The 144179-nt window shown below is 36.1% G+C and overlaps 2 protein-coding genes and 1 long non-coding RNA gene across 5 annotated transcripts; 2 read left to right on the top strand and 1 right to left on the bottom strand.

The window, feature by feature from the left end:
* Positions 1–44327: 44327 nt before the first annotated feature.
* tbcd (tubulin folding cofactor D) lies at positions 44328–141638 on the bottom strand. Its single transcript, XM_073944965.1, has 39 exons — positions 141137–141638; positions 137168–137218; positions 130244–130341; positions 130042–130143; positions 127058–127204; positions 126890–126945; positions 121601–121733; positions 116919–116964; positions 116710–116842; positions 116488–116630; positions 116337–116397; positions 116105–116179; positions 115909–116003; positions 108317–108473; positions 92031–92088; positions 90617–90646; positions 90391–90476; positions 87116–87196; positions 86961–87034; positions 82505–82622; positions 82370–82430; positions 82270–82292; positions 82150–82181; positions 72379–72441; positions 72200–72276; positions 72029–72110; positions 68263–68381; positions 65679–65770; positions 65361–65501; positions 63499–63582; positions 60048–60206; positions 57159–57297; positions 51283–51404; positions 48871–48948; positions 48566–48655; positions 45002–45089; positions 44808–44920; positions 44632–44716; positions 44328–44498 (listed from the first exon to the last, which is right to left on the bottom strand). Exons 1-39 carry the CDS (start codon positions 141303–141305, stop codon positions 44484–44486), a joined length of 3576 nt encoding a protein of 1191 aa, XP_073801066.1. The 5' UTR covers positions 141306–141638; the 3' UTR covers positions 44328–44483.
* Positions 44915–47549, top strand: LOC141381275 (uncharacterized). Its single transcript, XR_012401205.1, has 3 exons — positions 44915–46326; positions 46386–46935; positions 47152–47549. It is a non-coding gene; the product is annotated as an uncharacterized lncRNA (long non-coding RNA).
* On the top strand, positions 111736–116006 carry znf750 (zinc finger protein 750). Of its 3 annotated transcripts, XM_073940646.1 has the most exons (4): positions 111736–111899; positions 112645–112813; positions 112957–114218; positions 114319–116006. In XM_073940646.1, the coding sequence occupies exons 3-4, from the start codon at positions 113005–113007 to the stop codon at positions 114926–114928; spliced, it is 1824 nt and encodes a 607-aa protein (XP_073796747.1). In that variant the 5' UTR covers positions 111736–111899; positions 112645–112813; positions 112957–113004; the 3' UTR covers positions 114929–116006.
* Positions 141639–144179: the final 2541 nt, after the last annotated feature.

Here is a 144179-nt window from a genome sequence, read left to right as displayed (position 1 = left end):
CTTGGTTCAGCCACACACACACCCAACAACAGGAGCGCCTCGGAGCCGGGCTGAGAACAGAACAATGGCGGCATTCAGAAAGCAACACCTCTGCAATGGCATCAACCCATGACAGTGACTCAGCTCAGGCCATTCCTTTATAGAGAGCACTATGTAGTAACCAGAAATCGCAAGAAAGGAGGAGGCCATCCTCTGAACAGGAGGGCTGATGGAAGTGATTATAGACGTCTGGGTGTAATTCAGCTCCCCTCAGTCTTGCTTCTTAAAATAGCGTGATGGAGGGGGCGACGGGTAGAGCGGATGTGGGAGTTCCTGTGCTGTGATGTGGGGGCTGGGACCACACGAGTATGGCGGCATGCCCACCCCCTGGAGAAGTGATATGCACATGCCATCCGGCTCAAATAAAGAGAGACCTGGAAATGGATGCAAGCCCTAACTGCAAAAACACATGGAAAATATGGAGTTGTTACAAGTCACGTCTTCCATAATAAGGCTTATATGTGTATTAGGAACTATAACGTCAGATGTGCAGACAGACTGTGGAAATAATTATAAAGCTGGGTTCACTTTAAAGCGTATTATGGCAAAGTTTGTAATGTAAGCTTAGTATTGGATGTGTGGTGTGAGGAGGATTTACTCCCTGATACCATGCAAATTATTAAAAGCATTGATACTATTTTTGGCAAACTGAGGGCTAATTATGCATACAGTGGCATTCTCATGTGCTACCAATAGTTTGGTACAAGGCTAAATATTTAAAAATACCATAATATGTTTGCAGATATTTAAAAAGCATGCTAAGTGAACATACTTATTTATCTGAACAATGCTAAAGTCAATTATATTCCAGCACCTCTTGACCGCGACCAAAATGCGACTTTTGGTGGACTTCGAAATGAGACACAGATTCAAAGGTCTACATGAGGTGGTTATTAATTAGCAAATCATTTAAATATCATGAATGCAAACATTAGGTGAGCAAGTTAAATTCTAACCCAGTGTCTTAACAACAGGCTACATGACAAAATTCGCAAGCAGTTTGACAGTTTGCATCAGATGAAACCCATCATAAATTTAAAAACAGCCATTCAGAAGCACAGAATATTGCACTTACTGCACTCCAATAACATGGTAATGTTTATATTGTAATTAATACACATTAAACCTCTTTTAACAGTATTAAATGTACATGCTGAATCACTGATATGTGTTGGTTTGCACTGAGTCTAAGTCTAAAGTTCAATTTCAAACATTTATTTTATTTTCAGGATTGGAGGTGAACAATCAGCTGCTGCTTTTAGTAGTATGATAATAAATGTCATGTAAATTGGCATTCAAACTCACATTATTAGTATTTAACACTGAATAAAACATGTGAGGTGTACCTGAGGTGATCATTGTCAGTTTATCCAATTGTTCAGCTTCAAGAAATAGAAGCTTCTAAATAGAGGTTTCTAAAATATAACTTAATAGAATAAAAATATATATAATATATATAATAATATAAAATATAACGAAATAGAAGTTTCTAAAATATAAATGTTGGTTAGAACAAAAACTTCTTTTAATATGGACAATATTCATTCTATCGTGTGCCGTTCCTTTTATTTAGAACACAATTTAAGTCAGCCTTTAGACTCGATAGTCTGGCTCGCTCCTGTTGATGTCATCAAAGTGGCAACCTGTGCTTGTATGTGTTTTGAACCAGGAATGCAATAGCTAGTTCAACCACTGGGTGTCAAACTTACTGCACCTTTAACGCATTTTAAATGTGTTAAAATGAATTATGTATATAAACATTATTGAATGATCGATCAATCAGTTGTGATTCATTCTGCTGTGGCAAACCCTGATAATAGAGGGAATAAGCTAAAGAAAAGTTAGTGAGTAATTAATCATTGTTTATGGAGGTTATTCACCCAAAATGGCTCTGCAATGTCAAAACTGTGGTCAAACATTGATAAACACATCTATGGAATAATTGTTTCATAAAGCACTAAGCCCTGGGGCATGAAGTAATGGTTTACAATGAATTTATAACAGCAAATGAGACTGTATTCCATTCTCCATGCAGTGAGCCTAAATGAATGGTTTATTGAATTGTGCACTGAAACAATTTATTCAAAAATAATCAGATCATGCAGATTATTATTATTATTATTATTATTATTATTATTATTATTTTATTATATTTTTTTTTGATAAAAAAAACAATGAAGAACAATATTATGATCATGTTCACTTGAGATTAATCACCTGATTTTACCTAAATAAATGTGTGTCAAATTATGATTTTGAGCATCAACATTTTAGACCTGGTTGTAGGATCCTCTGAGTAATGTTTGCTGCAAAATGTGCCAAATTCAGGAACTTCAACTTCAAAAGCACTCCTAGTTACCTTGTCATCCGTAGAAGTCCCAACGAAATGATGGATTGTGACCATTGTGTCTCTTACATACCTGAAAATAAATGTTTCCTCCTAAATTTGGGCCCCTGTTAAAGAACACAAGGAACGCTTTATAAAGAGTAGTCAGTCAGGCAGCCAACTCAAACCAGAGTCAGGTCAGGTAATAATCAGTGTCTTTGACACACATCCAGCATTATCCCTGAGGTTAACCAGGCACAACTAAATACCACAGACACTCAAAGTCATTCAGCAGAGAGCTAGAATTAATTTCTAATTCTGAAAACAGGGTGAGCTACACATACACATTCTCAGTTTTCAGTTGCTTCCAATTATACAAAACTAGACTAGAATGGATTATGTATAACAAAAGAGGTTAAATCTGCATAATCTTACATTAAAAAAACAGACACAATCTCTAGCTATCAATATTGATAATAGTAATCAGATGTATGTCAGAAAAAAAAGTGAGAGCATTCTTTTGTGTAATATTGAAGCCCCGTGCACATTGCAACAACTCATGTGAGCAGGATATGCAGAGCCATTGAATTAAATGATCCTAACCCTCCCTCTGCATCATATGACAGAAAATTATAACCAAACTTTGTAAAGCGTAAACACACAGACAAAGGGTGAAACACAAGGGAGATAATCTAATTTGGGTGTCCTGTGACGTGTGTTTGAATCCCTCTCTCAGTCCTGGGGCCCTGGAGGGTGTGCATTTCCAGTCGTTTTTGATCACAAGTTCAAGGCCTACTGTAAAACTAAACCCCCTGATTAGCGATGTGTCCTTTGTCTGCACCTATTCAGCAGTCACAGCTTCATCACATGCTTTAGCAGCACAGATGATAATGTTTTCTATATAACACAACTTCTGGCTATGTTTAGTTTTTCTCACTTGAGTAAATAGTGGGTGGAATGGTGCAATCTAGCGGTTAGAGAATTGCTACCTTTGGCTAAAACTGTTAAATAAATGAGAGTGCATCAGCATCAGCATTGTTGCCGTCTCATACAATGTTGATCACACAAAAGGGGATTGGCTGCAGCATTGCTGCTTAACAATGTACTTAATCTAATAGCACAGTGAAGAGACAAACTCATTGTGACATTACAAACAACACATGAAAAGGAGAACAGTGTGTACGGAGAGTTTCTTCAAGAGAAAAGCAGCAGGCTGACATGTTATACCCTTAACAAAACAATGCTAACCACATTCCGTAAATGCAAAGAGTTTATGAGGAGTAAAACCTTTCCTTAACTCGTTTTCCTCGAAGCAAAGCCTTTACCACCTGGAGCTTTCTTTCAATGATTTATGGCTGAAACTATTAAACTAATGGCATCTAAAGTTTGTGTTGTAATTAAATTTGATTTATAAACGTCATTCAAATGGAAGCCTACTGAAGTGACTCTAACTAAAAGTAACTGAAAGGTATGTAAACAAAGACCTCTGCCATTAAAAGTATAGTAAAAAGTAGGCCTTGCCAAAAGAAATTTTATGTAGAGCTGCTAAATGTATCAGACAAGCTATGCAAGAGTCAATGACTTGCAATCAACATTCAATCAAATAAGTCCCAGGATCGTGTAGGGCGTGAGATCCAGAGGTGTCCTGGGATGACCAACAGTTCCAGAGTGTGAGGAACCCTGCTACTGACCCCAGTCTGCCTCTCTGCATGTGTTTAGATTGGCTCAACAAGATCCCAGGGAATAGCCGTTAATCTACAGAAGAACCTCTTTTTAATTATTGGAGAATTCTGAGGGAATTAAATAATGAGATCCAAATGCAGGGAGCGGAGAAAGGAGATACTGCTCTGTGGCTAGTGCTGACCCTTGGTTGGCCCCACACGTGTACGCCTCCAGTAGATTGACTCCAGGTTGAGCGGGTTACTGTGGGCTGGGACAGAAATCTTGATAAACATTCAGACTAATGGGATCACACTGGCCCTAACTGTGTTAACCAATGACCATGATGCAGTGCAAGGATCTGGAGTGCAGCAACCTTTGAACGCACACTGATTGTCTCCATGCTAACATAGTCTTGTATGAAGCCAAAAGTCTGACCTTAGACGGCTGTTGCGGATTGAGATCTAATAGTAGTAATTCAATAGGGCTCCAGAGCAGACATACCACAGGACACTGTCAAATCCGCATACAACATAATACTACACCAGGCTCATTCATCTTCATTGGACTTGACACAGAATCACGATTATGATGCATGGCATTCCCTCTAAATTCCAAGTCCCAAGACACAAGGAAAGTCTAGAGAGATAGAGAGGACTTACCATGAAAGGCAGTCCCCTGCAACCTTAAAAGAAGACACATAAAAGAAATGTACACATCCCGCTATTATCTGCATCTGAGGACAACACACTCTCAGTGGACCACCCCAAAAGACAGGCTGACCCCTGTGTCGCTGGCTGCTCAGTGTTGGAGTTAGGCCAGACCAAACTAGTTGTCCTCCCTCTACGGGACACATTGCAGTAGACTGGCTCTACTTCTGCTCGGCCAGGCGCCGAATGGCCATCCATGACTCAACGAAACAGACTTTAGAGGGGGAGCAAGAGTGTGAACGATGACACCAAGCTCCCAATAAGGCTCACAAACACACTGGAAAACACGCAGGGCATACAAGGGTCAGGAGACCAATGGCCCCATCACCAGCTGGCTGCTCATTTGCTGATGAGCTCATTCTGGACAAGAGCCAAAACTTGAGCCGTCCTCATGAGTTCACTACTAAAACACACTAACACAAAGGGCGTAATGCCTTGACGAACCCCCTGGTCACATTACACCACAGACGAAGGAGTTGTTTGGCAAGAAGCAAGCTGCACTGCGGGAAAAAAAGGCATGAGAAGATGCATGCTTCATTCTCAATGTCAATCACAGGGTGAAGTCATGGCAGGCTGGCATAGGATGAGGGAGGTCAATCTGAGCATGTTTGGCTCTGTAGGCCAGGGCCCGGTTGCACGAAACACTTGTGTAATTTGACTTAGGGTTGTTGCTTAAGGGGAAAAATACCTGAGGCAAGGAAACTTCTTAACTGTCACCCTTACCTAATGCCGCATCCCAATTCACCTATTTATAGTTTATCCTAAAAGTATGTACTTTTTGTGAGGAAATTTTTTGCAGTGTGTAACAGAAGAGTGCGCAAACTTTGGGACATACTGCTTGCTTATTAATAGACTTATGTTGCTTAATTATGTGCCCTGTCAATCAACATCACATTGTTCACATTTCTTTCATGTTTAATTTCCAACCATATTGGAGATGGCAGCGTGGTGGTGCAGTGGGTAGTGCTGTTGCCTCGCAGCAAGAAGGTTGCTGGGTCGAGCCTCAGCTGGATCAGTTGGCATTTCTGTGTGGAAATTATTGCACAACTAAATTTAAAAAAAAATTTTTTAAAGGGATAGTTCATCTAAAAAAGAAAAAAAGTCATTAAATACTTAACCTCATACCGTTTCAAATGAGACTTTCATCCACTATCTGAACACAAATGAAAATATTTTGAATAAATAAAAAATCAGAGAGCTGCCTCATTCTTTTTAGACAGTAAAGTTCCCTGCTCATTTAAAGTGATTAATAGTACCATACTGTACATCAAACAGACCATCTTCAGTGATTCAAATGGAACATTATCAAGCTATAAGGATACATTTGAGTGTACATAAAACAAAAAAAGCAACTTGAATGCTCACCTTATACTGACACTGAGGAGAAATGTTGAATGAAGTTCGAATGAAGTATTCTTGTAGCTTGATAATATTCTGATGGAACCACTGAACATATATATATATATATATATATGGTCTGTTTTGAGAATTGTATTTATTTATTTATTTTTTTGGACTTCAAACCAAGCACACGCAAAACTTGGTAAGACAGGTGACTTATTATTAGATCATTTTCTTTTTGGCTTAGTCCCTTTATTAAACAGGGGTCGCCACAGCAGATTGAACCGCCAACTTATCCAGCATATGTTTATAAAGCGGATACCCTTCCAGCTGTAACCTATCACAGAAAAACACCCACACACTCTTATTTGCACACATACACTATGGACAATTTAGCTTGTTCAATTCATGTATAGTCATACCCAGGGTTAGAAAGAATCTGACAAAATTATTTCATATTTCTGTGCAGAGTTTTGCAACAAATCTGTGGATTTATGCCAAATTATTTTAAAAGTATCATAGCAAACTTGATATATGAAATAAAAAATAATACTTCACTTTTATTTAATGTTTACAATGCAAATCCAATTAGATCCACTTTTTTGGTAAACAAAGTATATCATATAATATCTCTCTATAATATCTCACAAAGTCTCTCATATGATATATCTACTAAAAGGCAAATAATATTACTTTACGAACTGTATTGTAAATAAATCATGTGAACATTTTTATATCAGTCAATTATATTACTGAAATTAATAAAAAAACTGGAGAAATATAAATCTGCACATACATAAAGAAATAGACTCAATGATGGGCTAAAAATCTGCGGAAATCTGCGTGCAGATTCCTTGTGGGACTAGTTATACCTGTCAACCCTCCCGTTTTTTCCCGGGACTCTGGTGTATTTTACAGTTCTATCCTGCTATAATCCCGTAATGGTATTTTCCCGTATTTCTCCCATATTTTCACTCTTTCACTGAAGGGTGGCAATAAACAAAAAAAGAGCCGTGCCTCCCTATACACAACCTATACAACCGCACCACCGGGGAGCCGCCCCTTGCTCTTAAATGTGAGCCTGTGCTGTCCTTTGTTTTATTTAGGGATAAAAACACTTTAAAATAAATATAAATACGGCGGGATTCCCATTTCTTTTCATTATAAGTGTTGCTGTTTCCACAAACGCATTCTGCACACGTGATGTGTGCAGGAAAAGGAACGAAAGTCTGGTTTTTAGCTGCGTGTTTGAACAAACATCTACACATAATTAAAATAATAACATCTAAGATGTCTACCTTGGCAAGGTTTTTTTTTTTTTAAACACAACAATCTTTGTCCTAAATGAGCATAAAACGTTAGGAAAGCAATCAAATGCTTCCATTAAAATGTTAGATGTGTGCATTTTCAAAGTGACACTTCTGTTATTTAATGTAATCAAACGAAAAATTTAAATAATTGAGAGTTAATCAGAATTTTTAAGTTATACAGTGAAGAAAAGATTGAGATTTGATAACTTGATTCAGTTTATTTATAGTAGCTATTAATTTGAATAAGCTAAACTGTTTCCTAATGTATTTGCTACTAATGCATACTATTTATTTTTATTTGGTAAATATTAATAATAAAACATATTATTGACCATTCAGCTGTTTATTTACAACAAAACAGCTCAAGATGAACATATTTAGTAGGTGAGGGGTTGTAATCCCTTATTATGGTGGGCATATTCCTTTATTTTCACATCCCAATGTTGACAGGTATGCCTATAGTGTATGTCTTTGGATTGTGGGGGAAACCGAAGCACCCGGAGGAAACCCACGCACACACGGTGAGAACATGTGAACGTGAACTAGCAACCAGCTTGAACCAGCAACCTTCTTGCTGTGAGGCAAATGTAACCGTGCCATCGTGCAGCCCTCATTGTTAGTGTTCAGATAAACTGTTAAGCAGGAGACTGTAGTGTACATTGAATGTCCTCAAAGGAGTACACTACAGCATTGGAAATAAATATGCTAAAAATGCTTAAGTAATCCAGCAGGATATTCTCATTTGACAGTGATTTGGAGCAGTTACCAGTATTAAGCATGTAATAATGTGTCATTTTACTCGAAACAGTATGTAAACAGTGTGCTTGAGTTTTATTAGTTCCAGAGTGTCATGACAGCACATTTCATTGAACATAGTTCATTGTACTAAACACTGGTATTCACATTTGCATATTTGCACAAAAAATGTTTTTGAACTTACTCTTCCTGGAACATATGACAGACACACACAGAGCATTGTCTTCTGGGAGGAATCTGGTAACTTCAGACAAAGAGCGACAAGGAAATGAGAGGCTAATTGGGGCCAGTCTACTTTATCAGAAAGCAAGTTTCTTGGATTCGAATAGGATAAAGACACAGGAAGAAAGAGCGTTAACATAAACAAGCGCAGAACTCGTTAGCTAATCAATCAGGACATGATAAGTCAGAACATGTGCTATAATGCTAACAAAAACATCCCTGCACATTCAAACACCAACTGCATAGGGGTTAAAACACCAGAATACTTTATCTAAATTCAAGTTGTGTAACTCAATGGCTCCCAAAGGTGGAAACTTGGTGATTTCCAAAAATTTGTATAATTTAATTAAACCATTAGAATTGACAAATTTTATCCATAACCTTTTTTTTTTATTTCTATTTGCTTTTCAAAAACATAACAATTTAGGCCAAATTCAATTCCAACTTAATTTTTCACAAACTGATTGACTAAGACATGTCAGATATACAGGGTGGGCCTTTTATTTGGATACACCTTAATAAACTTATTGGGTATTTCACAAGAAAAACAATGGTGTGCTTGGTTTTAAACGTAACTTTATTCTTTCGTGAGATATTTACAAGCTCCCTCACATACATTAATGTGCCACAAACAGGATGTTAATATCACCAACCATTCCCATTTTATTAAGGTGTCTCTATATAAATGGTTCACCCTGTACAATAAATCTAATATAAAGCCATAAAATCACACAAAACAAAACAAGCAAACAAAAAGGAAATATAAAATAACCAAAAAAAAGATCAACATACCGTGCAGACATCAAACAGAATCTCTGTAAGCGGTTAAATAAAACCATATTCTTGAACTAAATCATAATTGTTTAGCCTTCTCACCCTTCATTCTTTTTAAATCCTCTGCATAGGTAGCAAACTCCTTTTTACAGACAATTAAACGAGAAGCTGTTTTCCAAATTTAGCATTTATGCACGAAGAATTCAAGTAAAATATGTATACAAGTCACAGTGAAGTCATCATCTTTGTTGTTCAAATGTACACCAAATTTCACACTGCCCCAACAAATAAAAGGAAACATTGAAATATATTGTTTCATCCAGTTAACCATATCAGACCAGAAAGGATTAACCAAATTACAATGAAGAAATAGATGTTTAACAGTTTCAATATAACTATTGCACAATTGGCAATCATTACTTATTCATAACCTACTGAAGATAAAAATAGTAGTTTATAGTTACAGCCTTTCAATTTTTTTTCTACTAGATCGCGACCCTTGGGATGAGTATATTATATTTAGGACACAGCAATATCGTCAGGTGCAACAGATTGATTTTATTGCACCAGGTTAAACTTTCTGGCATTTTTTAAGCACTCACATACAGTTAAAAAATAACGAAGGATAGACTTGGGCCTATTGGTGTGTGTGCAGCGTTGCAAGGCTTCTATTTTTACTGTATAACCACTTGAGAGGATATTGTGAGTTGCGAGGCACTGACATTGTTATTTGGGGGGTTGCAGGCTTTAAAATTACCACAGATTTTTTATGAACCTGAACCTCAATTTTTTTTTTAAATTAATGTATTAGAAACATTTAAACATTAAACTTTTAGTGTAAATTAGTCCCTCCAAGATAGGATTTTGCAGAAAAAAACATCCTTTGGTCACTAAAATAAGTAATTTTGTTGCAATTTTTAGCAAAATTTGTCATTTTGTGGTATACACAACTTTACCTACTTACTCCCATTCAATTTATATCGAAGTTGATATTTAGCCCCACCATATTGGTGTTTCGCAAATAGTTTTTATAAGGTGGGTTGTTGTTAGCTCAAGGCCCCAACCTGGCCCCAACCTGGAGGACCAGGATATACACACATACAGTACGGCAATTTAGCTTACCCAATTCACCTACAGCACGTCTTTAGACTGTAGGGGAAACTGGAGCACCCGTAGGAGTTCAGAGCACCCAGTGAAAACCCAGGGGAACATGGGAGAACATGCAAACTCCACACAGAAATGCCAACTGACCCAGCAGGTGCTCAAACCAGCGATCTTCTTCCTGTGAGGGGATGGTGCTGCCCTCTGTGCCACCATGTTGCCCTATACACAACTTTATCCAGCAATGTTTAGACCTTGGAAACCATTGATCTCTGTAATTTAGTAACATTAATAATGGGTCATTATCATTATCAAGTGTCTGGGACATAAACATTTTTAAAAATAAAAGTTTGAGATTTTTGATTTACTACATAGTTGTTGTAATAATTAGACCTTAGGCTGTAAGCAATGACTTTTGGTCAAGCTCAATAATTTTAAATAATCCCGCCCCTTTTCCCAGCGCCATACTACAGAATTTCGGACACACAAACGCTTGTGTGACCGCAGCTTAACTCACAGTTGTTGGTGAGTCTTGTTATCTATTCTAGTGACATAATTACAACACATTTCCTTTGTCTTTCTTTATCGTGGTTTTGATCCTTGCCTTGTTTAGTTGTTTAATCCTGTTTGCTGCCTGCCTATTGACTACAATTCTGGATTGCCCTTATATATATATATATATATATATGCCCCTGTGTTGACCATTGCTGGCCTGACCTCACTAATAAACCTGCTTGTGGATCTGCACCTCTGCTGTCAGTGTCACATCCCCCGTCACACTTTCAAACAATATTAACTAGCCTTTATTGGTTAATTAAGAAATCACAAAATATTTCTTGCTGAGGTTATAAATAATTTACATAAACTTAACGGGCGCTAGTTTGTACTAGCGGAAGTTTATTAATAGAGGATTCAGAGCAGCCACCAAAGATGGATCTGGTATTGATAGCATACTTTGTAACTAAGCAATATTTTTTAGATGAAAGAAGGCAGTTTTTGTGACATGGGATATATGATTTTCATAAGTTAAATTGCTGTCTAATATGACATCCAGATGTTTATAGTAGAGCTAATGCTAACTTTGTATCCCGCTAATTTTAGGTCGAGTTGTGAGATCTGCTGTGTACAGGATTTAAACCCAATAAGTAATAGTTCTGTTTTGTCTGAGTTTAAGAGAAGAAAATTGTTGATCATCCAGTCTTTAACATCTTTAAAACACTCAGTTAGCTTAGACTGTTCTGACGTCTCATCAGGTTTAGTTAAAATATATAGAGTATCATCTGCATAGCAGTGAAAGCTGATCCCATGTCTTCAAATAATGTCTGTCAGGGGTAGCATGTATATTGTAAACATGAAAGGGCCTAAAACTGATCCTTGAAGCACCCCATACTTTACTGGCCTGACTTGTGAAAGCTATTTATTAATATTCACATACACATAATTTATTTTAATTTAGTTTTTATATTAATTAATATTTGACTATGACAGGGTGGACGTGTTAAGCTTGACAACATTCAGTTTCAAACACAATATGATGAAACATAAGAAACATAAGTGTGGATAGTTATTGTGGGACTGAATCAATCTTGTGGGACATCAAAGGCACTTTATTGTGATATTGACCCTAAAACACTGGGGGAAACTAGTTTATCACAAAGCCTGCAACAATATTGGTATCAAATGAAATCAATTGTTTTAAAATAAATGCTAAGTCATCTGTGTTGTTTGAGAAGCATGTATTGACAACTCAAAGCTTTGCACACCAGACAAGCACATTTTATTCGCAAATACTAAGTATTTGCATATAAACTATGTAGATGGCGCTCTGTGGCATGGCAGGAATTTTAACAATGTCCTGACTGCCAAAAGAAAATGCGGGAAATGTGCAGCAATTTAAAAATACCTACAAACTTCACATAATTTCATGACGTTTGCTTGATTTTGCGATAAATTCAGCGATCGCGGAATTGCTAAATCCTGGATGGTCGGGTTAATTAATAAATGCTGTCGAATTTTGACACATACAAACTCAAAAATAAATAAACAAAGGGAACACTTAAGTACTAAACTAATGTGTTCCTTTTATTTTTTTGAGCAGATATTAACAAATCTGACTGTTGAGTGTTTTCTGACTACAATCTGAACTACTTTTATTATACCTTTCAGAGTTTTTGCTTTGAAAAGCACATACTTGAGAAATTCTAAGAAAGGTAAACAAGTTTGTACTTGAAGGTGCGTTAATGTTGAAACAGTTGTCACTCTTGGCTGAACTTCCTTTAAGCTGATCTGTTTGCACTTTATTTAGGACACACAAACAGAAGCAAAAAAAGGCTGACAACCAAAAAAAAAGAGAAACAATAAATCTAGAACATGCCAATTAAGCTAATCTATGACCTCATTAGCTAGTCTAGAATTGACATCGACCGCATTCATGTCAGCGACCGAATCTGACCTCTCCAGTCAATTAGCAGCATAATCTATAGTATACGCTGTACAAAAACAGCCTGCCTATTAACCTGCGGTCTATAAAAGCACACGACTTAGCAATTAGACCACATTCTCGGCACAATCCAGCAGCCTCCGTCCCCAAATTACTATAATTCCTAACAACAACGTGGCAATTTCTAAGGCACGGAGCGCATGCCTCTCAAACTGTTCATTAAGGCCTTTGGAAAGATACGAGGAGTGCGGCTTCCTGGAGAATGACCGCATCAGCTGTCATAATCGTAATTATAGCATCTCTGCTATTTCTACTGTAATCATATAATTACACCATATCTGGTATTTCAATCCTGTAATTACACTATTTGGTCATCCTCACAGAAATGTACCCTTTCTTGGGCCTCTGTGTTTCTGAAAATGATCAGTGGATGTCCACAGATGTAGCGTTCATCTAGGAGTCCACTACTGATGATTAACAATAACATATATAAATCAACAGGAATATACAGTGTTGTGTGTGAGTTTGTGAAGTCCTTGCAAAATTTGAATACTTTTAACAAAATACTAGAGATCATACACAATGCTTGCTATTTTTTGTCCTCTGTTAAAAGATGGATCTCAAAATCATATAGTCACTGCTGGAAAGGGTTCAGTTGTGCAAAACATGCTGGGAAACTGAAGAATCTGCATGCAGGACACATGGGGTTTATCTTAAACAGCTTATTAACTGTTCAGAATAATCATGAGACTCATGAACAATCATCAAAAAGCAAATAAAAAATAAATAATAACACTAAGAAGAAAAAAAAAAACAGGTAAAAATCTAAATGGGATAAAGCTGCAGATACATCAATTTAGCTATAAGAGTTCACACTTCTATTGCTTGATATTAATTGCAGGTTTGACATGCTGTCCCATGAGAGAACCCTTAATATTTTTTTACATTACTGTGAGGGTTGGGGTTATGGTAGACATAAATAAAATAGAATTTAATTCAATAAATAATATAGGTGATTCTCATTATGATCACTGTTTTTACTTTACTGTGAGGGTTGGGGTTAGAGTGGAGGTTGGGGCAGACATTAGTAAAATTCAATTAATGGGTAATTTAAGTAAAATTTCTCATTACATTTCTCATAAAATATCCCTTCAAGCCAGTGATGTGAAATAACTAATTACAAATACTCAAATTACTGCAATTAAGTAGTTTTTTATAGGAATTGTACATTACTAAGTAGGTTTAAAAAAGTGTACTTTAACTTTCCCTAAAGAGCATTTTTAGTGCTGTATTGGTTCTTTTACTCCACTACTGTCCTTAAACCTGCAGTCACTATATTTTTTCTTGTCTATGGGGATTAGAAAGTTCAGTCCTGTGATTCCTGTCCAATCAAATCACACATAAAAGAGATAAATCACATCATAATGAACTACCTCAAGACATGGATGATTTACAATTGCAGCAAACTGTTTGCAAGCATTAAAAGTTAGAAAATGTCTAAAATCTTTACATGCATTGACCCAGAGACTTTAGATGTGGGTCACTGATGAGAAGATGACAGATGTTTACTGTATGAAGACCAAAATGGCCTTAAAAACCCAGCAGGCACAAGATGTCAGATTGACATTGTACCCTAATGTCATGGGCACGTTGCATTTGAAAAATGAAAAATGAAAATCGGTTCGATGTGAGAACTCAACATCAGGCCAACATCAATGCCCAACGTTCAACCAACAACCAACCAAATATCAACGTCTAATGATGTTACAGCTTGACGTTGTGTGAACATTACCAGAGATGGGAAGTAACGGAGTACAAATATTAAGTTACTGTACTTTAGTAGATTAAGTAGACTTTATTCCACTACGTATTTTTTGACAATTTTTTACTTTTACTTCTTATATTTTTACACAAATGTAATTTCTACTTCTTATATATTTTGAACCACAGTCGTGCTTTCATGTGTTTGGTTACGCGATCTATATTATTTCTTGTCATTGCGCAATAATTTGAGTGCCTTTTTGATGCAGTCTATTTTTCCTCATTGCCTGCATGCTGCACTGCGCAGCCTTTTCAAGGCTATTGCTCGATCGGATCACAGGTAAACAAGAGAGATCCATTCCAGTTCAAAAACAGGCCATTTAAATGATTAAGCCTTTTGTCCACGTCTGATCATACTGCACTAATAACGCAAAATATAGTGCTTTTTTGTAAAGATTTATATATTTGGTAATAAAACAATCAAAAACTTCTTAAAAAAAGTTTATTCATTGTGGTTTATTTCCTTTAATTCTGATAAGTTCATATTTCCTAATACAGAATTTATGCTGTTTTTCAGTTTTTATTGATTTGTCTTTTAACTATATGATTTAACTTATAGGTCTATACTGTTGCCTTCAAATAATAATTTTTAAGAAATAATTTACAACAAAAGTAACTATACTGGGCAATTAATGATTAAATAAATATAATGCAAAAGATCCTGAATTTATCACGTGAAACAATGATCATGTTTTGTAGGTTTTAGTCACACCTAAAAAAAACCCACAAAATAAGCCAGGTATGTATAAGAGCTGCTCTTTGAAAAAATAAACAGCTTTAGCTTAATGCAAAAAAAAAACAAAAAACACTGCAGTTAAATTTGATAATAATTTATTTTAGCAAAATAAAAAATATTCTATATGTTTTGGACAGAATTCAATGTAAAATTTAAGACATTATTTCAGGGTTTCCGCAGGGTCTTAAAAAGTCTAAAATTTTTAAATTGAAATTTAAGGCCATTAAAAGTCTTAAATTTGCTGTTCTATGTCTTAAAAGTTTTTGCACAGGTCTTATTTTTCCGATGTCAATGTAACACTACATCTAAGGCTCATTTAAACTCTTTTTTGTTGTTTTTGCAAGGTTTTCATGGTGTTGTAGTTCATTATTTCACTAGTCCAATTGTAATTTGTGGTATTACAACTACAAATGAGGTTAACTTGCAATAGTCAATCAGCTTTCTGTTATTGCCTCATGGCTTGCCCGAATGTGACATCATCGCTGTGTTTGCGCCTTGGGGAGGTTTGCTGTGGGTGTGCGCAACATGATTTCGGCTGGTGGAGATTGGCGTTATTTTAATGACAAAAGTCGTTAGTGCAGTATTACAAGATGGGAGCGCATTCATGTAATACGAGAGAGTGAATCTCTTTGCTCGTGCACCGATTTCCCCTGTTTGTCGACAAGACAGAGTGCGAGATCTCAAATATAATACGCTGCTCGCGTGCAAATTTTTTTGTGTTTTGCAGAAGATACAAGATGTACAGCACCTGAATCTACGGATACTGGAAGCCTGTGCTGGCATTTCTCTTGCTGTGTTGCTATCAGTATGGGAAGAATGGGAGAAGAGGCTTGCACTGACAACCCAACACAATGGGCAGCACATTGAACACATTTTATAAGTAGCCAGAAACTTGTAAATAACTCATAAAAAGATTAAGTTAAAACCAAGCACATTGTTGTTTTTCTTGTGAAATTCCCAATGAATTTGATGTGTCAAAGGACCCTCTTCCTATTGAAAAAAAACTAAAGTTGGATCCAAGATGGCCGACATCAAAATGCCCACAATGGTCACTACTCATGTTGAAAAGTTTGCCCTTTCACATATACTACTGTGCTACAAACAGGACGCAAATATCACCAACCATTACCATTTTATAAAGGTGTATCCATATAAATGGCCCACCCTGTACATATGTATGTATTTGTGTGTGTGTATATATATTTATTTATTCATTATTTTAGTCCTTTATTTCAGTTCTATATTTTAGGTTTTGACTGTTTGACTATTTGATTGTGTAAAGGAAAGGGAGGCAGTCTTATTGATATCACTTTATTTTGATGGTCCATTTGATTATTAATAGACTGTCTGCTTAATATTTGTTGATACTGCTCCTTTAACAGATATTTAAATGACTATTAGAAACTTTGCAAGTACATGTCAACTTACACTAACTCTAACTTGTCCATCTGCTTATAATCTAATGACAATTAGATGTAATGTAACTTCAATTCAACAAACGGATAAAGTGTGACTCTTACTTACTGTTAAATCATGGTTGAAGAAGGACTCATTGTGGCTTTATCCATACATCATGAGATATGATGCAACTTCAAGTGCTTAACATATTGTTTTGTCCTTCTAATAGTTTTTTTATTGTCATTTTTACATTACGATTATAATATCACATCCAATAGACCTTGCTGTGCTTTTTTAAAAGCCATTCCTGAGAGCCGCATCTCACGTTTTTTAGAAGCAAAGATGTGTTCGGTGTGAATGAAACCTAAGTTACCTAACTATGATGACTTTCGCTGCTAAGAAACACGAAAATGTGTCCATTTTATGGTGTAATAAAATGTGTAGAGTCAATAAAACAAATATTGTGCAAATGTCCCACCTGGACTTAACTTTTGGTTTCTACTGTATATCTTTTTTCTTCAAAACATTTCCTGTAGTTTCTCGTTACACCACACACAGAGAATGAGCTCTGAAAACATGATTCTTTTTGAAAGCCCCATTTCAAAACAAACAAGGGCTCATTTGTTTTTTTAAACTGCGCTGTTATGAAATCCCGATTCTCTCTCAGTTGCCTCAGCTAGTTTTTCATGTTTTCTTAAATTTATCTCTTCAATAAAGTGGCTCGTAACTCAGTTTGAGATAAAATTCCCTTCTCTTAATGGCCTTTGATCATTATTAGCTCAAGCAGCTGCCATGTTTTATCAAAACAAAGAGCTCAGGCGATAGTTTGAGTCAGTAAACATTACTAAAATGTCGGCACAATTTGGATGTACCTTATTGCACTCAATTTTGTCTCAGAAAAAGATTATCTTAACTATTACTTCAGACCCTCCATAACTTCTCTTCTTAAAGTCCTGATCATTATCACAGGAGATGATCGTAATGTACTCAGGGTGTCATTTCTCTCTCAGCAGGTGTAAGCAGCTCCAGGACTCCACCTGGGCATAATTTAACATCCCACATATTTATAATGGGCCCCTCATATGCATTTACCTAGAGCTGAATTTATGACTCTCTGTCCAACCCTTCTGCTTAATGAGGTACAGAAGTGATGGTTCCTATTAGAAACTGCTGAAATAAACATAGTGAATTAAAAATTAATGACCATGTGGAAGTCATTATTTGGATACATACAAGAATACCATTACACATAGGATACACAGCAAAATTGGAACATACTGTATTCAGTGGACGTATTTTATTTTGCACAGTATTTTTATTTATAAATGACTGAAAAGAGAATGAAGCCTGAACACTTTAGAATACCTAAATAATAGGTTACTTACTAAAGACTTGTTAAGTATCAGTTAATAGTTTATATATGTTATTGAGACGTTATTAAAGTTGCAACTATTCTTCATTTGTTAACTTAGTAAATGAGGTAAATAGTTGCAACTATAGAATAACGTCCAAATAACATGTATAAGCTAATAACTAACACTTAACTATTATATTAACTCATACTTTACAGATCAGTTGCTCATAGTGTCAAGTACTGGCATGAGCTGCTGAAGCATCAGAGCAGAGCTCATTAATATTCATGACCCATCCAAAAAATGGCCAAAACCAACCAAATCATATTAGGGTGCTTTCACGCTCGCACTAGAGTTCCTTTTCCCTCTTGGTGTGGTTCGTTTGGGCAGGTGTGAATTTAGCAATCGTACTCGAGTGCGCACCAAAAGCGGACCAAGAGCTTGATAAGGTGGTCTCAGGATGCTTTCAAACAAACCTTGGAGCGGTTCGTTTGTGGTGAGAATATGATCCAAACCAAAACAGACCCAACCGTAAAAAGTGCCGCGCCTACCCTGCTAAAAATTCCAGCTTAAACCAGCCTAGGCTGGTTGGCTGGTTTTAGCTGGTTGACCAGGCTGGTTTTAGAGGGGTTTTGGCCATTTTCAGGCTGGTAAAATTGAAAATTACCAGCTAAATCCAGCTAAAACCAGCTTCACCAGCCTGGTTTAAGCTGGAAATAGCTGTTTTTGGCTGGACTCCTAGCCTGGCTAGGCTGGTCAAGCTGGTTTTAGCTGGTCTTCTCCCAGCCTGACCAGCTAAGACCAGGCTGGAAATGGCTGGAAACCAGCCTGGAAATGGCCAAAACCCCTCTAAAACCAGGCTGGTCGACCAGCTAAAACCAGCCAACCAGCCTAGGCTGGTTTAAGCTGGATTTTTCTGTAGGGTTTTGGACTAATCTAGCTGCAGTAGGTCGATGCGCTGTGCATTGTGAACTGTGGAGGAAAAATATTTGTTAACAGCACTTTACCAACAGAGAGAGAGAGGGAAATGTATTACCTGATGGATCGTTGGTAATATTTCCAGAAGATGACTATGTCGCAGTTTAGCTAAATTAATTCACGCCTCCTGAAGTGACCTGCAATGCGCCATTGCCATTTGGAATGCCTTAAAACATTGTTTTCCAGCAGCGGCCACTCTTTATTTTCTAAATTTATAGTTTGTTTGTCTAAAGTGATGTAAACAAACAATATAGTATACTATGAGCAGGGATACAATCAGTCAGCGCAGTCTTAGCTCCATAGTCAAAAGGGACATTTTGTGTCTGCCTGTTTGTTTACTTTCCATTGGCATTTTCCCACATGTGAATTCTGACCAATCGAAAAGCAGTTTAGGAAATACGTTCAATAACATCTGGCCAATGAGTGATGTGGATTTTGTCAGATGACTGCATTTTGGTTCTTTTCAACTGGTTCGGACCAAAGCAATAAGTGTGGTGTGAAACGGACCCAAAGACGGCAGACATTGCAACAATGTATTATTTGTTGCCCCTGGTTCAGACCAAATGAACCGAACTACAGATGTGAAAGCACCCTAAGCTAATCTTAGCTTAGCTTCTGAACCTCTTTCAGGTAGACACGGGTACGGTTCGTGGGTGCGCATCTGAGTCTGTCTGAAAGAGGTGGTCTGGGATATGGCTAACACGAACTCTGGTCCGGTTCACTTCTGGTATGAATGAACCACCAACAGTACAACAAACTATCTTGTTTAAAACAATTATTTGTGTATGTGTGTGCATCACATACTGTAGCTGGGTGACAGGCGGGACTGAGCCAGGACAAATAGTGATAATGTCTGTTTGTCTCCTCCAAAAACAGCTTCATGTTTATAATATTTTTGTGGCAGATAGACGCGAGTCGCTTTCTATATTTTCAAAACTAAAAAATTGATTAAAGGCTGAACAACCACGATGTGCGGACGTCTTTCCATTTTGGCGCTTTGCTTTCGTGGCCAGCACCTAGCAACATCCGTACACAAAACAGCAGCTTGATGACACAAGCGTACCGGGGTTCAGAAGGAAAAAAGAGAAATGTGTGAATACAAACTAGCCGAGAAGGTGGCAAGAGTGGACAATCGAACTTGGATACGGTCCAGGCAATTGAACCAAGTGTGAAAGCACCCTTAGAGGTAAGCCCAGTGTTGCCAGACATACGATAATTATCGTATTTGTACGATAATTTAGACCTCTGTACGATGTACGATCAATAATGAGAAAAATCCAATAATGTACGATAATTTCAGAATTTTATGGCATTTAAAAGTAATTTCATTGAAATCTTTGGGCTTCTTTACTTATTGATCTAGCTGCATCTTTTCTGTACTGTCTGTGAGGAGTAGGTGGAGTTAGGCACGTTTTCTATCTCATCTTACGTTGCCTCTTACGTGGAGCATTGCTCTCTCTCACGATTTAACACTGCTGCTGCGCGTACCTGTGGTTAGGTCAGAAGTTTTCAGTTTGGGGTTAATCTTTTAAGCAATAATGTTAAAACAATTCGTGCTGTAAAGGAAGGTGAGAAGGACGGGAGTTTTCCCTTGATATTCTCGTTTTTCCCCATTTAAATGAGTCTTGTGAACGTGTTTTTTTTCCAAAGTTAGTCTCATCAAAACAAAGCATGCACACCTCAGAATGTGCACTGCTTTCAAGCCAACCAGCACTATTTTGCAGTCCATTACGGCATCCAATTTGTACGGAAAAATAAATCCCTCAACATCTGGCAACATGCAACATTCAATGACAGCAACTCAGAGGTGGAGTTTGAACCTTCCCACTAAGGTTCCTAGTTTTTTTTTTACGTATTGTGGTAATTTGCACGTTGTGTCAAAACGCTATGTGTCTAGATAATAACTGTATACTCTCAGTTTGACTCGTGTACGATAATTTTCCTCCAAATGCGATAATTTTGAGGTTCTGGTACGATACTTTGACATTTCCAATCTGGCAACACTGGGTAAGCCTAGTGTTGGAAATACAACTGTATTTTGTGACTGTAGCAATTTAACTAAAGCCTTGGAAATGTCTTCATTCCAACATTAGGTCGTCAAGATACACATTAACTACTGTAGTGGAACATACTGCTATTAGAGTCTGCCCATAGTAATTGCATGGCATGGAAGACATAAGTGAACAGTCATAAGTCATAAGTGAAGTCATTTTTACGGACTTATTTGGTGTACAAGAGTTTTTGGAGCTCTGCACGATTACAATTAAATGAAACCCACATGGAATGACAAAACTTTTTGGTTTCTTTTCTAGATCTTCAACATCTTGGGACTGTTGACTGTGAACAAAGGTCCTAGTCATTTGTATCAATATGAGGGTGAGTAATTTATGACAGAATTCTAATCCTTTGTAAACCTAAACTTAACTAAACTGTAAACTTGTCTTTCTTTCTAATATGATTGGTTGATTGGAATGTTGTTGAATTGGTTGAAAGATGTTGATCCAGGAACATGTTGCACTTGGTAAATCAAGTTCTGAATAACAAATGTTTTCATTCAGTGTTATTCAAAGCAAAAATGCTGATTTCATAACACTTCTAAAGTTTAAACAATCCCATTGTGCTGTCTAAAAATGAATATAAACATGCCTTAGAACAAGTCACTCTTTTGTTTTTTGGTTTATTTATAAAGACGTCATCAGCATTTTGTAAGGGCAAACACAAATCATCTTACACATACACATATCTATAAATAGCAAATCAGGAGAAACTGAAAATATCTTCTACCTCTTCTTTACCTTTACTTTTTTCTCTAAGTAGAAATCAAGCAGATTGAATTTTTCACCAGTCACACATAGGGTTGGGTATCGTTTGGGGTTATTTCAATACTTTAAATAAATAAATAAATAAATAAATAAATAAATAAATAAATAAATAAATAAATAAATAAATCGCTAATTTTAAAATGCTACCGGTGACAAAACGATGCCTGAACTGATACTTTTAACTCTGGAAAAATCTTTTATTTGACAAAATCTTTTTAAAAATAATTTTAATGGAATAATATAATTAAAGCTTAAAGGGTTACAAAACACCAAAACACATTTTTGAGCTGTTGCCAGTCTGCCAGTCTTTTGAGTCCCACACTGCTTAAAACACTATTAGGACACATATATTTCACTAAAAAGTGAAAATTGGTTGTATTTGCGCTATTTCGAGCAAATTCGTACTTCCGGTTTGAACCAAATTTTTCGTCACGGCCATGAGATCTTAGCCTGTATTTCAGATTGTAGACTGGACGTCTGTACCTGGGAGTACCGTATTACGTCTCCGAGTGTGTTGCATTGATTCATGAGTATGGCTTGGCTTAAACCAATCAGCGCGTTTTATTATGTATGCGCTGCAACTTCATTAATGTGCATGCTAGCTTCGAAGACTGTACCTGAAACAGTGTTCAGACGGCAGAGAGACGTCATGTTGTGTTGCCAAAAGGGGGAAAAGAATTAGAATTGTTTTGAGATACAGGTCATCAGTGCTGCTTTTATAATATGCTGCAGTGAAAGTTTTGTTTTCATTTTCACTCTATGAGAGCGCTGCTGGATTCACGTGTAGATAACACGTGTTCACGTGTTAACCTGGATTCACCTGGATAACCTGAATTCACGTGTGACCCGCGGCAGAAATGCTTCTATGGAACATTTTTTACTCGAGAGCTTTTCTCATCTGGAAATGGAGAAATCCAGATTTGTTGCTCGTCTCCTTTAAAAAAAGGCACAGCTCCATTATGTGTTGATTTTCCTGTCTCTCAATTTGGTGTGTGCGATCAGTGCCCTTTCTTTGTTTATTCAGATGGCAAAGTTATAGTTCGTGTCATCAGCAGTACTCTTTCAGTGTTTAAAGACAGACCTTAATCAAAATGATTTCTAAGTTACTTAGTTTATGTTAATATCACTACAATATTATGGACTGGAAGATCCGTGAACACTGCAAGCAAACTATTGCCGACTGCCGTGTTTAATTTTCGCTGCATATTATGACAGGATTGTCTACACACACACGGCTTTCTGATCTACCGATGCATTTAAGTTACAGAGAAATGCCGAGTTTTTTTCGGAGGTTGATACGACGTGATGTATCAAACATTCTACCGTCTTTTAACAACAATCTCTGTTTTTCTCCCCTGCAACTGTTTGTTTTTCCTCGGTGAAAGTCAGTGTGTGCCCAAATGGAACTCCCAATTTAATTCAAATCCTTCCCCTTTTCCCTCCCCCGACACTCTCACCCAAACAGAGCGTGACACACCCACTTTCCTGACTTTTTCCAAACTAGAGGTGTGAAAACACCCTGCTGAAACGGGGGGTTTCATGGACTCTTAATGAAAAACATCAATTCATATTTTATATATTTGAATTACATTAATATATTTCCTTTGATCATGTGTTGGTTAGCATAAATTTAAGATTTGACTTACATTACTTACTTGAATGACTTACATGTGTTCTTTGGTACTTGCTGACTGTTTGTTAATTCAATACTTCATTCCCTAACGTAAAACTACGTACATTAGATTTTTGATTAATAGTGGTCTCTGCATAGCCGAGGACTTCCTTTATTAAAAGTGTTAAAATCGCTATTACCTGTGTCAATTTGGGCATCAACCTCTGACAAATGCGGGGAACTAGGCTAATGCGTAAAGCACCGTCACTGAGGTGTCTGTGGCCCTTTTAAAGTTATCAAAAATCACTGTTTACATGGTAGTCTAGACTCTAAATCAGAGTATTGTCTAAATCATATTAAAATTAGAGCAATGGTGTTCATGTTTGTACTCATTGAAAGTGCCAGATGATGTCAAAGACAGTGCATTCCTCTGCCTTTGGCCCCTTAAATGTGTCATTAAGTTTGACGTGTTTCCCCCTTACACACAACTTTTGTAATGCATCTGCTTCATGTTGCTGTGTTAGAATCCTTGTAAAATACGCTTTTGAACACTTAGTTTAAGCAAATTTCATGAACGCGATCATGCGTGTTGATCTGAAGAGAGTCGCTCTCACTCACCGAATGCGCTGTACTGCGTGTGTTGCGTGCGTCTCTAAGCAACAAGAACAAACGGCTGACATCACCTGTCCGTATATCTCAAAGTTGTTTACAATAAAATGTTTAGAGATGGTGTGACAACATGTACCTATGTTTGCCTGTAATGCACCCGTTGATGCTTCTTACTAGAGGTGTGAAAATATACTGGTCTCACAGTTCGGTTCGGTTACGATTATCATGCCATCGTTTCAGTTCAATTTGATATCTCGGTGCTTCACGGTGCATTGACGATGCTTTTCATACACAGTGTTATATTTTTGGGGGTGGCTATAACAAGCTGTCTGTATAAACACACAGACAGACAGCACCACACTGTCTCTCATTCACACACATACACAAACATAGACAGCACCAAACAAAAACAAACACACACACACCCGCGTGAGTGTTAAAAATATACCAGAGTTACCGACCGCGCTTAATTCGGAAATTTATTCCCGCGCTGCATGAAATCTGGTCGGGTCACATGACAATGCACAGATACAGCCGCGGGAATGCAGACCTTTATTTAGAAGTATGTTGTGATATTCCCGAGGGGAAAAGAGAGGGAAGGACAATTCACGGTAGGAGCCAGGAGGAGCCAGGAGTCAGGAGTCTGCGTTTTTAAGTAGTTGGCGCCTGGAGTGTTGTAAATACCCGCGCTTATCTCCCTCACGACAGAGCGCATATGAGGTAAATGATGTCAGTACAAAATAACTGGTTATGATTATTACTGAACCAATACTGAATTGTCCGCGTCTGCATCGCAGTGCACCGAAGAAACAATTAATTTTGACATCGCTACTTCTGGGCGAAGCAGTTGCGCAGTAGGTAGTGTTGTTGCCTCACAGCAAGAAGGTCGCTGTTTCAAGCCTCGGCTCAGTTGGCTTTTCTGTGTGGAGTTTGCATGTTCTCCCTGCGTTCGCGTGGGTTTCCTCCGGGTGCTCCAGTTTCCCCAACAGTCCAAAGACATGCGGTACAGGTGAATTGGGTAGGCTAAATTGTCTGTAGTGTATGAGTGTGTTTGTGAATGTGTGTGTGGATGTTTCCCTAAGATGGGTTGCGGCTGGAAGGGCATCCACTGCGTAAAAACCTACTGGATAAGTTGGCGGTTCATTCCGCTGTGGCAACCTCGGATTAATAAAGGGACTAAGCCAACAAGAAAATGAATGAATGAATCCCTACTTCTTATGTCTTTTTCACAAAACCAGTTGCACTGAAATTAAGCACCGAAATTCATATGCTGATTTGATCTGGTACATACCGGTTAAAAAGGTATCAGTGCTGTAATGGCACCGGGTTTCGGTACCCAACCCTAGTCACACAATACATTTATTGCCAAAATGGCTATTAATAATATGGGTCACACTTTTTTATGGTCTGTTTGTTGAATTTAATTTACATTGCATCTACATGCCAACTAATTCTTATTAGATTATAAGCAGATTGTGAGGTTAGGGTTAGAGTTGGGGTTATTGTAAGTGGACATGTACTTGCTAAGTTTCTTATAGTCAGTTAAATGTCTGTTGAAGGAGCAGTATCAGCAGATATTAAGCAGTCTACTAATACTCAATTGCACCATCAAAATAAAGTGTTACTATAATATGTAAGCAAGTACATAAAAACATTTCACAAAACATCAGCACTCTTAATATTTTTGGTGAAAAACATTATTTTTTGTCTGAATAAAAGTATTTTATAAAAGTGATTTCAACAGGAATTCCAGCAAAATGACTTTCTTGTGACACTGCTGGCATGATATAAGATGACTGATCATGATGGCAGGGCAGATTTAGCGATGTAATCAAATACGATGAATAAGTGAGATAATGAAGTTTAATTAGACATGGTTTTCTCGTCTAGGACAAGACATCTTTAAAAAGAAACTCACTAGGGCCTCTTCTTGGAATTATGTTTCTGTCACAAACACTGCTCCCTACAAGAGGACACATTGTTCACTCCAAAAACCAGCTGAATGACAATAGATAATAATCAGACTCACGAGGTCTGAAGAAGCAGAGAGGAGGAGAAACATGTTTTGGCTACACATATTTTGTTGTGCTAGCATTGCCGTCACAACTTAATCAGCCAAGTGGTATAGAGATGACTGTGAATAACAGAAAGCTCTATTTCATTCACACACATATGCATAGCTCTCAGAAGTGCACTTACAATGATGCAGTGCAACATGGGATAAACTTATTCATATGAAAAGACAAACTAGCTAAAAAAAAAACTTTCCCGAAAGAGTTGAAGCCCACGTGAAATAGAAGTTGCTGAGATTTTCATCTCAGTATGTTGATTCACTTCCAAATAAAAGGAAATACTGCACATTTGTTGGGCTTTCTTGATTTTTTTTTTGTACACAACGTGAGACAGACTAAGTAAGTACTTTTACATAAGACAGAAGAATATTGTGCAAGATATTGTGCAAACGAAGTATTTAAGTATGAACAAAGTTCAAAAAAGTAGTGCAAAATAATTTGTTGTAGGTAAACATCGTTTTCCTTATTGAATCCTTGTAAGATGGCGTTTAAAACTCAATCCCAATTCTATTCTTTTACTTCTTTCCCTTGCCCTTGAAACAGAGTGTGAAGGGCAAATATTCTAAATTTACCCTTAAGAATTTTGACACCACCACAACACCTGCACACGTCATCATATGTCATCGCGATCTCTTACTTTATATGACATCGATGATTGCGACTGCTGTAGTTATTTCAGTTGCATTATTTTTTGGTATTAATCTTCAGGAAATCACTGAAGGCATATATTATGTTCTGATGTGGTAATATTATTACACCATAATAATATTCATCTACTGTATTTAAACACACAAAAACAACATACATCATTATAGCAGACACTGTAAAAAGTTAATCCCCATCAGCTAAAAATTTCTGACAGGGTATTCCTGTGTCATTGAGTGACAGATGTGAAACTGTTGTGGGAATACTATACTGGAGTTCTTATTATGAATTATAGATAGTAAAATTTTGTGTTTTTTTAAACCATGACCATAAAACATGAACAGCGTTATAAATAACATATGCTTGTTTGTTGTAAAAATTCATAATAAAAGACTAATTCGTGCATCTTCTGACTCTCGTGTGCAGTCATTCTGCTATTGTAGAAATTTTCGTACATCTTTGTTTCTAGTGTGGTCCTGAAAAATCTTTGTTTCAAGGGCTATACAGCCCTTCCCCATAGCCCTTTGCCTTTAAGCTAAAGAGAATTGGGACACCCCTACCCCTTCACGTGAACGTGCAAAACGAGGGTTAGAGATAATGGGCAGGGCTAAGGGGTAGAATTGGGATTGGGCTTAAGTGAAGTGTCTGGAGCATATAGCAACACAATCTCACAGCAATTTGTAACCTTTTGATTTAGTAACGAATTCGTATGAATTCCTACGATCTAATTTGTACAATTTAGAAAGATTTGCTCATCACCCAATGACGGTTGTTTTTAGGGGTGGGGTTAGGTACCACACCTCCTTTTTCAAATCGTACAATTTCGCACGACTGAGAAAGAATTCTTTCTTCGTAAGAATTAGCCAATAAACTGGCAAAACGTAAGATACTTACGTTTTCTCGTGAGATCAGGCTGCATATAGAGAGAAGTGTGTTTCTACGGGTGGTTTTTATAGCCCACTCACCTCTGTAAAACACGTAGAAATGCATGTTTTGTATAGAGATATGGAGTGATTGTAAAAAAAAAAAGATACACAAACTTCTTGGCACATATTAAGCAATATGTGCATATTGACATGATAGCATTACAGAGTTGCAACATTTATCAGCTGTTCATGAATGACGTAGATCACTCGTGCTGTATTGGATTGAAACCTGATGACCGTGAAGGCCTTTCGACTTTAGTAAACTTGCTGTCATGTTCAAGCATCCTATTTAAATTATATTTGAGCTTTGTGAAACCATGTAGACTGTAAAGATGCTTGGTATTAAAGGAATAGTTCACCAAATAATGAACATGCACTCACTATTTACTCACACTTAAGTTTTGACTCCTTTAATGACTCCTGATAAAGTATGGAATAAGTTAAAGGAAAGGGAAATTTGAAAATCTACTCTCAGGTCTGTTACCAAGCAAACACAATGGCATGAGCTGCTTATGAGTTAACACAATAGATAAACAAGGGCATCTGAAAAACAAAACAACAAAGTAAGACATAAGTCACTGTCCGGTAACACTCTGTAGTGCTTTGTCGGTCTCTGTAATGCTGGTTGCAGTTCCTGTGCTTACTGTAATATCATGTTGTGTGGCAGTCTGTAATTACTGATAAGTGTTACATCGTAAACAGGTAACACATCTTCCCGGTCCTTGAAGAGCATTTTTAACATTGAACATCTAATTTCTTCATTTTCTATATTCAATAAATATAATAAATGTCAACGTATTCGTTGACCTTCAAGATGAATTGAAGTACCCTGGTGAGCCTGTGTTATTCAGTGGTTATTATCTCGAAATAACATACCATAGAATAACAACACTTACCAGAAGGCTGTTCAAAAGCAAGTATTCTAGACAGCCGTGTAATAAGAAATTACCATGATTACAAAACAGATAGGGTAGGATTTTAAGGCAGAGACAAACTAAGATGATGGTCAGCCTTTGGACAGTGTCAGGCCATTGGTGAGTGTCTGTTAGGCTAGTTCATTTGGTGTGTTTCACACTTAGGCCCAATCCCAATTCTACCCCTTAGCCCTACCCCCTTGCATCGTTTTGAACTTTCACGTGAAGGGGGGTGGGGAGGTGGGGGGTGTTCCAATTCTTTTTAACTTAAAGGCGTAGGGCAAAGGGGAAGGGCATCTGTCCTTTTAAGGGGAACACATTTGACAGTCATCAGCATAACAGTGAATAGAGATGCCACGTCTCCTGACAATTAATAATACTAATGCTGCATTCACACCAGACATGGAAGAAGCATCAAACCTGAGTGATTTAAATGTTAAGTCAATGCAAAGACATGAATAGACATCCTGCGGCACAATACGACATTTGCGTCGAGTCAACCAATCAGGAGCTTTCTCTTGTAGGGGTGTGCTTATGACGCGCCTGTTGCTGGTGTCCCAGGGAAAAAATCCTCCAGTCGACACCGGACAACAGTTCATCAAACTGGGCTCGGCTCAGTCGAAAGCATCGCTAAAAGCCTCCACCATCTAGGTTAAGTTTCTGGAGGAGATTATGAACTCATAGAGCTGGGTGCAACTCTGAAAGGATCTAGCGGACTCAGACACAGCTCGAAATGAATCAACCCTGTTTTTCAACCTTCATAAAGCACATAAACTCAGTTATTGTCTCAAAAAAGCCCATGTCCTTGTTAGCCATTTAGCAACAAAGCGACAGTCACCAGGCAGACAGACGCCCTGCCCATGATGCGAATCCGCGTCTGTTCTGAATGGAATTTGACATGCGAATGAAGCAGATTTAAAGCACGAATGAAGAAAGTAAACTCAAATGTTCATGCATATATTTATGCGCGAATAGCTGGATTTATCTGTGCGTTCCGCATCTTGTGTGAACATAAAACAATAAAAACTCCTGCATAGTAGTCCCACAACATACTCTTACATCTGTCAATCGATGACCCTTGAATACCCTGTGAGAATAGCCTAGTGGTAAGGAATGACCTTTTTTTTACAGTGTCTGCTATAAAGTCAATGTTGTTTTCGTGTGTTTAGATGAATATGGCCATAATGTAAATTCACAGTACAGTTACGAGCTTATTGCCACATTATATCATTATGATAACAATATATGCCTTCAGTGTTTTCCTGAATATAATTACTAAAAAATAATCCAAGTGGAATAACTGCAGCAGTCGCAATCGTCAATTTCATATGAAGCAAGAGATTGCGATGACATGTTGACGTGTGCAGGTGCTGTAGTGATGTTCCATTTTTTAGGGGTAAATTTCGAAGTCCTTCTTCTTCACACACTATTTCAAGCGGCCAAGGGTAAGAGGTATGGGTACAAAAATCTAATTGGGATTGGGCCTTAGCTTCTAGTTAGCCAATTTCAGCATTTGGAATTGTTATCGGCTGTTGGTAAAAGATGGCAAAAGCTCTCAGATTTGCTATTCCACTATAATTCAGAGCATGAGAACAAAAGTGACAAAACTAAGCAAACGACACGGGTAAAGACGAAACCCAAAGAATCCGGCTGTCATTTTGGTGCAATTGATATGTTTCTATTTATATATAATATTGTCAGATTATCAGACATTTTTGCATGAACAAATCTCTGTGAACCTCTGCGATGAGCAAAAATACTGTGAAAAAGCTGCTTCGGTTATAGTTTGTATGTGTGCAGCACTAGTTCCAGTTTACCTTTGTGGAATGAGACTACAGATACTGCAACCTGCAAGTATGGAAAAATACATCTGCACATGCAGACACAGAACATACTGTACATTCTCATTTCGGTTGACTGTTGTCCATTTTTTAACGAGTCAGGTTTGATTCAATCTTCTGTGTTGTTAACTTAAGCTGTTTCCCCTTTCAATTAGCGCTGGCATGCATGCATTAGTCACCTGTTTCCATTTGAGTTTATTTGTCTCTCCATATATACCTGCCCCTTCTTGTTACTCTGTCGAATTATTGTGTTGATTAAAGCCTATGGACCAACTCTCGCTCTCTAGTGCAGGGGTGTCAAACTCAATTCCTGGAGGGCCGAAGCCCTGCACAGTTTAGTTCCAACCCTGCTCCAACACACTTACCTGTAGGTTTCAAACAAGCCTGAAGGACTCAATTAGTTTGATAAGGTGTGTTTAATTAGGGTTGGACCTAAACTGTGCAGGGCTGTGGCCCTTTTGAACTGAGTTTGACACCTGTGCTCTAGTGAGTCTTCTCCTACAGGTGGTCGAGGCTCGGCAGCTGACTTATTTTATCCTTTTTGCAAATAAAACTTCTGATTTTGAACTAAACTCTCTCTGTTTTCTGTCCGAGACTGACACATTTGGTGTGTTCACATCATTCTTCTTAATCCAGATGTGACCATACGCAGCAGATATGAGGTGACAACAGGCTTTAAAATTAGGATCTCTTCTATCAGTTAAACCACTACTACTCATCTGACATTGACTATGACATTAACAACAAATTTGCACCCACAGAATCACTGTTTGCTGGATATTCATTCAGATTATTCACTGTAAACCCTACATTTGTTTGTGTGAAAATCCCAGCACTTAAAGTAACTTATATCAAGTTTCTTCCTCATTTTGATGTTTGGTTTGAACTGTAGCAGATCTTCTTCATCACGTCTAAATACCTAAATGCACTAAGTTGCTGTTATGTGATTGGCTGTTCAGATATTTGTCTTAATGAGCAATTGTATATTTTAAAGAGACTGTATATCTGGGTGAAACAGGTAACGAACAGGATAGAGCACACTGTAAATAAAATAAATAAATAAATAAATAAAATAAAATAAAAAATCATAAAAAAAGGTCAAATTACTGGCAGCTAGTTGCCAAACTACATTTTCAATCATCCAAAATTATGGTAAAATGTAAAATTATGGTAAAATGTCTTTGTTGAGATAAAGTGCAAAACATAATAAATCTACAGATATTTTCATTAAAATATTTACAGAAGAACACTGTTATTTTAAAGACTTTTCTTGGATTATTACCATCAAATCCGTTAACAATAAGTTACACAATAAGTTTTACAAAGAAACACTTTTTTTTTACAGACTTTTCCTAGATTATTATGATCGAACACCATCAATAAAGTGACGGCATTAAAAGTTCAGGAGAATATTTTTAAAAAGAATTTTCCCTAAATCATTACGATTAAACACCTTTAATAAAATGCCAAGACATGCTCATGGTCGTAGTTTAGCAGTTTTATTTTGGATAAAAAAAGTCTGAAAAAAAAAACAGAAAACGAGATACAACTGATTAAAATTCCCACAACTTCAAAATTACAGTTGTTCCATTTTATTGAATATTAATTATGTAAAACATGTAGAGGTTTAGGTTATATGGAATGATTGAGTTACAAATCTTAATTAAAATGGAACTGTAACATGAAGGAGGCACTGACAAAGGAGTGCAGGTCCAAATGCAGGTTTATTACACAGAGATGGTCAGGCAAGCAACAGTCAACACAGGGGCAAACAGATGTATGCAGGGAATCCAGAGTCATGGACAAATAACAGGCAAATGGTCAGTCCCGGCAGCAAACCACGTAAACAATTAACAAACAAAGCAAGACCAAAAAAAAAAGAGAGAGAGAAACATGTCATCATTTTCACAGACTTAGCGATTGGTGCGTGCGTCTGTGCTGCTTTTAAAGTCCAAGTAATCAGTTCATAACAATCCTCCAACTGTATGTGTGTTTGTGTGTGTGTGTGTGTGTGTCAACGGAATCCGAAACAGGTGCATGTGAGTGGATTTTATTTAGTTCATTTATTGAACGGATTTGATCGTAATAACCTAGGAAAAGTCTGTAGAATAACAGTGTTTTTCTGTAAACATTTTAATAAAAATATCTGTAGATTTATTATTTTTTGCACTTTATTTCAACAAAGAAATTTTACAATAATTTTATGGTTTTTGTTTGGCAGCCGTAGCTGCCAGTCATTTGATTTTTTTTTAACAGAGCAATTAATTACAATTTATTACTTTAATTTTAAGTCATTTTAAATGTACTTCAAAAATACAGGAAAAAAATGTGTGTAAATAATACACAATTTTATTGTATAAAACAGGAAAATTGCTGTAATTTGTCATTAATTATATAGTATATAAAATAACAGTCAAGCTTTTAATTTACTGATTTTTAAATATATTTAAAATGACTGTATAACAAAAATACTGTATAAATAATACTGTAAATTCTCTGTATAAAAAACAAAAATGTCAGCAATTTATCTTTCATGATAAAGTACCTAAAATGAAAGTCAAACTGTTAATTTGGAGAGATTGTTTGTCATTTACTAAGTTTTGAATATAATGTGAAATGACAAAAAAAAAAAAAAAAATACTGTAAAAAATTTAGAGTTTTTTTTTTAATTAGTTTTTTTTTTTACAGTGCAGGTCTTGATTTTTACACAAGTAAATCATGACTGAATTGAATCATTTTGAGTTCAGAGTGACTTTAATACTCAACAGTCAACATCTAAGCAGCTAAACCTTCCTTCCTGTAAAGACAGCGGGCTCATAGCTTGCACTTTATTAAAACACTATTAAAAGAGAGACTTTAACCTCAGAAAGTGCAGATCACTATGGGCGGCACCTAATCCCATAACAAACAGCTCAGGGGAGAGTGGAAAATGCCTGTTTGCAATATCGCTGCACCGCTGAGTGGATGAGAACTGGACTCCCCCCCTCCCTATCGGGCTCTTTTAAAGGCCCCCATTGTACGGGAGCCATTGCCATGACTACTGTCGGCCAACTGTAAGCCTTTCAGAATTATTAGCATTCTTGCTGACTCTCAGCAATGTAGCTGAGCCCCTCTCTATAGCAGAAAAGCAGCCAGATAAAAACGCACTAACTCAACTTTCCATCTCTCTCTCCTCAAAATTAATTAAAATCGAATTACAAAAGGTTGGAGTGGAGAAAGTGAAACCTCATATTAACTAAACACCCAGGTTATATTGAGACTGTGGTGCTGCTTTCGCACAAGGGCGATGGAAGAAACTTTCAACAGCGGCAGCGTTTCATAAGAATCGAAAGTGTGACTTGATGAAGAAAGAGGTGGTAGAACGTTTTCCTAACCGGTTTGGCTGGGACAAACATCATTTACTGGTTAGTTTCTACAGTAATTCTGTGGCATTTCAGCCATTGTCAAACCTCATTGGTTCAAAACCTTTTTAAATGTATTAAAACCCACCATATTGGTTCAAATATAGAGCAGTCAAGCTAAATGAGTTAGCATTTTAGCGGACTTATAAAAAAAAAAAAAACTTGTACTCCGTGTCTAAAATACTTCGACTACATCATCATTTAAGTTTAAACTTCTAACATGACCATATGTGCTATATAGGGGAGAATGGTGTAATGTGGGATATCAGGAAATGTGAGCCATCCCCTGTATCTTGGCAACAAATTATACTACTTGTTTCGTGCCAGCACATATAGGATAATTTTGTTTTTTATTATGTGTCTCATTGTGTTTTTCTTTCCACCACCCCAGTTCATTTTCTTGTTTTGGCTACCGCTGTTCCTGATCGGCTGGTTCACCTCCACTTGATGCAACCAATCCCGACACTGCCTTATGCTGGTTGGTTCCTCACTAACAACCTGGTCCCTGTCCCAGGCAATCAGATTACTCCAGCTCATTATATATATATATATATATATATATATATATATATATATTGCATAGGCATATATCATACGTATGATGAACAAAACATGCTAAAATATTGGTTACTGTAAAAAAAAAAAAAAAAAAAAAAAAAAAAATCTTACAAAAAGCATCGTCAGCACTATTTTAACCTCCTAGGGCTTGGTGGCCACATATGTGGACAGCACATTTTAGCTCATAAGTGGCTATTTAAAATACTTTGAATGTTTTATGTTATTACAGACATAGGAGTCTGTTTTGACCATGCGCAAAGTGCAAACGCATTAAGGGCATGTCAGAATCCACTTTTGCTAATATAGGGATGGAAAAATCCACTTTGCACTGTGGCGCATGGTCTAATAGGGTTGAGTTTATTTTCTTAATGAGTTATAGGTGTGATTTAAGAATAAACCAATCCGAGACTCATCTTCCATGCCCATTAAGATACAGTTGCATCGCGCCATGGTGCATTTGCCATTTACATCGCAACTTTGTAAGTGGAAAAAGTGAACGCTTCACTAGAGAGAAAACAGTTAAACAGAGCATCTGCAGCGAGAGAATTTAGAAATAAGGCCATCTTATTATCTACTTTCACTTTCGCACTTGTGGACAGGAAAACGAGTTGTACGTACAGACATCAATTAGCCTATGAATAATTAATTTTGTTTGTTAAGTGCAAAGATTTGTTTCAAAACTTTCTAAATTCAGTTCTAATTTCCAGCAAACAAATAAATGAACAATAATAAAGAAGTGTGCTCAAAAAACAGAGTTAAATCCAAATGCACATGCTATGCCTCATATGGTCTGAAACCTGACAGGTGGGCAAATATAAGCTTGCTTTTTATAAAACAAATGCAAATATGGATATAATAAATAATATTGCTAATAATGATAACATTGTACAAAAGCAAATAGTCACAAATAAACTGAAAAAGCCCCAGAGATGAAGAATGCATTGAAGTATGGTTTTTATATTTATGTAGGCAAGAAAATAATGTTTTGTAATATTTTAATCCTTTATATTTATATCCTATATATATATATATATATATATATATATATATATATATATATATATATATATATATATATATATATATATATATACTCAGGGGTCAACATTAACTTTTTTGACCACCAGCCAATGTGGCTACTAGTTTTCCAACATAGCCACTCGCCATTTTCACTAGCCACAATTTTATTGTTGGGAACATATATTTTTTACACATAAATATGACTTTGACATGCTAAAATTACTTGATTTAGAGTTTGCGTTATCTCTACATGCCTCCTCATTCATTTCACTTTTTGTGTGTCATATATGAGCTTGCTCAATAATCATGAGCAAATGGGTCAGGGTTTCATATATTACAATTTGTTTTCATAATTTTCAGAGCCAATTCCAAAATTAAGGATTTACCCAATTTTTCTCTGACCACACCATAAATAAACAGTTGATAATTACTTAGCCACACAATTTAAATGTGTGAAAACATGCAAAATATAGCTGAATACTATACTTTTTATTTAACAAAACATATGCACAGTCATATGTCCTGGCTAAAGGTCCCAGATCACCAGTCCACTACACATAAATGGGGAGCTATTCTCCTAATAAAGAAATGTTATTGTAAAAAAACAAAACAAAAAAAAAATGTTAATTAAACCATATTAATGCAAAAGAAAGCAGGTAAAAAACATACTGTGTGATAATGAAAGGATGATCACACACGCATGGTTAATGATAGACCCATAAATTATCTTTTCAAAGATTGGTTAAACCGAAAGCAACTGGCGCTGCTTACAATAAGTCAACTCTGGAACTCTGGAAAGCAGCAAGACTGTAGCCTGTAGGTGCATGTTCCTCCCTTTTTGTTCAGTCTATTTAAAAAGACAATCAATCGCAACAGTTGTTTTTGCTTCACAAAAGGAAACGGGAGCGCGCACGCGTTACTAACAGTCGCGCGCATCTCCTCAGCTGTTAGCGCGAGTGATTATCCTCTCATTCGGTATTCACCTGCTTTGCTCGCGCGAAGTTGCGAACGTAATTATTTTTGTCATTCATGTTGCTTCTCGATCGCCTGTGCATGCATATTGGACCATCCTTATTGTGGAACCCTGCTTTTAGGCATTATTATCTGGGAAAATTATTTTCAACCAGCCAAAGTGGCTAGTGGGAGTGTCTGTCTTACCCGCCATCACCGAAATCTACCCGCATTTGGCGGGTGTTAATGTAAAGCCCTGTATATACTTAATATTTTAATTCTTTTTCATATGTAAAAATATTTGCGTATTGCTCTACATCTTGTGTGTATTAAGCAGTGTGTAAGCGAGGCGCACAACTAACGCGCTCTGCGCTGGACTTTAGATCAGCTTTGTTCTGGTCTATTAAAAAATCTATTATAGTTTCTCAAAATAGCAACGCACCAGCAATGCGCCTCAACATGCCTTCCTTTTTAGACTAGAATGCCTATGGGTGCATATATGAGCGCAAATGTATTTGCTATTTAAATAGCTTTGCGCAAAACGACTCTTGCGCCAAGCTGAAGCTAGCAAACAACAGTTGCGTCGTGCCTTGCGCCACATTGCGCCAGGTGTATGATAGGCCCATACAGTGTCATCCTGCAACTGTTTTGCAGCATATCAAATGTCCCAAAACTATTTTAACTGTCCAAAATGGGGAAAAAAAAAATGTTTTTACTCTCTGATAGTCAAAACATGTAAAAAAAAAAAAAAAAAAGTACCGTATTTTCTGCACTATAAGGTGCACCTAAAAGCCTTAAATTTTAAAAGTTTAAAAATCTGTAAAAATGTGTGATTTCGGAAAGCGCTCCGCTTGATTGGCTGTCAGAGCATTTCCCGCTGACACGAAGACGTAAAACGCACACTCCGTATGCAGCATCAATAAATCAATCAAAACCACATATGTTTGTCTAATGATCCCCAAAAATGGCACCAGTGAAGAGACATGTTTACGAGGCACAATTCAAACTACAAGCTACTAGTTACGTGGTTGTAAATGGGAATAGAGCAGCTGCGGAACAATTCTAACGTTACATAAATGAATCTATGGTTCGGAAGTGGAGAAAACAAGAAAAGGAACTGCGGCAAGTTAAGAAGACGAAACAGAGTTTCCGTGGGAACAAAGCAAGGTGGCCACAGTTAGAAAACCAACTTGAATGAATTCGGAGCTTGCTGTAATTCCGGGAGGAGTAACAAAAGAACTCCAACCGCTAGATATTGGTGTAGACGGCGTTTAAAGTGAAGTTGCGAGCTGCGTGGATGACAGACGGCGAACACACTTTTACTAAGACTGGTAGGCATGTCGGGCGAGTTACGCCACCATATGTGAATGAATTGTGGATGCCTGGGCTAAGGTGTCTGCTTTAACTGTTGTCCGAGCTTTCACAAAAGCCGGAACAGCCACCCGGCAATGAGACTGACTCCGACAATGAGAGAGAACCCGGCGTGTTTGATGACGAAACTGCCCAGCTGTTCAATTCAGACACAGAAGATGAGAACTTTGATGGATTTTTGGGAGAAGAATGATTAAAAAAAATAACAATGTGAGTGTATTGTTAAATAGTACAATAAAAGTTCAACTAAACTATTTTAACTGTTTTGCTTCCATTACCTTTTTTTGCAGACAGTGTATTTTAGCGTGCGCCTTATAATACGGTGCGCCTTATGTATGGGTTAAGTACAGAAATAGACCCTGTAATTGAGACTGCGTCTTATAATCCAGTGCGCTTTATAGTGCGGAAAATACGGTATATGTTAAATATGCATTAAAACAAAGTCAGAAAAAAAGGTGTTTTATGTACATTTGGACCCCAAATCCAAATATATGGACATAATTTTTCTCTAAAAGTATATCATATTAAAATATGATACTTAGGTTTCCTTCTAATTAGGTTCCAACAAGCCCAAATAGCAAAGATAAATAAATTATTCATGATAAAAACAGCTTGGGCCCTAAGAGGTTAATTTTCCCTGTCGATAAATACATTACTTGTTGCTGAAAGGTTCTTGTGCACCTCGTTTGGATGATAACTACACCATCTCTTTGTCATGTAGAATGTAAAAGATGTGATCTAGACAGAGAAACTCATGTAATTGTGTCTCCACCCAGACAAATTAAGCTTAATTGTCCTTATTTTAGGTGGTCAGGCTGGTTCAGAAATAAAGGCCATTTGCTTTCGGACACTATTGAGACTCCCTATGCATAGTGGACAATTTAGAGAAATTATGCTATTTAGATGTCATATGTTTTTATATTACATTATGAAAACCTAATCTAGTGTTTTTAATTGGTAAATGCTGGGGTTTTTCCAGGACCTGTCATTAAGCCTGGCACAGACTTTTTCTCAACTGTATAGCATTGATAGTCTTGTAACTCTTTGGAATCTGCTACTCTGTAAAGAAGCCAGCAAACCTAACCGACACTTTAACATGACAAGTGATATTATCATGATGACTTAAGCAGGTTATTACAATACATTGATCAATAAATGGAGAGTTTAATAAATCTGTTTTGAATCTGTTCTGTATCTAGTACACACTACGTCATTCAACGTTTCACAGGAAATAGAATGGAAAATTAGATGAATAATTTATATGAATAACTAAATCCATAGTTAATCAAAAGGATAGATCTTTTTCCCAAACAACAATAGATGGTTTTTTTGCTAATAGCTAACATTACCCTTCATGACAACTGTGAGGGGGGTAAATTGTTTTATAACTCATCCGTTTCCTTTTTATGAAGTTATTTTAAGCCTGCATAATTAAGGGTATGGCCACTTGAGTAACAGCTAAGTCTCGTTGGTTGCCATCATGTCATTCCGGCTGATTAGCCGCTGAACTCTGCATATACATCCTTTTGTTTTATGTGGCTTCACGCAGTCAGTTGCATTTTGGAATTATGATATGGCGCTCCACCTCTTTGCCCTTGTTTGGTATCCCCCAGTTGATGTGGTAACGTGCGAAATAAAATGCAGACGCTTGGCCAAACATACTTGTAGCTTCATTTGCGCTCTTCAGAAACCTATGAGTGACAACACGGATACTACGTCTGAATCTTTTAGAGTCTATGATTTTCACAAATAGCTAAACCTGTATATAATCTTTACTGCTGCTGTCAAATAAATTATAAGCAAAAATTTTTGGAAGTCTGAAAAAGCTGATCTACATTTCTTATTTTGGCATCTTTAAACAATTACAGAAACATTTTGATGTTCTGATAGTGATTCCTATGAAGAAGACTCACGTCCTGCCCTCCATCTGAATTTCGCACATCATGTGAAAACAACCTATAGCAAAATGACAACACAACCTCATTACATCAAAACCCAAAACTGCCCAATCTGGCAAGACTGTCCTGGTGATGAACAACAACAATGAACATAAACAGCCAGCCAGAACCCATCTGTCTTTAAAGAAAGTGAGAATTTGGCTTTTTGATAATCAGTAAAATATTAGGGCAACTTTTGCAGTTGATAGCCAGGTGGGTCCCGAGTTCTGACTCACAGACCTTTCCAGATCCCATAACCCTTTTTTCCAACTTAGCTTCCTGTCATCATACTGTCCAGTCAAAAGTAAAGATAACAATAAAATTAATAATAATTATAATAATAATAATTTTAAAAAGCAGCTGCGTGTGTCACTGTAATGAAGTTTACGGCCACCTGGCCGGCGGGAAGGGGGAGCCGGAGAACCGACAAAGTTTCAAATAATTTTTAATAAGAAAATAAAACAAACCTAAATAAAAGAGAAGAATGAATTCAGCAGACGCTTGATTCGAACTGAGTTCATGCTCGAACGCGTCAAAAAATTATGACATGCGTTTGCGCCACTCAGACTGTTAAGAGTATTACATAATTTTGCACCTATACATCTCTTTTTTAAATCCACACAGTGCGATGTTCAGACCCAACTGTGTTAACCGCATCAGCTAAACTCTCCCCACTCTATTTTTTCTTTTGTTGTTAATTCTGGAGGACAAACTTGCAAATAACAGTTTTTCTCCGGTCTACCTCCGAAAGGAGCACCTCCAATTCACATTCTGTTAAAAGTTTCTCTTTTTGCTTGCTTTTTCATTTGGTTTTGCCAAAGTAGAGTCATAAGCATATTCATACGGGGGAGGAGGCAGGGAGGGGTTTTGCGCTCGTGCATGTTGCGCTCAGTTTCACGTTCATTCGGATGTACAAATAATATGCGTGGGACGCAGTGTTTCATACATCTGATTTTTTTTTCTGCATATGCACATTTACAGCTTTTTGCTTGCAATGTTTTAGTATGATTTCCACGCAAGTCTTCGTACATGAGGCCACTGGTCTCATGCTCCACTCCCACTTTGGTGGACAGAAGCAGGCTTTGGCATCATGGCGGATCGCGGCGACTCCCCCGGCATCTTTGGGATGGTTCCCTTCAGCACTTTCCCTTCCGGTGGTAAGCCCTGTGTTCCCTGCTCCTCCCCATGCTGCTAGCCGTCAGCAAGCAGATCCTTCCCTTGCCATCCTCAGGCTGACCCGGCACTCTGTGCAGACGAACAGGTTTCTGCTCCACTCAGGTTACTTCCCGAACAATCGCCCTCCCTCTATTTCGGCACCACTGTAATGAGGTTTACGGCCAACTGATGAAATTTTTAATAATTTTTAATAAGCAAATAAAACAAACAGACAAACTGAAAGCAAGAGTAAAACAATTTGTCCAGGCCTGGTGCTCTTTCGTCTTCCTCTGCCATTGTTCTTCCCTCTGTAGTCCAAAACTCCTTCCGTGGGATTCAAGGCCGGTGTGGGCCACAAGTGTTTCTCATCTGCGACAGGCCTTGTTTCGTTCGCCACAGTCACTTTTTGTGGTCCCCTGACTCAATTTTGCTGTGGTCTGTGCTATTTGTAGGGTATTTCTTGGCCACTGTAATAATTTTGACACTATACGAGATTCATTTTAACATCCTGTAGAGCAGGGGTCACCAATCTCGCTCCTAAAGGTCCGGTACCCTGCAGGGTTTAGCTCCAACTTGCCTCAACACATATGTCTGGGTGTTTCAAGTATACATAATAGGACCTTGTTTAGCTTGTTCAGGTGTGTTTAATTTGGGTTGGAGCTAAAATCTGCAGGACACCGAACCTCCAGGAACAAGTTTGGTGATCCCTGCTGTAGACCATTGTCATTGGCAAATCTCCAACTCATTTACATTATGTCAAAAATCAGGCTGATATTGGGTAGTCTGTTGGCGTGGAAGCTAATAAAGTAATCATTCTTGGATCTTGGAGCTGATGAAAAAGTAATGAAAAAGCATTGCCGAAAGTTCAGGGGTAACACAAGGACAAGCTTGAGCCCAAATCATGATTACCCAACGGGCAGTAATCTATATCAAACCACTTCATCTACTGTGCCTCTCGTAAAAGAATGAGAGCTCATCCACCCAAGAGCTCCAGCTCAACAATCAGACCTTTGTTTTAGCCAGGAGTGCTGTTGTGTATTTTGAGACCATTTGGGTTCTTCTCTAAGCTCCAGTAAAGCCTGTGCCCAAAGTGAGAGGCGAGATGGGTTGGGCTGAGTGTGAGAAGAGCGCCAGGCTTCTTCGTCCTGCCCACAGTCAGACATCAGCCGCTCGCTGGATACACGCTGACTGGTCTGACCTTGCCAAGCTGCATCTGTCCACTGCCAGGCCTTCCTCCACTGTAAATGTTAACACTTTCCCTGGAGTATAATGAGGCGGATTAGATTGGGTTTCATTGCGAAGTTGCCTGTCTGGAAAGCTGTTGTGCTGGCTGCGATGGAGGGAAACAAAGTGGGGGAACTAATTGTTGAAGGGTGTGAGAGAAGGAAGTAATCTGCCTAGAGGTCCCTAAGCACCCATGTTCCCTCAAATCCCAATTATTAATTAGAGTGAATGCGAGACCAAATGCATTACGCTTTTCTGTACACAGCATAACAAATGAGAGATAATGGTACTGGTTGTGCTTTTTTGTTTGTTTGTTTTTTTATTCCAAGGATCTCATTTATAAATGTGGCACATGTACAAAATGGGAGTGGAAAGTGCATATGCCATTTCCCATGCAATGGTTCTGATCTATAAACCTCAAAAAAAAAAAAAAAAAAAAAAAAAAAAAAAAAAAAAAAGAGAAAAACAACTAAGCATCCAAAGACTTGTAGGCCTTTAACTTCTCTCTTGTAAAATCACTTGGAGCTTGAATGAGATTGTATATTTGGGGTTGGATGCTTGGTCATTTCATCTTATCCAATATCTATTGGAAGGGTGCTATCGCAAATGGATCTGTCAGACGAACGCCGCTCACTTTAACATTAATTTTGGTGAATTACTGTGCTAATCACTGGGTGACAAGCTGTTATAATAAGCTGAAAGCATTATGTAATTAATACAAATATGTAATCCATATAACTTAATTCTAAGACAACAACAAACTCTGTGCTGCATCAGATGTCATTCCCTCGGATGTCAATGTTTGCACTCCCATTTTTTTCCTGCAACCTTGCTGTGTGCAAATCCTGATGTTCACAAGCCGGTAATTCATCTATTAAAATGCATCTTTTAAAGCAAAACCACACAATTTCACAGGAACAGTGGGATGAAGTTTGTTCTTCCTGCTGAAATAGTTTATGTGTGCCAGAAGTCAATGCAACGCAGACGCACTTGAATTTGATTAAGTTCAGTAATTTGATCTCAAGTTTTTTAAGTGTTTCAGATTAAAGAGAAAAAAAAAATTTGACATTTTAGATATTCTTTTTTCACAAAAATTACAGAATTAGCAACATCTCATGATTTAATTAGAATTGAATGTTAAATATTATACCAATAATGTAACTTTTTAAAAAAAATATCAATATAAAAGAAGTCTAAAAATATTTGCACTTTATTCATTGTTTATTCAAGGCACTGCGTTCTGACACAGCTCAGTGAAATGAAATTACATTCGACAAAAAGCCAGACTTGTGAAGGTTTCACAAGCTTTATTAAAAAGCACAGCTTCTAAAGAATTATGACACATCACTGACAGAATGCTGAAAATTATGACAGAATACTTATTTCTGGATGAGTATTTCCTCAAATTTGGATTGAATAAGGCAGCTCTAGGTTTAGATCTGGTACTTCAAATGTATTCTTTACCTCACACTATATAACCTGTAAGCAAGAAATATTCTAATAAGGATATTAGTAATTGATGATATTTGCTCTGCAACTGGATTAACCTTTTATTTTAGATCCATCCATGGAGCTAGATCCATGAAAAAAATCATTAAAGCAGGCTTTACCAAACTTATTGTTAGAGGGCAGGTGTTCTGTCGATTTTTCCTACCTTGTCAGATTTTTCTATCTCCCATTCAAAAAGTAGGTAGCACATTTTAATGACATAACATGCTACCCATCAGATTTTGCTACTAGTTTAAATTTTAATGTGGAGAAGTCTGATGAGTGTGGCGAGGCAGTGGCGCAGTAGGTAGTGCTGTCGCCTCACAGCAAGAAGGTCGCTGAGTCGCTGGTTTGAACCTCGGCTCCGGTTTCCCCCACAGTCCCAAGACATGTGGTACAGGTGAATTGGGTAGGCTAAATTGTCCAAAGTGTATAAGTGTGTGTGTGAATGAGTGTGGCTAGAAGGGCATCCACTGCGTAAAAACTTGCTGGATAAGTTGGCGGTTCATTCCGCTGTGGCGACCCCGGATTAATAAAGGGACTAAGGCAACAAGAAAATGAATAAATGAATGAGTCTGATGAGCCCTAACCTACCTAACCCAGAACCATTTAAACGCTGTGTTGGTAGCTATAATCTGGTATAATCTGATGGGTAGCATAATCTGATTCGGTATCCTGGATAGTTTAGCTCCAATTTTAAACAAACACCCAAACAAACTAATCAAGGTCTTACTAGGTATACTTGAAACTTCCAGGCAGGTGTGTTGATGGAACTCCAGGACAGAGATTGGTGACCTCTGATTTAAAGAACTAGGCACTGAACTCAAAGACATTTACTTAAGAATTTGATGATGACAGATCATAGACGGTTATAAGGACAATATTATCTGGCAGGAGAACGTAAAAACTATTTCTGATGTCCACTGCAAATGCAGAGCCACATGCATCTCTCAGGGTGATGGTGTACCATTGAACTATTGAGGGGAAGTCTGAAACAAATAAATATAAAATGTATATAAGAATAATAAATAGGTGAGTAATGATTGATTCTGGATATCAGATCTTAATAATGACACCACCCAAACTCCAAAACAATCACTGTAAAATCTCTAAATATGTTACCTTGGCTACAAGAGTGGGCTTCGGCACCCCCAACCAATCACAGAGCTGATTCCTGTGACTCCGCACTGTAGCGATGTCACTTTCCCTAAAACAGGAAACATGAAACGACCATAAAACAAGTATCCACACCAAATTCCTTCTCACAATCCTTTAATAATCCCCATGTAGGCACTCACCAATTTGTGTCACTAAGCGAGGCCATGACATCAGCGAGCACTTGTTCATCTTCGATGACATCATCGTAGGTCAAGAGCATCTCGTATACCTGGCTGGCAGTCGTCTTTCGGATCTTCAGACCCAAGACAGACAATGGAGTCAAAAATACATCAAAATTGTCTAGACTAAATCTGGTCTGCTACTGGTGTCTTACCAAAGGGAAGGGGTGACAGAGCAACATCAACAGCTGAACTAAGACTTTCTTCCTCACATCACCAGGAAACTGTACCAGTCCACAGAACCTGCGGTCAGAGACAGAGAGACAGAGTTCATTTAGTCATCATATCTTCTTCTCTCAGTTAAAGTAAGTAAGTATCGCTGCTGCCTGAAGAGACTTACGCCACAAGTAGGCAGGGTTTAGGGTTGGTGTAGGTATAGACATTCATAATACATAACAGGTTACTATGAGGTTAGGTTTAGGGTTGGGGTCAGTCTAGACGTTTAAACGCAAGAGGTTAATATGAGGTTGGGGTAGGTGTAGATGTTAATAAAACACAACAGGTTACTAAAAGGTTGGGTTTAGGGTTGGGGTTGATTTTAATAACGCACAACAGGTTACTAAAAGGTTGGGTTTAGGGTTGGTGTAGGTGTAGACTAATAAAACACAAGAGGTTACTAAAAGGTTGGGTTTAGGGTTGGGGTAGGTCTAGACAATCATAAAATACAATAGGTTACTATGAGGCTGTGTTTAAGGTTGGGGTAGGTCTAGGCATTGGGGTAGGTGTAGACATAAATAAAACACAACCGGTTACTACAAGGTTGGGTTTAGGATTGGGGTAGGTCTAGACGTTAAAATACAAGTAGGTTCTATGAAGTTGGGGTAGGTGTAAACATTAATAAAACACAACAAGTTAATATAAGGTTGGGTTTAGAGTTGGTGTAGGTGTAGACATTACTAAAACATACCATGTTACTATGAGATTAAGTTTAGGGTTAGGGTAGGTCTAGATGTTAAAACACAAGAGGCTACTATGAGGTAAGGTAGGTGTAAACATAAATAAAACCCAACAGGTTAAGATTGGGTTTAGGGTTGTAATAGGTATAGACATTACTAAAACACAACATGTTACTATGAGATTGGTTTTATTGTTGGGGTAGGTCTAGACATTAATAAAACACAACAGGTTACTAAAAGTTAGGGTTTAAGGTTAAGGTAGGTCTACACGTTAAAACACAAGAGGTTACTATGAGGTTGGGGTAGGTGTAGACGTTAATAAAACACAACGGGTTACAATAAGGTTGGGTTTAGGGTTGGTGTAGGTGTAGACTAATAAAACACAAGAGGTAACTAAAAGGTTGGGTTTAGGGTTGGAGTAGGTCTAGACATTAAAACACAAGTGCTTACTATGAGGTTGGGGTAGGTGTATACTTTAATAAAGCACAACAGATTACTGTAAGGTTGGGTTAAGGATTGGGGTAGGTCTATACAATTATAAAATACAACAGGTTACTATGAGGCTGTGTTTAAGGTTTGGGTAAGTCTAGACATTATTTAAACACAACAGGTTACGTTGAGATTGGATTTAGGGTTGGGGTAGGTCTAGGCGTTAAAACACAAGAGGTTACTATGAGGTTGTGGTAGGTGTAGACTTTAATAAAGCACAACAGCTTACTATAAGGTTGTGTTTAGGGTTGGGGTAGGTCTAGACTTTAAAACGCAAGAGAATACTGTAAGGTTGGGGTAGGTGTAGACATTAAAAAAACGCAACAGGTTACTATGAGATTGGGTTTAACATTGGGGTAGGTCTATACATTAAAACACAAGAAGTTACTATGAGGTTTGTTTAGGTGTAAAAGTTAATAAAACAAAACCGGTTACTATAAGGTTGGGTTTAGGGTTGGAGTAGGTTTAGATTTAAATAAAGCACAACAGGTTACTATATGGTTGGGTTCAGGGTTGGTGTAGATATTACTAAAACACAATATGTTACTATAAGATTGGGTTTAGTGTTGGGGTGAGTGTCTAGACATTAATAAAACAGAAGAGGTAACTAAAATGTTGGGTTTAGGGTTGGGTCTACACATTAAAACACAAGAGGCTACTATGAGGTTGAGGTAGTTGTAGACATAAATAAAGGGTTAGTATATGCAGGGCCGGAGCAAGCTGAACTGCCACTCTAGGCAAAGGACGGTCACGCGCCCTCTATATTCGCCCTTGACGCGAATATAACTGAGGCGCGGGTGGCAGGGTATTTTAGGGGACGCCGCCCTCTCTATTCTGTCGCCCAAGACGCAAATATAACTGTGGGCGCGGCTGGCGAGGGTATTTTCGGGGACGCCGCTCTCTCTATTCTGCCACCCTAGACGCGGATGAGGGCGCGGGTGGCGAGGTTAGTTTCGGGGATGCCGCTCTCTCTATTCTGCCGCCTAGGTCGCCTCTATGGAGGCGCCGGCCCTGTGTATATGTTAATAAATAAAAATAGGTTACTGTGAGGTTGGATTCAGGGTTGGGGTAGGTGTAGAGATTCATAAAACACCATGGGTTGGACTGACATGTTTATGACATTGAAAAAATTTAAACGCTGGGAGGTTTGAACAGCCCACTAGGAACTCTTGTCCCACCCACTTGAAGCCGACCAGTCCATTTGGAACTGGCTTTGACCTCAATTAAAAGGAAAAAGAAGGCACTTCTAAGGCCCAAAGAGGTCATTTTATAGGCCCACACAGAAGCTGCAACTACAGAAATTTGCAGATTTTTATAATATATATATATATATATATATATATATATATATATATATATATATATATATATATATACACACACACACACACACACACATCTATATACACATATATATTATACCTTATTTATCTTATATTATACTATAAGTCTTATAACTTATTCTTCTGGTTTCAAAGACAAAGATTAAGCCTAGTTGTAGATTAAAATGCAAGTCTGAGCTGTTTCAACTGAACTGATTTTTAAAGTATCAGTGTCTTTGTTTTCTCTCAGAATGCACACCATAATGTTTTTTTTTTATTTTTTTTTTAGCATGTCTATAAAAAATTACTTAAATGTCCTAATTGAACTATGGCCTAATCCTGGCTGTAGTCTAAGCCCTGTCTGTGAAACCGGCCTTAATATTCTGTCTGGCCCTGGTACATAGGGAAGGTAGTAACAATAGTAAGCAACTTGTTGGAAACATTGTTAGAGGGCAGGTGTTCTGTCGAAAATGAAATAATATTAAGAGCATTTACAAAGAAAGATTGACAAAAACAAGCCTTACATCTTTGTGAATGCTTAAAGGCATCCTTTATCGTACACCTTTCAATTGTTACCATATGATCAATGATAATGTGAATAGGTTAAAAGTAATCACTAATCCCAAAACCACATTCATTTATTGCAGTGGTTCTTAAATCTGGTCCTCGGGTCCCCCAGCTCTGCACATTTGGTATGTCTCACTTATTTGACACACAAGAATCAGGTAATGGATCTCTGTTAACGAGCTGATGATCTGAATCAGGTGTGTCAAATAAGAAAGACATATAAAACACATGTTTTAACCTTTATATTTTAGGACATTATAGTAAAGACAGTAAAACACGGAGATAAGAGAAAAAGGGAAAGGACTGACAGAGGACCTCAAGCTGGGAATCAAACTCATGTTGCCGTGAGCACTTCAGGGCTACATTTCGAAGCACTAACCACTAGGCTATTGGCGCCGACAAAGACATACTTCTTTGACCCATGGCCCAGTGTTGGAGCACTTACACTGCAATACATGACAACAGCTTCTGGACATCTTTGGACTTCTTGATTTCCTCCTTACAGAGCGACAGCAGCTCTACACAAAATGGATGACTGCAAACAGAGAAAAGGACATCCGATTAAAACAAACCAACACACATTCTCCCTCTGACTTCTCGGTTTCAACACATGGCTTGGCCGGGCTCATCCCTGTGTGAGTCCTTTCTGTGTTTTTCTGTCATGATATCATCTCTCCTGCCGAGCTCTAGATGGTTCGTGTATCTGAGCCAAAGGAGGCAGTAATGTACACTTGGCTTTCCCACGCTCACCTCTCTTGTCTAGTGAAGAGGTCAAAGCAGCCGTTAGCAAGGATTTGGTCCACCATCTTCAGTAAAGGTACAGAAACCCTGTGGGGCAGTGAAAACATATAACATAAATGCAACATATAACCAAATGAATTGGCATGCAGCCCTTAAAATCTACATCAAGTTGAAGTTGCTGAGACTTTTATTTCAGTATGTTTATTAGAGGTGTGAACCTATATTGGTCTCACGGTTTAGTTCGGTAACGATTATCATGCCATCGATTCGGTTCAATTCGATATCTCGGTGCACAACGGTGCATTGACGATGCTTTCCATTTACAGTGTTATATTTTAGGGGGGAGGCTATAACATGCTGTCTGTATAAACACACAGACACACAGCACCACACTGTCTCTCATTCAAACACATTCACAAACATAGACAGCATCAAACAAACAAACACACACACGAAACACACACACACACACACAAACACACACACTTAAGCCCTTGCAACAGGGAGAGCTCTGCCGGCTAAAGTAAACGCAGATTGCGAGGGCTTAAACGGAGCAGTGCTCGTAATGTTGAGCGAAAAAAATGAAAGACAGCTGTGAAACATAACCAGCTTTGTCTTTCTGTAGGAAACACACTTTAGATCTTTTTAGGGTGAGAGTTTTTTGAGTTAATGCCGTCTATAACTGAATGTGTGTCAGGAAAATCGAAAACAAAACCAACTGAAGCGCGCTCATTTCTGGCGCCCCCTGGATATACAGCACCCTTAGCATTTGCCTATGGTGCCTATGCCACGGGCCGGCCCTGAGTTGGCTGAGTGTTGTAAATACCGGTGCTCACCTCCCTCGCGACAGAGTGCATAGGAGATAAATGACGTCAGTACATAATAACCGGTTATGATTATTACTCAATCCATACCGAATTGTCCGCGTCTGCATCGCGGTGCACAGAAGAAACAATTAATTTTGACACCCCTAATGTTTATGTTCTTACAACTAAAATGGAATTTATAGCTAAATAATGGTAAGAGAGGCGGGGATAAGAATATTGTGGCTGAGGCTGTTATGCTGTGTTCACACCAGATGCGGAATGTCCGGATAAATTGCGCTATTTACGCGTAAATAGACATGTGAACATTGAGTTTACTCGTTTTAATCGCGCGTCAAAATCCACTTTTTTCGCGCGTCAAATCTGCTTCATTTGCGTATTAAACTCACTTCAGAACAAATGCGGATTTGCGCCCGATGACTTTAACTTCGTTGCTAAAAGGCTAACATGTATTTTTATTTATTAAACTGTGTTTATTGTGATCTATGAAGGTTGAAAAACAGCATCGATTTGATGAAGCAGTGTCTGAGTGCACTAGATCCTTTTAGAGGTGCACCCAGTTAAGCGCATCAAACGCCAAAATGCTCATTTTGTGTGCGTCATTCATGCCGCGCAATTCACATCGCGCGTATTGCGCCGCAGGATATCTATTCACGTCTTTGCATGGACTTAACATGAAAATCACCCACGCTTGACGCTTCTTCTGTGTCTGACGTGAACGCAGCATTACACTGACATCAACAGAGGAGCGAACAGATAACCGTACATATTTTGGTAATTTGTATGTAATGTAATTTGCATAGAATAATTGTCTAACTAAAGAATAAAGGCCCACACAGGGATGCTTTTTGTTTGCGTTTATCGTCAGCATTTTTCAAGATGTTTTTCCGGATTCAAACCCAAGCGATTTTTACTGGGATCGAGCAGAAGAGTATGCATAACCACTCCTTGACATTAGATGGTGCTACACAACTTTAAGCTTTTGACATCTGCTTGTAACACAGAAGAAGACAAAGTTTGCACGCTTGTTGTTATGGATGGTTCAAGAAGCAGCTCTAGCTCTAGCGATAAATAAATGACTATTGTTGACCAGTGCAATAAGCTGCTCCACGTTCATATCGCCTCTGGCCATCTTCTTCAATGTGCGGTCGCATTGACAGTTTTGCGCTAGAGCGCCTCCAAGTGCTGTTTACTCTAACTTAAGCAGCTCTGTGCACTTGAAAAAAAGTGACCATGAGGCGTTTTTTTTTTTAAATGACACTTTTACGCCTGACGCTTTGCGCGTTGGTGTGGACGATCATATTGACAGCCTTTAATTAGTCACGAGGCATTAAACGTCGATGGAAACTGCAAGCAAAAAACGTCATGGTGTGCACAGGCCTTCAGAATGTACACTAGCAAAGTAAACATTTAAAATTTTAATTTCATATGGATGTTAAATTCCAAAAAATTGGTATTTAATATATAAAGCTATTTTTTTATTTTGTTGAGATTCTTAAGCATCTCAAACATCTCATACTGTGACATAAGATTTTGGTCTGACTACATTTGTATGGTGTTGCATGTGGTTTCGTAGCTATGTTGTGTTTTGTTGCACCTGTCGTTGCGCAGATTATCTCTGAAGATGCGTAACAATGTGTCTCCAAACTGTTGAAGCATTGTGAAGTCCTGCTGGATGCCCTTTAGGTAATCGAATAAAGATTGAGAGGAAAAACGCACCTGCAGGCACACAAGGAAAAATGCTTTAAAAATGACAAACTAAGAATAATAGTTTGAATTGTAGTTGTTATGTTATTGTAAACACTATTTATTATCTACATCCATAAGTTATTTATTATATTTAAAACAAAATGTAATATTTAAATACAAAAAATACAGTATATTATATACATTTTACAAAAATGTGACATAAATTACATCTTATTGCCGATCACGTCTTATTTTGTACTCCAATTAAATATTTATTCAAGTACTTACTTATTAATTACAAAATAAAAAAGTTATCAGTGATCCACACTTATTTCCATGGCACAAAATGTAAAATGGCCTGTTTTCCATCCATCCATCCATCCATCCATCCAAAAAAAAAAAAAGATTCTGATTACACATTTTAGACCAGTCTTGTGTTTCAATTATAGCATAATGATTATGTTTTTTTTTACAATACATTGTACACTATTATTAATTATAATATTAGTATAGTATAGTCAAAAATATCCTATCAGTAACACAACAGTGCTCAAGGTTGACTTTTAGGTTTTAAATACACATTAGTAGCAGCAGAACAACCCTTTACAGGTCATGAAATACCCAACGGTTGTCTGTGAAAAGGGCAATAATCATATTAGGCATAACCTGACAATATACTGGGCTGCTCGATTATGGAAAAAAATCCTAATCACGATTATTTTTGCTCTTAATTGTAATCACGATTATTCAAAATGATTATCAGTTGAAGTCAAAATTATTCGCCTACCTGTGATTTTTTTTTTTTTTTTGGATAAAATAAAAGCAGGTTTAAATATTTTTAAACCTATTTTAAGGTCAATATCATTATACCCCTTAAGCAATATATAGTTTGATTGTCTGCAGAAGAAAATACTGTTATACAATGACTTGCCTAATTACACTAATTAAGCCTTTGAACTTCACACTTTAATCTGAATGCTTGCATTTTGAAAAGTATCTAGTCAAATATTCTGTGCTGTCATCATAGCAAAGATAAAATAAATCAGTTATTAGAAATGAGTTATGAACACTTTTGTGTTTAGAAATGGGTTGGGAAAAAAACCTTCTTTCCATTAAACAGAAATTGGGGGATAAAGAGTTGCTAATAATTTAGAAGGGTTAATAATTCTTCAACTCCATATATACAGTTATTTTCCTCCCTGTAAATAATATGGGTCAGTTTAGGACCATGATCTGTTCACACTGCAAATCTGATACTGGCCACACTTATAACAGTGATTTATAAAAAAAAAATCTGATTTGAGCACTAAGCCTTGCAGTGTGAACATAGCCCTACTTTCTAAGGTAACTTCCCCCAACGCTGGCTGTTGGGAATGTTTTCATCCACTCTGGGGTGTTTATGAGTTTTAATTTGGCCACAATTTTTTTACCAAACTTTTTTTACAACAGTTTTACCAAAGGGAAGTATTTTTGGTGATATCATATTTTGACACATACAGATAAAGTCAGAATTATTAGTCCCCCTTTGACTTTTCTTTCTTTTTTAAATATTTTCCAAATGACGTTTAACAGAGCAAGGAAATTTTCACTGTATATCTGATCATTATCTTTCTTCAGCATAAAGTCTTAATTGTTTTAATTCAGCAAGAATAAAAGCAGTTTTAATTAAAAAAAAAAAAAAAATTAAGGACAAAATTATTAGCCCCTTTAAGCTATTTTTTTCCAATAGTCTACAGAACAAAACATCGTTATACAAAAACCTGCCTAGTTAACCTAATTAACATAGTTAAGCCTATAAATGTCACTTTAAGCTGTATAGAAGTCTCTTGAAAAATATCCAGTCAAATATTATGTACTGTCATCATGAGTGTCTTTGATAAAATATATCAACCATTAGAGATGAGTTATTAAAACTATTATGTTTAGACATGTGCTGAAAAAATCTGCTCTATGTTAAGACTTTAACCATATTTTGAGAAAATGCTTTGAAAAAACAAACACAAATTTACCTGCCTTTCGTTTAGTTCATAACTGTTTTTGTCCTATTTACTTTCATTATAATGACTTTTTTTTTCAAAGCCATGACACCATAAAATCATGCATTCTTGATTGTTGCTGGTTTTCACTGTTGGAATAAGGACAAAATGCTATTTTTTATTTTTATCATCAGTTGCAGAGTAGCTGTTTGCACATTTATCTTAATATGTCAGAGAAACTCAAAATAAGCAGCTCAGTTTTCTGTGTATTTCTGCACAAACTATAATCTGCCTTTTTACTCCATAAAACTGCATACACAAGCCAAAAACTTTTTTTTTTTTTTTTTTTTTTTTGTATACAGGCCTAATGCTGCCAACTGATGATCAACATTAAAAATACACATTTGACCTCTTCCCAATCAGGAATACCACCAAAATGAAGAATGCATGATTATGCTGGCATGGCTTTGCAATCAAAAATGTCATAAGGATGGAAGTCAAAGGGGGAAAAACATAAGAAAAGGGTAGTACATTTGAACAGTACACAAGGTTTAATCCAGATTTGGACATAACAATCATAAACAGTATGTATGGCGTAATGCATGAGACAGCAAGTTCCTCTATTTTCACTATGAAAAAAGGAAGTAATCAGCAGAGAAAGCAGCACTTTCTCTCCCATCTAAAACATCTATCCATAACACAAACTTCTCTCATAGTGGTGTATTAATGTGTGTAAGGGGTCAGATGAAGCCTGATTATGTACGGTTTCAACTGCGCTGTGCGGCCCAGAGGGAGCTGAGCTTCACAGAGAAGCTCCATCATTCAGCATCGAATCTGTGAGAACCGCTCATTTATCCAGCAGTTTTGGCACCGAGAAATCATACGGTTTTAGGCTGAAGGTGAGAGCGTAACCTCTGCTGTGGCTCCAGTCAAAGGAGAGAGAGGAGGAAAGCTCCACCGACTCATTTATAGGTCCAACTGGCAGATGAGTTGACATTTACTATGCTCAAAGCTCCCGTTAAAACCCCCGACATTATTATTTTTCTTCATCAACAAACAGTTGAGGCTATAAATAACTAAATGGCTTTAAATTAAAGTCAAGGGTGAAGTCCCAGCAGCCATTGGAGCAAAGGCATGGAGCCTAAAATGCTAAGTAGGTGATACATTTGAAAACTTTTTTATATATAGTTATCCAAAGAGTTTTTAAGTACTTATTATTTCTATTTTCTTTTTTCATCTCTGAAACCATGAAAATATTTTAGTTGTGGCTTTAACTTTAACCTATATATATATATATATATATATATATATATATATATATATATATATATATATATATATATATATATATATATATGTATATGTATATATAAATGTATATATATATATATATATATATATATATATATATATATATATATATATATATATATAATAATGTATATATATACATATACATTTATATATATATATATATATATATATATATTTATATATATATATATATATATATATATATATATATATATATATATATATATATATATATATATATATATATATATATATATATATATATATATATATATACATATATATGTGTACATATATATACTGGTTAAAGTTAAAGCCACAACTAAAATATTTTCATGGTTTGAGAGATGAAAAAAGAAAATAGAAATAATATGTACTTAAAAACTCTTTGGATATATATATGAAGGCAGTTCATTCAGCTGTGGCAACCTCAGATTAATAAAGGGACTAAGCCGAAAAGAAACTGAATGAGTAAATGAAATATGTAAATGTGTTTATCCATTATTAAATTGATTTATTTATTTTAAACCCTAGATAGGTGTTTACATGTTCCCCCCTTGTTGGCGTGGGGTCCCTCCAGGTGCTCCAGTTTCCCCTACAGTCCAAAGACATGCAGAATGGGTGAAAAGGGTAAGCTACATAGTCTGTAGTGTATGTGTGTATGTCCCGGTGTTCCAGATTGGGGGTTGAACATTGGGCTAACAGCTCACTACATAAAAACGATGTAACAAAACACCAATATGGTGCAGCTGAATATCAACTTCGATATACAAAAATGACCCTGGGAGTAAGTAAGTGAACCATAGATAGACAATACCAGTGCTGCCATCTCTGTCACGTGAAGAAGAATTTGATTCAAATTGTAATAAAATGTACGAATTTCACTGCTCTTTCTATATTTTGATCAGAAACCTGCAGTCTTGGTGAGCATATAGTAAGAGACTTTCAGAAATATGAAAAAAGAAAAAAAAAAAAAAAAACTCACCATCCACAAAGTTTTAAACAGTAGTGTATAATCAGAAAATGAACCTCAAACAAACAAAAAAAGGAATAATAATAATAAAAAAAGTACAGGAAGAAATCAGCATTCCAGATAAAAGACAAAAGGGAATGGAAAGATCAAGCTGATGAGCAGAAGATCCCTCCAGGGGCCCTCAGTCACCACCAAAAGCATGAGCACAAGCGTGAAGGGACAAGGTGCCAACAGTGCTCGCTCACTTCCAGCTAAATTTGTTTTGAGTGAATGCCGGGCCCGCTGGAGGAGCTGTGGTTTTCGCGTCTGAGCCGTTTACACCCTGTGCACTTTGAGGCCAGGATGGGCAGAGGCTCACATTTGTGGCAGCTTTTCAGTTTATTCAAACACATGTCAGCCATTTTCTAAAAAACACCAGAGCGTTTCAACACCAGCTTATTTTTCAAAACCCAAAACGACAGACCACTTTTGTGTTGCAATTCTTGAAAATCTGAAATGAAGCAATGCAAAGTAAAGCTACACGGTCTAGTAGTGTCAATTTCCCTTAAAGCATTCAAACTCCTGACCGCGCTCACCATAGGCAGACTCTCTGGAGGATAGAGCGGCGACGGCTCCCTCTGTTGGTCACTGCTGGGTCTTTTATCACCATGCAATTTATTGTAATTGATCAATTGCTGCTACCTCATTGCTTTGCCACATACTGTATAATTATTCTGATTGATGGTTATGCTGTAAAACTGTTTAAATTGCATTTCTGTATAAGTATATAGATCATTCATACCCATGGGGTATGCCATGTCAGCAACAATAGCTATTATCATAATTCAAACTGTATAATTTCAATAAAATATTTACAAAAAATTGTCAGCATGCAAAAATATACTATATATATATAGTTGATGTTATTAGCCCCCCTGAATTATTAGCAACCCCCCTTTATTTTTTTACCCAATTTCTGTTTAAAGGAAAGAAGATTTTTTAAAATAAATTTCTAAACATAATAGTTTTAATAACTCATTTCTAATAACTATTTTTTTTTTCATGATGACAGTAAATTATATTTAACTACATATTTTTTAAAACATTTCTTTACAGATTAAAGTGACATTTAAATGTTTAGCTAGGTTAATTAGGTTAACTGGACTGGTTAGGGTATATAAGGCTATATATATATATATATATATATATATATATATATATATATATATATATATATATATATATATATATATATATATATATATATATATATCTTATCTTATATATCTATATATATATATATATATATCTTTTTTTTTTTTTTTTGGAAGAAAATGCTAATGGTCTAATCTAATTCAATTAATTATGCTAAGCTAAGCTAAAAGTGACCCTGCCAGAACAACAAATGCGCTAAATGGATTAAAAAATGGTTAAAGTCAACTGTTTACTGTCAATTGTAAATGACAGAAAAAAAAATGTGTTCCTTTAAGCAAAAAAGAGGCCACTGTGTTTTAATGGTTGTGTTTATGTGGTGTGACCTACTGTAGATTCGGTGAGGCCTCCCACAGACACACAAAGACCCAGAAGCGTGTGATACTGGTACTGAGGAAGGCGCAGCAGCTGTGTGATGTGAGGGAAGGCCTGTGATGCTGCGTTCCAGTTCAGGGAGTTTCCAGTCTCTCTAAAGTATGTTAAAAAAAGAAAACACCACAGGTCAAAGATAATTAATCAAGCGACTGGATTACATCTCAAATTGTAAGCAATGAAAGTATCTGTTTCCTGAAACTTCAATGCAAAAGTGCACCTCCCAAATTTAATTACATTATGTAAGTAGTGTCAATGGCTGACACATTCAGTCTTCTGCACGCATCGCAAACAGAGATGTGGTAAATGCTTTTCTCTGTCTATTTGAGGTAAGCCTGGCCTGTGAAATCAATGTTTATTTTTTATAAAGTTTTTAATACATTTACAAGCGAGAGGTTTTTGCTAAACTTGAGGCGAAAGCTAATTGGCTGCACCCATGTGTGGACTGTCTAATGGCATTTTTTTTTACTTTTATTTTTTTATTTTTAACGTGGCATAGGAAGAAAAAAAAAAAAAACAAGTGGCAAATAGAGAGAGTGAATCAATTGCCAAATGCTTTTTTAAAATGCTATTTCAAATGTGCATTTATAATGCATTTGAAGTAATTTAATTACATAATTTTTATGGCTTGATCAATGAGCATTTTAAAACATGAATTAAATAAACAGTTATAAAACTGCCTATTTATTTACACATTTAAAATAATTTTAACTTGATTGTTTTATTAAATGACATTTAAAAACACAATTAAAATAATTACATTTAATTGTCTATTTATTTGTCAATTTAAATGTATTTGTATACCTTTTTATGCTTCAATTATTGAATTAACAGTTTGATTCTTTGTTTTATGGCACTTCTGGTTCTTTATACTTTAATAAATGCATCAGAGCAAAACCATTTTTGTTGCTTTTTACTGCAAAAGGTAAAAAAACGAAAGTATAACTATTGTTCTGAACCATAGTTATAGACATGTAGGATTTAAAGTTGTTATTTCTTTTTTAATAACACAATAATATTAACCACAGTTCTGTTATGAGAACTTCTGGAGAAATTAAGGCTCAATCCCAATACTATTTTTGTACCCCTTCCCCTCAGCCCTTAAAAACGAGTGTACAAGGGAAGGGCTTCACAGTGCAAGGCACTGTATAGGGGAAATTCACCCCTAATGCCCCATTCACTCGGGGCATCAGCTTCAACGCTTCCCATTCAATTTGAATGGGTAACGTCAGTTGTTGCCGAACTGCATTGTGGAGCCGTCGGCGCCGCTTCAGTGGTGGTGCTCGCTGCAGAAGTTGGGACTTGCTCAACTTTTTAAGCGCTGATGGAAGCATCAGCCAATCAGATCGCTGTATGCAATTGCATCAGCTCAGACAGTAGCCGATTGCTGACTAATTTTATTGGCTGAGGATGTTAAGACGATCGCTTCAACCCCAACTTCAGACATGCCCTTTGTCAAACGTTGATGCTGAAGCCCCGTGTGAATGGGCCATAAGAATTGGGACAGCACTACAGCACCTGCACACATCACCATTTGTCATCGCGATTTGAATGAGATAAGACGATCGCGACTGCTAAAGTTATCCCAGATGTGTTATTTTTTTGGTATTTATTTTGAGGAAATCACTGAAGGCGTACAGTATATTGTTATCATAATGATATAATGTGGAAATAAGATTGTAATACTGTGCATTTACACAGTGGCCATATTCATCTATGTAAACACACCAAAAACAACATTAACATTATAGCAGACGCTATAAAATCCCATTTCCAGCCACTAGACTTTTCTGACAGGGTATTCAAGTGTCATCGAGTGTCAAAATGTTGTGGGACTGCTATACAGGAGTTATGATTATGTATTATAAATCACAAAATTTCGTTTTTTTTTTTTAACATGACAGTAAAACACGAACGTGGTTATGAATATATTAAAACATGTTTGTTTGTTGTAAAAAATTGCAATGACGAAAAATACCAATTTGTTGATTTCCTAATTTCCGGGTGTAACTATTCTGCCGTTGTGGCTGGTGTATTCTGGGAAATTTTTTTACGCCTTGGTTTCGACCCCTTGGTGTGGTCCTGAAAAATCTTTATTCAAAGGGCTATTTCACCCCTTCCCCTTAGCCCTACGCCTTCAACTAAAAATAATTTGGAAACCCCTTCACGGGAACAGGCAAAATAGTAAGAGAAAGGGCTAAAGGGTAGAATTAAGATTGGGCCTAAGTATAGTTATGAATATGATTATGCAATGTTGATATGTTTGATTTTGGCAGAAGAGATCTGCTATGCTGCTGCTGCTTTTACTATTGCTGCTGCCAACAACGTAACACTTAAGAACACCAGTAGTAAATCTATACACAGGTGGAGCTGGGGTGGAGGGGGGTCTCTGAAAACTGGCTTCAGTATGTTAAAGCACATGACAATAAGGTATATAAATGTTGAGGAGCAAGCTCATTAGCTGCTGAAGTGACATCAACTTATCACATATGCCATTTTGTTGATTATATCATGGGAAGCCGATTGGACAGGATCTATCAGTCCTATATTTCAGTTTCATGACAGAACTTTGTATACATATTTTTTATTTAATGTAGTCTATTTTATAATTAAACCTTCAAGACTATACTAATAAGTAAAACATAAAAAAGTATATATATATATATATATATATATATATATATATATATATATATATAAAAAAGAAAGTAGAGTCATATAGGCCTATATTGTATCACAATATTTAATTTAAAAACCAGTAAAATGATTACTCATAGCAACTAAAATGAACTATATTTTTCAGATTTCTCAATACACAAAACTTTTGATTTGAATTGTTTCACTTACGGAGGGAAGATGCTCAGTAGCTCCTCATGGTGGGGAATGTGAGGTACTGCAGGATCTGTGCTATGGAGCAGGCGCAGAAAAACAGTGCCAGCATGGGCCCTGTAGCGGTCGATCTTCTCCGCAGCCTGCTGGGCCAGGCAACACATCATGCGCAGGACACTACAGACAACGGGGAACATATCAGTCCTGTCAGAGCTAATTGCAAAGGTAGAGATGTACAGTAAATATTTGATACCTCTAGAATTTGTATTTGGAGTTTTGACTCAAAATGGGGCACTGATTATACCATGTAGCTTATCAAATGTGCAAGTAAAAAAAAAATTAAATAATTGTGTGTCACTTTAAATGCAAATGAGTTGCAGCTTTACATAGAAAGTTGGAGCCTTTATATGCTTTTCTGACACACCAGAAAATATCCAACAAGCAAGTTTCATTAAGCCAAAACTTCAGAAATTACAAGAAGCTGACATGTCACTGCTCTATCCTGTTGTGCTGGCCTTAGCAAATAAACATTACACTAAGTACAATTCTGTCATTTTTTTTTAGAAAGCAAAAAAAAATGCATTTATGAATTATACTGACGGTGCTACTTTTTTTGATAAATCTACCAACACAGTTCGGATCTCTGCGAATATAGTACATAGTAACATTTGCAAAGATTGATCACGAAGAGATTTTAAAGAGTCGAAGGTGGTCAAACACCACCTCATCATGCCACATCTTTTTTATGAGTTTACATACAGAAGCAGTTCCATTCAGCGGCTGTCCGTGGAAAATAGAAAACAATGTAAAGATGACATAACCTCGTGGAGGAGGCTGTTCATCAGATGTTTAAGAAACGGTTATTCTCTCACAGCTGCCTTTGTTGTTGCGTTTAAGACTACATGCGAGCAGTGTGACACATTTACAACCACACTTACTGCAGTGGAAAAATGTCACATAGCTAGGGATGTCCCGATCTGATATTGATATCGGAAGTAGGTCTGATATCACTCCAAAAAACTCTTTTAGGCTGCATTTACACAACAGATCTTGATGGTCAATTCCGATTTTGTGACTGTATCTGATTTTTTTGATGACATCATCTTTTAAAAGTGACTCGTATGCGATGGTCTGCATTTACACAGCACACGGCAAAGGCGCAATGAGCAGGAAAAAACAGAGCGGGCACTAACTAACAGCTGATAATTAAAGAGCGCTCTTTTCTCTATTCCTGTATGCAATCTGTGCGCAGCTTTTGACAAGCTGTTTTAGTATAGTTTATGACAGAAACGTTCTCATTTGTCCATCTTCTTTTGATATATAGGCTTTTTTTCAAACCTTTAGGCCTCTTAATGTAATGTCCATGGCTTGATTTATGCATGTGATGTAGCTATGCACTAGTTTTATATTAGCTTATATTGGTTACGTGGCGAACATTGCCGACATTGGTTACATCACAGTTACTTGATCGCCCAAAATTAAACCCACATGCAGCAAAATGAGTATAAAACAGACGTCTTCGGAAAGTTTCCTAGCTAAGAGGAAAAGGCCCAGTGAAGGAACAACGAACTGCCAAGGTATGGATTCGTAACCCATTTGTAGGGTCAGATGGAATCTGCGGACATTTTTTGCTATTTCTGCGCAGAATTGTTAAAAATCTGCGGATTTATGCAGAATTATTTTGTGAGTATCATAACTAAAATCTTAATATATGAAATAAAAAATATTACCTTTTTTACTTTTATTTAATGTTTACAACGCAAATCCAATTAAATCCACTTGATTTGGTAAACAAACCAAGTCTCTCTGATATCTACTAAAAGACAGAAAATATTACTTTAAAAACTGCATTGTAAATTAATCATATGAATATATTCACATTAGTCAATATTATTACTGTAATTAATTGAAAAACTGAAAAAATGACACACATTTACACAAGTAAATAAACTGAATCAATGATGGGCTAAAAATCTGCGGAATTCTGCGCGCACAGATTCTGTGTGGGCCTACTTATTTGTCAACAAATCAGGTGAATCCACTATAGATGTGGAAGAAGATCAACTAATGGAGATCACAAATGACGGCCCACAAGCAGTGCTCAAGCCAATGAACCCCACTAGCGCACCGCAAGTCCCGTGACAAGAACTGACTGATCAGCGGCAGCTTGTATGGAATATTCACATTTTGGAAAGACTAATTTTCTCAGACAAACACAGAACACACAAACACTGCAGTGCTTTGTAATTTTCTCCATACATAAAATTTGTATAAGAGCGACAGCAATGCTTTGTCAGCTTGTCATCCTCTAAGAAAACAATTGATGGTTGCCTAGCAACCTACAAAACTTGAAAATTGTCAATTGTCAAGCGTTGACCCCACCGAGGTGATAAAAAAGGTTGAGGACCACTGATCTAGCTGACCAAAAATGGACAAATTTGTAATCCGTCCTCCACAAAAAAGACAGTCTCACTCATTCTCCTCGCAGCATTCCTCACCCTAATTAATAGAGTATAACAATTAACATGTAAGTATTAAATTGTAAGAGACTACATTATTTTTTTCCCCTAACACTGATTTTTGTTATTGAATTTTAAATAGGGTTAATTTAAAGTTTTGCTTTTATATTTTACATTAGGCTATTATTTGTGCATAAACATATCTAGATATAACAAAAATTTTTTGTCATCATTACTGCAAACTTATAGGAGTGATAATATCATTAAATGTGGAGGGGAGCTATACAATATTTTCCAGCGGGAAAAGGGGGTCTCAGGAAAAAAAAGGTTGGGAACTACTGTCCTAAAGCTTCATGAGCAAAGTGAGGAGTTACTTCATTTTACATCCAAAAGTGAAGACAAATTTTACACACTCAACAAAGCATGCATAAACACAAGTGCAAGCAACTGATGGCATGTTATCAGCTCCAAACAGGTACTGTTTACTAACAGACTGACAGTGGCAAATATTGGCCTGCCATATGTAATGCAGCATTTTAGGCAATTTTCGCCTAAAGTATGTTTTTGGCAACGTGGTTGTTGTGTTATGTAGCCTTAGATTACTCAGATTATCATAATCAGTCCCTCCAGGATTTTGCAGTTCAGTGTTTTTTTTTTTTTTGGTGTGTGTGTGTGTGTGTGTGTGTGTGTGTTTTCACAGCAAAACACAAGAACTGCAAATAATGCCAGAAGTTTTGAGAAAAAAAGTAATAGCAAAATCAGTCATTTTAGGCAAAAAAACAAAAATATCTAAACAAATAAAAATACATTTTTAAAAAAAGGTCCCACAAAATCCTAGAAGAATCCTGATTGTATGTAAATGTAGGGGAGGTTGTGGAACCTGGAAATTATTATCGTTAATAATTCATTGGGATTATAATGTCTGCATTTTTCTCATTACAGGCCGGTTGTTTACACACATTTTGGATAATACAGTAGGTCCCCTCTAAGGGTAACTGATATTAACTCACATGTCAGAGGACAGCAGCTCTGGAGCCGATGCCACCACCAGCAATGTCACGTCCATGAGGCTGCTCATTGCTGCCGCTCGCACCCTGAAACACAGAGTCACACTGCCAAACTGCTCCAAGATAACCACACAATAAATGCTTCAAATATTTGTTGATGCTGTTAGTCATGAAGGCATTAAAGATTGTTGGACATGTTGCTTGTTGACATTTTCAGCATCATGCTGAAGGTTTGCTGTGCCTGAAGGCACCTGTGAGGAATGTCAGGAATGCATCACTCCTGGGGGCAGTAAGGCTGTGGATATACTTTAGGCAATATAATCTACCGTTTTTGGTAAAATCGTATTTTGTTTTCTTATATATTAAACTAATTAGCACGTAATTTTTTTTTTACAAAGTAGTATATTATTATCATTATTTTGAATAATAAAATTAATAATAATAATAATAATAATATCAACAACAATAATATAAATAATAATATAATTATTGTTAATATACTACTTCTACTACTACTACTAATAACAATAATATTAATCACAGTTGTTGTTGTTGTTATTAATAATAATAATAAAAATAATATTATTAATAATAATAATAATAATAATAATAATAATAATCGTCATTACTGTTGTTATTGTTAATATAATACCACCAACAACAACAATAATAATAATAATAATAATAATGTTAATAGTATCATTATTATTATTATAATAATAATTATTATTATTTGAATAATAATATTTATTTTTTATCATTGTAAGTATTATTAACAATATCAACAATAACAGCAACAACAACAATAATAATAAATGTTGTTAATACAACAATAATAATAATAATAATAATAATAATAATAATAATAATAATAATAATGATATTAATAATAATAATAATAATAATAATAATAATAATAATAATAATTATTATTATTATTATTATTATTATTAATATTATTATTGTATTAACAACGTTTATTATTATTATTCTTATTATTATTATTATTATTGTATTAACAACATTTATAATAATAATAATAATAATAATAATAATTGTTAATATACTGCTTCTACTACTATTACTAATAACAAATATTAGATTAGTAGATTAATAAAATATTAATCAGTTATTGTTGTTGTTGTCGTTAATAATAATTGCTGTTACTGTTGTTATTGTTAATATAATAATAGTAATAATAATAATAATAATAATAATAATAATAATAATTATTATTATTATTAATATTATTATTATAACAACATTTATTATTATTATTATTGTTGTTGTATTAACATAATTTATAATAATAATAATAATAATAATAATAATAATAATAATAATAATAATAATAATTAATATACTACTTCTACTACTATTACTGATAACAATAATATTAAACAGTTATTGTTGTTGTTGTTAATAATAATAATCGCCGTTACTGTTGTTATTGTTAATAATAATAATAATAATAATAATAATAATAATAATAATAATAATATTAATAATAATAATAATAATAATAATAATAATATTATTATTATTATTATATTATTATTATTGTTGTTTTAAATTTACCGGTAATTAAGGACAATACTGAGTTTATCTAGTTTTATAGTTATGAATTTATGTAAAATGTAACCTTTAAATTTTAAATAAAAATGTTGCAGCAGTTTTTTACTTTTCTTTTTATTACATAACAAAAAATACCATGTTTTTAGACTTGTGTGAATTCATTTTTAGACAATAAAACTAAAATGAAAACAATAAAGACATTTTTAAGAGCATGTATTGAATCGACTTTGTGCAGACTGTGAACTGTGGTTTGTACACATGCACACCTCCAAAAAGGCACTTAAACTCACCAGGCCCCCACGTCTCCTCTGCTGTCAGTGCTGTAGTCGTTCATACAGCCCAGCAGGGCTTCATACACAGGCCTTATATTGTCCTCACACAGGACTTGGTCTGGCCTGCCTTGCGCACACACTCCTACAGCCACACACACCCTGAGAAGACAAGAAGACAAAGGACATATGGACACGCAGCGCAAGATGGGACAAAGCAGTGAATGAGACACGAATTTCAGGTCCAGCAGGAAGCAGCAGGAGGCGTTGACCAGGCTGGCTCATGCTAGGCTCAGCCGGACTGGTTCTTCTTCTTCTTCAGACAGTGGTGTTACTCACTGAGACATGGCTGTGGCAGCATCCCTCCTGGCTTCTGTTAGACTCTCCCCTTTCTGAGCAACCCTACAGGTGGCCTGGAGCCCAGACAGGATCTGGAGGACATGTATGAAAATGATTAGGAAAACAAATAGGACACCTTTTTATTTTTTTCAGTTTTTTACTTTTTTAGATAACAAATTATTAACTCATGTATTTAGTTATTTTTTCCATTAACTGTTTATTTATTTATTTATTTAATTATTTACTTGATTATTTAAATAATTTAATTGTTTACTTATTTTTTACTTGTTTATTTACTTATCTATTTACTTGTTTGTTTATTGATTTACTTAACTGTTTACTTTATTATGTACATGATTAATTATTTACTTGTTTATTTACTTATTATCTTATTTCTTTACTTTTTTATTTGTTTATTTACTTAACTTTTTTATTATTTACTTAAATATGAAATGTATTATTTGTTTACTTATTTATATAAGTGTTTATTTACTTACCTAATTATTTAATTAGTTGTTTATTTACTAATTTGTTTATTAAATTATTTACTTGTGTATTTATTTATTTAACTGTTTATTAATTTATTTATTTACTTACAAAATTATTGAATTAATTGTTTATATACTTATTTATTTATTTATTTATTTATTTATTGACTTAATTGTTTATTTACACATTTATTTACTTTTTACTCATTGATTTACTTATTAATTTATATAATTATTTACTTTACTGTTTATTTACTTATTTGCGTTTATTTTTGCAGTTATTTTTGCATTTATTATTTATTTATTTACTTACATGCTTATGCTCATAGCTGCTTATAAATTTTGGAATGATTTGCCTCTATCTATTAGATAAAGGCATCATCTTTTTCTGTTTTTATATCCAAGTTAAAAAGGTTCTTAACACCTAAATGCCTTAAAAGCTTTTAACACCTAAATGCCGCTTATTAAGCATCTTACAGATTTCTAAAGTGTAGAAGATTCTTTTCTTTTACTCAATTTATTTTTTAAATTAATTTGTTTTTTTTATTATTTTAGTCTTCATTTTAATTTTGTTGTTATATAATTCTGACTTTAACTGTGTGTGTGTGTGTGTGTGTGTGTGTGTTTGTGTGTGCATGTATATATACACTTTATATATTTATATAATAAAAACACTATTTATATATGCATATACTTTTTTGATTTAACAACTTAGTTTAGATTTCAGTGTGCACATACTATAGCTATACATACAACATATTGTATATAGTAATATACCTGTACATACATTTGTCAATTTTTATATTTTAATCTCTTTACTTCTTATTTTTAAATGTTTTTGTCCTGTCACTGTCATTCTGTCACACGGTGAAAACATTTATCACGACAACAGATTCCTTGTAATTCCTTCTAATAAACATACCCGTCAATAAAGCTCTTTTTGAATTTGATTAATCTTAAATTTACGTTTTTAGACTACAGAACTTAAACATTATGCAAAAGCAAAAATATGTATTTCTTCATTTAAATTGTTAGGTATTATTTAGTGCAAAAATTAAACAAAATTTAGCATATCCAAAATAAAAAGTTTTTTTTTTAAACTTAATATTTAATATTTCCCAAATTATGTTTAACAGAGCAAAGAAATTTTCACAATTTTGTTTTTCTCTCCGTTAAACAAAAATTAATGTATTTAAAAAAAAAAAAAAAAAAAAAAAAAAATATATATATATATATATATATATATATATATATATATATATATATATATATTGAGATCTCAATTATATACAGTTGAAGTCAGAATTATTAGCTCACCTTTACATTTTTTTTATTTTTTTTTTAGATTTTCCAAATGATGTTTAACAGAGCAAAAATATAAATAAATAAATGTAAAAAAAAATCACAGTTGTCTAATAATATTTTTTCTTCTAGAGAAAGTCTTATTTGTTTTTTTTTCGACTAGAATAAAAGCTTTTTTTTTTTTTAAATTTAACACCATTTTAAGGACAAAATTATTAGCCCCTTTAGGCAATTGTTTTCCGATAGTTCACAGAACAAACCATCTTTATACAATAACTTGCCTAATTACCCTAACCTGCCTAGTTAATCTAATTAACCTAGTTAAGCCTTTAAATGTCACTTCATTTACTGTCATCATGGTAAAGATAAAATAAAACAGTTATTAGAGATGAGTTATTAAAACTATTATGCTTAAATATGTGTTTAAAACATCAGCTCTGTTAAACAGAAATAGAGTAAATAAAAAATTAAACGGTTTCTAATAATTCTGATTTCAACTGCATGTACATGATACCAATTATATATAAATTCCAATATTTTTGTAACAAAAGTTTTTTTTCTATGTATGTGTGTGTTTGTGTCAATATACATAATAAATATATAATAGATAAACATATATTGTGTTAAAACAAACTTTTATTTTGGATGTGATCAATTGCAAAGAATGCCCAGCACTATTACCTATTTAGTGAGATAAATTATAAACACAATTACATTATAGAAAGTTTCACATGCTCAAAGTCTAGTGTGACTGTGGTTTAAGTCTCGTCCTATAAGAGTTCTAAGGGTCTGACCTGCTGTAGTTTGTTGTGGATCATGAACGGAGGTAGTGAGCCCAAGGCGAGAGCACAGCCACAGCGAGTCAAAACCTCTGGACTCTGCAGGGCCGATAGGTACTGACTGACCAGCTCTTCTGTGTGTCCACAAATAGATAAATGGCAGAAAGCATGTCACGTACACTCAATTACTGCTTGTTAAACATTCAATAATTTCAAAACCATTAGTACTGATTTACGATGAGCAATGCAATTTGTAACTTTATTGATATAGTGGCTAATTATATTCATATTCATTTGTACAATCTCATTTGTACCATTTAGTACGATTTGGTCATCCTCTAATGAGGGGTAGGTTTAGGGGTAGAGTTTGAAGACGCCTCCCTTTTTATTGTTAAAATAAAAAAAGTCTGCACCGCTACGCGTGATGGATGACATTCTGTTATTTAGGGACTAGGGGGAACTCTATGATCCGTATGCTTCTTGACCTTACTGCAGCTTTTGACACTATAGACCATGAGATCCTTATTTCCGTCTTGAGGATTTGGTGCGCATTCAGGGCTCTGCTCTTAAATAGTTTAGATCTTATTTGTTAAACAGAAGCTTTTGTGTTAATGTTGGTCAGACCTTTTTATCCTCTAGACCCCTGACATGTGGAGTTCCGCAAGAGTCTACCCTTCGACCTAATTTATTTTCTTAATATATTTCACCTTTAGGATCCATTTTCGTAAATATGGGGTGGCTTTTCATTTTTATGCTGAAGACACTTAGATTTATGTCCCTTTTAAAAAGTAAAGATAAAAATGGGCTTGACTCCCTTATGAGATGTCTAATCGAGGTAAAGACCTGGCTGTTGTCAATTTTTTCAATTTCAATGAAGAAAAAAGAAAAAACCTTGGGTTTCATTTCGATAGTGATCTGAAATTTAACAAACAATTAGATTCAGTTGTTAAATCCATTTTTTTTCCATTTACGACTTGGCAAAAGTGAAGTCATTTCTCTCTTTTAATGACCTTGAGAAGGTGATCCATGCTTTTATTTTGAGAAGACTTGACAATTGTAATTATCTATATGTGAGTATTAGTCAAAATGCCCTGAATAGATTGCAATTAGTACAAAATGCAGCTGCGAGACTTCTGATAGGGACTCGCAAGTACGAGCACATATCCTCAGGTCTTTTCTCTCTGGGCTGGCTGCCTGTTAGGTCACGGATTGATTTTAAAATATTATTTTTGTTTTTAAATCCTTTAATGATCTGGCACCACCTTACTTATCAGACCTGTATAATCCGGGAAGGTCACTAAGGTTTTCTGATAATTATTTCTTTCTGTACCAAGGTTCTGGTATAAGCGAAGTGGAGATCAGGCTTTTGCTGTTATGGCCCCAAAACTCTGGAACGGGCTTCCACCCCACATCAGACATGCTCCTACTCTATCTGTTTTAAAAAGCGTCTCAAACTCCATCTTTGTTCTTTAGCATTTGAGCCTTTTTAATGTTGAGGGGTTTGCCTTATGTTCAAATTATGTATGTGATGTAGGTTTTATTTTATTTAGTAATAATTGTGTTCAGCACTTTGGGCAACATTGTAACTAACTAACTAACTAACTAACTAACTAACTAACTGTTTAGATATGCTTTAGAATTATTACAAAAAATAATTTGGGAAGAAAAATGAAAAAGGACTTCATGTGATCTTAAAACTACTCTTTTCTGCTAAATTGTAGCCTAGGGCTGGCGCAGTGAGGAAATGTATCTTGCGGTAAATCTGGATGGTTCAATAGCATGATATGCAGTATTCCTGCCAAACACCCCCGCATATAAAGGTTTCAAATTGCATGTACAGCTCTGGTGTCAAGTTGTGCAATTCAAATTTTTATTGACAGATAAACAGATATGATTTGCTATAAACCATTTTTATTTAGCCTACTGTTAAATCCTGAAAGCAGAAACTGAACAAAATAACACAATATTTGATTACTTATTAACTTCCAGGGCCGTTTATATCGAAGTTGATATATAGCCGCACCATGTTGCCGTTTCATTCATTAATTTATTTTCTTTTCGGCCTAGTCCTTTTATTAATTTAGGGTCGCTACAGCGGACTAAACCACCAATTTATCCAGCATATGTTTTATGCAGAAGATGCCCTTCTCAACACTGGGAAACACCCACACACTTTTGCACACAGTCAATTACATTACGGCCAATTTAGCTTATTCAATTCACCTATACCGCATGTCTTTGGACTATGGGGGAAACCGGAGCACCCGGAGGAAATCCATGGTGAGAGCATGCAAACTCCACACAGAAATACCAACTAAAACAGCCAGGGCTCGATCCACACGTTGGTGTTTCATAACATCTCATTTTTACGAGGTGGGTAGTTAGACTAACGCTCAACCCCCAACCTGGAGGACCAGACTCCACACAGAAATGCCATCTGACCCAGCCATGGCTTGAACCAGCAACCTGCTTGCTGTGAGGCGAAAGCACTACCCACTGTGCTGCCATAATTATTAAATATATATTTTTACTAATAAATAAATAAATAAATTTAAACAACATAAAACCATATATAAAATATATATATATTTATTCTCCAGGCATACAGTATATGCTGGCATAGAAACAAATTGCACTGGTCTAGCAGTTTAGCTGCAAAAAATGCTTTTCTTACTTTGATTGGTTGTCTTGTTTTTAGATCAAATATCTAAAAATGATTAGTTAAAAATGATAGCATTTTTATGGACAAGCCAAAAACATTGTCTTGTTTTGGTATTGTTTTTCCCCAAAACATACAAAAAGATTTACCAATGGGGCAAAAGCAAAATAATGTTACCTCAAGATTGTTTTGCTTACCTCACTGGCAAACTATTTTGCTTGTTTTAAGGAAATACTCATTTATTTTGGCACATTGATGCCTTTAGATTTAAGAAAATATAAAAATGGTAAGAAAATATTGTTTTGCCATGCTAAAATAATCCTGTATGTTTTTAAAACCACTGAACCCATTTTTATTTCAACATATTTGTACAATCTAATTTGATTTATGTTACTAATAAATAAATAGCAATAAGGCTAATAATTAAATAGCACTAAGTCAAATATATACAATTATATATAAATAAGTCTAATTATATATAAATACGTTTAATTAAATAATTAAATAGAGTGCATCTTGCCCAGTGTGAGAGTCACTTTATATCGTATATATCTATCAGGCAGTAAAAATTTTTATAATGGAAGCGGAAGCGCTAAGGCTGGCTAGCTGAAATGAAAAGTCTATGTACATATACCCTATTCTTATCATTTTGATTCAAGTCATTTTAATTGAAATAACTTCAGCTAGACAGCCTGTACTTAAAAATCCTAGGCACAAATTGCGCTTTTGTCAGGTCTGACAGATTTCACCAAGGCTATAGCTAACTGTCCTTTTTGCTCACTGACTTGCCAAAGTTTTTGGTTTTGGCACAAGAGTATCTGCCATTGCTTCAGTTTCAGATAAAACAATTAAAAGAAAAAAACAAACAAACAAACAAAAAACAACTCTTTTATTTATTATGAATTTATTTAACCTTCAGTGTGCAATAATTTAGTGTTTAAAAAGGGTTTTGCAGTTGATTTCATTCCTGTACGGTTGGTTTGTTAAAATTGTGGTTATTATGAAAGCCCTATTATAGACTATAAGTTTGGACCTGGCTGGACATGCATTTTACCTATTATTTTTTTAATGATTAAGAATAAAAAGAAAAAAAAAAGTCAAAATTAAAGTTGTTTCCTGTACCTTGCATTTTCACATCCGCTACTCCAGGTTCAACCTGATAATACTGCCAACACAACGCTGCCAATGCCGAGACTGCGGCATCCTTCAGAAAGCACATACATTATTTTCATCACATCCACACTCTATTCAGCTGTAAGCCATTCTCTGTGTGTGTTTGATTTGGGATTGTACCTGTATGCCCCGTCTGACTCCACTGGAGAACAGGTGAAGGTTCTTCAAGCTGTCATCGATCAGCCACTGCCAACCAGCTGCGAGAAATCAGAAAAGTCATTACATAAATGCGTCAAATCTATCAACAACACCACAAATCCATCAAAGCATCACTCCTTGTGCAGATGTAGAGCACTCACCGATAACTGGCTCATCTTTGAAGGGCATCTTGGAGAGAGAGAGCTTTTCAATGAGGCTACACACTGAAAAAAAGACAATACCAGATCAGGGTGAAAAACTCTGAGACATGTATTAAAGACGGTCACATGAAATCAAAAATTACAATCTTTAGTTTGCTAAAAGCCAAGGCAATGCAAGGCAAACTTCATTTATAGAGCACAATTTAATACAACCCAAGTTGATCCAAAGTGCTTTACAATGAGATACAATATTTAAGAAAATACAATAAAACTTGTATTAAATATGTAAGAAAAGAAAATATACATGTATAAATGTAATGCTAAAATACAAATAAGAAATTACATATATGAGTCACTCAAAGGCAAGGGAGTAAAAATAAGTCTTTAAGTTAGATTTAGAAGTATCCAAGGATGGGGAAATTCTGATGTTCAACTGGGGACTGTTCCAGAGCCTTGGGGCTACAACACAGAAACCTCGATTACCTTTTGATTTGCAGCGAGACCGAGGGATCGACAAAAGAAACTGATCATCGGATTAATCGACTTAATGGTCTACAGGCTGTATATGGCCTAATAAGCCCGCTGACATAGGCTGGGGTAGAATTGTGCAAAGCTTTATACATAAAAATAAGGATTTTAAAATCTGAATTTTATAGGAAGCCAGTGCAATGAGGTGAGGACAGGGGAGATATGATCTCTTTTCTTAGTTCCTGTTATTAATCTGACAGCTGCATTCTGGACCAACCGTAACGGAGAAAGTGTTGATTGAGGTAGACCAATGTACAAGGAGTTGCAGTAGTCTAACTGAGCGGAGATAAAAGCATAGGTTACAGTTTCTAGATCTTTAGAAAGAAATGGTTTAACTTTTGCCACCGATCGAAGTTGGAAAAAGCTGCTCTTTACAACAGCATTTACATGCTTGTCAAACTGCAAAAGTGGATCAAAGATTACCCCGAGATTCTTGGCTTGACTGTGCAGATTACTTAGAAATCCAAGCTGAGTTTTAATTGAATCGCTGGAAGCAGCAGGACCTGATAGGAGCACTTCTGTTTTATTTTGATTTAGTTGCTGAGAGTTATTGGTCATCCAAGTCTTAATGTCAGTTAGGCATAAGAAAAGGTGTTCTAATGATAAATCTTTTCCTAGTTTAATAGGAAAATTTAGTTAGAGGTCATCAGCATAGCAGTGGTAGTTTATGTTATGTTTGCGGAGTGTTGCGCTTAAAGGAAGAATGTAGAGAGAAAATAATAGAGGGCCAAGAATGGATCCTTATAGAACCTAGTACACCCGAAACACAAAGAGAGATTGGGAAATAGTGTAGCCTGCAAGCTAGCATTTCGGAAGTGCTATTGCAGAGCAACAGAAACAGGGCGCAGAAGTGTGAATGCTTAGCTACGCACATTGCATGCGCCATGGGTCATGCCGATCACTCGACGCAGAAGCATAAACCAGGCTTAAGGGATAGAATTGGGATTGGGCCTTAAATTTTGACTCAAGTGTCAACAAATTCTTAGTAAGAAGTAGAACTTCAAGAGTAGGAGTAAAGTTTGAGACTGATTCTTAAGTTCTGAATTAAAAGTAGATTAAAGTAAATGATCTTAATGTATTTATATGTATTTTTATATTTTGGGTAAGGCATAAAACAAAAAAATGTTCATCCAATTAAATAGAGTCAGACCGTTATCTCTAATAATTCCGAAAACTAGCCCAATCTGTCTGTCAGCAAATGCAGATTTGAACAACTGCGCAGCCGTTTGTACGCAGCTCCGCCGACCGCCGCGCATTCACAAGAGAGAGCATGCGCACGACCGGTAAAAACCTGCAGAATAAAAACTTTTGAAAAACCTGAATCAATATTGGAGTTACCCTTGCATGCTGGAGAAAGGATGACACAATGTCTGAAGGATTTCTCTTAGACAGGAAATTTTTTTTTTTTTTTTTTAACTATTTTAGCTTCAAGTAAAGCTGATGTAACATTAGATGTTGTTACAAATGGATTATATCTTCACAGAAGTGTTGTTCAGCCACTAAAATCTTCCAATAAAAGATTGATAAAATTATTTTCAGTTCCATAAGAGACCTTTTACAACATTGATAATGTAGACTTTAATTATTTTAACAACAAAACACAAGTAAATACCGCTATTCCGCCTAGTCTCTCCCTATATTGTTTGCCATGCAACTCTAAATACTTGCTCTGAACTAGCATGTCAGTTTGGACTGCACGCCGCCGGACAAGCACTAGTCACTTTAAACTCACGAGAGAGGGTTCTTTTGATGTGCTCGTGTTTAAGGAATCGTGGCTCTAGATGGTAGGGGAGGGACTGTGATTCAGAGATTTATGCTAAAATGTTAGCATTGTGGAAGATCACCTACTGCACCTTTAAGTGTTGTAAATTAAGAACTACAATGATTGAAACACAAAATGGCTGCCCTTGACCTCTTAATCAGCCTATCAGGAGCCTGCAAGGATGAAGTCACAGCAGCACGGCACCATTCACTGATGAATTGATGCAATAAAATTATTCAGTAATTTCATTTCATTTTCTTGTCGGCTTAGTCCCTTTATTAATCCGGGGTTGCCACAGCGGAATGAACCACCAAATTATCCATCAAGTTTTTACGCAGCGGATGCACTTCCAGCCGCAACCCATCTCTGGGAAACATCCACTTTCACACACACACTCTTACACTACGGACAACTTAGCCTACCCAATTCACCTGTACCGCATGTCTTTGGACTGTGGGGGAAACCGGAGCACCCGGAGGAAACCCACGCGAACGCAGGGAGAACATGCAAACTCCACACAGAAATGCCAACTGAGCCGAGGTTCGAACCGGCAACCTTCTTGCTGTGAGGCGACAGCACTACCTACTGCGCCACTGCCTCGCCCTATTCAATAATTTAAAATATCATAAAGAAGTAGTTTTGCATCATGTGAAAAAATACAAATAGGTACATGCATTTTACACAATCTTGCACAAATTGATTGATTGCATAGACAAATGTGATGCTACTGAAGTCATTAGGCTGATAAATCACATAATTGTAAATTGCACTCTTAGCTGTATATAAAAGAAAGATTAAAGCTTAAAACACTTAAAAAATGGATTCAAAAGGAAAGCCAAACTGGTCCAAGGAGGAAAGTGTTCTTCTAGATGACATCCATGGGGAACATAATTTCGTTCAAAATAACTCCGTGAGGCCACTCTCTGAAAGAACCAAAGCACCATGTGTTGACCCTGGCCATTTTGGCACAAGATCCAGGATCTTGGCATCAAACACAACTTGAACATTGATGCTGTGAAATCCTTTTCTATTGATATATGCCTCCTTATTTACAGTCAGAGCAATGATGCGATCATGAGTGCCATCAATGACTCCAAAGGAAGGGAAGGCTCCAGGGAAGCTCGCAATCCTCATAAAAGCCGCTTGCTTTTGTTGTATAGTTTGGAGGTCTTGGAAAGTCAATGAACTGCCTTTTTATGTTTGGTGTTGTTAGTGCTGCAACAGTGCTGTTTATGACTCTGCTGGCTGTGGATTGTGTTGGGCCTAAGTCAGGGAGTCCAAACTTAATGCTTGAGGGCCCGTGTCCTGGGGAGTTTACCTCCAACCCCAATCAAACACACATGAACCAGCTAAACAAGTTCTTACTAGATATCCTAAACACAGGGGTAGGCAAACTCTGCCCTGGAGGGCTGGTGTCCTGCACAGTTTAGCTCCAACTCTAACAAAACACACCTGCTTATAGATTTCTGGTGATCTTGAAGACACTGACTAGCTTATTCAGGTGTGTTTGATTAGTGTTGGAGCTAAACTGTGCAGGACACCGGCCCTCCAGGACCGAGTTTGCCCACCCCTGTACTAGAAGTCCTGGCAGGTGTGTTGAAGCAAGTTGGAGCTAAACTCAGCAGGGCCACGGCCCTCCAGGACCGAGTTTAGACGCCCCTGGCCTAAGTCATCACTGGTGCACTACTGCATCTTTCCAGTCGCCAAAAAAATTAGAGTTATTATTACCTTGATTCCTGTAGTCAAGGCATTGTTTTTCTAGAGTGTGAGAAGTTATTGTATTTCTGACTAGATTAGCTACAAAATGAATACCTTCATGATCAAACATTTGAGAAACTCCTCCTAAACTCATCTCAACTCCTCTTAAACTCATCTTATAATTGCAACACATTTTTTTTTACTTGAAAGGTGTGTGGTCTCCTCTCTCCTGCCAACTTGCAACTCCTAACTAGGTTAAGATACATCCCAAACACTCCTAAATAATTTAGGAGCTGAGGCCAAGTCTTAACACTTAAGAACCTTTAGAATTCACACTCAATCTTATGTCTACAAATAAAAGTAAAATGAAGTCATTATTAGAATTTTGATACTCTTAAGAGTAAACACTGAGCAGCTTTATACAAACGGTCCCAGATCTCATTCAATTAATTACGCTAAGCAAAATTAAGCCCACCAGAACAAGAAATTGGCTGAATGGATTCAAAGTGTTTTACTCAAGTAGACCTGTAATACGAGTCATTTCCAAAAAAATAAAAAATAGGAATGGATTATCAGATTATCAGACATATTTGCATGAGCAAAATCTTCAGTGGTGAGTGAGAAGTACTGTGAAAATGGTAAATAAACACTGCTTTGTTTATGGTTTGTATGTGTGCAGCACTAAGGAAAGGTACTTCCTCTTATGCAGAGATAGAAAGGACATTTTCATTTCAGTTAAATGTTGTCAGTTTGGTGTGTTCCTGTTCACACACAGCTTTTTCGGTCTAAAAGGCACATGACTCAGCATGGTGCGTCCTGGGGCTTCATGCATCAACGCTGTGTATGCACAAAAACTTTGCGTACGCCAGATTTCAAGCTCACGTTTGGATTTACTAACGATGAAATAAACATGAGAATGTGAGTTGGTCCATGCCAACTTCATATCTGGCGTACGTGCATTTCTTGTGTGTGTGTTTGCTTTATTTCCACTGGCGACTCCTAGAGGCAATTGTGTTAAATTGCACACTGCAAAGTATCTTTGATCTTTAATAAGGTTTCCATACCATGCAGTCGACCAGCCAAACATTAAAGCGCAATTTGTAACGATCGCCGGTTTTCCCAATGTAATCGGAGTGATCGACTGCACGCCCATTGCTATAAAGGCGCCATGAGAAGACGAATTTGCATACGTGAATTGGAAACATTTCCATTTAATAAATGTGCAAATAATATGTGATGCTCAAATTAAATATTGTAGCAAGGTGGCCTGGGTCAACCCATGATCAATTCATCCTCACGAAGAGCATGGTTGGGATGCCAGTGGTGAAATGCCAGTGGCGCTGCCTTGATATACCGCCTTGCTATACTGCCCTAACAAAGTGTTCCTCTAATACATTCTCCCAGACACGGATACTACTCCAGACAGTAAAGCGTCACCCACAATTGAGGCAACTCCTCAAAGGGTGTTAGTTCAGCATCCCTTGTTCCCCCGCCTGTTTGGTCCACACTTTGACGGTGTGGCGCTGTTCTTCTCTATACCTGCACCTTTACATCGGACCGTTTTTTTTTTTTTTTTTTTCAGAGTGCGATGTTCAGACCCCACTGCGTTAACCGCGTCAGCTAATCTCCCCCACTCTATTTTTCTCTTTTGTTATTAATTCCAGAGAACAAACTTGCAAATAACACATTTTCTCCAGTCTACCTTTGATAGGAGCACCTCCAATTCACATACTGTGATTAGGTTTCTCTTCTTGCTTGCTTTTGCCATTGCTTTTTCGTTTGGGTTTGCCAAAATAGAGTCATTACCATATTTATAAATGGGGGGAGGCAGAGAGGGGTTTTGCGATTGTGCACATGCGCTCAGTTTTATGTTTAATCGGATGTACAAATAGAATATGCGTGAGAGTGCGCGTGCATAGTGTTTCATACATCTACATTTTTCACTGCGTACGCACATTTACAGCTTTGTCTGTCCACAATGTTGTAGCATAAATTCAACGCAAGTCTTTGTAGATGATGCTACTGGGCTTTAAGCTTCTTTTTTTTCCGGACTATCAACACTATCATAAACTTTTTCATTTTACTTTAAACAACATAATGTTGAATGGTATAATTTAGCAAAATAATGACAATAGTTAATGAGAGAAGAGCAACACTAATTTGCACTGATGCTATTTTTTAAACAAAAAACTGCATGGATGCAAGATTATCAGTCAAGTTTGGTACATGAAAAATCATGGTTGGGGTTACATTCAGTATGGGGGGCATACAGCATGAGAGATCTGCAGGGTAGATGGCTATATTAACAGCCTGAGGTATCAAGACATTTGTGCTGCCCATTACATTACAAACCACAGGAGAGGGCAAATTCTTCAGAAGGATAGTGCTCCCCTCTCATACTTCAGCCTTCACATCAATGTTCCTGAAAGCAAAGAAGGTCAAGGTGCTCCAGGATTGGCTAGCCCAGTCACCAGACATTAACATTATAAAGCATGTCTGGAGTAAGATGGAGGAGGCATTGAAGATGAATCCAAAGAATCTTGATGAACTCTGGAAGTCCTGCAAGAACGATTTCTTTGCCATTCCAGATGACTATTATTACGTTATTTGAGTCATTGCAAAGATGTATGGATGCAGTCCTCCAAGCTCATGGGAGTCACACACAGTTTTTTAATTCTTTTACCACTGCACCATGACTTCTTTAATTAAAAATCAAGGCATGATCATGTTTTATTTTTTTGGTAAAAAAAAGCGTAATCTAGAGGCCTTTGCCTTTCATATAAGCCACTTCTGATACCAAATGACCCTCTAGAAGTCAAGTTATTATTTGTTGTTACTAAAACTTAGATAGGTGACACGACTTTTGTCAGGCAGTGTATATGTTATAGTCAAAATATTCTTACACAGGTCACAAAATAGGTTTTCCTTTTCCTTTTAATAAATATGAGTATGTAAGACTTTGAGTGTCCGATTCTACATCTCGTATGTACAACCTGAACCTGATCAAGACAGTATGTCTAGCTATAGAAGGACTCTAAAATCTGCCAGAGCTGAGCAACTAAGCAAACTGATAATAAATAATCATAACAATCCTAGATTTTTAACAGCATCGATAAATTAACAAATAATCTGTCATCTTTGGAACAAAATGTTCCGCCGCAAATTAGTAGTGATGACTTCATGACTTTTTTCAGTGATAAAATAGAAAGCTTTTAGACAAAAAATAGAAGATGTTAAACCGCCTTATACTTCGGATCCAGTAAACATTTCACTGAATCATAATAACCTACACTGCTTCAAAATCATAAAACAGGAAGAGCAAAATAAAATTAGAAACAGCTCTAAACCAGCGACGTGTATGTTGGACTCAATTCCAACCAAATTACTGAAAGAATTGCTACCTGCTATAGGAGAACCTCTTCTTAATGTTATCAACCCTTCATTATCTTTAGGCCAAGTTCCAAATTCTTACAAGCTAGCTGTTATTAAGCCTATTATTAAGAAACCGCAACTGGACCCCAGCAACAAAGCTAATTATAGACCTCAAATCTTCCATCAAATCTTCCATTTATGTGTAAAATACTAGAAAAAAGTTGTTTCTACCCAATTATGCTCCTTTCTGCCGACAAACAATGTTTTTGTAGTGTTTTAGTCAGGTTTCAGGGCTCATCACAGTACAGAAACCGCATCAGTGAAAATAACCAATGATTTACTCTTAGCTGCTGACCAAGGGTGCAACTCGCTACTAGTTTTATTCAATCTTAGTGCGGCATTTGACACCATTGACCACAATATCCTCATAAATCGCTTAAAGTCTACAGGTGTCCAGGGACAGGCTCTACAATGGTTTAAGTCATACTTATCTAACCATTACCAGTTTGTGAATATTAATGGACAGCCTTCACAAGTCAGCCCAGTACAGTATGGGGTGCCTCAAGGATCAGTTTTAGGCCCTTTGCTGTTTACAATTGACATGCTAACCCTAGGAGACATTATTAGAAGACATGGGATCAGCTTTCACTGCTATGCAGATGATACTCAATTATATATTTCAACTAAACCTGATGAGATGTCTGAAATGTCTAAGCTAACTAAGTGTATTAAAGATGTTAAAGACTGGTTGACCAACAATTCTCTTCTCTTAAACTCAGACAAAACAGAACTTTTATTGGGCCTAAATCCTGTACACAAGATCTCAACTCAATTAACAGTTAGAGGGATACAAAGTTAGCATTAGCTCTACTATAAAAGATCTGGGTGTCATATTAGACAGCAATTTAATTTTTAAAAAATCATATATCCCATTTCACAAAAACTGCCTTCTTTCATCTGAGAAATATCACTAAGTTATGAAGTATGCTATCAATCTCAGATGCAGAGAGGCTAGTTCATGCTTTTATGACTTCTAGGCTGGACTACTGTAATGCTGTTTGCTTGCAGCCCAGCATCCTCCATTAACAAACTTTAATTAGTACAAAATGCAGCTGCCAGAGTTCTTATCAGGTCTAGAAAATATGATCATATCACCCCAATTTTATCCTCCGTACACCGGCTGTCTGTTAAGTTTCTATTTGAATTTAAAATATTGCTTCTTACATTTAAAGCTTTAAATAATCTAGCTCCTGTTTATCTAACCAAGCTCCTGTCTCGGTACAATCCAAATCACTTTTTAAGATCTCAAAACTCAGGGCTTCTGGTGGTACCTAGAATAGCAAAGTCCAGTAAGAGAGGTAGAGCCTTCTCATTTATAGCTCCTTAACTTTGGTATAGTCTTCCTGTTAACATCCGAGGCTCAGATACACTCTCCCAATTCAAAACTAGATTAAAGACCTATCTGTTTAGTAAAGCATACACTCAGTGCATCACTAGTGGGTTTCCAGACAGGTTTCTGTATCTTGTTTATATACACTATGAACAGCAGCTACGCTAACTATTCTCCTTATTCTCCTTTTCTACATGGGGATCCTCTTCCCGAGGCCCTCAGACTATGCAGAGTCACTGATTCGATCCAAGACCAGCGACGAGATGATCCTAAGGTTTCTATATCTTGGACCAGACCGTATCCTGAGCAACTGCTGTGGTGGTCATGGAGGAGTGGTCTGGTTTCTCTCAACGTTTTTCTTCACTTTTGTCAATTTGTCAAGTTTTTTTCTCTAGCTTGCATGGTTTGGGATCGGTAGAGCTACGCATCGATAAATTTGCTCTGCAGTGTTTGGACTCTCAGTAATGATTATAAACCACACTGAACTGAGCTGAACTGAACTTAAACACTAAAAAAACTGAACTACACTGTTCCAATTTACAATGAGCTTTTATGTGAAGCTGCTTTGACACAATCTACATTGTACAAGCGTTATACAAATAAAGGTGAATTGAATTGAATGTCTATTTCCAAATTATTAATTATTTCTTTCCACTTGAAGATGAGTAAATAGTCACAGGTGAACTATACCTTTTAATTATGAATTATCAGTGAATATTTCTGGGGACATAACATCTCCATGAACTTCTATTGCCACGATGCAAATGTATACATCAAATCACTCCATCTTAAGACTTTTTTTTTTTTTTTAAATAACTATTCAAAACCTGTGGTGCATTAAACATGCAAATCTAAAAACTGAATGCAAACAAGTCATGAAAAATTTAGTGGTTGTGAGCTTAAGATTTTTAGGATAAGAAAAAAAAAAAGATCTGACAGCAAGTAAATTAACAGTAATTTTGCATTTATGGATAAACGGATTCTTTAAACATACTTCCAAAACGTATTTAATTTGTCTTACCAGCTGGTCTCATAAGCTCTCCACCAAATCCCCTAGGGTCAAAAAAGACTTCAGTTGTGAACTATAGACAAATAAATACTCTTAAAAGCTTTGATGTCAAGCACTGAAGCAAGTGCATACCTGTACTGCTTTCTGTCAGAGAGCTGAAGGGAAATGTGGAGGATTAGTAATGATAACCTGTTTTAATGAATAATTTCACGAAACAGCACAAGAAACTGACCTTCTGATGAATATCTTTAAGGCCTTCGATGGTGTCAGAGGACATGAGGTCAGTCACTGACCTACAAAGAAATGAAGCAATTACATAAAACACACTCGGGAATAGGAAAGGTTTTTAACAGAGAGCGGGTGTAACCTGTTGTTTTGGGCTGCGAGCTTATAAAGAGCATGAGTGATCTCAGCACAGGCCAAAATTGCACCATGACGGCTGTGCAAATCCATCCCTGTGGCCATGGGCAGCAGCTGGGGTAAAACTGAAACCAAAAACATAAATAAATAATAGTCAAAATGTGATTTTTTTAAAGCTTTTTTTTTTTTTTTAAACGCTTGTTTTCGATCTGCAATTTACAGAATCAAATCAATGCGCATGTGAGTATCTTTCTGACCACCCTTCAATTCCACCAATTTACTTCAATTCTTGTGGACAAACCACTCATAAATGGACCTTAATGCAAAGCATTGAGAAATGACATTCAACATTGGAGGGAAAAAGCAAAGAAATAAAATAAATAATTAAATAATAATAAACAAATACAGTATATGAATAACTGTAATAATGAATATGTCGAAGTATGGCTGCACGATAACAGAAAAAACGCTAATCATGATTATTTTGCTCAAAATGTTAATCATGGTTAATGGTTGTGTGTGTGTGTGTGTGTGTGTGTGTATGTATTTATAAATATTTATACATATATATATATATATATATATATATATATATATATATATATATATATATATATATATATAAAATGTACAATTATAGAAATTTTGATTCCTCTTGTCCAATTTCTTCATTTTTTTCACTCGCTACACTGCCAGGAACTTCCCCGCTGGAGAGCACCTTCAATAATAATATAAACATTTGTTTAGAGATGGACCGCAAGATGTGCTTAAAAGAGTGATTACATGTGGTAAAGAAAGATGGCAAAGCTAAGTGTAATTATTACTAATAAGTTATAAAGCAGCGTCTAGAGCGACCAATATGACAAAGCATCTGCGCTTGGTTCATACTTCACGAATATTGAATTAAAAGAATGGCGTGTTCATCATAAAAAAGTTTATTGAGCATTCTTCTGGTGCAACCAACAAGAGTTGTGCATTTTAGTTTAACTTTAAGCGTGATAAGCAGTTCGGTGTTGGTTTTTATTTACTGTAAATATATCGAGCTGAAACTAAACAGCAATCTCTCCGCCTCCTCATTTATAAACAGCAGGACGCACTGGTGAAGCACTGGTGAAGAGATGGCTTTACACTCCGTCATTTATAATCTTTGCAGTTGTATCGGAGTCAAAATAATATTTTAATGTAGAATGTTCTTTTAACAGCCCTGATATGTTTAATCCTTTTCTTTTGCAAAATTCCTGTCACTTCTCTTCTGCAAATTAGATTTTTTTTTAAAGCTGCTTGATTCTTTAAATTCAAACGCAGCACATGTCAATTAGTGTTTTTTCATAAGATACACCTTTGTGAATGTTTTATTTTATGAGTAAAGTCTTTAATGTGCTTTTTAATAATTTAATTTTTTTTTCAAAGCAGTACTTAGATACAAATTTATCCTCAAAAACGTGGCATGAGAGTGATGCATGTGTCGGATGATTGCCTTTTTTTCTGTGAGCGCCCGATCAATTCCTGATCCTTTTGCATAAAGGTTTTAATCAAAAGAATGTAATTTAATTACTTTCGATGTGCTAAAATATGTGTTGAACGAATGTTATTTAAAAAAAGCCTATATACCTATTAAAACAGTAAAACAGAATAAAGTGCATGGTCTAATCGGAAATAAAGAGAATTAGTTATACATTTCATTATTCAATGCAAAAAATAGACTGGTCTTTTATAAATTGAGTTTAATTGTTCTGAAACTTTTAATTGCATTTTTTATTTCCTGTATAGAATACAAGTTACATCAGATTGATGAAAATGAACCTGAATACCTGCGTGAACAGGGCCACAATGACTTTTTTTACATCAAAACAATTGGATAAAGTGTCTTCTGTCTACATGACTGGCAAACGCGTCAGAAAAAAAAAATGCTGATTCACAGAGAATATTTGGTTAACTTATAAAACAAATTTTGTCTGGTTTGGTGATGTTAGTAATGTATAGAAAAACGCAAAGCAGAACTCTGCTGAGTTTATTAACCCACTAATGACAGCCACTTTGTGATGGTGGTTAATGAGGTTTGTTGTGTTATCTTAGAGGTTTAGACTGAACAGGAGCAAAGGCCACCTGATCAACATTGCATTCCTCAGAAAAAAAAAAAAAAAAACACTTAGAATCTAGACGCAGTCACCTCATGCTTGTGATGCGATACAATCCATAAACTTCGCCCAATAAAATAGCGGCTCGGTCTTTACACTGTAAAATTGCGACGATATTTAATCATTGACCGTGGGCCACAAATATCATTATCGTGCAGCCCTACATCGAATAGTGAATAACTATAATTAAATGTATACAGAAGGGTAAAGAATTGTTATCCTGTCACAATTTCAGCCAATGTAACATCCAAATTATTCATATACAGTTTACATACTGTATAAAAAGACACGCAACCATTTATTTTTTTTAAATTGCAGATGCTCAATCTAAGTAAACTTGTTCTCTTTTAGGTAAGTTAGGATTACCAAAACTGTTTCTATTTGCTTAATAGAAGAATGAGAGAGATAATTTTTGAGAATTTTTTATTACTTTTCTTGAAAGTCAAATACTTTTATACAAAACAATTAATATGATAAGTTGATGGTGTTCAGGTTTTGCAAGATTCTGATTGGCTAACTGACAACATTTAAATTAGTTGGCAAAACTGTAGAATAGTATTTATGGCAAACCTCAAACACACTCATGGTTCAACGCTAAGGATTTTTTTCTATGGGCCGATCGAGCCACTGGTTCAGATTTTGACTTGCCCTGCCAACATTTTCACTGACTCCACCAAAAAAGAAGCTATTAGCTATTTCTTAGCCACATATTTTAAATAATGTGTCAAAAAACAAAGTTACATACACTTAACCTGGTTTGTCAGTTCGTTGGATCGATTTGTTTTCTCTATCGATCGGCTCCAGAGTTTGTTTCAATCGAGCCGAGACTACCTCATTCAGGCAATCTCAGGCCAATTGATTTGGCACTGATCAGAGCTCGATTGCAGGATTCACATATGCCAAACGAACCACGCTAACTGGGAAAATGAGACAGGTTCCGAAACAAACATCTAGGTGTGAAAGCACCCCAAGACGCAATTGACATACAGTCACAGCCAAATTAAACTTTTAGTGACAAGGCAGCACTGGCCCGATCTGACCCTAATCAATCTGTCCCGAGTGTCTTGCATGATGGCCCTGGAGAGAAACATAAACACCTCACTGCCAACTAGTATTTCGGAAGTGTTATTGCAGAGCAACAGAAACATTGCGCAGAAGTATAAATGCACAGCTACGTGCATTGCATGCAATGTGGATCAAGCAGATCACTTGACGCAGAAGTATAAACCAGGCTTTAGAGTCATTATACACAGTAAAACGAGTCCTGTACCAACATGGGCTGGAAGGCTACTCAGCAAGGAAGAAGCCACTATGCCAAAAGCATCATAAAAAAGCCATGGGAAAAAAATTCTTTCATATTTGGAGACATGTCTTGTAGTCTGATGGAACTAAAGGAACAACCCTATAGATTTGTTTTGGGCAGAACTGAAAAAGCTTGGAGCAAGACAGCCTACAAATCTGACTCCGTTACACCCATTCTGTGAGGAATAATGGAACAAATTCTTATTCTGAGAAGCTTGTGGAATGATACCCACAAAGTCTGACCCAAGTTATACAGTTTAAATGCAATGCTACAAAATACTAACAAAATGTATGTACACTTTTGACTATCTAAAAATAATTAAACAATTCTTAAAAAAAAAAAAAACAATTGTCATTTGTCTGGAATTTAGCAAATGTACAAATGTAAATCATTTTAGTAATCCTAATAGACCAAAAAAAAAGGTAAACATTTAGTATTATTTAACATCAGACATTTAAAAAAAATGGTTATGTGTGTTTGTAAGCATCTGGTTTCAACTTTAAACAATAAATTGACCCCAAATCTTTTCAAACATTGAATGATGATTTTTTTTTTTTCCACAGGAACATCGGATGAAAGCTCTCTAAACTGTACAATATGAGATGATTATTGTTCTGATTTCCATTGTACGGCTATACATTTCTTTACTGCTACTGGACTAAACTTGACTTGAGTAATCCTAAAAAAGACTAATCGCCAAGTTGAAAAACTAATTCATCCCCCAATAACATAACCCTTAGATCAAGTGGAAGTTTGTCAATAGATTTAAAATGTCATTATTATTTTAGACAGGGGTGCCCAATCCTGTTCCTTAAGATCCATCTTCTTGCTGAGTTCAGCTTCAACTCTGAACAAATACAACTAATTCAAATAAGCAGGATCTGAAGGAGCTCTTAGTGTTTAAAGACAGTTGTGTTTGATCAGGGATGCAGTAGATCTCCAGAAACAGGAACCCCTCAACATGTCTATGGTTAAATGCCTAAAATCAGGCAGGCCTATACAGTCATATAAAGGCTTCTCACCAGTGTTGGCCATGTATTCAGGGGCCTGGATTGTTAGATTGTGCAACGCTTTCGTGGCAAGCTCTCTGATCGCCCTAATAAATGGAAATACAGCACCAGTTAGAAAAGTAAAACTGCATGACTTTTGTAAAACAGTACACATACTGAGTACTTACCCATCCCAGTGATTGATTTTCATAGCCACCAAGTGGTCAATTAAGGGTTTGGTGTATTCCTCAAAACCAGCAATGTAAACACTGAAGGAGGAAAAAAAGCCACATTAGTATTAAATGACACTTCTGTAATATCTGACAGTCAGAACTTTACTTTTTGTTCTTTACATTTCTTTTCATTTCAGCTTCTCTGGGTATATTCATGATAATCAGGTTTAGTTATAGGAGTGTAGTGTGAGTGCAAAGTTTGCCTGAGCCCGAAACTGAAGATGAGCAGTGACTTTTTTATTTATTAATCATTCTTAATTTTCAATAAACGCAAACTGTCGTAGTTTATTAAAAACGCAAACCTGCACGACAGCTGCATCTTCAGCAAACCTCCTAATACCTGCAGCACAAGGACTTTATGAGCGTCTAAAATGGCTGATCTGTTCGGCAAAATATTTGACTGTGTGTCACTGCATCCCAAACAACTAAAATGATATAACTAAAGTAATCTCCACTGTGCTGAGCGAGAGCACTTCTCTTTTGTTAAACTGAACAGCACATCATCGATGACATAAGAATGCTCCGGCTTAAAAGCAATGTGAGTGCAGGCCGTCAGGGAAGACGGGACAGAGAAGATGCGTGCTTTAGCACGATTCAAGACAACTGTACATAGTGCGAGTACACCCGAATTCTGTTTAAGAAGAAATTAAAAAAAGAAATTGACGTTTTCCTTTTCATAAAAACAAAATCTCTTATGCTCAGCAAGGTTGCATTTATTTGGTCCAAAATAAAGGTTGTTTCTCAATATGCTTTCTTGTCTGCACTTGCGTTCTTGTGTTCTCGATAAACGTCATCAACCATCGCCAAAGTACTGTTCCAATTCAAAGTTCACATCCTGCCAAGTACAGATAAAATTCCTGAATGTGTACTTGCTCTGCCCCTTTGGCCAAGGATGCATCGAGAGGTAACTTGTGCAAACTTGCGAAGCTCAGTCATCCCAGAATGCATTGCAGCACAACCAGCAAAAGCTAGTGGTGAAGGAAATACTTCTTTACTGTGTCACAAAATAAAGTTGTAACAGTTTTTCAGGTGAGAATGTAGTTGTTTCAAACTCGAATTGGCAGTTTATTCACAAAGATAGCGCGTCTTTGACGATGTGCCTCAGCTTATACAGACTCTGACTCCCAGCCTGCCAGCGAGGGCTTCATCATCACCTCCCCCGCCGAGAGCAGCTTTACTTCGGCCAGTGCATCTCGGATGTACTGCTGGAGCTCATCTCTCCATTGTAATTAAAACATGATTTTTAATACATCTTGTGTATAACTAACAAACGGTTTTTGGTCCTTTAAATCTATTATTTGTTCTCAGGTGCATTATTTTGTCAGTAATATTTTGTCACCTTTTATAATTGTCTTTAATTATGTTATTGTGTTGTATGCTGTTTGTCGTTCGTTTACCAAATTGCTTAATGTTATCTTCATTTCTTATTGTGTACGTCTTGTACTTTATACTATCTGATAATTAAAGATACAAGTATGTGTATATTAACCCATTTCACTTCACATTTATATGAATTTATGTTTACTTTTTTCTTAAATCAAAAATGTAGATTTATAATACTAATATAATATTAATTACGGGCCGTGTTTGATATAATAAATAATTTTATTGTTAATGTACAATGAAACCGATGAATCCATGGTGGGGTAAGTGACGTAATAAAGTACACTGCCGTTCCACTTGAAGAAGTATCCGACTTGTGTCCTTGCGTCCTTGGTGGTTTAGTCTTTCAAGTCTGAACTTGGCAAGTCTGAACTTCCAAGGACGCAAGTCCGACTTTGCATACTTAATATTAAGAAACAGCCAATGTAAACCTGTTATTTAAAATATTTATTATTTTAATATAATTTATAGCCTAATTTTCACATTTCATTTTTACCTGTGTTTTTAAAGTCACATGATCTGTCAAAAATAACTATATAATGATCTTATGAACATAGTGGCACGGTGGAACAGTGGTTAGCGATGTCAGAGGGTAGCAAAAAGGTCGCTGGGTTCGAGCCTCAGCTGGGTCAGTTGGCATTTCGTCAACTTGGAATTATAAGGTTCTGCATTCTGAATGATTTTGTGATATTGAGCTTAAACGTTTTTACATTCCATAAAGCAAACAGTATGTGTGTAACATTTGTTTTTTAAATAAAAAGTCGTTAAATGTAAACAACTTATAAGAAGCATCCCATCATGTAAATTCGTTGTCATTTAATAAGAATATGGAAATAACTTAATTTTGACAAAAATGTCAGATAGAACTTTATGATTCTGAGGTGACGATTTTTTTGAGGAGTTTGCATGTTCTTCCTGTGTTCACGTGGGCTTCCACCGGGTGCTTCGGTTTTCCCCACAGTCCAAAAACATATACTATAGGTGAATTAAGTAAGCCAAATTGTGCATAGTGTATGTGCATAGTGTATGTGGTTGAATGGGAGTGTATGGGTGTTTCCCAGTGATGGGTTGCAGCTGGAAGGCCATCCGCTTCGTAAAACATATGATGGATAGGCCCACTGTGGCGACCCCAGATTAATAAAGGGGGTTAGCCTAAAAGAAAATGAATGAATGAATGAATGAACGAATGAATGAACAAATTAATGATTTGATGAACATTTCTTACAAAAATAAATGTTAAAACTGTGAATTTAAAAATTTGTAGAAATTTTTCATTTAAAAAAAAATCTATTACATTCGTCCCTTTGGCATCCAAGCCCCAAGTATTTAGTGATGTGATGTTTTTATCTACATTTATTTAGTTATGTGTATTTACTCTCATTTACATTTATATAGTGAAATATTTATCTATATTTCTATAGGTGACCCTTTATTTTTATCCAGGTTTGACGAAAAGGAATCGAGCTAAAATATCACTTTGACAGTTTTTTACAGAAGGCTGGGCGGTAAGCCTCGAGTGTGGCTCTTCGCTCCCTAAGGCTAGCATTTTTCACATTGCTCTTTTTCGACACTGAGACACCGCAGTCAAAACGGTGACATTTTTCCGCAGGGTGCGACACAAGAAACCATGAAGAAAGCCACAACAGCATAACCTGTGCCTCTCTCATTAATGCATTTAAAACTTGGCGTGATTGATGGTGTTTTGACCTCCCTGAGAGTTCAAAAAAATCAGGGTGTATTACTGATCATGTCATAATGTTTGCAGCATGTTCTGTCTAGAACAAAGGCCTTCAATTATGAATACCAAACAGCTCTTAGTCACACATTTTCAGCTTGTTTCTCCTTACCTGATAGTCAGGTAGCAGTTATTCAGGTTACCGACCGTGAAGTAGTCCGCCGCTGTGATAATGTCTATGCCATGAGGGAAAGTGCCCTGTGGAGACATGATATTGGTGCATATCAGATCAGGCATACTCAGACTCAAAGAATGGCCTGCTAGGCTATATAGATCAGCACAGGTGTTTATACTGTATGTGAATGGTGTTTATCTAAGTGTGTTTGTTTTCGCTGTACCTGTCTGCCCACATTCTCTTGGAAAGCAGCCTAAATGCATGGGAAAAAGAAACAAACATTACATTTCTTGACATTTCTTATTGTATGGAGCTACAGTTTGGGGAATTAAAGCTAAAGTGTGTCGTTTTGTCTGGTTGAAATACTTTAGCAAAAGCTCTAGCAAATTTTGAGGAGCTAAAATAGACAAATAAGAAAGAATTAAAGAAATTAATTATTACAAAAAAAAATATTATTTTCTACATAAATATAAAAACCGCCTTCATCTCGGTTTTTTTTTTCTGTTTATTCATGACAATTTGTTTTTGTATAATATTGTTATTAATGGTAGTATTATTTACTATACGCATATTTATATTTATTTGAATAAAAACAAGCTTAGATTTGCCCACCTGTCAGGTTTTAGACCATATGGGGCATAGGATGTGTGTTTGGATATAACTCAGTTTTTTGACCACACTTTGTTATTATTGTTTATTTATTCGTTTGCTAGAAAAAATAACTGAATTTAGAAATTCAGAATTCATGTGCTTTGGACTTTGCGCCTAGATCGTTAAAATAGAGCCCTTATGCTATGTCCACAAAAGACGCGGAATGCGCGGATAAATGGTGCTGTTCGCGCGTGTAGATTTAAGTTTACTTGCTTCATTCGCGCATCAAACCCCGCTTAATTCGCGCGTGAAATCCGCTTCATTCGTGTGTCAAATTCACTTCAGAACAGATGTGGATTTGCGTGATGGGCAGGGCTTCTGTCTGCCTGGTGACTGTAGCTAAATAGCTAACATGGATTTTATGAAGAAAATAACAGTGTTTATGTACTTTATGAAGGCTGAAAAACAGCGCCGATACGTTTAGGACCATGTCTGAGTCCACCACATGCTTTCAGAGGTGCATCCAGCTCTGTGAGCTCATAAACTCCTCCAGAAACTGAACCTGGATCACCGAGGCTTTTAATGGTGCTTCTGACTGAGCCAAGCCCAGTTTGATGACTTGTTGTTGGTGTCGCCTGGAGGATTTCCATCAACAGATTCTACGTCACAATCACACCCCCACAAGAGCAAGCTTCTGATTGGTTAACGCAGCGCGAATGTCCGCTGAAGTTCAGATTTTTGAACTTGACAGATTCGCGCGAAACACGCGTCAAACACGCGAAACGCTCAATTCGCCCTGCGCCATTCGCGCATATTGCGCTATTCGCAACGCGCCATTCGCGCGTATCGCGCCGTAGGATGTCTATTTACACGTTTGCATTGACTTAACATGTAAATCACTCGCGCTTGACACACGTTCCGCATCTGGTGTGAACACGGCATTAGAGTTCAAGGTTAGCTTACTTTTAGTTCACAGAAAGACATTGTAATCAGTTTGCCAACTTTCACACATATCTGCATTAAAGAGTATTTAAGAACAAACTCACAGAAGCAGCCTTTCTGCAGGTGACGTTCCTGTCAAAAACTGTTGCGATGACCAGTGAACTGTAAAGAAACAAGCAAAACAGTGTGATTAGCGAATGATGGGCATTTAAACCAGATGAAGGCTCAATCCCAATTCTACCTCTAACCCCTACCCCTCGTTTTGCGCGTTCACGTCAAGGGGTAGGGGTGTCCCAAATCTCTATAGCTTGAAGGCATAGGGCTAAGGAGAAAATGGTAGATAGCCCTTCGAACAAAGATTTTTCAGGACCGCACTTGAAACCAAGGAGTAAGAAAATTTCCCAGAATACACCAGCCACAACAGCCGTATTGCTGAACACGGAAGTAAGGAGATCCACAAATTAGTATCTTTTGTCATTATTATGAATTTTTACAACAAACAAGCACATGTTTTAATACATTCATAACTGTATTTGTGTTTTACCGTCATACTTGTATATATATAAAAAAAACAACACTACAATAAAAACCGATCTTTCACGATCTTTGATCCCTATTATTACTCGTGTATAGCAGTCCCACAACATTCTGACAATCGATGGCACTCGAAAACTCTGTCAGAAAAGTCTAGTGGGTGGCAATGACCTTTTTACAGTGTCTGCTATAATGTTAGTGTTCTTTTTGGTGTGTTTACATAGGTAAATATGGCCACTGTGTAAATACAGAGTACAGTTATTTTATAACCACAGTACACAATACAGATTTTATTGCCACATTATATTGTTATGAAAACATATTATATGCCTCAGTATTTTCCTCAAGATTAACACCAAAAAATAAAGCAACTGGAATAAATACAGCAGTCGCAATTGTCTGATCTCATATGAAGCATGAGATTGTGATGACATATGATGACGTGCACAAATGCTGTAGTGCTGTTTCATTTCTTAGGAGTATTTTTGAAGCCCTTCCCCTTCAAACTTGGTTTTAAGGGTCAAGAGCAAGGGGTAGAGGTAGAAAAATAGAATTGGGATTGAGCTTGAGATTGAAGTTAAAAGAGAACTGTTGTACTTAAATGTTAAGTATTATCATAAAGTAGCCTATTCATCAAACCAGCAAATGTTCTTGGAGCTCATAAGGTTATACCATATGTCATAATACTCATATAAAACTCTGATCAATTTTTAAATATATGTTGCATGTATATATGACTTATTTACGTTAACTTGTATTTTAAATATATGAATTGGATTTAAATATTTAAATTATAAATTAGATCTGCTTACTGCTCGTTAGAGTAGGCTTTGTGTGGCAGCGAAGCAAGTGATTAAACTATACTTGTCAACATTTGGATATAAAAATACAACATATGCCCCAAACAACTGTTACAAGTATGAGGAGAAAAATAACCTCACATGATTAAATACATAACAAACATTAGAAAAATGAAAATACAATAAAAAGTTTAGCCTATTAAAATCAATTTCCCGATCACATCTTCGGTATCGTACGCGTCAAAGGGTTAAAAGGGTGTTCATCAGCGCTACCAAGCCGACCAATCACAGAGCTTGTGCTACGCGTCGTTGCGACGTGTAGTTACATTTTTTGAGAGGTGCACATAAGCAACGTCGATGGCCATGGTGTAGGGCCATGCGTCAACGCCGTAGCATACGCGTGCGTTTGACGCAGAAGTATAAATCAGCCTTAATCCAGAGGCCTTTGCCTTTCAAATCAATAGCCTATCTGTTGAGTTTATGGCACGACTCCAGGCAGCACAGAGGCGATTAGCATCAGCGCTGGTTTGTCAACTCGTCTGTGTCAAACTGTGACCAAAAATATCCTTCTTTCAGTTAATATAGGCTTTAAAACGGAATATTTCAATTTAATTTTATTTAGGCTAGGTTGTTATTTTATTTAAAAAACCTTCACAATATCAACTCGGCAACTCGTGTTCTGGTGCTAAAGCATATAGCTGACTTGTTTGAAGCACTTCACCCCAAAGGTTATTTGTTATTCTTTATTCTTTTAAATAATGTAGCCTAGTTGTATTTTTAATGATTAATGAAGGACTTATAAAGCTTTGTTGTATTGTTTACCTTTTTTACAAATAGCAGAGTATTTACAGAGTATACAAGTACAGAGTATTTGTGTCACCTAGCAGCATAGTTGCAAACTGTGGTCATACCTAAAAACAAGTTCTTTTTCCTTTATAGCGGCGACGGTAGATCGTGCGGCGGTAATGGCCTCATTAAACTCTCACCTACTGTAAGCCACTTCTGATACCAAATCATCAACTAGAAGTCAGGTTATTATTTGTTACTCTGATGACTTGGATAGGCGACGAGACTTTTGTCAGGTAGTGTCCTTATTTTCTCCTAATTTTGAGATTGTTAATATTTTTACCTATAATGAATTATGACAACTTTTGTTTAATTGTATGCATACATCCTCCTAATCGTGTTAGTATTTTGATTATTATTATTATTATTTCTGATGATTTTTTAAGACAGCTATTTTTACAATTTTCTGTACATCCTAATTTGTTTGTTTTATTATTACTTATTGTTAATATTATTATGATTATTGGTTATAATGAATTATGACAGCTGTTGTTATAATTGTATGTATACATCCTTCTAATTTAGCTAGTTTGACAGCCTAGGGTTACACACATTCAGCGCTTTCACTCAAACATGCACACCTCTAAAGGTCTCCAGTAATGAGGCATATTATTAAAAACAAGCGTGTGTCTCATCTTAAAACTCATCTATCATTTTATTTCACCCATAAGCCTGTTGCACTCTTTTCCCTTTATTCCAACACTCCTCCTCCTCCTTCTCGATCGAGCTGTGTGAACGTGCCCGCGAGGTATTCCCACCGTCACTCACAGCCTGGGAGAATGAAGTACACAAACATACACACGCACAAGCCTACGGGCTGAACTCGGCCGTGCTGGTTTCGATGAACAACTGATAGTGGCCTGAAGCAGCATAAAATGGACAAAGACTGAACATGCAAGCAGAGCAAGATGTGTCACTGTTATTGCTTTATAATAACACCTTACGGAAACCATTGAAAACTGCCTGTCATTGACTTTAATTGACAATTTCTTCCATAGACTACAATCAGAAGACGTTAGGTAATCTGCTCGTGTTTTAAAAAACTTTTAGGGATAAATCAATGATTTAATAATAATTGTCTGGTATGACAAATGACTTACACTGAATTCCAAATATTTCAAAGTCAGACATGCATTATTTCTATATTTTAAAATTATTTATAAGTGTACTTTATTTGTACAGATAGTATAAATTTAAAAGTGCAATAAAAGATGGTTAGTGTTGTATTAAAAGTGGTATAAAATATACATTTTTTAAATATTTAGGTAGTAAATTAAAAGTATATTTTACAGTAATGCTGTGTCACAAAAAGTATAAAATTTGTCATCAAAAATAAAGCACTATGTACACTATGAAAGTGCCCTAAGTGGACTTAATGTAAATTTGGGAATGTATTTCTGTTATACTTTCAATAATTTATTAGTGTACTTTATTTGTACAGATACACTGTAAAAAAGAAACCTAATTTTACAGAAAATATCTCTAAACTTTTTACAGTAATTTTTGTCAGTTTAAATTATATTCAAAACTTAGTAAAATGACAAACAATCTCTCTAAATTAACAGTTTGACTTTCATTTTAGGTACTTTATCATTAAAGACAAATTACTGACATTTGTGTTTTTATACAAAGAAAGTACAGTATTATTTATACAGTATATTTCTGTTATTTTAAATTATATTCAAATGTCCATGAAAATTACAAACAATATATGTAAATTAACAGCTTGACTGTTATTTTATGTACCATATAATTAATGACAGATTACAGCAATTATCCTGTTTTGCACAATAAAATTGGCGTATTATTTACTTTTTTTTCCCCATTTTTTAAGTACATTTAAAATTACATAAAATTAAAGTAATAAATTGTAAACACTTGCTCAGTAAAAAAAAAAAAAATAAAAAAAAAAAATAAAAAAGTCAAATGACTGGCAGCTACGGCTGCCAAACAAAAACAATAAAATTATGATAAAATTTCTTTGTTAAAATAAAGTGCAAAAAAGAATAAATCGACAGATATTTTCACTAAAATGTTAACAGAAAAACACTGTTATTTAACAAACTTCCTAGATTATTACGATCAAATCCGCTCACATGCACCTGTTCCAGATTCCGCTGATTCCGCAATTGTTTACCTGGTTTGCTGCCGGGACTGACCATTTGCCTGTTATTTGTCCATGACTCTGGATTCCCTGCATACATCTGTTTGCCCCTGTGTTGACTGTTGCTTGCCTGACCATCTCTGTGTAATAAACCTGCATTTGGACCTGCACTTCGTCAGCGTCCCCTTCATGTTACAGTTACATTTCATTTAAGATTTGTAACTGAATCATTCCATATAACTTAAACCTCTACATGTTTTACATAAATACTATTCAATAAAATGGAACAACTGTAATTTTAAAGTTGTGGGAATTTTAATCAGTTGTATCTCGTTTTCTGTTCTTTTTTCAGACTTTTTTGATCCAAAATAAAACTGTTAAATTACGACCATGAGCATGTCTTGGCATTTTATTAAAAGTGTTTAATCGTAATAATTCAGGGAAAATTCTTTTAAAAAACATTCTCCTGAACTTTTAGTGCAGTCACTTTATTGATGGTGTTTGATCATAATAATCTAACAAAAGTCTATAAAATAACAGTGTTTCTTTGTAAACCTCTTAGCGTGTAACTTTATTGAACTGATTTGATCGTAATAATCTAGAAAAAGGTTTTTCTGTAAAAATTTTAATGAAAATATCTGTAGATTTATTATTTTTGGTGTGGTTTTTGTTTGGCAACCGTAGCTGCCAGTCATTTGACCTTTTATATATATATATATATATATATATATATATATATATATATATATATATATATATATATATATAAAAGGTCAAATGACTGGCAGCTACGGTTGCCAAACAAAAACCATATATATATTGTGTGTAGTATATATAGATATAGTATATTTAAAGGTGCAATAACAGATTGTTAGTATTGTATTAAAAGTAGCATAAAATATATTAGTTCAACCTAATGGTGAGTCAAAATCGCACAGTCAAGTGCACCTAGTTTATCTAAAGTTTACTTTAAATAGTATTAAAGATGAACTATTAGTACATGAAGTACAACATTTGTCACTGAAAATGGAGCATTTTACATACACTATGAAAGTGTACCAAGTTGACAATGTATTTTAGTATACTTTTTTTTCTAATCTGGTAATGTATTATTATATTTTAAATATAAATGTATTTTATTGTTACAGACAGTACATTTAAAGTGCAATAAAAAGATGGTTAGTATTGTATTAAAATGGTATAAAATATATTGTTTAAATATTAAAGTAGTACATTAATGTCTACTTTACAGTAGTTCAACTTTGATGGTGTGTCATAATAGCACCGACAAGTACACTTTGTTCATTGTAAGTTTATTTTAAATAGTACAAAAAGAAAAAAAAGCTATTAGTACTTTAAGCACAAATAAAGCATAGATAGGCACTAATAAGGCACTTTAAGTAAACTCTAAAAGTGCACTAAGTGGACTTAAAAATGTATTTTAGTGTACTTCCTTTTTAATTTGGGAAAGTGGTATATACAGTTAAAGTCAAAATTATTAGCCCTCCTTTGAATATATTATTATTATTTGAGTATTTCCTACATGATGTTTAACAGAGAAAATTATTTTTTTACAGTATTTCTGATAACTTTTTTTCTTCTGGAAAAAAGTTGTATTTGTTTTATTTCGGCTAGAATAAAAGCAGATATATTTATTTTTTTAAAGCTATTTTAACGTCAAAATTTTTAGCCCTTTTAAGCTAACTTTTTTTTTCTGATATTCTACAGAACAAACCATCACTATACAATAACTTGCCTAATTACCCTAACCTGCATAGTTAACCTTATTAACCTAGTTAAGCCTTTAAATGTCACTTTAAGCTGTATAGAAGTTACTTGAAAAATATCTAGTAAAATATTATTTACTGTCATCATGACAAAGATAAAATAAATTGGTTATAAGACAAGAGTTACTGCAGTTATGAGTTATATGCAATGGTAGCCCTTTAAATCTTAAAGCGTAAGTCGATTACGTATTGGGTCCGCAGAGTTTAACTGGTTAAAATATGATATCATAGTGGACCACCCCTTTAAACTATTAAAAAGATTCATAAAAGTCTATTTTTTTTTAACCTTTTTATGATTAAAATTCTTCGGAAAAAGATCAAAATTGTATAATTCAATTCAAAAGCATAAATAAATGGGTGGGGGTAGGGGGAGGGGGATTAAATAAAAACATGAATCACAAAAAAATAAATAAATTAGTAATCACAAAAACTGCAAATTTTTTTGCATAATTTTACAGTCGACACTAATTAGGCTTTGCTAGACTGGTCAAGGTAATTAGGCAATACATTGAAGAAAAGTGGTTTGTCCCTAGCCAATCAAAAAAAAAAAAAAAAAAAAAAAAGAAAAGAAAAAAGAAAAAAAAAAGAAAAAAGGACATATAGAATATAGTTTTGAAAAAAAATTGCTCTGTTAAACATCACTGAAAATAAATCACTTAAAATTTGACAGCAGATTTTCTTGCATGGCTATGAAAGCCTGCAGATTTTAGGTGACATATTTGGACACTTTTGCCAGGAAGAATAAAAGTATGCAACATTTACACATGCTCTATTTCTACAACAAATGCATACAGTGCGTAGATGTTTGTTATTACTATATTGTTTAATGGTATTTCTACTTGCTTTTAATTTAAAAAAAAAAGAATCAAAACAGCCCCTTTAAATCATTATTCACTTCAAATGTTCACTATATTAAGTGTTATGCTGGGCTTTCTAGCTCAAATTATTGAGTCAACACTGAGTCAGGAGTCATGACAGAGATTCACCTAAAGAGTATTTATTCTTAAGAATCAAGTTTTGTTTTATGGAAAAGTTTTAAGTTTACAGAAAAGTTTTAAATTTGAAGTATATCTGTTTTTTAAGTTGTCTAATATGCTTAAGTCTAAAAACTGTCTTTTTTTTTTCAAAATGCATATTATTTGTGTAATTAAAGCATCAACATTTCAGCATCATTACTCCATTCACACGCGTCGCATGGTCCTTATGAGAATATTATATTAATACTATATATTTATATATATTACTTGTAAATTATGAAATATATACAATTTTTTAAGGAAACTGAATTGCATCGATTTCTATAGATGCATCTATTTTAAAGTACTTTAATAAATAGTAGTAAAAAAAAAAAAAAATCAACTAAAAATCATCTATTTCTACTTAATACATTTGTAAACTAACCCAAATTAGGCATAGTTGATGTTTCGTTGCTCTTTGGATAAGGGATTCATAAAGATATTTATTTATTTTTAGTTCAAGGCATTAAAAAATTAAGTGAAAAAAGCCTTTAACATGGCTATAGTTTTCTTTTTCTTTTTTTTATCTATAATGATCTTTATAGTCACATTTGATGCATTACCTAAAGCATTTATTTATGTAAAAAAAAAATGGACCAAAAACTTTTGACAAGGGCAAACTGAAAAAAACAAACCCCCCCAAAAAACAATAGTGGTTTCATGCAGTGACACGGTTTCTGAAAGCGTCAGTGAGCTCATAGAAACAACGTATGACTGCTGATGAAATGGGAACAGGACTCGACAGGCCTGCAGTCTGGGTGCCAAATGGCGACCGAAACCCACGACAACAGACGAAACCTGGCAGCAGCGGCGGGGGCAGGGAGGAGGAAAGATACGGGGAGGGCCACGCCAACTGAAGGAGCAACGCAAAGTGCACCGTCAGTTACACACAGGCCCACACTTGTCCCAAAACAGGGAGTAGGGGAGAACAGAGCATCTTACGGCTGTCATTCTTGTAATATCATTATGACTTTTATTTTTTTTTTTTTTACGTTTAAGCTTTACTGTTGAACCTGGGAGGGAGAAGAAAAAAAGCTTTCTGCTGATGAAACTGTTTCACAGGGCTGATTCATGAATACATCACCACACAAACAGAACATTACGAGGAGAATTACAGTATAACACAGCACAGTTAAATACAGCAAACCCCTAACTGTAAGTATGAGTTAAAATAATAGAACTAAAGAAAATGCACATCCTTTTGGAGCACTGCAGAACAATTGTGTTTTCTATCTGAAAAAAAAAATGTGTACAGCATAAATAAGTACAAATGAATAATTTTTATAATTTCTCAATTAATATAGGTAATTGGTTAGTTGGTCAGGGCTGAACAATTAACCTTTTTGCTTGGTAGCACCGTTGCTCCTAACTTAAAAAATGTAGGTGCATCAGCCAAAATTTAGTCACAAGTTCAACCACCAATTATAAGCACAGTTAATACAAGTTTTATACAAACATGTTTACTGCATTTGAAATAAACACTAATCAAACTAACAAGCAAAAAACGTCTCAACGAAATCCTGTTATCACAGGAAAATACATTTTTATAACATAACTGAGTGACCAAAAGATACACGGACCGCTCACCGGCCCTGCACACACTGCTTCACATGAATGAATCTGTTAACGATATAACTGTGCTGTTCTCACGGATGGTGTCTGATATTGCACTGATGATTTTGACCTATACGGTACCTTATTATATGCATTTGTCATGTTAATAGCAATATTGATCTTTTCATGAGTAGCGATATTAGTATACTCGGTGCTAAAACTTTAGATATAGCGGCCACTTACAACATCTGGTGATTATATGAAGGATTAAACAGAACCTCTTGTGCTAGATGCGGCAAACAGTTACCTAAAAATTCCATCACAGACTTATCATAGCGCACTTGAAGCCAACGGAAGCTTTTTATCCACTCTTCGAAAAGTGTAGATAGTGGATTAACATTCAGCACATGATCACTACTAAGATGTGTCATTATTTGTAACTTTAGATGCCATGGTTTCTAAAACAAAATCTGTCAGTGTTATTTTCATTCTCATTTTCAGCACTTTACAAACCTGTGGTGAACAAAAATGAGGTGAACATTTTGCAGTAAAAACTGGTCACACACAACAATTTTATGCACTCGCACAAATGCTCCCAAATATATTTTAAGGTTGCATAGATAAAATTTCAGGCGCATATGCGGCCAAAATGGTCTTAATTTCGAGCCCTGTTGGTGCATTTAAACAAAACAGTTTTATAAAATCGTTATACTCAATAAAATAAAGAGTTTGGTCGACAAACATCTTTAGAAATAAAAATTAATACATTTAAAGTATAAAAAAAGAAACAAACCTAAAAAAAAGTAAATATAATAATTACAAACGACATTTTAATAATGTTTTTCTTGATTTTTTATGTTTATTAAAATTGCATTTAACATACTCCTAAACCTTTCAAGCTATCTTCTTCAAACTTATGCCAGACCTTGATGGCTCATTTCATTTTCAATGGGTAATACGATTTTCGGTACGGTTCAGTACGATTTTATTATTGTTTCTACTGTCAAACGGTACCAAAAAGTGAACCATGCATACCACTTTGCAAAGGGTTCCTATCACAACAAAAGGGTACCGAAAGGCAGAGTGAAACGCATAGCTGAACGCTATTGGTTTGATGGCCGACTTCAAAATGACCACCAAGGTCACCAACCATCTTTAAAATTTTCCCTTCTCACATATACTAATGTGCCACAAACAAGATGTTAATAACACAAACCTTTCCCATTTTATGAAGATGTACTCTGTGAATATATATATATATATATATATATATATATATATATATATATATATATATATATATATATATATATATATATACACATTTTTATTTTTATTTTTTGCTGTAATTGCCCAGCTCTAGTACTATATATGTGATTTTAGACGCAGTCATTATACATTTTTGTCATTTGGCAGGTTTTTGTATTTTAGGTTCTGAACACTTGTTATAAACATTAGTCATTTACAATAGATAAAATGAAATTAAATTTCAAATGCTTGTTATTATCGACTTCATTTCAGGGATTGCAAAGATGGTGTTGATAGTATGAAAATGACATGGTGAACTGCTTGTGTTTAATTGAAAAAGAAAATCACTCTTCAAGCACTAAAGCTTTGTCACTTCTGCCTGTATAATAAACTTCTTTCAGGTCTGTCCAAGCATAAAATTACAACAGAGGTAAAACTTAATTGTACATTACAATAAATGGTTGTTGCTGCTCTTATGAAGCATTATTAATGTTCAAGCTGTACTTCCTCAGCAGGGAAAGGTTTTGAGCTGTAAAAGGTGTATAAACTGGTTTTAAGGCGGTAAATAACTACAGGCGGGCAAACAGGTATGAGAAGTGGCTGTTGAGCATTCTTGCACATTTATAATCCTAGCCCTAACTTCCCTAAAATCCAACTTTCGCAGATGTCCGAGAAGTGAAAAAGAATACTTAATGTGGAGACGGAAAAAAGCTTTCGTTTAAATATAATCTGCTTTGACAGCAAAGATGGATTTTTTTCTTATAACTAACAAGCATTGTGGAGAAAAAGGTCAATTTTTTTTCTTACCACATACTTGCTTGCTGACTTAAAAACAGACAATCCTCAATAAGTAGGGTGCAGATTTGCTGCCAGCCACACTAATCAAATTCTACAGATTAACCTCACTTACTGAAAAAAAATATTTTTTTTGGAGAAAAGTGTAACACAAAGTCAACAGAGCCACCCAAGTTGAGCTATCATTTTCACCCATCGCAGAGATCAGATCAGCTCTCACCACAGTTGGTTCTGGTAGAAAAAAAAAAGGTTTAATCCTGGAGAACATCCAAGAAACACCTTCACGAAGATGTAAGAAAGGTCACACCAAACGCTTGTATAAATAGTGGGTTTACAGGAGTCAATTTGGGAAAGAATACATTTTCATATATTCATATTTAAGACACAGACCTTATTCATACATCTACCACATGGGAGTTTGGTTCAGTTGGACTGTTTAAAATAATGAATGAAATTGTAGTCTGGGAAGTCAACGGTTATGTGTTGAACAGATTGCTTTCGAAGGAGGATTAGAAGTGTTTTTTATTTTTTTTTTTTTTGTAAAAATACAAATGGTATGTTGGTGCCTTAATTTAATAGATGGATAACAAGTCACAATATCTATTTCTTTTTGTAAAATATATTACACTAAAATATATTGCGATAAACAATATTATTGTCATTTTAAGACAATGCAAGTACACTCTTCCAAAGAAAACATACTATTTTATTCCAGGGCCCGACAATAAGGACTGCCCAATGACTTGCGGTCAGCATGCGAGATGCTCAGGACAGTAGACAGGATGGTTTAATTTGGCTGCGAATGTCTGTCAGTTACGTGCTGTCAAAATTACTGCTTTAACGCATGCAATTAATTTGAAATATTTAACGCGTTTAAAAAATTAACGCAATTAACGCTGTTGCAGTTTTTTTTTTTTTTTCTGTCGTGGCTGATGTGTGAAACGTGCAATGAAACAAGGATAAGACCAAGGACGCACTTTTAGAAGGAAAGGTTCAGTATAAAACAATTATTGTCACATCACCAGGCTATCCAGCACTTCCTCGAGAGTTTCATCTAATTTCGTATGTTTCATTTTTAATCTTTCAACTTTTGTTTCAAAGGAATTTGATACCGCATGCCGTATGGAAAGAAAAACCTCTGCATTTCATGACTCGGTGGTCCTTTAAAGGTGCAGTAGGTGATCTGCCAAAATGCTAACTGCTTAGCATATTATCTTTGGATAGCGGGGAGGGACTGTGATTCAAAGCTACGCCTCCTGAAGTCGTGAACGTAGCAGACAACCGACTAGTTCTTGCTATTCGTCAGTTAGTTAGTGTTTGGCGGGCGGCGTGCAGTAATTTCATTTATTACTTAACTATACTTGCATGCTATTTCAGAGCGAATATTCAGAGTAGCATGGTAAACAGTTTAGGAAGGCTGTCATTGTTCAAAAATGACCCAATGTGAATATAAAAGCAACTTCAGCTCAATAAAGCAGGTTAGGGGGAATAGCGATATTTACTGATGCTTTGTTGTTAAACTAAATAAAAATCTACATTATCGAACTGTCAAAGGTCCCTTATAAAACTGAAAATAGTCACATCAATCTTTCGCCGGGAGATTTCAGTGGCTGAACAAAACGTCTGTGCATATAAGCCGTTCATAACACAACACAACCTAACATAAGTTTAGCCTGACTTAAATAGTTTAAACAGAACATTGCCTGTCTAACAGTAATACTTCAGCCATGGTGTCGTCCTTCCTCCAGCGTGCAAAACTAACTCCAATAATGATTCAGGATTTTCAAAAGTTTCGATTTAGCATTTGATTTCACCGCGTCTGTAATTTTCTAGTAAAAGTGCGACGCTCATGCAGGTGGGCACGCGCGAATGGTGGATCTGGTTGAACAGATGGGCAGAAGTCTGAATGTACATTTGCTGGCAAGCAGTTTGAGCTACTTATCGGAATTATGGGAGATGTCGGCCCGACAATATTTAATTGGATAAACATTTTTTTTAGTTTTATGCCTTATTTAGAATATAAAAATACGTATAAACACATTTAGATCACTTACTGTAATCATTGCTATTGGACTGTGGAGAGACTTTCAACCAGCACAACAAAACATGTTTCTAAAGACAATCCCCTACAACACATTAAAGGTAATCAAAAATCGCTGTTTACATGGTACACTCTTAACTTGATGAACGCGATCATGCACATGGTACGACCAAAGTCCCTGTAAGAACTAGTCTTTGATGTGACACAACGCATACCTGTGGGTGCCTTTGATGTACCCTTGATGCTTCTTACGTCCTTGTTGCAACAAAATTAGGCACGAAATTCATATGCTGATTCTGTGATTCTGCTTGTGAGAGACTGTTCACGTCATTCAAAAGAAAAGGGCCACATTGTCCCCCGATAACGTCAACAGACTAGACTTGCAACTGGCTAAATGTAAAGAAGGACTAAGCAAAATAGTTTCTACTTCATAAATAATTTTCTCAACTATCAGCAATACAACTTTTCAATGAGTGCAATTGTTTCCAATTTCCATATCTGTAATGCCTGTATTTTGGCCTTTTTTTTTCAGTCCACTTAGAATCCAACATGGAAATATATAAATATATATATATATATATATATATAAATATATATATATATATATATATATATATATATATATATATATATATATATATATATATATATATATATATATATAAATTCAAATGGCACTAACATGTCTGTGTTTTATTTCTGTAATAAATATGGCTGTCAAGCCAGGATCTTGATGGTTTATTGTGGGTTTGTTGTTTACATGAAGAAATCTGTGTTACAAGTTAAACAAAAATTTTAATAAACAATTATACTTTGAATTTAAATAGTTTTTGTCCTGCGTTTATGTTGATGTTACATTTGAATAGCCAAAATTACAAGTTTCAGTCTTTTAAAAGTGATTAATCGCAATTAATTGCAAAAAAAGTGTGATTAATTACTACAATCGATTGAAGGCACTAGTGCGAATACAACCTTAGGGTGTTTTCACACCTAGACATTTGTTCGGAACCTGTCTCGTTTGCCCAATTAGTGCGCTTTGTCATATTTGAATGCACAATCATGCTCGGATCCGCACCAAATTAATCGGTCCGAGATCGCCTGAATGAGGTGGTCTCGGCTCGATTGAAACAAACTCTGAAGCAGAGCGATTGTAGTGAGAAAGCAAAACGATCCAACAAACTAACGAACCAGGCTATATCACAGTGTGTAATAGCCATATATACGACAATATGAAGAGAGAATTTGAGTGACATGATGTCATTCCTACCAGTAAATGTGCCATAAACCAGTAAACAAAATCTGATAAATTTTAATCTTTATTTTTTTATATTTTGTATTATAATGAATCAATGCTTATAATCAAGGCTTCATCTGTAATCTCTCTCTATAATTTAAGCCCACAATGAATAATTCTAGCCAACTTTTCTTTTTTTATAAAAAAAATAGATAGATTGATACAAAACTTGAAAACTAAATGAGACTATGAGAAAGTCTGACCTCTCTGATTTATATTTGGTGATGATGTCTGTGGGTGTCAAAATTAAAGTGCCCATTTTCACTAACAAAATATTCTATATTCTACTGGTTAAAAGTTTGGGTCTGTAGGATTTTTAAATGTTTTAAAATAAGCCTCTCCTGTTCACCAAGGCTGCATTTATTTCATCAAAAATACAGTATAAATTGTAAAATTGTGACATGTTATTGCTCTATAAAATAACGGTTCAAAAGTAGCATATTATTTAGTTTTATAATTTTTTTCCAGTGATTTTAAAGATGAATTTTCAGCTTCATTACTCCAGTCTTCAGAGTCACATGGTACTAACTTTTTTTTTTTGGTGAGAACAGTGAAAATTTTGGCTGGGCAAGTAAAAAATCTGAACCACATTAAAAATTCCTTTGGGTTGAACCCTGTATTCTAAAGAATATTTCATTTAGTTACAGTCATTTTTAATAATTTATTAATTACAAATTTCTGCAGGTTTCACCAAGTAAAATTTAAGACTTTTAGGCCGTACTCACACTAGGTACAGTTGCCTCGAACCGGGCCAAAGCACGCTTTTTCCCCCTCCCGTCTCCCCCGATGGCCCGCACTCACACCACAAATGAGCTTCGGCACGCTTACGTCATCGCTGCTGCTCTGTTCAGTGAGAAGCACTCTCTCACTTAGCAGCACAGTGGAGATTTCTCTAGTTATATCGTTTCAGTCGTTTGATATGCCGTCAAATATTTCGCCAAAAAGTCATTAGGGATGCGGGGACACGCAGTCAGATATTTCGCCAAACAGATCCGCCACTTTTGGCGCTCATAAACAATCATAATTCTCTGGTGCTGCAGGAATGAGGTGGTCTGCTGAAGGCGTGCAACTGTCGTACAGTGAGGGGTTTGCGTCTTTAATAATCTATGGCAGTTTGCGTTCACTGAACAGTAAGAATTATTAATAAATCCATATGAAACAGTGCTTTAAAAGTCACGTCTCGCTTTCAGTTTCGGGCTTTGACGCGTTTTGCACTCACACACAAGCGTACCGGGCCAAAGCCCAAGTGAACCTGGCTCAGGCACACCTCTTCCAACCAGGCCAGGGCCGGCCAAGTGAGCCGTGCTTGAGTCCGATTCAGCGCACTCACACTTCTCAAACGATCCGGGAAACAGGCCTGGGCATGGTACGGATGGTATAGTGTGAGTAGGCCCTTAAAGACATTTTAAGAACATTATAAATAAAATTTTAGACTTACCCAGGGCTAAATGCTGAGGAAACTATATAAATACCGCAAGGAAACTATATAAATGCTAGTTTTAAATAAACTGTTCAAAGTTTTAATAAGATTGTTGGTGATTGCATGGGTGTTAAAGGCCAGATTGGCTAGCTATACATGAACAAAGAAAAATTAAGACCTGTTAAAAAAAGATTTAAGACATACAACTTAATATTTCAGTACATTTAAGTCTTTTTAAGGCCTAAAAAGTATCTTATGAGATTTAAGATTTTAGTCAAATTTTTAAGAGCCCGCAGATACCCTTTAACTAGGCATTGTTAACAAAAAAGTGCAGAGGCTGTGATATCTGCTACCAGATCTATTTTCTGTCTTAAGCCATCCACGTGAAAATATACTAAAGCAATTTATAGCAAATACTATAGTGTTTTTTTTTTAACCATACTGACACTGACACCTCCAATAGAAATAGAGATGTTGCGGAATCAGCTAAAATGTTGCTAGAATTGCTTTTTATGTACGGCCGAATCCAAAACAGTTAAAGTCAGAATTATTAGCCCCCTCTGAACTTTTTTTTTTCTTATTTAAATATTTCCTTAATTATGTTAAACAGAGCTAAGAAATTTTCACAGTATGTCTGATAATATTTTTTTTTCTTCTGGAGAAAGTCTTATTTGTTTTATATCAGCTATAATAAAGGCAGTTTTACATTTAAAAAAAAAATCATTTTTGGGACAAAATTATTTACCCCTTTAAGCATTTTTAGAACCAACCATCGTTGATAATTCAGGGGGGCTAATAATTCTGACTTCAACTGTATATATTGCATCCCCAAAAAAGACTCAGGTAATGTCTATGTGTTGTGCCGATAAGTCCCTATATGGATTACTGTGGCCTAATAACATGTATTATATTTTAGTGAAGTACAACGGTGTGGTGATATTGGGTTCGTACCTGGCAATCTGGTTGACATAAGGCTTTAGTTCAGTGGGCTCATAGGCACGAGCGAAAGCCCAGCACACATAGCAGCCTGCATCTCGCACATTCGATCCCAAGCTGCACGCTCCCCTTTTCTCATCATATGTCAGAGCTTTCAGAATCAGAGGCACCACTGGAAGATAGATGAGAACAAAACATTAGTATGCAATAATCATTTGTTTTTTAATATTGTGAAATTTGGGATAACTGATTATTTAAAGACGACAAATTAAATATATTATTATTTGTAATTAAATAGGAGTATATTTAAAATATTATTTATTCTTGCGATGCCAAATGCTTGCCAACATTTTCCGCAGTATCACTGAAGCGTTCATCGTGACTTAACCCTTCCAATGGAATTGCAATAATGTGCACCTTTTGTAAAGCTGCTTTAACACAATAACTATTCTGCAAAGTACTATACAAATGAACTGGAATTAAATTGAATGCTTATTTTGGTACATTTCAGAGTTTTTTTGTTTTTGTTTCGATTATATATATATATATATATATATATATATATATATATATATGGTCACACTTTACAATAAGGTTCATTAGTTAATGTTAACTAATGCATTTACTAACATGAACAAACAATGAACAATACATTTACTACTGTATTTGTTTATGTTAGTTAACGTTAGTTGATGAAAAGACAGTTGTTCATTGTTAGTTCATGTTAACTCATGGTGCATTACCTAATGTTAACAAGCATGGACTTGGATGTTAATAATGCATTAGTAAATGTTCAATTATGATTAATAAATGCTGTACATGTGTTGTTCATGATTAGTTTATGTAAGTAAATGCATTAAATAATGAACTTTGTTGTAAAGTGTTACCATATATATATATATATATATATATATATATATATATATATATATATATATATATATTTAGTGCTTGCATAGTAGAGATGGCATTAGTGTGCGGATGGTAGTTATGTATATCTGCAAGCACTGTGGATAACCCACGGGTTGGGCAGGTCGGGTAATAGAAAAAATACTTTATGATTAATTGAGGGTGGATGTAGCAGGACATGGCAGTGGACCAGCAAAAAAAGCAGGGAGTGAGCTTTGCAGAATGGGAAGATGAGACACCCAAAATAATGGATGAAGAGTAGCCTACTGTTCAAAGTTTCAGTTAGAGTCATCATCAGAAGAAAAATCTGCTATCATTCTTGGAGAAACAAGATCGCTTATTTTCACAACTGCAGCGCCTTGCGAGGAGAATCTTGTTTATTCCTACAACAAGCGGTGAAAGTGAATGCTCATTCAGTGCAGCTGGCCGCGTTTTGGATGCGAGGCGGAATCGCCCGAATACAGGCACAATAGATGCTATTCTGTCTTTGCACAGTGCGAAGAAAAAGGCCAAGTAAACATAACAAAGCTGCCGTTTAGGCTGAAGTAGCATCCTTTTTTTTATCTTGTTCCTGTATCTGTAAAAACTAAAAATGTCTTATTTTTACTTTCTGTATCTATTTGAAAAATGAAGAAAATGTTGTCTAAAGACAAACTTTTGTTTTTATAAATAAATGTTCATTTAAAAACGTTTACGATTAAAGTATTATTTTACTATCAGAGATGCGCAGATTAAAGCTCACTGAATCTGCTGTTGATATTCACACTGAGCTGGCGCATGCTTAGAGGCAACCCAGGCGGCTGCCTACGAAGGCAGAATAGAGAGGGTGGAGTCCACGACTATCCCCCCACCGCCGGGTATCATTTAAGCTGATCCGCACATCTCTATTGCATAGACTAGTCGAGCGATCAACTACTTCAACCACTAGTAGGTGCTGTCAGAAACAATCCACTTCTCGAGCGTAAATTTTCCATAAACGAAATCAAAATGACAAACGTAAGCGACAAACATCCTGATCCAAAGTTAAAAGCAGCCAAACTACAACTGAGGATTAAATATAAGATTTTTTTCAGATGCCTGACATTAACACCATGGGAAATTCTCTCGAAAGGTGGTCGTTATGAACACCAGTTTTATTTTACTACCCAAGCTAGCAAAATTATTTCTTGCCATCCTGATGTCCACGAAGGGAACACATTCTTTATTGGCTGGCAACGCTGTAACAAGACAAATAGCAAGCCTGCATCCCTCTCACATGGTTGTGCTTGTATTTATAAATGCAATCCAGCAATCCACTTTCTGTGGTTAGAGGATGATAGCGGGGATAACTGCTGGTGTTTTGTATAAAGTTTGCTGAACTAAGATGCTATTCCTTATTTCTGTCTAAAGCAGGGTAAATTTAAAATGATTAAATTGTAGGACGTACATTTTAATCACTATTGCATTGCTATTTTTTTTCTACGACTTTGTCTGCATGTAAAATATAATGTAATCATTCATTTGTTTACTGTGTCTATGCATATTTTATTTATTACCTTTAATATATTTTTTAAATGTATTCAAATTATTTATTCATAAATAGTTTATTTATTATTTATTTTCCGCTAGACAGTATACTGTAACTTGTTGAACAATTTCTTTCTCGAACCAAAAAAGTTTTCATTCTTGTTATCACTGCTGAAAACTTAAATATTAAAGTCATTTTTTATTAGATTAATTTTTGTATAAAGCCTGTATATATATATATATATATATATATATATATATATATATATATATATATATATATATATATATATATATATATATATATATACATACATACACACACACACACACACACACACACACACACACACACACACAAAAATGTATGTATTGGATGTACTGAAACGTGGTACATAAAAAGTGTTGCAAACAAATAGATACACATAATTACACTAAAAATAAATACTTTTTTTGGAAAGATATTACAAGGAACAATTTTCCTAAAATGTTGGTGGGGCCAAAATGAACAGTATTCACAGTTTATGATTCATGCTGTATATGCAGTGAGTACTGTATTGTGAATAAATGTGAATGTATTTCAAAATAAAACTAACCCCATTTGTGAAAACTACGATCCGGATGCAGCATAAATAACTGCAAGCTCAGAACAAGAATTTTCATAATCACTCTGAAAGACACTTCACATCAAGCGCAGCACACATGCAAATCTCACTGGTTGTCCTGAATATTTCCACACCCCTCTGACAACATCCTCAAACCTGCTTCACACCTAACTCCACCACTCCTGAGCTAATTCAACCATTTAGGCAAACAAAAGGCGCAAACAGTCTTGTCTGGATTTTAAAGTCCATGTGGATTGTCACAAGCAGGTGAGACAAGGAGGCAAACTAGCAGCGTATCGTGGCTTGGGGCTTGCCTAATAGCAGGCGCATTGATGCTGCCTCAGGGCTCTACTGCTTGGGCACAGACTCCACCCCACAGAGTCAACACCTAAGAGAGAAGGCGAGAGGCTCATCAGACTCATCAGAATCTAGACGGAGCACCTAAACGAACAGACAGTCGATTTCGAGGACAAGCACGCCAGACAAACTCTTCCACTTCAGAGACTTCTGGATGACCACTGTGGATCTACATCCATCAATGATACATCCAATATCGTGAACGTGGAATCTGACAACAGGTAAGAGTATGACAATGTCGATTGATAATGACTGCAGTCATTGTTACTGTTGTTCATATGTACTGTTCATGTGTATGATCAACTGTAACATTTCTTAAAGCTTAACTGTTGGTGTCATGTCAGGCAGGTGTTTCAGAGGTAGATCCAAATAGCTGACTTTAGTTGCACCTGCTAGACTACACCTTGTAAAAAAAGTTTACTTGTCATGTGGTTGTTCAGGCTATAAGCAACCTATAAAGTTTTTCCATTTAGAAAAAAAATAAACTTTTTCACATTTCACAAGATATTGGGTTATTTACAGAATTAAAACCAGGAAACAATGGATATTGCAGCAAAATGTAATTTCACAATCCAACAAAAAATGTCTTTTAATTTGTGCCTTGAGGAGGGAGCGGCTTCGTATAAAACATGGGAGCCAAAACCTGAGCCACCACTTCTTGCGACAGCTAGTGACAAACAGGTTCCTTAAGGTGGAGTCATTTTCTGCATAACTTGCCTGACAATCTCTTTCTTCAATCTTCTTAGCACCAATACAAACCTTCAGGCCTCAAAATCTTTGCACACTTACCAGACCATTACGTATCCTCATTGTAGTGATGAACTGTAGAAGAAATTCCTTCAAGCACTGAAGAAGTCCATGTTGTTACCAGTGTTATAAAATCCGATTTCAAATGAATAGTTGGGGTAGCTTCTCTACATTTACAGTGCGAGTAAGATTAACATTTAAATATCTTGTATCCTGCAGGTAAGGTCATGGGAAACAGGTGTATGAGGTTTCCCACGCCATCAAATTTTGAAGAAGGGGAGCATGTTTCTACAGGCCTACACTTCAGGCTTCGGTAGTGCAGCTAGAGTGTGTCATGCTAAAACAGAATCCAGCAAACATTAAAGAGCGGCTACATTCTAAATAAAAGGTTTAAAAGACAATGAATTTGCTATATTTATTTCTATTACTAGTAAGTTGTGACCCAAAAACAAATGAAGAGTGCTGCTCTTACAGGGTGTGGCAGAACTGTTAATCATATATACATTTTTTTTTTTATTTCCCCATTGGCAGATAGGACTGACAAACCACGCAGCACTGGATTTGAACAACTGCACCACTATGGAAACCCTTCAGGGCAGAAAACCGAAGAAACCCCATTACATTCCTCGTCCTCCTGGCAAGCCTTTTAAATATCAGTGTTTCCAATGTCCATTCACCTGCAACATCAAGTCTCACCTCTTCAACCACATGAAGTATAATCTGTGCAAGAACTCCATCTCTCTGGTGTCTCAGCGCATGGAACAGACAGGGAAAGCATCCAGAGCTTCCCAGCATAGCCCAGCTTTCAGTCACAACAGCAAAGAGCTACCACTGGATGCTGAATCAACCAAACCTATAGAAAATGTCAAGATTGAGAAAGCGGTGACTAAGGAAGCAAGAGAAAAGCCTCAAAGTCCCATCAAGGAGGTCAGTAAAGATGACACTGAGCCAGCTCTTGAGGCCAAGGACAAAAGTGAAGACATGGACATTGCACAGAACAAAATATCTTCGGCCTTCTCGCCAGTTGCACGAACATGCGAAAGTGAAGCTCTTTCTTTGTCTCCACATAAGGATGATCAATCAACCATTCCTCACTTCTACCAACAAATTGCACCTTGGGTAACATCTGCTTCCTCAGCACATCTTCTTCCTCCAATACCAGAATATCCTCCATACATGGTGCCCGAAAGGTCCTTGCCTCCCCTCTACGCACCCTACCCACATAACCAAGCAAGCACTCCAGCCTACCAAGTAGCACCTCGAGAGACCCAGAGACCACTAGTGCCGTCACCTTTGATCCCACCTAATTCTTCCCTTCTCCACCCTTATCACTACAGATATGGTCACTCTATTTTCCCCAGTCCACCTCTACCCTACAGCTTCTATCAGCACCCTGAACTCTCTATACCCTTACAGAGATCCAGGTATCTTCCTCTGGATGTGTACAGTAGCAGATTTTATCCTCGAGAGTATGGAGGGCACCTGGTCCCCCTAACGCATCCTGAATCTTACAGCAGGCTTGCTGAGGATAGGGCAGTGCAGGAGCATAATACAGGAGACAAAGGTATTCGCGAGAGTCCTTTAGAAGGATGTGATGCCTCTGGGTCTCCAGACAGGCCCAGTACTGCAGATGTCACCCAGCGTATCCCTGTTGGACTCAGACTTGCTTCCCATGGGGAGTCTCACTCAGGCAGCCAATCGCATATCATATCAGGGTCGACTAAAGCAAATGATAACTTACCCAAAATGCCATGTGGACAAAATCAAGAGAAAGTGTTACAAAAGACAGAAAGGTAGGTACAATCTAAGCGGGACAAATAAATATGATATACGCATGATTAATTTCCTCCTTGCAAAACATTCATAACATGACATCTTGTCTCATCTTTACAGGTATGATTCACAAACCACAATTTCTGCAAGAAGCAGTGACATTTCAGACAAGGAAGAGGATGAAGAAACCGAAGAGGAGATAGGTCCTCTTAACCTTTCAAAAAGGGACCAGGCCACATCCGACAACATGACACATCATCACTATCCTGACCGAGAACTGCATTATGATTCAGAAAGTAGTCAAGAAGAGGCTCCGCTCAACCTCTGCCTCAGGGTACAGTCCAGCAACCAAGCCTTGCCCAACACCTCTGAAACTCCGGAAAAAGAAACCATCAGCAATGCTGAAGTATCCACAACTGAGTCACCCCAGGATCTAGAACCATGTGACCAAAGGCAGACAGCAGCCTTTGCTTTATGCCAGTTAGCTAGCTCAAGGGACATCATCAATGACACTTCTGTTAAGCAACAAGGTGTGACCGAGAGCCAGAACACTAAGTGTCTTCCTTCTTCTGACAACTGCTCAGTCAAAGACAGTCCTAACATACTCAATGCAAGCGTGTTGGCATTGGGACAAAAAAGGGCAAATAATAGACCCTTAAGAAACACTAACAAACGAGCAAAGGTTAAAGAATCATCCCGTCCACGAAGAAAAAGGTCACAAAACTGCTGATGAAGAGTAGTTAAATAGTGAACTGCTGCAATTCAGATGGTTGAGAGAGAAAAGCGGTCCAGTGAAAACATCAACATTAAAGAGAGACTTTGCAGAAATATGGCCAGCAGCTACTATCAAGTCTTGAATTATTATAGTATTTATGGCCGTAAAATAACTTACTTATGAATTTTAAAGTTATGATTGAACTGATAATGTATACGTTCAATGTAAGATACTTTGAATAAAAGCATCTCCCTTAAAGATTTATGTAAATAAACACGTTTTTAAGTATTCTTGATGTATAAACATTATGCACTGACTAGAAAAAGACAGCACCCCAGTTTACTAAGAAGCTTGTTCGCTTTGACAAATATTCAATGTAATGTAACAAAAAGTGAGTGGGTGGTGGCATTTTTACTCAATAAAAAAACAAGCCAAACTTGTAATATTTGAATAAAGTGTTTGAATAAATTTTATTTCATTTTCCTGAGTATTTCTGAAGTGGGGCATGATAAGTACAAAGAACGCACATTATTCTCAGATTAGGATTAATGAGTTTGACTACTTAATACGATGGCTGAGTGTTTCAAGTGGACCCAAAAATGGAAAAACTCAAGTGATGGATGCCGCTGTGCTGTGAAGTGCTCAGCGAAGTTGTAAGTGATCTTTGATAGGCGAGTTCCTGTTTGTTTATTTTAATATCCCGAGAACCATGTCTTTTGTATTTATAAGCCTAAAGAATCATTACCTGAATAGTCAGGTCTGTCACGATTTATGGTCTCCTTGAAACAGTTTATTTGTTTTTGGAGCTATTCGAAAGTGTAATGCAGAAATGACGTGTGCTGTCAAACAGATCTTTTCTCAATTTGCTGGCGTTTTTTTTTGTAATTGCATATGCTTTCTTAAATTGCAGCAGGCTAAAGCTCTCTCAGCCACCATAACTTATGTTGGTAAGGCAGGTTTCAAATATAACAGATTAAAAGAAAATACAAACTAACCGTCTGACAGACGAGAAGGAAGCAGCAGTCCTCTTCGGCCTAGCTCTGCAAGAGCCAGGCAGCCCCCATGCCAAGCATTATCTGTTTCCTGAAAACTGCACATTATAAAAAAAATATATATAGTGTAATATAATAAAATTCCGTATTTGAAAACACTTCAATCATATCATTACATCTCAGGTATGTAATTTCATACCTGAAACAATCTAAAACAGATTCAACCACGTCATCAGCAAGCTCTTTAGGCAGTCTACCAGTTACTCTTCCAATCCTGCAGACAGTTAAAAAAAGGAATGCTGGTTAAAAAAATAACAATAATCATTTGCTTTTGCTATACATTTTTTTCAGAGAGAAGCATGACACTATGATAGCCAGTTCAGTTAGGCCAAATAAAACAAAGTGTAATTTACGAACGTGACTATTCTCACCCTTTGGCAGAAGACCATCGGACTATAGTCTCTTTGTCTTTCAGTCCCAACAGCAGTTGTTCTACAACAGATTATGCAAATTAGCTTTACAAGAGAATGTTTGTTTCTTTTACAAGAGAATGTTAAGAAAATAAAACAAATAGATATTTACCAATGACATTCTCTACCTCCTGAGGTATGTCATAGTCTTCTTCCTGGCTAACAGACTCTAGATCAGGTTTTGTAGCCTCTACACTTTCAGTGACAGAAGACTGGGCCAGGTTCACAGCAAGTGACCGACTTCCCCTCTGGTACCTGGTCATGAAAAACACAATTGACACATTGTTTTGGGTTGATTTCTTCATGCTGTGTCAATCATTTACTCCTTAATTACCTCCATTTTGCCAAACGTGGTTTCAGAAAAGTTAAGCCAAGTCTCTGGACAACCTTTACTCCAAGTTTACGCAATGTGGCTTGGTTACTTTCAGCTATTTTCTTCTGGTTCAGGCACTCAAGAACTGTGGGGGCTGCGAATTTGAGGAGATTGGTAAACATTTATCTAATTACATTTTGGTTTGATAGAAATTAAAAAAAGATACACACCATACTGGAGAAAGTCATCCCGTTTCCCATGCTTGAAGAGCTGGGCCTGGTAAAAAATCATCACTTGATTAGAACTATGAAACTGTTTTCAAAATGTTTTCTTTTTTTTTTTTTTTTGTATAGCATGTGTTTAAGTTCGTCTATGCAAACTCTGCATAACTACTTGAGGCCCTGTTTGGGAAATGCATAACATCCATAGCTAACCTTTAAAAATCTTTTGATGCAATGCATTAATAAACTGAAGTGAATTCAAATTTATTAAACACATTTGCAAAATCCAGTTGAGTTTAATGCCAGCAGAAGTCCCTTAAAAGCAATTATCGAGCATAAAAGTGCACCGCACATGTTTTTGCTTACTGACTGACCCTGTGGCATTTAAAGCTAATATGCAAAACGTTGATGGCAGTTTTAGCACCTCAGGCATTCCCAACACACAGAGCCAGTTTTGTAAGCCTCGAGCAACAGAGATACGCTTCACAAAAGCATTACAATAGCAGGATCGATTTCACGTGCAGGATGTCCCAATGCAAAGAAACAAATTCTGATAAAGATCAAGCATTAAATGAGCAATTACTACAGCTTTAACTTTGCCATGTAACACTATTCTGGCTTTGGCAGGTATCAACTGATATGTAGCTATTATTAAACAATGCAGGAATTACAGGCTTTAAAATCCATTCACAGCAAGAATGCTAAATATAAAACCTAATGATAACATTCTGTTTCATATTCATCCATAACCAGCAATATTAATTTCTTGTGACTGTTATGTTGTTCTGCTGTTGGCTCCGCTAGTCTTAATGTATTAGATCAATGTTTCTTAACAAGGGGTACAAGGACCCCTAGTGGCTCTTATAACCATTCTGTTATTCATGTCAACAAATGAACATTTCAATGATTGATAAATTCATGCCACATAATAAATAAATTATACAAATTGTAAAAAAAAAAAGAAAAAAAAGTGTTAAAGGGGACCCAATATGCCACTTACAAGATGTAAAATAAGTCTCTGGTTTCCCTAGACAGAGGTGTCTAAACTCTGTTCTGGAGGGTTGGTGTCCTAAATATTTTTGTTCCAACCCCAATTAAACACACCTGAACCTCTAGTCAAGCTCTTTCAATGTATGTTAGAAACTTCCAGGGAGGTTTGTTGAAGTAAGTCGGAGATAAACTCCTCCAGGACCGTGTTTGGACACCTCTGCCCTAGAGTCTAGAAATCTTCTATGTCAAGCTGTTTTGACACAATTTACTTTGTAAAAGCACTATACAAATTAAGGTAAATTGAACTGAATTAAATAGAGTGTGTATGTGAAGTAATCTTCACCCAAATATTTTTTTAAAACCCTTGAAACTGCACCTTTTAGGTTGTTCCCTTTCAAATTGTACCGTTTTGGTGACTAAGATTGTGCTCCCAGCCCTCTTTTCTACAAGCCGAAACCACCTACTGGCAGAAAAGGGGAAATTCGGCATCACAATGCTGAGATCTGACAGTTCTTCAAATTATGCAACATAATTTAAAGAAACTGCTCACACAACATATCAAGTATATTTTTGAGAGCATTAAAAAAGCAATGTATTATATTGATTATTGAAACATAACAGTTCCAATTACCTCTGCATTTGTTGTTTTTCCATATACAGTTGAAGTGAGAATTATTAGCCCCCCTTTGATTTTTTTCTTTTTTAAATATTTCCCTAATGAGGTTTAACAGAGCAAGGAAATTTTCACAGTATGTCAGATAATATTTTGTCTTCTGAAGAACAGCTTATTTGTTTTATTTCAGCTAGAATAAAAGCAGTTTTAAATTTTTTAAACACCAGTCAAAATTATTAACCCCTTTAAGCTAATTTGTTTATCGATAGTCTACAGAACAAACCATCATTACACAATAACTTGCCTAATTACCCTAACCAGCCTAGCTAACCTATTTAACCTAGTTAAGCCTTTAAATGTCACTTTAAGCTGTATAGAAGTGTCTTGAAAAATAGAAAGTAAAATATTATGAGCTGTCATAATGGCAAAGATAAAACAAATCAGGTATTAGTAATGAGTTATGAAAAAATATTGGGCCCTATCATACACCCGGCGCAATGTGGCGCAAGGTGCGGCGCACTAGTCTTTTGCTAGCTTCAGCTTGCCACAAGAGTCGTTTTGAGGCGTTGCGCTACGCTGTTTAAATAGCAAATGCATTAGCGCTCATATGTGCGCCCATAGGCGTTCAGGTCTAAAAAGGAAGGCGTTCTGACGCACACTGCTGGCGCGTTGCTATTCTGAGAAACTTGAATAGATTTTTTATTAGACAAAAACAAACCCGGTCTAAACTCCAGCGCAGAGTTGAGAGCACAGAGTTGAGATACACACAAGAGAGCAATAGACAAATATATTTACATATGAAAAAAATTTAATATTAAGGATATATATAGGAAATAAAAAGAATAGATATAGGATATAAATATAAAGGATTAAAATATTACAAAACATATTATTTTCTAGCCTACATAAATATGAAAAAAATCACTGCTTTTATGTCTTCTTCATCTCGGGAGGCTTTTTCAGTTCATTCATAACAATTTGCTTTTGTATAATGTTATTATTATTAGCAGTATTATTTATTATAGGGGCGCCACACATGGGGAGGCACCTTTGTGCCAAAACTATTTTTGAAATTATCATAATTAAAAGTTTTAAATAATAATTAAAAAAAAACATTTTTGGTTAAAAATGTTTATCCTGCATTTTTTATGAATATAATATGGTATTCAATAAAAAAAAAAAATCAATTACACCACCTCTCCCTCTTTGTTGACCATTCGATGAATTCGTTGCTCGGTTACAGTCACTTGTTTAAAATGGAGAAAAGAGTGAAGAGACGAGGAGCGCAAAATAGAAAACGAAAAAAAGAACAAACAATGCCTTAAAATAAAAACTGCCATGACAAACTGGATAATAAATCTATCTATTGAATTAATCAATCTATTAAAGAAACGTTGGCTAGAATTCTGCATTTTAGGCTTAAATTATAGAGAGACATAGCACATGAACCGAGACTGCATCAGATCGCAAAGCAGATCAATGTTGATCTTTCTTTCGAGCTGTCAGTGCAGAAATGAACAAAACAACAGGCCTAACACAACATATTATAAGATTAAAACATGGAAAAAATTGATCAGATAGTAATTTCGGTCAATTTTCCTAATGGATAAACCGAGATCAGCCTGCATAAACAGCTCTCGGTAATATGTCAGCATGCTTTCACTTTCCCATTTACCGGTAAGAATGAGATCTCGCCCTGCTCATCATTCTCTCTTCATATAGCCGTATATGTGGCTATTACACAATCATAATACACTGTGATATAGCCTGGGTCGTTAGTTGGTTGCATTGTTTTGTTTTCTCACTAAAATCAATCTGCTCAATAGGACAGAGACCGTCTCATTCAGGCGATCTCGAACTGATTGATTTGGCGCGGATACAAGTGCAACTGCTGGATATATGCCAAACAAACCTGGCTAACGGGGGAAACGAGACCGATTCCGAAACAAATGTCTATGTATGAAAGCACCGTAAAATTGTATTTGCACACAATTGACAGACAGTCGCAGCATGTAGCTCTGGCTCAATCTGGTAGGCAACAAGGCAGCACTGGCCCGATCGGGCCAGTAACATTCTGTACACTTGCCAGAGCGTCTCGCACGCTGGCCCCAGGGCCATCGGGCAGTCCTTATTGTCGAGCCCTGATATATATATATATATATATATATATATATATATATATATATATATATATATATATATATATATATTAGCGCTGTCAAAATTAACGCTTTAACACATGCGATTAATTTTAAATAATTAACGCGTTTAAAAAAATTAACGCAATTAACGCAGTTCAGGTTTTTTACTTCCTGTTGTGGTGGACGTGTGTTCAGCATGCAATAAATGTGGATAAGACCAAGGAAGCACTTTTTGAAGGCAAGTTCCAGTATAAAACAATTAGTTGCATCACAGGTTATCCACAGTTTCATGCAATTTTGGGTGTTTCATTTTTAACTTTCGACATCTGTTGTAAGTTGATACCGCATGACGAACAGAAAGAAAATCCTCTGCATTTCGTGACTCGGTGTTCCTTTAAGGTAAGGTTCCTTTTAAGGCTACAGTCCTTATTGTCGAGCCCTGATATAAACATATATATATACTTGAACGCTTCAGTAAATGGGTAGTTGAACCCCTGCTCAGCAGTAAATGCATGGAGCACTTTTAGTGTTATTGTAAGGAAAATAATTAAACCTGTCACAGTTGTAGTTGGGGAAAAGGAACGATGACTCAGGTGCAGCAAATAATTGGTATTTATTGATATAAATAAAAGCAAAACAGCAAAACAAACTACCCGAGGGAAAAAAAAAACATTAATAAACAGAGTTAAAAATTCAATAAAGAAATAATAATTTTAAAGTTTCATTGAGTTGGATTGTTGGTGATTGTATGGGTTTTGTTAGGTTGGATAGCAATGAACAAAAAGACCTACAACACAATACTTCAGTAAATGTAAGACTTTTAAAGGCCTAAAATTTTGGATTTTGAGATTTAAGACATTTTAAGACCTTTTGCAAGTGCATTGGCAAGTGGAGGATGCATTGAACACAGCCTTTTATGTGAAATAAACAGTAGTTTGAAGGCTCACCAGAGACTGTAGAGCTCCATCAAGGATCACAGTCCCCTCCATGGTCATCTCACTGCTCTGAGAAATGGTGGTCAGACACCAGTCCAGAAAATCACCCAGACGTTTCTGCTTCACATCTGGACGGGTCACAAACCTTTGCAGACAATATAGAAATTCTTAAAGCAAAGAGAAAAATGTTCAAATAGCGCCCTCTACTGCTCAGTGAGTAAACCAGTCAACACAGAGCACCTAAACACCAGATTTTTATTCCTACATATTGCTCTCGCAAATTAGATTTTTTTTTTTTGTGTGTGTACTTTTAAATAGCCTATTACTTTACTTTTAAAAATCACTCTTTGTTTAGTGCAGTTTGTTTATTGTAATTGTGTTGATGTGATGGCATATGCCGGAAGAAAAGGAGTGTCAGACCTGTTTTTGAACACAGCCTTGGCTTCTTTTTTTATAAAAAATCCTCTTTTTGAAACTGTTATAAATTGTATCTTAATTTTAATGTATGTAATTGTTTGTTATTTACAAAATAAACAAGAAGGATAGCCTAAATATTAAAGGTTAAATTAAGTGTGTTAAAAAAAATACACAACATATATTGTCAGATTTTGTCAATAAATAAATCTTGGCTTGTCATTATGATTAGTGTTTTTTTTTTTTTTATTTAATGATTGATTTATTTGTGAAATATGCCAAGGCATAGGTTAAATTATTGGTGGGCCGTTATGGATGTTAACGCGCTGTGTTAATGCTTAACTCTTACCGTGCGATAATAAAAAATATTGTCGTTAATCTGTTCTCAAAGTTGGATTGGGAGCTGGGTTTATTCTACACAAGTTATGATGACTTTCACATTGATATTTTAGTGCGGATGTATACAGCTGAAGTCAGAATTATTACCCCCCTGGATTTTTTATTTATTTTTTTTATATTTCCCAAATGATGTTTACCAGACCAAGGAAATTTTCACAGTATGTATGATAATATTATTTCTTCTGGAGAAAGTGTTATTTGCTTTATTCCGGCTAGAATAAAAGCAGTTGTTTTTTTTAAGCACCATTTCAAGGACAAAATTATTAGCCCCTTAAAGCTATTTCTTTTTCAACAGTCTACAGAACAAACCATCATTAAACAATAACTTGCCCAATTACCCTAACCTTTAAATGTCACTTTAAGCTGTATAGAAGTGTCTTGAAAAATATATAGTCTACTATTATGTACTGTCATCATCACAAAATAAAATAAATTAGTTATTAGAGATACATTTTTAAAACTATTCTGTTTAGAAATGTGTTGAAAAATTCTTCTCTCCACTGGACAGAAATTGAGGGAAAAAATAAACAGGGAGGCTATTTCTGACTTCAACTGTACCTGACCGGTGAGCCATCTGACAAAAAAAGTGCCCTTCTAAATCAAACCAGCTGGATGCACTTCTGGATCTTTCACTTTCTTCGAAGACAATACTGACTAGCCTACGTTTAAATGGACATCTGTAGTCTAGTTATTTACCTTAGTAGATAATAATATAATTTAGGTGTCTACGTGAAGTGCTTTCATATAGTTTCCTGTAATTTTGTTTGACTTTAACTGCAGTTAAGCAGTTTCACTTTCACTCATAAACATTGCATTCATTAACCGAAAACCAAGTCTAACTATTAGACGCAAAAAAGGAGTAAGGACTAGTGGGAGTGTTATGGAATTTAATAACGCACGCCAAATGGAAAGAAAAAAACTTCCGCATTTTGCAACAGCCACGTGTGTGGATCTTGTCGGAAAATAAGGCGAAAAGTCCTACTTGACAGTAATAGCTTGATTGCGGTGTTTATTTCTATAATGCCACTAATATATGCATACTCCATGTCTTAATACCATTTCTGTTTAGTTCAGTTGTGACTTTAGTCGGATTAAGATAATCAAAAATCACTGTTTACATGGTAGACTCTTAGTCAGAGTATCTTAATTATATTAAAATCATATTTGCCCATGTAAATATACTCAACCACACCGTCAGGGCTCAGGGAACTTGACTTTGCAAAGCAACATTTTCTTGCTTCATCAAAACCTAGTAAGCTATGTCTCACACTTACTAACAGTGGAAGATGATTTATGGTTAGTCATGTCAGGAATCCGACCACAGATTAGCATGTTGTCCTCACACAAACAGGCTCAGCCATCACATTGAATCAGGTAAGCTGTATATTTATGTTTAAATGTAATTAATTAAGCGCACTTTATCCGCAGCAATATATGTGAATGATGTTTGCGCATGCATTATAATTTTGGCTCGAGGAAAGGCTGCCTGAGGGGCGCGAGTGAAATTGGACAAAACTTTAAAGGGGGGCGCTTGTCCTAAAAGTTTGAAGCTCTACAACAGCTTCATTAGCTTCTAGGGATTTAACGGTATTGTAAATACCGTCATACCGCAATAGCAATTTTTTTCAATATTACCGTAGTCGCATGACTCGGTAAAACTATAGGTCTTCTGAGAAAATTTGCTCAGGCAAATGCAGCGAACGGGAGGTAACGGAAAATACAATTCCCATCAGCCCAGGCGTGGCCATCATCCTTTGCGGTCTGTTGTCGCTACAGATCCAGTAATGCAGTAATGGAGTGTGCTGCTAGTAGCGGGGATGAAAAAGAGCTGGAAATGATCGAACCTAAAGCGGGTTTTAAATCAAATGTGTGGAAGCATTTCGGTTTCTCTCTAAAAAGAGGGGGGGTGGGTGTTGTTGTTGACGCCGCGCGCGTACTGAATATCGGTGTTGTCGCGTCGGGCGGGACGGAGGGTGTGTCGCGTCGCGGGGGCACTTTTGATCATTTCGGAAGGGCACTTTTTATCCAAGACTAAAAAGGGCATGTGCACTGCACAGGTTGAGCCCTATGTGTGCACGTGCCTGCAAGTTGGGGAATACGACTAATAACAGTCATGGGGACAGCAGAAACACAGCACACTGTTCAGTTTAATGCAGACATTAGCCCCTTTCACACATACAGACCTTTCCGAAAAATTGCTGGCAATTTTCCGGAAAGGTTGTATGTGTGAACAGGTCCTTTTTGAAAATACCGGTAAATTCGTTCTGGCTATTTTCCGGAAAGAGAAGTTGTAACATTACCGGCAATTTGCCGGAATGCTGCGCTGTGTGAATGCAGAAGGAAGATTGCCGTAATAAGTGTGTGCACGTCTAGAACGTGCTGACGTGAGACGTCTGCTTTAGCCAATCACAACAGTCAGACGCATTTACGTCCGCGCGGTTTGTGAGAATAAAAGCCTTTGAATATTTTTCCAGACACATTTAGCTGCTAGAAGTTAGTCAGATCACATTTATATGTTCTTCTTAATGCCAACTGTGTAAATAATCATTGATGAGATGCTTATGATAAGCCGTTGTTTGTTTACCTTCAAGCTTTGCGTGTGCCTGTGAAACAGCCTGTGAGCGCCTGCACACGCACATATTATGAACATCTCGACATGCGAAAGTGATCCTGTGAAAGTTGTTCACAATATTGATCATCCACAGAGTTTGTAATTTGGTCAAATGTTTACAAATACAAGTGCAGCCGTTTAAAGCTCATTTGTGGTGAATGATGTCAGAATTTACCGGTATTTTGAAATGGATGTGTGAATGCTCTTTTCCAGATATTTACCGGTATCACTGTGTGAAAGGGGCTACTGACTTGTACCGCAAAGAGACCTCTATCTCACACATGGCTTGTCCTCTCAAGTGGTGGAAAGACAATGCACAACGTTACCCACTGCTGTCAACCTGGGCCAAGTCATATCTCTGTCCCAGAAACCTCAGTCCCAAATGAGAGTTTTTTTTCTGTTGCAGGGGACATTGTAATTGCCCAGAGATCCCAGCTTTTACCAGATTATAGTTATATGATCATTTTCCTTAAAACCCATCTCTATCTTAGTTGAGTGAGTGAGTGATTAAATGTTGAATGTGATGAGTTTTCAACACTACTAAATTGAAACTTTATTTTTTTTAAATGGTATAATAGTTTTTTGTCATTAAAATTGAAAAATTGAAGTTCCTGTTTCAAAGCTTACTGATAGATGGCTAAATTGTATGTCATTGACACTTTTGGCACTTTGTTGGGGTATTTTCATTAGTTTTGTTTATCCTGTAAATGATTCAATAAATACCTTACCGTGACATTCATACCGAGGTATTACCATACCGTAAAATTCTGATACCGTTACATCCCTATTGGCTTCCCATCTTTTTTTGAGAATTTAAATTTTTTTTTTAATTATATATTGTTCATATCTCCACACAACGAACACTCAGATCTTCTTCTTTCATTCACCTCATGGTTCCCCCTGTCCGCCTTATCACCATAGGAAGCAGAGCCTTCAGCCGCTCTTCTCCTCAGCTTTGAAATTCACTTTCTCCTGATCTCTGTAATCTAAACTCTCATTTACAATTCAAATATAAAGTGTTTGGAACAACCTAAGCTGCGTCCCAAATCGCATACGTATGCACTATTCTACGCCATTTTGTAGTATAAATAGTGTAAGTAGTGTGTTCACACTGAAAACTCTAGTGCAATAATAAGTGCACTTTAATTACCCGGATGATGCACTCATTCAGCCGCTAAAATTAAGTGTGTAATGATGGACACTTCACGCACTCAACGACCGCAGGTTTGCTTACGTAGTGGAAGAGGCGGAGCTATCGGACGCACATGTTGAAAACTTTATTTATTTTGGATGGTGAAAGCAAAATTATCCTGCAAGAGTGATTATAGCGCCTCCCGATGGTGAATGCAACAATACTCACGGCAGGTATTATTTGATAACTCGGTCGTTTATTTCACTGATTTGGCAACCGTCAAACGTCATCAGGGAAACGGTGTGAATTTCCGCTGAGTAAAAAAACATAAGTGTGCCATTTGGGACGACACTACATACATATACTATCCTATTGAGTGTGTAAGTGCATAAGTACATAGTGCATGAGAGCATAGTGTATAGTGTGCCATTTGGGACGCAGCTCTACTTTCTTTAACTGCACTACTTTTGTCTTCTATTATATTGTGTTTTTATTTGAACTGACTGCCCTTGCCGTCTTGCACAGTGACATTGAGTGTCAAGAAAGGCGCCTTTAAGTAAAATGCTTTATGATTATTATTGTTATTATTATTATTATCATTACTATTGTTAATGACAGAAAGAAATCAATTAAATGGTTTTAGTATATGGCTGCAATAGAAAATAAAAGAGTAAAAAATGTAAGGGGGCCTGAATACTTTCCATACCCACAGTATATATAGTAAAAATATTCTTATAGCTCTTACTTTGATACCAGCACTGATGCAGCGTCTCGAGATTTGTCACTGACTCTAAGAAAGGACTGGCAAAAAAAAGAGATGTGAAAAATCAAACAACTGCTTCGGTCATCAATTTATGAAATGAATAAAACTAAATACCGTTATTAATTAAAACAGTATCTAAAACAGCTTTACCTTGGCAACCTCCAGAATACGATCCATTGTGGACTCTCTGTTCGTCCCCGGGACAGTGGACAGATGGCCGTCCAGGCGAGACAAGTCAAAAGGAATGAGACATGTCATAGACAGCCAAAGGAGGAGTATGTAGCGCGTTTCCCATGTCTAATAGAGAAAAATACAATCATTAAATGATGAACAAAGTTTGTGCCTTTGGAAAAACCACTGACTGCATTTATTTTTCCTACTAAGGATATCAATGGTTACCGGTTCCTAACATTATTGAAAAAAATCTTATTCGGTGTTCAACTGAAAATTAAAATACACCTAAAGGTTTGAAACCACTTGAGGGTGATAAAATAGGAATACATTTTCATTTTTGGGTGAACTATACATCTGTTATAACTAAAGTTTATTTATTTATTTTTTATTGCGTATTGCATGTGTCTTTGTCCCGCCTGCTTGTTGTTTTTTTATTATCCAATAGGCTCCTATTCCGACGTGATTTGTGCTCTTGGCTGCTGGTCTCTGAGCCCTGTATAAAAAGGAGCTTCTGACAGGGTCATTTGTTGTGTGACTGTTTCTGGGAGTTAAGCTCCTGGATTTTGCCCTAATCCTCCGGCCGAGGACCAACATTTAAAATATTTATAGGTAAATTAGTTCATTTACTTTGCAGATTCTTTTGTTTGTTATTTTGGCCTGTGGCCACCCTGAATAGATGCTTAATTAAATTTTATACTTTTTTCTATAATAAGTTGATTCAGTTACTCTCAACTAGAGCTGGGCGATATGGGCGAGAAAGAAAAAAAAAAAACAATATTTTTTTACAACCAAAGACATTACCTTACAAGTTATTGTATATTATTGTTCAACATTATTTAAAAACTAAACAAGTTTGGAACAAGTAAAAGGTGTGACAGAGTTGTCAGTTTTGGATGAACTCTCCTTTTAATGGTGAATTTAGAGTGAAATATCCTTTAATATATTTTATTTAGGGATGCTAATGATTACTTGATGATCTATTGTCAATAACCCTTTAATTGATAGACCTTATCGATGACTGATTATGCGTGTACATTTAAAGGTTTAGTTGCGCTTTGAGCTGTGAGACGCGTCCACGCATTACATAATCAAGTGACATCTTGACATTGCATATTGTGAAACGCATAAAACCCTGTTATGCGCAGATCTCCGTTATATCCGCGGGTGTTTTAACCAATTTTTTCTGACTGCCTGGCTCGAATGGGCCTATGCAGACTCTCATTTTATAAACCGCGCATCACGGCGAGACATGTGGGGAGCATCTCCATTCATACAGCGAGCTTCTAAACTCTGTCATCCACCAGACCGAGTTTATTCTTCCGAGGTAATCTAACAATACTATAAGTGCTGTAGCTTATAAAGACTGTCCAGCCCATGCTGCTCAAACCGCTTCTTTAAACGAATAAACCTGAAACCTTTAAAACAGTTTGGTGGATTATTTTGGCGCTAAAGCATATAGCCGACTTGTTTTAAAGCGCTTCGCCTTAGATGTTATTCGTTCTTCTTGTTTAAGCTGTAAATAATTGACCAACAAAATATACATCAAAATTAAGTTACACATTATACAAAATGAAATTCGTTGCAAAGACACATTTTCTAGGAAATATATATATATATATATATATATATATATATATATATATATATATATATATATATATATATTTATTTTTTTTTATTTTATTTTATTTATTTTTTTTTTTGTGCCCATCTGAAACAACTGCAGATGTATGATGCATCGCTCCGTGGAAAATAAGGATTTAATTAATGATCAACTGCTGTTGTAAACGTCGGTCATATATTTGCTGCATTTTTAATAAGTCATATAATTTTAAAGATTTTGTCTTGAGCATCTAATTTCTCCTCAGTGATTATGTCCTTTAAATATATAAAGGCTGGTTGTTTTACTTTTGATGGGGGAGTAGGCTTGGGCGTTAATATGGTATACCGCGGGATCTAAAAATAGCAACAGGGTTACAATAATATTATACTTTCATAAAAAAAACCAATGCACTTAAATCGAAAACAAACAAGTATTAAATAATAAATATTATTTATTTAATGCCTCCAAATCCTTATGCGTGATTGTCATCACGGGACAGTGTGGAGGAGAGAGGGAGAGGTGAGGTAAGATGGCTAGTCGTGCACCAAGTCACCTGCAGTTTGGCAGTATTTCCGGTTTCAACTGAACGAGAAGGGAGACGTGGTAAATATGAATTAGAGGTCTGCATTCCCACTGCTGTACTGCAGGACCCGACCAGATTTCTTGCGGTGTGGGGAACAAAGCGCAGGAGAGGTCGTTAACTCTGGTGTAATTTGAAAGGGAGCGGGCGCAGTCTAATAATATCGCTCCCAAGCGAGCGAGCACGTAATTTCTTAGCATCTTCAAAAGGGTGTTGATATTGTTTTAAATCATGAAACTGGTTTGTGGTGTTGCCTGCTTTTGATGGCATGAGTCGTCTGCGCAGTTTGCAGTGCACGTTGCTCTGTTTTGTGTCAGATTAAATAAAACTATGTAGCACGAGACTACTGAAGTCTAGTGATGTTTCTTGTCAACAATGTCTGTGACTCTGACCTTTTTGTATTATTTTTCTTACTTTTATCCAGTAATTATCAAACTGTTATTATCGTTTTATCAATAAATTAAATATCGTGATAATTATCGATATCGAATTATTGGCCAGCTCTACTCTCAACTGAGTGTATGAGGTTGTCGATCGAAGGGGACCTTTTGCATAAAGTTTTGGTTTTGTTTGGGAAATCCACCACCCCATAAAATTTGTTTTTTTATGTTTATAATGCCCATGTTTCTTTTTCCCCTAGACTTGGGGAATAATCTAAAAAAAATGCATTTGTGCATGTTATACTCAATGGTTTAATTTGAGTAAATAACATAATGTATATTCTAGATCAGATACAGATACAGGAAAAAAAAAGGCAATTAGCAGTGATGAACCCACCTCAGTGTCTTTTTGGTCCTGTCTGCATAAGAGGTCCAGAACTGGCTGAACGTCTGACACTTCGTGGGGGAAAAGCTGCATAAAGATTTTGTAGCCTCTGACCTGCAAAAGCACCAGAAAATCAAGCCACAAATCCAAAAGGTTATCAACTGTGACTTCAGAGAGAAATCAGTTAGACTTATAGTGCTGTGCATCAACTTGCCTTTGAGATGATGTAGAGGAATTTGAAACAGAGATGGACCAGAAGAGGCGGCGACTTCTCACTGCGGATCATCTCCAAAAGCATGTTCAGCATCCACTCTGCACAGCAGCAAATCCAGCATTATAAATAGGTTATATGAAGGACTTTTCAATTTTAGTAACCCAGTTAAAGCGCTTACGGTTAACTGTGTGCCATTATAAAATCACCATATTTAAGGTCGGTTTTCTTTGAAAATCAATGATCTTCACTGCCTGATTGATCTACGATATAAAGTGAGTCACAGAATGTAAAAGAAGAAATGCAATATATTCCATTTTTCCGCACCATGTCTTTAAAATATGAATATTTATTTAACTTATTTTAAATGGAGTTTCTGCACTAGCCTGCTGATCCTGACAGCACCTGTGCGTAAACAGCTTTTCATCTCGTTTTACACTTCTATTCAATTCTATTTTTAACTGATTATATTTTAATTACATTACAATATCGATGCTATTAATGAAACCCTATAAAATTGAAAGTGTTCAGTCAGAAAGCACATTCATTATTTCTATTAGTGATGTGACATTGTGCACATAGGCTTAGAAGTAGAGGTGTGCATTTTGAATAAATTTCTGAATAAATCGCGGGAGCAGTTGGTAACTAGTGTATTTTAAACGGGAGCTGGAGGTCTAACAATACTGCTTCCGACTCCTGAGCGAGCAAGCATGTATGTATGCACGTGTATGTTTGTGTGTGAATGAGAGAGCGTGATGCGTTTAGGTTGTTTTTGCTGTCTACGGGCCTACTCACACTATGCCATCCTTACCGTGCCCAGGCCCATTTCCCAAATCATTTTAGTGTGAGTGCGCTGAATCAGGCTCAAGCACGGTTCACTTTGCCGGCCCTGGCCCGGTTGGAAGAGGTGGGCCTGAGCCCGGTTCACTTGGGCTTTGGCGCGGTACGTTTGTAGTGTGAGTGCAAAACGCGTCAAAGCCCGAAACTGAAAGCGAGACGTGACTTTTAAGGCACTGTTTCATATGGATTTATTAATCATTCTTACTGTTCAGTGATCGCAAACTGCCGTAGTTTATTAAAGACGCAAACCCCTCACTTCATGACAGCTGCGCGCCTTCAGCAGACCTCCTCATTCCTGCAGCACGAGAGCATTATGATTGTTTATGAGCGCCAAAAGTGTCGCATCTGTACGGCGAAATATCTGACTGCGTGTCACCGCATCCCTAAGGACTGTTTGGCGAAATATTTGACGGCATATCAAACGACTGAAACGATATAACTAGAGAAATCTCCACTGTGCTGCTGAGTGAGAGCGCATCTCACTGAACAGCACAGCAGCGATGACGTCAGGGTGCCGAGGCCCGATTGTGGTGTGAGTGTGGGCCATGGGGGGAGACTGAAGGGTGGACAAGGGTGCTTTGTCCCGGTTCGAGGCAACTGTACCTAGTGTGAGCACGGCCTATGTGTGTTAGTGTGTGTGTGTGTGTGTGTGTGAAGGAGAGCGAGAGAGCTTGGTGCTGTGTGTGTGTGTGTTTGTCTGTGTGTGTGTGTGTGTGCAAGATAGTCTGTGTGTACAAGATAGTAAGCTGTCTGTGTCACTTACTTGTTGCTGTGAGTCTGTGTGTGTTTATACAGCTGTATAGCTGGGTGGTTTTCAGTTATGTCCCCCATACACACCTCCCACCCCCACCTCCCCCTCCCCCTGCGGGAACGGGCGTGGCGGGTAGAAAATGGGGTCGGCAGCAGTACAACTAATGCTGAACATAAGCGGGAGCGGTCGGGTTCGGACTTAAACCTGGCGGGAGTGGGATTATAAACTTTGTCTCGCACACATCTCTACAGAAGCACGTATCAAAAACATTATACATCTTGCAGTGAAGCAGTCTACCAGAGCTTGATTCCTTTTTCCATAATCACGTGATCAGTGACAGCCGAAGCTAAATTTTCGCCGCTTGTGAAGTCGTGACATATCGGTGACATATGGAATACTGTTTCTGGGTCCAAGATGCTACTCATTTGAATTGAAAAAATATTTGTTTATGACAGCTTATTAGTCCTATCACACTTTAATGTGAATTTTATATACAAACATGGTGTACACAACAGTGTCTGGACTTGCTGCATCACAAACATCTAAATTTTACCAATTTATTAACAATTTATCACTTTCTGGCCATCGGATAAAAGGCATGGACATGCAGTCTGAAATGAGAATTATTAGCCCCCTTTTAATTTTTTTTTTTTTTTTCCTTTTTTAAATATTTCTCAAATGATGTTTAACAGAGCAAGGAAATTTTCATAGTCTGTCTGATAATATTTTGTCTTCTGGAGAAAGTCTTATTTGTTTTATTTCAGCTAGAATAAAAGCGGTTTTACATTTTTTTAAAAAACCATTTTAAAAACACAATTATTATCCCCTTTAAACTAATTATTAGTCTACAGAACAAAATATTATCATACAATAACTTGCCTAATTACCATAACCTGCCTAGTTAACCTAATTAACCTAATTAAGCCTTTAAATGTCATTTTATGCTGTATAGAAGCGTCTTAAAAAAAATTCTAATCAAATTTTGTTTACGATCATCACGGACAGTAAAATCCTCAGAGTAAAATTTACTCAGTTCAGAGAACATTTGGTCCCTCTCTAAATTGAGTAAAATTTACTCAGCAGCAGAGTTAAAGTTAATGAGAAAATGATGGGGTTAATTAAGTGATGATTAAGGACTGATGATGAACACCTGCTGTTAATAAGCAGAAACAGAGAACAGAAACACAAAACTACATCTACCTTCAGTCACACCCGTATGTTAAATAAACTGAAATAAAACACATCAAATAACTCAAAATCTCAGCAAAGAATCATTAAGGAACTCCACAAACAGCAGCTTTACTTATTAACAACCTGTTTGGCCTTATTTCTGCCACACTCTATAAAATTCCATATAGTGATAATATTAAGAATTTACTTTTTTTTACAACAGCAATAAAAAAAAAACACACCACTTTTTGTGTTTAAGCTGTCACCATTGAGGAGAACAGTAGCTGCTTTACTTGGACTCTGACTCGATTTCTAATGTTAAATTTTCTTGGTTTGCCAAACAGTCTATTGTGGCAAATATTGGATAAAGAGAGCAGTTATGCTCTGGATAATTGACTCTGTGGTGGTTTAGTCACTGGTCAAATCAGTAAAACTGGTTTTGACCTATTAAGTTTAAATAATGTTATATCACTAAAGGAGCACTGTATTAAGAAAATGGAGCTCACCAATACTTTTATCAGATCATAAAACACATCTGAATCTGAAACACTTAAAACCCATAGATATAAAGAATCAGCGTATGCTTCTCAACTATGGTGATTGGTGAGTTTTTTATTCCCTACAGTGCATGCTGAAAACTATGGATGAATGTCGTAGAATTCACTTACCATCCACTACAGCCAAAAAAAAAACAAAAATCTCTAACCACTGTTGAGATACGCTGATTATTGATGTCTGTGTCTCTAAAGTGATTCAGATGCTCAATGTATTCTAATATAACACTACAGCCGAGGTCCATTCTCTTGAAAATCACTGAATTTTGTTTCTTATATGATAAACCATCATTTAAACATAATTTGTAAAGTCGAACATGATCTCTTACACAGTTACTCTTATCAAGAATAAGAATCAATACAGGATCAGTCAACTTGATCACTTGTTCTTTCTTTATACTTGTCATAACAAGCAAAAAAAATTAACATTACAAATCGAGTCCAAGTAAATCAACCACTTTTCTCCACAATGGTGACATCAGGGGAAAAAACGTTTTTCTTTTTTTTTTTTGGTAAAATGTAAAGAACTAAAACAGTTAATTCTCAATAAATCTCATATGGACTTCTCTTCTGTTTCTGCTTATTAACAGCAGGTGTTCATCATCATTGCTCAATCATCACTTAATTAACCCCATCATTGTCTCATTAACTTTAACGCTGCTGCCGAGTAAATTTTGCTCAATTTAGAGAGGGATCAAATGTTCTCTGAACTGAGTAAATTTTACTCTGAGGATTTTACTGTGTGGCAAAGATAAAATAAATCAGTTATTAGAAATGAGTTATTAAAACTATTATGTTTAGAAATTTATTGAAAAAATATTCTCTCTGTTAAACAGAAAACAGGGAAAAAATAAACAGGGGTAATTTAGGGGGGCTAAGTATTGGAAGTTTTGTTAATATTTATTATTATCTTTTGATGAATCTCCCCATTCAGTCTAATAATAAAGCGATTAGACACGGAAGCCGCTTTACAAGCGGATACCCACGTGAACATCGAAGGCGTCCACTTTGAATTTGTGATAATACTATTTACGCTTTTGCTTTTGAATTTTGCATCCTCGATCATTCTATTAAATAGTGCTGCAGGATGAAGTTTGCTTTCATTTTTAAAATTCCTATAAAGCACATACACCTTTTGCATTTTGTTTTGGTTCTGCCTGCAATGTCAAACTTGCTGTGTTATAAATGAAATATAGTTGTATATGTGTGTGAATTTTTCAGCGGTTCGGATACTATTAGCAGATCAACATCTTAAATTACCACTGCAGGTAAAATTATTATGTTATTTTATGCTACTGGCTGCTGCTATATGCTCAATTAAAATAATTTTAACCTATATGCACATTTCATGAATAAATAAATTAATAAAGAAAGAAAGAAAGAAAGAAAAAAAGAAAGAAAGAAAGAAAGAAAGAAAGAAAGAAAGAAAGAAAGAAAGAAAGAAAGAAAGAAAGAAAGAAAGAAAGAAAGAAAGAAAGAAAGAAAGAAAGAAAGAAAGAAAGAAAGAAAGAAAACACTAATCATAATGATAAAAGTAACCAAGATCTACTTATTGTCACAAAATCTGACAATACATGTGGTCGTGGTTTTGTTTTGGCCCTGAACACACTAATTCATTTCACCTCTAATTCTTTCTTCTGTTTATTTTAATAACTAAAAAATACATCAGAATTATACCAAACGAAATTCATTTCCAAAAGAGTATTTTTAAATGTAATAATATAGCCGAGGTTAAATGTTCAAAATACAGGTCTGACTCACTCCTTTTCTTCCGATGTAGACTATGCCATCCCATTAACATACCCTTAATAATTTACAATAATGAACAAATTGCAAAAAACAAGCAGTGATATTTAAAGATAAAGTAATGAGCTATTTAAAAGTACACTTTAAAGAAAGTCACATTTACGAAAGAGAGAGCAATAAGATATGCTTTAAGGTATAGTCTACCACACTGCTTTTATTTATTTTTTTTAGGTTTGTTAATGTATGAATTATTTAAGTTAAATATTTTGTATATTGGGGTTTAATATTTAATTGGTCATTAAATCAAATTAAAAAGAAGTTGGAGTGTCAAAAAATAAAGAAATTAACAACCAAATTATTTCATTCTCTCTGTAAAGTATTCAAGTATCAAACATTTATATTAAGAAAATATTAAGACTATTCTATATAATTTTTAAACGTTGTTTGGGCTCAACTAGGATGCTTTTTCTTATTTGTTAATGAACTGTTACTCATCTTTCCATTAAACATTTCGATAATATACTGATTCTGTCTCCAAATATGCAATGTAATTTTCTAAGTTATCTAAACTAGACAATTAAAATATGCTGTAAAAAAAGTGTAGGTTAAAAACTATTTTATTTTGGCTGGAAATGATTTACTGCTGGTTTTGTCTGGCCAGAGCAGAACTGCACAATGTTGCAACTGACGCAGTAGTATGGTGTAAAGCATGATATGAGACCAGCTGTTTAACCTTTGCGCTATTTTAAGTGAATGTAAATGGAATCGATTTCTATATGTTTCTTTATTTAACCAGATAAAAACCCATTGAGATCAAGATCTCATTTACAAGGGTGATCTGGCCAAGAGGTCTGCAACATACGATTTATATAAAAAATAAAAATAAATAAAAAATGAAAATGTAATAATATTAGTAATAAATATAAAATTGATATAATATAAAATACAGTTCAGTTTTCCAGCTTTACCACATTTCAATTTATTAAAAACACATACATTGAGAAATGGACTGTTGTTGTTTGTTAAAAAGGATAGAGCGAAACGATGTCATTGGGATAAGCTCAGATATCTTTAGTTCAGACTGAAGAGTATTCCAGGATGAGGGGGCGGCATGACTAAAGGCTCGCTCCCTATTTCAATTCAAACCCGGGGAACAGTCAAATGATAAGCTTCACTTGAGCGTAGGGCATACTGGCTTTTAGTCTTATGGAGAAGGGAACATAGGTATGAAGTCACCAGTCCCAGAAGAGCCTTGTAGACCAGAGTCGATTCCTGAGTCGATTCCACCAACTCCAAATTAGGAGTCGAGAATAGGAGTCGATTCCAAAAAAAAAAAAAAACAGAACCGAACACCCCTATGTTTACTGCTCCAAAATACTTTAAATCTTTCAAAAAATACAATATATTGTTTTTAAAATGGGACAAAAATGTTGTTGTTTACCCAGACATTTAAAAATAATATATTTCAGAGCAGTGAGCAGGATACTGTGAAACCATGATATTTTTACCAAAGGTTATCATGCTGTCAGAATCTTATACCGGGCCCATGCCTAGTGGTGTATAACAGTCCTTATTTGTACAAAAATAAATAAACAAAAAAAATACAGTAACTGGGTAATTAGATTATATTACTACTGTTGTATTACTACATGATTAAGTTGGTTGGTTGTAAACATTTGACATTTTAGCAACACAATGTTTTCCCACACTTTAACCTGCAGAGATCCTCATCAAGCTTTGATTTGGAAATCTTCAAGTTACGAACCTTCTTCCGATACATTTGTGTTGAAAAGTTCACTGGTTTAGAAAGCTTTGATTCACAATCACTAGTGTCCATCACACACTGTACATGATGCTTCATCTTACCAAGATGAGGGTCCAGTAGATGTGGCTGCTCCTGGTAGCGATCCATGATAACTGCAAATACAAGCCAATGCACATTGAGTTTTTTGTCATTTTATGTAATAGAACAGTATACCGACAACAGGCAGACACAAGAAAAAAGCAAACTGACAAGACAGACACAAGAAAAAGACAAACTACAATAGACAGACACACACTAACGGCAGGTATCTAGACAGACACAACAAAACAAAACAGACAGACACAACATAAAGGCAGAGCGAAGACTGACAGACATAAAAAAAAGGGTTGTTATTGTTGAAAGAGGGTATTTTATACACCTTAAATAATGCAATTCTCTTCAATGAAGTTAATGCAGACTTTAGTTGCGGCAAAAATGCTGATTACAGATGTAATTTTCTATTAATTTGCTGTATAGATGAATTACCAACCTACATCACACATGACGCCACACGAGTCCCTGGTTGCAAAAAAAGACCAGCTGTAAATGTTAGAGCTCCCAGTTTATTCTGCCACCCCCTACGTGCACATCCTGAATTTTTACAAACATGGTAATTCGTCTATTAGCGATTAAAATGACTAATCTAGCTAACGTTAGCTTGCCTACAATAGCTTGTACAACTGCAACTAATATGCCAATGCCACTTCCCATGCATTGTTTCATTTGTGATGACTTGGTATAATGTTAAAGAGCCCATATTATGGGTTTTTGAAAATTCCCCTCCATGTAGTGTGTAACACAGCTCTAAGTGAAGTGAAGTATCCAGCTAAGGCTTAAATCTGTAAGAATACAGTGTTTAAAACGGTTGATTCATCTATAAAAGAGTCGACTCATAGTGCTTCAAACGAGTCGCCTTGATACCAATTCATTAGGTGTTTCGCCATGACGTACGAACGAAACCAAGTTATTCACGTGCACGCGCAAACCCGGGAGATTTCAAACCTGAGGCCCCGCCCTCTGACGCAGAAACCCAGACACACACACACCCACAAACACACGCACACCCACAAACACACGCACACAAACATGCCGGTCGATTGAAGTCACACTGCAGATGGATATATTGAGTCTCTACCCAAAGATGAAACCTCAGCATTATAACCAAGCAGTTGGAAACTTCTGGAAGCTACATGCTACAAAGAATACTTCATCTGAGTTTGTTAAAGGAAGGATCAGTAAAGAGTAACTGATGGACGTCAGGATGGGTTTCTTCCATTTCTCAAGTGTAAGTACGTGCGGTTAAAGTTGTTGCCTCGTTTACTCTAGCTTGCAAATGTATTTAGTTGTGATTTGTTACTTGTAACCGCGTGTACTGTATCAGGTTAACTGGATATATTATCTTATCGCGTGCAAAGTCACGTTAAAAACGCGACGCGTGCTGTTTGTTTATGGAGCTCCGTGCTAGAGTTCTGCTCCCGCGATTTATTCGGAAATGTATTCCCGCGCCGCAGAAATCTGGCGCGGGGAGAGAGAGAGAGAGAGAGCGAGAGAGAGCGAACGAACGAACGAACGAGCTTTGTGTACTTTGTGCTGTGTGTGTGTTTTTATACAGACAGCTTGGCTGTCTGGACTGTATACTGGGTGATATTTGGTTGTGTTCTCCGCTCTAGCGGGACCGGGCGCGGCGGGCAGAAAACGGAGCGGGTTCTCAGGCTAAAACCTGGCGGGTGCGGGCTGAAGCGGGAGCGTTGTCATCCGGAGGTGTGTGTGTGTTTTTGTGTGTGTGTGGTATGGCGAGTACACGACTGTCTCCTTCGTTCGGTTATCCGTGGCACTATCCACTCGCCATAGTGTGGCAGCTAAAATCCACGCCTACACTATCGAGCGTGTATGAACTGTGATTACTTTTTAAATTGCTGATTAGCTATTGGCCATTTCCCTCTCTGACTGAAGGCAGTCGACCAATCGCGACAGACTGTCATCGGTCCAATCAGCGCAGATTAGCTCCGCGCTAAGGAGGGGTTTGGGAACAAATGAATCACTGGACGATTCATACAGGAGTCGCTGGGATAATTAGGTAAAAATAAATGCAGATTATAAGACCATGAAAGTGTTTTTTGACCTTGCATGCATATTAGACTGTTGTTGGAGACCCTTACAACCAAGATATGACCCTATTTCATGTATAATATGGGCTCTTTAACTTAACATTAACGACCACAATTAGCATATTGTTTAGCTGTGTATTTGTTAAATGAGCACTGCTACGTCCAAATTAACCCCACTGTTTTCCTATTCTGTTTTTGAGTGACTAAATTAACTTGAAATTAAAATGTTAACATTTTTAAATTCCTAGTTTTTATTGTAGTGATTATTGTTATGATAGTTTTGCGCTCTTTATGTAAAGCACTTTGAATTATCTTTGTCTATAAAATTGTCTTGCAGTGTCATGGACTAGATAAAATGGACATAAAATGAAATTTTCAGTGCACCTAAACACAGAGTACAAAAAGTTCACATATTAAGGCAATTTGGGTTTAAGAATGAGTGCTTATGAAAACACTTATGTCACATTATCAATCACAGGCAAAGGAGAAAGAAATCATTGAGAGACAGGCAGAGCAGGGTCAATCAAATGTACAGTGTCAGGTAAAGGTGTTGTCAGGGCCTGATTAACCAATGGGTATTATGGGCAGAGGCCCATGGGGCCCGTGCACACTTGGGGGCCCTGCGAGGGGGGGAAAAAAGCATATTTTGTGTCTAGGCTAAGTGCAAATAGTGCACCTCGTAGGAACAAGCTAGTTAAGCGATTCATCATACACATATTAAGTAAAGACCGTCACTGACAGCAGCATGAGTAGCGTAGCTTTTAAAGCGCATGGCAACATGTTTTGATGTGATCGATCATGAATCCAGTTTCGAATCCAGCGATGAACACATTTCTTTTTTCCCCACTACATATGAGATTTTGTATACTCTTCATCTCGAGGAAGACAAGGAGGAATCATTAATAAGTGTGTGTATTATGGAGGACTCAGATTCATAGAACTGGAATGGAGAGGTGTTAATATCCAAATCATATGCATTATAAGTTTGTAGAAGTTATACATTAAAAATACTCTTAAATCTAATTTTTAGTACTGCTTTTTTGAACCTGAACAAGTAAATTTAAATGTAATAATTTTCTCTAGTTTTTTTTTTTTTTTTTAATCAAAGTGTGCTTTAAATGCTTTAAATTTTAAAATGTAAGTGCTTTAAAATTTTATTTTTTTAAATATTATATTAATCTTATTTTTTAATTCAACTATAGGGGTGCGGCTAGGAAGGGGGCCTAGATGACATTGTGCCCAGGGGCCTTTGAATTCTTAATCCGAGCCTGGGTGTTGTGCCTTTATTGAAGGGATAATGATTGTCCGCTTAGTCCCTTTATTAATCTGGGGTCGCCACAGCGGAATGAACCGCAAACTTATCCAACAAGTTTTTACGCAGCGGATGCCCTTCCAGCCGCAACCCATCTCTGGGAAACAATTTACAATATGATTTGTCAATTTAAGAAGTGTAATGTAAACAAGTTAGTTATTATGAGTATGGAAAAGGTCTTTTCTTGCATTTATTTTCTGCTTTAGGAATCAGTCTGTTGACTGTAAACAACACAACAAACAATGCAATAAATAGTTTTGAAGAAAAAAAATGCTTTGTCATTGAACCCGAGAAAAACTTTGAAAATAACAATAATTTCGTAGTCTATATGCTATATGAATAGTAAAAAGATTTTAACTGTGAAGATTTACAAGTACTGTTTCACTCACTGTATTATTTATTTTCCCCTTCAATAAAGTGCTCATAAGAAATTTTAATAGCAATCAATTTTACGCCCATGACTGTTAATTGTTGTTGCTTTCATCTACTTTGCCTCTATGTCATTTTACCTTTATTTTCATGTGTTAAGAATGTTACACGTTACAGTTATCATGCTAACAAAACAATTTTGAATTGAACTGAATTAGACAGACAGACGGACATATTCTTACCCACAAACTTCTCGATGGTGGCCTCTCTGCTGACAGTGTCGTGATGAATGTCTGGCAGGCTGCTGATGAGAGCTCGAGTCTCGGTGCTCTCCGTGAACTCAGACAGCACACACGCCTGAGCCAAAACCTCCGCATCCTCTCCATTACACGCACCCTCCATCACGGACATCACCTACCAGAGGACTATCAGGCCTGCTTCTCACTGACCACGTTTAAAAAGCGCTAATCGTACAGGATAAAGTGAATCCAGCAAGTCACTGACAGCAAGATCTTAAAAGCTGAAGTGTCTGCAGCTCACAATGACGCACTCGTTTCACTTTAAACTTAAGCGAAACAATTCAAGGTTGGTCTGTTATTTTAACAAAACTTAGGTTAAATGTAAGTCACTATCTACTCCACAAGAGCGACGAATTGTCTTGTATATGACATAATGAGAAAAGAGCTGTGTTGATGAAGGTATGTAATGCATCCCGCGTATTATTATGATGCTCGCGTCGCTTCTGTCGCACACGGCAACGTCAACGGCAAGTCGCGAGGAACAATGTAAATCACAACGCGTTTTTATTTCAAGTTTAAAGTCTTTAAAAGAAATCGTTAATATCGTGCTCAATTAACCACGATTTGTTACATATTACATACTTTACACATTTCATTAAAAAATCCCCGGATATATAACGTTGATTCAATACATATATATATATATATATATATATATATATATATATATATATATATATATATATATATATATATATATATATATATATATATATATATATATATAAACACACACATACACACACAGTTGAAGTCAGAATTATTAGCCCCCCTGAATTTCCCTTTTATTTTTTCCCCAATTTCTGTTTAACGGTGAAAATATTTTTTTTTTTTTCAATACATTTCTAAACAATAGCTATAATAACTAATTTCTAATAACTGATTTATTTTATATTTGCCATGATGACAGTAAATAATATTTTCATTTATTCATTCATTTTCTTGTCAGCTTAGTCCCTTTATTAATCCGGGGTCGCCACAGCGGAATAAACCGCCAACTTATCCAGCAAGTTTTTACACAGCGGATGCCCTTCCAGCCGCAACCTATCTCTGGGAAACATACACACACACACACACACACACACACACATACACTACGGACAATTTAGCCTACTCAATTCACCTGCACCACATGTCTTTGGACTGTGGGGGAAACCGGAGCACCCGGAGGAAACCAACGCGAAAGCAGGGAGAACATGCAAACTCCACACAGAAACGTCAACTGATCGAACTAGCGACCTTCTTGCTGTGAGGCAAGTTATTGTATAAAGATGGTTTGTTCTGTAGACTATCGAAAAAATACATAGCTTTAAAGAGGCTAATTATATTGAACTTAATTTTTATTTAATTTTTTTTAATAATAACTGCTTTTATTCTAGCAAAAATAAAATAAATAAGACTTTTCCAGAAGAAATTAATATTATCTGATATATTGTGAAAATGTCCTTGCTCTGTTAAATATCATTTGGGAAATATTTAAAAATTAATTAACAGTCGATATCCTAATAATAGGCAATTAATTAGTAAATAGAAGTGGTGTGAATTTTTACTTAAACTGAAGTGTTGCCATACAGTTATAAATACATATATCATAGACAATAATAAATAATTTTAATTAGGTTTACAAACATCTAAAAAGACATAAAAAAAACCTTTAGATATTAAAGCTATTCATATGGTAATATTTAAATGTAAATGTTAAAGACATTATAATAGTATTTGAAAATTCACAAGTATTTGAATATAATTATAATATAATATTTTATATTATTATTAAAAATATAGAACAACAATAAACAACAACCAAAAAGGAAATTTAGACTCAAATATTTTTGTCATGTAAAATACTTTATTTTACAGCAAAAAAAAAGATATTTATATCTATATATATATTACTTCACTGACAGCTGATTGGTCATGTTTTGTTTCGCAATCTCTAACCCAGAATAAAATCTGTATTTGAGCAGGTTAATCATGTATCGCAGGTTATTGTAGTGACAAAACCCAAATACAACCAACTTAACTTAAGCCTGAAAAACTCAAGAGTTTGCTTAAACTTGCCTGCAGGGTAAAAACCAAACAGGCTTTGTGCAACAGGCCTCGGGTCAGACTTGTAAACGCTTATGCTAGTTCTGCTGCAACTACTAACTTGAATGTCCATACAGCACGTACTATTTGAGGCTCCTGCAAACTGAAGTTACATTACAGCAACATCACCAGCTATTTCAACCGTATTCAGATGTTTCACAACCTCAGTATGCTAATGATTAGTGATACTGAAGTTAAATTCAATATTCATATTTAAATAATGCTACTTAGTGCACACATTTTCAATCAGTAAATCAAGAAAAGAAGAAAACAACATTTTTATATTTATGCAGTTCTGTAAAAGGTACACTAACCAATTATTGACCAACAACTAATGTTATTTAAATAGCTCCAAAGCAAACACTATGCAACCTGCTCCCATTTTATATCAATTGTTACTGAACATGCCCCTTACTGCTGATTTTCTTTTTTTTTTTTAAGTGTATTTTGACACAATTGGGTCAAATGCATTTCTTAAAATTTGCTTAGGAAACATTTAAAGTGCAATTCTTAAAATGGAATGATGAATTTATAACACCATAATTTGGCAATTAGCCATAACATATAATTTATCCATATTTTTTTCTGTGCAAATATTTTCAAATGGATAGTTCACACAAAAATGAAAAATTCCTGTTAATTTACTCACCTCTACATCATCCAAGATGTAGTTTTTCTCAGTGAACATATTTTTTATTTTCTCTTGGATTTGTATAATGCAAGTCAATGGTCAGCAATGCTTGATATTGAAAATAAACACATATAAGGGCTATTCTTTAACTACGGGCACTTTTAGCCTTGTGAAGTTGAGTAAAAAAAAACTTGTTTAAAATGAATGTTACATAGCCTCATAAGTTTAAACAATTTGGCTCGTTTTAACATCTGTAAGAGGACAAAC

Source organism: Danio rerio, chromosome 3, assembly GCF_049306965.1.
Source record: "Danio rerio strain Tuebingen ecotype United States chromosome 3, GRCz12tu, whole genome shotgun sequence".
Classification (NCBI taxonomy): Eukaryota; Metazoa; Chordata; class Actinopteri; order Cypriniformes; family Danionidae; genus Danio; species Danio rerio.
Note: the sequence above shows the minus strand (reverse complement) of the source record. Positions and strands in the feature narration are given on the sequence as shown.

What these genes read in the sequence shown, in the direction of transcription:
- znf750 (XM_073940650.1), top strand. Translation starts at nt 113,005, where the DNA reads ATGGAAACCCTTCAGGGCAGAAAACCGAAGAAACCCCATTACATTCCT. An exon ending in GTGTTACAAAAGACAGAAAG is followed by an intron (nt 114,219 to 114,318) that starts GTAGGTACAATC and finishes TCATCTTTACAG; the next exon opens with GTATGATTCACAAACCACAA.
- tbcd (XM_073944965.1), bottom strand. Translation starts at nt 141,305, where the DNA reads ATGTCCGTGATGGAGGGTGCGTGTAATGGAGAGGATGCGGAGGTTTTG. An exon ending in GTATTCTGGAGGTTGCCAAG is followed by an intron (nt 126,946 to 127,057) that starts GTAAAGCTGTTT and finishes TTTTTTTGCCAG; the next exon opens with TCCTTTCTTAGAGTCAGTGA. An exon ending in GCTGCCACAGCCATGTCTCA is followed by an intron (nt 65,502 to 65,678) that starts GTGAGTAACACC and finishes TTGTCTTCTCAG; the next exon opens with GGTGTGTGTGGCTGTAGGAG.